The following is a 144,179-nucleotide window of genomic DNA, read 5'->3' on the forward strand; positions in this document are numbered from 1 at the left end:
CTGTCTGAGGAATTAGACTTGATAAATGAGCTTTCAGTCTAGAGGACTTGCTGCTTTAATGCCTCTGGAGGAGACGTATCCCTGGAGAGCACCTAAGGAGGGAAGCCATCTATGGAGTGTGATGCAATCTCTACAGGAATAAAATCCTGAGTGTAATTCGTAAGCTATTCTTCTCCCTCTGCGTAAACAAAGGCTCTCCGAGGGGGAAGCCAACTGGTCTCTAACACACACACACAAAATGTTTAGGGGTAATATTTTGCATAATTTGGAATTAAGTAAGTCTGTGATATTTGCCTTGGTTATTAGAAACAGCTGTATTAAGTACAGCCTTGAAATAATCCTTACCTGGGAACTAGATTTATTTTCCTACTATCCTCATTTGAGAATTCAAGGATAAAGGAGGCAGCAGGAGTGGCTTCCTTCCAGGTTAAGTCATCCCCACATGAGGTTGATACAGATAGTTCTGTGGGATTCAATGTAATCCATCTGAGGACTAAGTGTGTACATGTGTGTGTGTGTGTGTTTCTTGTAATCAGTGGATCAAATAAAAGAATGTAAATGGCTAAAAACTAAAGTAAAAAGGGGGAAATCTATTTTTCATTAACTAAAGATAAAATGGAAATAATAAAATTAGAAAAGATTTGTTTTTGGAGAGATCCTATGTTCTGTATTCATGTTAAATTCAAAGCATACCGCTTGGTCAGTATATAAATGACTTTTCCTCCAGAGTTTGGTGAAGACATATCTTGAAATGAGAAGACTTTGGTCGCAACTACAAAAAATCTCTCCTATATTTCAGAATAAAATACTATGCAGTCATCTTCTAATCTAGAGATTCCATGTATTGGCTAGGCAGTGGAACTTTAGAAAGTAATCTTAAAGTTCCTACATGTCATTTCCTAAATATTCATTTAAAGTTAATTAAATGCTTAAACACGTAAAATTATGTTGTATGCATGATGTCAGATGAGATTGTCATAAACCTCCCACTTCAGCTTTTAAGTGGAGTGTAGGCGAAGAGCAAGTAAAGGGGACTGAGAAGGCAATTCAGAAAAACGTGGAAAGGTCGATGGCTGTCTTATGTCTGGATTTAAAAACAATCAGGGTAAGTGAGATACTAACAAAAATTGTATGATTCTTTTATGTGTGTGTGTGTGTGGGGGGGGGATGCCTGACTGGTTCATTCAGTTAAGCAATTAAACATCCAACTCTTGATTTTGGCTCAGTTCATGATCTCGGATTGTTAGATCAAGCCCTGTGTTGGGCTCTGTGCTCAGCCTGGAGTCTACTTGAGTTTCTTTCTCTCCCTCCCCCTCTGACTATGCTAGATATCTCTTTAAAATAACTAAAATCTTTTTAAAAATACTGTTATTTTTTGTGAAGCTATAAATGAGTCTAGTTCTTGATATCAGAGAACACCCATTGTATGACACTGCATATCTTGTGGTTACATTTAAAAAACAATTGTGTGCAGAAGAATGAAACTAGACCACTCTCTTTCACCATACACAGAGATAAACTCAAAATGGATGAAAGATCCAAATGTGAGACAAGATTCCATCAAAATCCTAGAGAAGAACACAGGCAACACCCTTTTTGAACTCGGCCACAGTAACCTCTTGCGATACATCCACAAAGGCAAAAGAAACACAAGCAAAAATGAACTACTGGGACGTCATCAAGATAAGAAGCTTTTGCACAGCAAAGGATACAGTCAACAAAGCTACAAGACAACCTACAGAATGGGAGAAGATATTTGCAAATGACGTATCAGATAAAGGGCTAGTTTCCAAGATCTATAAAGAACTTATTAAACTCAACACCAAAGAAACAAACAATCCAATCATGAAATGGGCAAAAGACATGAACAGAAATCTCACAGAGGAAGACATAGACGCGGCCAACACGCACATGAGAAAATCCTCTGCATCACTTGCCATCAGGGAAATACAAATCAAAACCACAATGAGATCCCACCTCACACCAGTGAGAATGGGGAAAATTAACAAGGCAGGAAACCACAAATGTTGGAGAGGATGCGGAGAAAAGGGAACCCTCTTACACTGTTGGTGGGAATGTGAGCTGGTGCAGCCACTCTGGAAAACTGTGTGGAGGTTCCTCAAAGAGTTAAAAATAGACCTGCCCTATGACCCAGCAATTGCACTGTTGGGGATTTACCCCAAAGATACAGATGCAATGAAACGCCGGGACACCTGCACCCCGATGTTTCTAGCAGCAATGGCCACGATAGCCAAACTGTGGAAGGAGCCTCGGTGTCCATCGAAAGATGAATGGATAAAGAAGATGTGGTTTATGTATACAATGGAATATTCCTCAGCCATTAGAAACGACAAATACCCACCATTTGCTTCGACGTGGATGGAACTGGAGGGTATTATGCTGAGTGAAATAAGTCAATCGGAGAAGGACATTTTATGTTCTCATTCATTTGGGGAATATAAATAATAGTGAAAGGGAATAGAAGGGAAGGGAGAAGAAATGGGTAGGAAATACCAGAAAGGGAGACAGAACATGAAGATTCCTAACTCTGGGAAACGAACTAGGGGTGGTAGAAGGGGAGGAGGGTGGGGGGTGGGGGTGAATGGGTGACAGGCACTGAGGGGGGCACTTGACGGGATGAGCACTGGGTGTTCTATATGTTGGCAAATTGAACACCAATAAAAAATTTATTATAAAAAATTGCGTGCATTTTTTAAATAAAAAAATGACTTTTCTGCAACCAGTATTAGAAAAGTCTTGGCCAGGAGCTTTTGCAATAAATAGAACACATAAACAGGAAGTATAAAGTTGTTTGAACTATTATATAGGGTCTGTTCTGGAATTGCCTTGAGACTAAAATCTCAGGTAATGGGAAAAATTTGGAAGCCCTATAGCTTGGCAAATGTACTCTGAATCAGAAAAAAGCAGTCAAGCAAAAAACGGTACCTTACTGTACAAAAATATTAAACTCTGCCTTTTTACCCAAAAAATCAAGCAAATTTAGTTGAAAGGCCAAGATTAATCCAAATATTTTTATGAGAATTGGATAAATGTATCCTAAGGATACTGCTTATTATACTGCCTAACTAAGGATACTGCTAATTTATCTTTTTAAGCCATGTTAATGATAATGTGTATGAATCTATGCTAATTTTCAAAGTAATTGGCGATAAGTCACATTTTTGAGAAAGAACATTTATTTGTGAGAACAGTCCTGATTATTAGGGAAAAATTGCAAATTGGCAGGATAGAGGAGCTTAACCTCAAGGTCACTGAGCACCATCTATGCGACCACTGGCACCAGATATTTAGCAATATTTCAAAAAGTTTCATAATGGCTTTTTTGGAATTCTCATGAGTTGTAAAATGCTAAATTAATTTTTAAAATTATGTTTGAATATACAATTTTTATAAATATCTAATGAGATATGCATTAGTAAGCTTACTTTATTGAACAGATAAAGTCTGTTTTAGGGAAATTGCTATTCAGAATTTTATGAACCAAATAAATTGCTTGTTTTAAAATTTTTCATATAGGTACAAATGATATGACAAACTGAAAATTTTGACGCAGTGAATAAGGGCAGTCATCTTTTTAATGATAAAAAATGACCTATGAAGTGACTCAATTTTCATAGGTATTTTCAAGGCTAGACACACGTGAGTGTCAACTGCAATGCAAGACTAAGTATTTCAATGTCTCATGACAAGGTTGTTTTAGAGAAAATAAAATCTAAGGGCTATTTAAAAAGAGGACAGATATACCTCTTTTTAGAAACATAGGTCATTGATATTAGGAAAATGACAGTATCATGGTTAAAAAATATCAATATCAGGTACCTGATTCATGAAAGAATTTATCAAAATGCATGCAAAGAGGGACAGGTGAATCAGCAACATTTCAGTATTCCACAAGATACAAAATAACTTGATCTCTCAACACAAATAAGATTCAAAATTTCCACAAATCGTATGGAAGCGTTGAATTAAAACTCCATTTTTAATAGTGTCTTCTGGCCTGTTGCTCCTTGTCTGCTCCGAAATAGGCCATCCATGTGATAAGTATAGAACTATTGATGCATGTGGATACACTTGCCCTTTGTATACATGATCCTGTTTTGGAAAACACTATGACATGGAGGAAAAATAAGATCCTGAACTAAGCTAGTATCTTTGTTGCTCCTCAGTTCAGTACAGATTTCTAGAAATTGAGAAACTAAGTTTTTACTCTCCTAGAGAGTGATAATAGAAGAATTATCACTAAAAGGCATGCATTTGGAGTAGAATGTGAAACCTCTTTGAACTTGTAAAATGAACCCTAATCTCGAAAAGAAATTCGAGCTTCTGAAAAGATGCTTGGGGTAATGCTTTTAGGCTTTGGAAGGCAAGTTTGTGCTCTCTTCTGCCGGGAAGATGAATCTCCTCGGAAAGTAGGAGAGATGCATGAAGTCCAGACATCTTACAGTCTCTTAGCTTTTTGATTGTGTAATTAGTAATGAGATTTATTTGGTGGGACTTATTTAAGTAGAGACTAGATCGCTATTTTGATAAGGTACTATAGGGATAAATCAAGTAGATTTTTATCTGAATTCAGTAGGATTGGAATTCTCTCCAGCTTCCAGAATTAAATAAAACTAGGTCATCTTCCTGTCACTCCTTTAAAGAAATGAAATGTTACATGCGTTTTCAGTACTTGGATCTTGGTTTTCTTTTATTCCCTTACCTGACAACCAAAAATCCTTAAAACTTCCATTTTTCACATTAGTATTTCAGAATTTAGCATGGAAAAGTAACTTCTTTTTTTTTTTTTAAGTTTTGTAAGTGTTGATGAAATTCCTTTAATACTAATACGTATATGGATAATGATAGAGACACATTTATATACATATAACAGACATATGTACACTGATTTTCTTTTTCATTTCAGCAATATATTTTGAAAAGCAAATAACAGTAGGTTTCATGGTAGCGGTAGTTCTATAATTTCTGCAGTGTTTGAATTTATTAACCATAGCATAAAATTCATTAAATTAAAAACTGATTTTCTAACATATTTTACTGATAGAGAAAAACTAGCTGTTTTTCTTTTCTATCTTTTTCATAGATTCTTCCGTATTTGTGAGGAATAGAAAAGTGTATGTGTAGTATAACCTGCAATTAAAGATATGTGAATGCCTATCACCTCTTACACTCTCTCAGGTAATACATATTCAGAGTTGCATGTAGAGTGTTTAGGGGCTCCAGGATCCTTTTGAATGCTTTGAGCCTTCTGATCACTGGAAATTAGTCATTAATAGCTCAGTTGTCCTCTAACAAGTATTTTTAAAAAGCTGAGAATAAACAGAAATCTCAATGGAAACAATGATTGTTTCCAACATTTAGGGAACCTGACATCTTTGAATTGTGGCCATTACTGATTATTAAAACCCTTTTTGTCTAGTTCTCCTGCTGTGCGTGGCATCTTACTGTGAAAAGCAGGTCCAGTGTGGCACAGCTGGAAACCACACATAACAGGATTCCAGAACCCAAAGCCTCAGAATTTAGAAAACTTTTGTTCCACAGAATTTAAAGTGCAGTGGTGAGTCTGGTTGTGTAGGTAAATTCTCTCACTGATTGGAGTTGAAGGTATGTTAACTATTTCAGGACATGAGTCATTTTTCTTAACAGGAAAATGCAGGCTATGCTAAGATCTCAGGTCTCAGACTGTACCTTATGTCTTCAAGTTTCTGAATTTATAGGTCCTTTTGTGATTGTTAACAGAAAATATTTCTTACTTTGTCTTATTTGAAAACCATAAATATTGAGTTCCTGTCTCTTCACTATTTGGTTTCCTCTAGAATAAGATAGTAAAAGCAGGCTCATTATTTATTTGGGGTCTTTAATATATTCAGAACTTACTGTAAGTATCTGATGTGGTATAAGTATGAAGGGAGTTAAAAATACATTGGGCCATACTGAAAATATTTGTCAGTGCGTGGAAAGAATATGTAAAATGCCAAGGTTATTGCTGTGCCTCTTCTATTTTGGAAATGATTATGTTAAAATAATGAAATTTATAATTTATTTTAAAATTTTTGAAGTCATGAATTTTTTTTTTCAGGGGATATGGGGTGCAAACTAGTAAAACTTAAACCTTAGGAAAAAATTTGACCCACTTTTTACAAACTAAGACACTAGATACTAGATCTAATCCCCCTGAGGCTATAAAAAAGAACATACCTAAACCAATTAATGCTAAAACCTATGCTAATTAAATGAACAATCAATCTCATGCAACATGGACAGAGAATTGTGAAGATGTGGGATACAGAAATGGACAAAAACATAAATAACTCCTGATCATTAAATTATTATTAGGAAATAATAAAATGTTTGAGAACGCTCAATAGCTTTACATAGCATACTGCTACTAACAATAACGATTTTATCTAATGCTCTTAAGCACATATTTTGTGTTGGGCACAATGTTTTAAATATTTTAGGAAAAAATTTACATAAAACCCAGTGAGAAAGACACTATTTCTGTCTCCATTATACAAAGATAAAGTGAAGCACGAGAGAGTAGGTGATTTGCACTTTGTTTCACAGTTGGAAAATGGCAAGAGCTTCAGGGACGTACGAGTGGGAAACATTTATAAGCTGCAGAGGCTAGTTGGGAAGCCATTTTTGTTACTGAATCTATTGCTGCACTAAATTTAGAAGTCACTATTTGTCCCATCTTAGCTTAAAAGCCTAGTCCTGTTGGCCATCCCTTGCTTTTTAATATAAAATTAGCTTTTTAAAAAAAAATTTACCTTGGGCAAGATAGGTTTGTTTTGTTTTGTTTTACATTAAAGGGAAGATTGTTCAGCTTCCATGGAAGGTCAGAGAAAAGACAGCATCTATTGTTTGTTTCTAAACTATGGTTAAAACCATGGAACTTCAGCTTTTAAGGAAGTATATTGGGTTTGCTAAGTGAGGTTCCTTTGGAGACTTGATTGTTTTGAATTATATGGGATCCCATCATGGCTTTTTTCTGTCTGTCTCCCTTTCCCTCTCTCTGGCCATCTCTCAGTTTCTCTCCACATATATACATACACACACACATACACACACATGAGGTTAATTTCATCTGAATCTTTTACAATTCTGCTTATCTCTAAAGAATGGAGTGAAAACATGGTGCAAACCATGACCAAATCTGAATAGAATATTCTAACTAGTGATTGGGGTATTTCTCGGTTAAGGTACAGAATACACCAGGGATCAATCTATACACCAAGGAGCAGCTGTCAGCATCTTTTAAATAGAAAATAGAAGACTGATGGATCATATTTGGTTCTTGTTTGTAGTCTTAGTTTCTGTTATTGAAACTGGTCATGCACACTTGTTTTGCCTACCTAATTAGAAGGGTATAAAATACTTTTCTGAGGATGACACTTATTTTTTTATTGAGATCAATGTATCTCACTCAGATCTTGTTGGTTTGTGGACTGAAGATGTAGTGCTTCCCGTGGGATGGAGGCAAGACTCTGAAAACTATTGGGCGGTATGAGACTTCTCCAATGTTTTCTTGTGGTTTCTTCAATTGTATTTTTTAACTTTTAAATTTTGGCAAGGATGTGGAGAAAAGGGAACCCCTGTGTACTGTTGATGGTAATGTGCATGGTATAGCCACTATGGAAAACAGTAGAGGTTCTCCAAAACAGTAAAAAAAAAAAAAAAAAAAAAAAAAAAAAAAATAGAACTGTCATATCATTCATCAATCCCACTCCTGCGTATTACCTGAAGGAAATGAAATCACAATCTCTAAGAGATATCATCTGCACTCTGTGTTCATTGCAGCATTTTTTCTCAATAACCAAGGCATGGAAATGACTACGTATCCATTGACAGATATATGGATAAAGAAAATGAGGTATATACACACGGTGGAATATTATTCAGCCATAAAAAGGGAAATCTGCCATTTGTGACAATATGGATGGACGTTAAGGCCATCATGTTAAATAAGTCAGAGAAAGACAGATACTCTATGATCTTATATGTGAAATCTAAAAACAAAACTCAGAAACAGAGACTAGAATCATGGTTGTCTGGGGACTGAGGGAAATGGGGACTTGTTGGTCAAAGAATACGAACTTGAAGTTATAAGATGGTTAAGTTCTGGGCATATAATGTACAGCATGGTGATTACCTTTAATAATACTGTATTATATTCTTGAAAGATAATCTTAAATGTTATCACCACATAAAATATTATGTGAGGTGATAGATGTGTCAACTAACTTTATTGTGTTAAATTTTTCACGATACATACGTGAAATCATCATGTTGTACATCATGAACTTACACAATGTTATGTGTCAATTTTATCTCAACAAACCTTGGGGGAAAGTTTTAGGAGTTTTTTAAAAGACCAGAATTGGCATAATTAACACAACTATGATATATAAAGATATGCATATATATGCATATATACACATGCTCATATGTATACATAGTCACAAACATATCTGCTTCATTTTATTATATAATTAGTGAGATATTAAATTCAATATTGAAAAAACGGTGCAACACAAGCAAAATGTGATTCTGCCCTGAGATACTCAAACTTTTTTTTTTTTTTTTTTAGTATTTTAAAGTAAACTGATAATTATGATATCATGTGATTAGTTTTTTTGGTGACTCAAAAAAAAAAAGTCCACATATTTAGAATAGGGTTATAAAGAAAAATAAATATGATTTGGTCACATAATAATTGAATATAATAAAATGATCCTTCATAACTTACCATCAGATGGTTGAACCAAGGTTTGTTTTTATGCTGTGTTTTCACCCCAGCGGTTTGCAAGTTCTGAGTCCAACCACTTGCTGTGCCTAATCTCACTGTACATTAGGCTTCAACCATTTCCTTCTACAATAATGATCCTCAAAGCCATTTCTCTCATCTTAATCTCTTTTGAAGCTCCATAGTGAAAATTTTCAGATATTGACTGATTTAAGCCAATTGGTCACAACTATTTAAACTAGGGGAGGGTCCCAACAACCCTACTGTCAGGTTACAGTAAAAGTTATTTCCAGACCAACACATAGAGAAATATTATCAAGCAAGTACAAAGTAGTTCATATGATCCATTGTCTATCCTAGAAGTTTTGATTCTCTAGCATTTAAGATGATCTGACTCCTCCTTCCAGTGAAAAGGTCCTTGTAGGCAGGTGTTTTTCAACATATTTGTGGTAAGAGAGCATTCTGTTTGTATTTCTAATTTATCCCAGACAAATGCTCTTGCAAAATATATCAGTGTTTTTACAGGGTAAAAATATATACTATTGATTTGTAACAATGAGTGTCCTTTTATTCAGACAACTACTGGTCTAATTCAAGGATTTACTTTCATCAATGAAAACACATTTCTAAGATTTATTATTCAAATACCAAACCAGCCACTCACTGAAAGAGAGAGAAGATGCTGAAGCATCTGTAGTAGCCTCTAGGACAGCTCTTTCTGTTGAAAAATATTTGACTATCCCTGAAGAATGAATCATAAGTCATGATCAATGACTAGCCTAGCTTGTTAGCCAAAACATAATACTATCTAACATGAACTGTTTAGAAGTAAATTGTAGTTACCATCATCCATGGTCTAATACCTGAAACTTAGTCTTATACTCAATTCTTCATATCTTATAAATTTTGTCCTCTTTCTGTATTTTGTGTATATAGCTCTAAGCTCATGTATAGTATTATTGACTAGTCATGTATTGACTATACTCTCCTCTGTTGCCTGTCCTTGACCTGTTTATTCCATTTTGAAAACACAGAATGAGGTGAAAATAAAGCAAGCTGACCTTAGCTTCTAAGTATGTATTTGGTCCTCAGACCTAAATCTCTAAAAATATTCTTGGGTTGAGTCTCCAGTAAACAGATGTAGATTTCTAGCTCAGAAATGAATTAAACCATGTTCTGAGTTGATCAGAATTTTGGTTTCTTTGTTGATTCCTGCCCCCCCACCCAACTTGCACCAAGTCAATTGGTTCTTTTTTTTTTTTTATCTACTTCTTGACTTTTTTTTTAAATTTATTTTTTATTGGTGTTCAATTTACCAACATACAGAATGACCCCCAGTGCCCATCACCCATTCACTCCCACCCCCCGCCCTCCTCCCCTTCTACCACCCTTAGTTCATTTCCCAGAGTTAGCAGTCTTTACGTTCTGTCTCCCTTTCTGATATTTCCCACACATTTCTTCTCCCTTCCCTTATATTCGCTTTCACTATTATTTATATTCCCCAAATGAATGAGAACATATAATGTTTGTCCTTCTCCGACTGACTTACTTCACTCAGCATCATACCCTCCAGTTCCATCCACGTTGAAGCAAATGGTGGGTATTGGTCATTTCTAATGGCTGAGTAATATTCCATTGTATACATAAACCACATCTTCTTTATCCACTCATCTTTCGATGGACACCGAGGCTCCTTCCACAGCTTGGTTATCGTGGCCATTGCTGCTAGAAACATCGGGGTGCAGGTGTCCCTGCGTTTCATTGCATCTGTATCTTTGGGGTAAATCCCCAACAGTGCAATTGCTGGGTTGTAGGGCAGGTCTATTTTTAACTCTTTGAGGAACCTCCACACAATTTTCCAGAGTGGCTGCACCAGTTCACATTCCCACCAACAGTGTAAGAGGGTCCCCTTTTCTCCGCATCCTCTCCAACATTTGTGGTTTCCTGCCTTGTTAATTTTCCCCATTCTCACTGGTGTGAGGTGGGATCTCATTGTGGTTTTGATTTGTATTTCCCTGATGGCAAGTGATGCGGAGCATTTTCTCATGTGCATGTTGGCCATGTCTATGTCTTCCTCTGTGAGATTTCTCTTCATGTGTTTTGCCCATTTCATGATTGGATTGTTTGTTTCTTTGGTGTTGAGTTTAATAAGTTCTTTATAGATCTTGGAATCTGGCCCTTTATCTGATATGTCATTTGCAAATATCTTCTCCCATTCTGTAGGTTGTCAATTGGTTCTTAATGGGATTTTGATTACTCTCACTATGCCAAATGGCTATAGGTGTTAAAAAAGCTCAAGATTCAATTGCTATTTCTGTCCGGGCTGTCCAATGAAAATGCTAGTGAATATGGAGAGATATTTAGGGGAGAATTCATCTGTGTGTTAGAGATCGGACATCTCTACCTTCTGATGTCTGTTAATAACTCTAGGTTACTGATAACACTGCACTTCACTTCCCTAATGCAAAAATTATGCTACCTTCTACTCATCTCTGGACATTTGCTAATTTATCTACTGCATGGACTAAAAACCCATGTTAAGTCCTTTCCTGATCTGCTTTCAGACATAAATTGTGTTGTTAAGCTTACCAGTATTTGACATTCTTTCCATCTATATAAACACTACTAGTTTGATTACTATTAAAAATGGTACTTGTCTTGGCTTTTATCTTGTTTAGGGTTTAAACTGAATGTTCAGTGCATTAGTTCCTATTTATTGATTAAAATAGTTAAAAGCTATACGTTTCATTCAGAGTATACCTTTCTGAAGTAGTATATATAAAGATATAAAGTATATATAAAGTAGTATATATAAAGTTAGTATATGTATATAATGAAGTATAAAGACACCATAAGAAATCATGTATTAAATACATATTAAACACTGTATTAAGGTAAGCACATGTATATACTTACAAATAGTCATTAATGTCTAAGTCGTCTCCATTCAATTTATTATTTTTTAAAAGATTTTATTCATGAGTGACACAGAGGGGCAGAGACACAGGCAGAGGGAGAAGCTGTCTCCCTGTGGGGAGCTCTATGCAGAGCTCAATCCCAGGACCCCAGGATCATGACCTGAGCCAAAGGCAGATGCTCAGCTACTGAGGTACCCAGATGTCCCAGTCTCCGTTCAATTTAGATGGAGTTAATTTGTGTGTCATTTAGCACTTTTAAAACATTTTCAATGTTTTGGATTATTTGAGGTTGATTTTATTTGACTAGGATGCAATTAAGATTTTTTTCCCAATGTGTTTACTCTTGTATTATGTTTTTCTTTGGGTGTTTATGGAGATTTTATAGATTTTATTTTAAAGAGAGAAAATGCATGAGGCCACATAGGTGGAAGGATGGAGGCAGGGGCAGGGAGGCAGGGAGAAAGAGAATCTCAAGTAGACTGCACCTTGAGCACAGAGCCAGAGGGCAGAGTTCGATCTCAAGACCTTGAGCCTGACTGACTGAGCCACCCAGGCGCCGCTGAGACTTTCTTTACATACCAATGTAGAAACAATTTTAGTAAATAGTTCTTGAACATTAGAAAAAAAAAGATCTCTTTATTTGTAGGTCACAAAACTAAATAAACATAAATACACAAATATATACACAAACATTTAAAATCAGCCTCTGTAATACAGCAGTCCTCAATAGATGGCCCATGGCCACCTGTGGGACCTAACACTCTTCCAAGAAGTTCACAAGGTCAAGATTATTTTCATTACTACCAAATCTCATCAGAAAAGTCCTTAAGCATTAGGAAACTCAAGCTCTGGGTAACAGGTTCAAGTTTTCCCAATTCCAGCTTTCCCCTGAAAAATAAAAATTTGATTTTTGACTATAATACTGTCAGTTATTTTCTCTTTTAGTAACAGGCTCACTTTATTCTCCTTGGAAATCATATTTACAGCTTCAACAAAACATTCTTAATGGGCTTTTTTTTTTAAAACCATGTGTGATGGTAAAGATTATATAAACCTCAGCACTTATGACATTTGGTGGTGATATTAACAAATGTAATTTTTGATGGTACTAAAAGTGCTTAATTGTCATCACAAATGTTAATTATGTGATACTTTATATTAACTATTGAAAGAAAATAGCTTACTCTGATTTATGAAACAATAGTAGGCAAATATGAACAAACATTATAAGATATTTAAAATATTATAAAAACTAGTGAATATACAAGTATCATTGTCACAATATATTCTTTAACAAATTTACATGTATATAATGTGCAAATAAATCTGTGATGGAACTAATTTTCTAAACAAAATGCACAATTCAATGAACAGTTTTGTTTTCCTTTGGGAAAACTCTAGATAGGTTATAGATGAAAATGAAAAGAGTCAATCTATCAAGGATGACATTATAATTATGGCAAATGTCTTAGTAGAAAACATCAATTGATTCTTATACTTAGGATCTATTTTCCCTTTGGTCCAATTTATCAGCTTGGCAAGTGTGAATAACCTTCATGGCTTTTTAGTTTTGTTACCTCTTTAAACAAGAAGAAATTTTATATTTTATTTTTTTGAACAAGACATTTAGCAAATCCATTCCAGGAAGTGAAGAAGGCCACAAATATAAACAAAATAGTATACATTAAAGCTATCTTTCCAAGGGATGTCAAACTTTGAGCCAACTTTCCACAGTAAGACGATGATTAAATAATCAAATCTGTTCACACTTATACCTGGCTCTTCAGGTGAAATACATAAATAGTGATACTCATGTGTTACTTGAATTGCACACTTATTCTCTACTAGATGCCAACGTGGTTAACTTTAGGTGTGGTAATTATATTTACCAAGCATGTGTGTACGTGTAATTGAGCCTCATGTTCTCAAATTTCAAATTCAGATAACTGTGGGTGATCATGTGTGCCACGGACATGTAGATTTGTGTCTTCAGAAAAATTTCTAAAGAGCCTCCCACTGTCCCATAGGCTGGATAACATATAACAAAAATTGAATGGATACACGTGTCTCAGTACTAGATGAAGTAAAATAAACATATTTATTGCATAGCACATGGTAATCCTTACTTAGGGTTGCAAATGGGAGACTCCATGCAAGACTCAAGGAGGGATACAAAATATATATATGGCGCAGTTCATGCTCCCTAAATTTACAACTTAGTTGAGAAAGATCTTGTCTTTGAAACTTCTGTATAACAATGATTAGGTGTCAGTCCAAGTGTTACCAGGAAAAAAACCCAATGAGCATGTGGTGAACATGCTAAAGAAAACCTAGCTCCTAAGAAATGATTCTTAGCTAAGTAATAAACTCAGCTAAGTTCAACAGACTTTTCCAAATGCTACTGTGAGTATTCCTGAAGGTGACTACAGGAGACATTTTATACAGTTGCTTTTAGAAGATTTTATTAAGGCCACCTTTAACAATTTGTCCTACTCAGAAATCTCAAAAAATAGTACTGAGTAGTAACATATTTTTGTCCTTTTAATCAACACCATAGGTATCACTGTATGTGCCAAATTTGTTGATATTTCTTTTTTCCCCTCAAGTTTTTATTTAAATTCCAGCTAACACAGTGTAATATTAGCCTCAGGTGTTGAATTCAGTGATTTGACACCTACATACAACACCCAGTGCTCATGACAAGTACCCTCCTTAATCCCCACACCTATTCAGCTCGTTTCATAAGGTCCTGAAATCTACCATAGGACACACATATTATACTTGCTAACTCTGTGAAAATGACTGCTGCTTATTTTATACACCTTTATATAAATTATAAGACATCCTCTCAAAATGTTTATTAGTTGAGGGAGGTAGAGTAATGCCCTCCCCCCACAAGGTGTCTATGTTCTAAACCCAGGAACTTGTGAATATTACCTTACATGGCAAAAAGGACTTTGCAGATGTGATTAGGGTACTGACCTGGAGATGGAGGAGATAATCTTGGATTATATAGGTGGTCCCAGTTAAATCACTTAAATCCTTAAAGCAGAGAGCATCTTTCCTGATGGATACGTTACAGAGATGAGAGGGGAAAAGGAAGAGAATTTTCAAGCATGAGAGACTTGATCTGCCATTATGAGCTTTGAAAATGTAAAAGGGAATCATCAGCTAAAAAACACGGGCAGTTTCTTAAAGCTGGGAAGTCCCTCAACTAGTAACTAGCAAGGAAAGGAGGATCCCAGTCCTATAACTTCAAGGGACTAGATTCTATAAATGGCCCAAATGAACAGGAAGTGGATCCTCCTCTAGGATCTCTAGAAAGGGACACAGCCCTGCCAAGAACTTGATATTGCTCCATGAGACCCACATCGGATTTTTGACCTGCAGAACTGTAAGATAATAAATTCCCATTGCTTTAGCCTCTAAGTTTGTTGCAATTTGATACAACAGCAATAGAGCACTACTACCTTTTACTGCCCCGGTACTCCTGAGGGACATGAGCCTGTCTCATCAGTCGTAGTTTGCTATAGAACTGCTGCCATCACTTGTGCAGCTTAATGTTTTTCATCTTTGCCCAGATGTGTGAAAAGCTAACTAAACCATCTCAATTTTTAATGATTAAGTATGAGTTGTCATTTAACAAGTTGTCATTGTTCTTATATTTCAGCCATGCCTGGTGGCTTACCAAAGTCCCAACCTTGTTCACATTCATTCACACAGTTAAGTGATTGCAGTCAAGATTTACACTACGGTCATTGCCTTTTGATATCTTTGCTCGTACTAGAAAAAAAACATGTGTTCTGAAGATTTGGTGTTTTTTTTTGTTTTGTTTTGTTTTTCTCTCCCAAAGGTTCTCATGAAGGTTCTGGACTTTGCATTAAAAAGTTTGTCTTGTCAGGTAAAGTCCTTACTTGGTTGAGCACAGTAGAGTCTTAAATAGTACTTTTTATTAAAAGAAAATACAATGAATTTGAATTATAGGCATATCAAAATTCCAGACATAATACTTTACGTGCACAGTTATGCTGATAAGTCTTTGAAGAGACCTTCTCCACTCATAAATGTGGACAATTACAATAATCACTATTGTGAAAACAACCCATTGTTATTGCCATAAATAAGACAAGTGAAAAATAGTTTTCTAATTTGTCTAATATTCTAGCAGTATATTTTATTATTTTAATCAGTAATAAAAAGATACAAAAAAGAAACTTATGAAAAAAAAGAAAGGCTATATTTTAAATGAAATATCTGGTTTTAAGAAACAATTTTTAGAACTCTATGTGGCCTGTGTCTTCCTCTTGATTTCAGCTCAGGTCATGTTCTCAGAGTCTTGAGATTAGACCCCACTTTGGGCTCCACTGTCAATGCATTCTACTTGAGATTCTTTCCCCCTTTCTCTGCCTGCACTTGTGTGCACACACTCTCTCAAATAAATAAGACCTTTAAAATACAACAATAAAAGTACAATTTTTCTCCCCATCTGGAAGGTGGTAAAGATCTATCTTTAATTGTAGATAACACGTATAACTAATTTTGTACTATCAGAGGAATTCATTTGTAAGGAGTGTGTTCAATGGCCCCTGCTAATTCTCAATTTTTACACTTTTTAAGTTACATCATGAAAACATAGACCATTAGTATCATGGGTCTTTCTTTGCCATTTTCTATTTCTTAAAAAATGCATTATAAACACATGATGAGAACATGCATGCTTTTTCATTTGGTAGTTTACTGGATTCCAAGAATATACAGTAACATCTGTGATCTATGGTTTGGTTCTTCTGCTTATCTCTTAAGATTGTGCCAACTACTCTTTTCTCTTGTGAATAACATTCCCTGGTATGATTTGGTTGGGATTTAGTATAATTAATTTGAATTTAATAAGTTGACTACTTATTGACATTATGAAATGAGCAAAGTGATGTGGGATGCAGAGTACTGAACAGTATGAGTTTTGAGCATATATGACCTCAAAAAATGTCCAGTGATACTAGCTCTACAGGTGATGGTCATGGTGGTGGTAAATATTTTGGATAGCTAATTGTTTTTTTTCTTTTTAGTAAGAGTTATTGCAAAAGGTATATTCAGTATGTAGAATGCTACTCACGTTTTTGAGAGTGTTTTTATAACCTCTTGATGCTAAGAAAGGCACTATGATGATCATCATATACCACAAGAAATGATGGCCCTTTTCTTTGCTATATGTTTTTAAATATACCCTTATGTATCCTTACCTCCACCTTTTTATTTGTATTAGTAACCCAAATACGTTATAATTGCCACAAAAACCAACAAAATGGATTATTTTTCTGTCTTAATGAATCTTCACCATACACAGATCTTGTAGTGATCATAATCCCGCAGGAATGTTTTCCCAAGTCATTTTAAATGCTTTAGGAGTCGAGCATCTAGCTTTCAAATGTCTTTATACAAGTGTATACAGCTCCTGTTTCTGCTTAGGAAAATGCCTTTTTGAATGTATAGATGAGGTTTCCTGTATTTTTCAGTATACATGCAATAGTCTTGGGATGCCAGGGTGGCCCAGGGGTTGGGTGTCTTCCTTCAGCTCAGGGCGTGATCCCAGGGATCCTGGATCAAGTCCCACATCGGGCTCCCAGTGAAGAGCCTGCTTCTCTCTCTGCCTGTCTCTATCTCTCTCTCTGTGTCTGTCTCTCATGAATAAATAAATAAATCTTTTTTAAAAAGTGTAATAGTCTTGTATAATAGAGTCATGTCACTTTCACTTCCATCTTCCCATTAATTGAGAGTTGCTAGGTAAAAATACAGGACAACCAGTCAAATTTAAATTTCAGTTAAACAATGATTTTAGTATATTTCACACAATATTTGGGTATATTCTTTTATTAAAAATGCTTTATCTGAAACTCAAATTTGACTTGGATAAATCATACCCTAATTGCTATTTCTAAGTGAGTGATGGAATACTTTACCTTTCGTTCACTTCAGGATAAAGTGCTTAATTTTGTCACACTGTATATTAATTTTTTAATAAAATGTTAGAGAAATAATTGAACATTAGGAGATAACATGGCATAATTGTTAGCTTTTTTACTTGACATGCAAGCCATATAATAAACCTATTATGTTCTGCAGGAAGTTTCTAAAATACTTTTAGAACCACCACTACCACTAGTCATCCTGGACTTCATCCCATTTCACTGAGTTTGCGTGTGTGTATGTGTATGTTAGGAGGGTTGGGTCTAAGTTGGGAAGGAACTGAAGAAAGTGCTGGAGTATGGAAAGTATGTCATGCTTGTGGATGATTTTACCAAGTGAAGAACTAGACTCTGAGAAACTATAAATCTCACTAAAAGTTGATCAACATGTCAACAACGTTGAGCAATGGGTCTTGGGGATGAGGGGTGCCAACTCAACTGGATATTAAGTATTCTGTGGGCAAGGGCTCAGATCTGTGAGGCTCTGGATTGTGAGAAAATACTCCTTATTTTGGACATCTGTTTCAAAACTGGGATTTCTTTCCAGTTTGAGGTACAGTTGGCATACCGCACTGTTTTAGTTGAAGCTGTACAGCCTGTGACTTACAAATATGGTGAATGGTTACCACAATAAGTTGAGCTAACAACCATCATCTTATATAGATAAAAAAAAGAGAAATTAGAAAAAAAGTTCACCTCTAAGATTTTATTACCTGAGAGAATAAGCATAGCATTAAGGCGTAGGATTTAAGCAGATGCCCTCCATCATCTGACTCATATTTTTTGGTCGTTGGACTGTCAAAAATCATGCATCAATTCTATAAAGTTATAATTTACAGAATTTGGGGGAAATTCAGTGGTGAATTTTTACAATCATTTAATTTTCTAAAAGACTAGTACTTTGGCTTGAATTTTATTACACCTTTGATTTTTATGGCCTGATATTTTTTTTTATTCATGTCTTCATACCTAATGGTTTTCTCTGGCTTTTGCTCTAACTTATAAATGATTCCATGAGTTCTAAAGTTTTTATTTAATTTTAAAAAGTGACATACATGTATTTTTAATAGCACATTTTAATGTTGCTGCATGCCAAGTTTGTTGACTTCGGTGATTAAAATATGGAGATGGTATTAGAGGCCTGGATTTGGATACCTCAAGAGTCTGGGATGTGCACTGGTGGCAGGAAGGGCAATGCTAGGAGGTGCCAGCCCTCTTTAGAGACAGATAATGAGTTTTTAAAAGGTCATGAGTTTATATTGAGATCTGTTATTTTAACCTAAATTATAGTGTTCCCATCCTCTGCGGTTACAAACTTCAATCCATTTCTCCTTTTTTGAGGTACCAGCTCTCTCCTCTGTTTATAACTTTGCTTTACAAACAGTAACAGATCATGCTTTTCTTTGTGTATCAAGCTACATTTTTCCAATAATAGTTCATTTTCCTATGTTCTATCAAGACTCCGATGCCTAAACACATGTGAAATATTGAGTACCAATAATTGAATTTCTAACATATATTTTGAAGTATAGGAAATAACTTATTAATCAGCCACCTCCTTTTAAAAAACAGATGCTAAAATACAGCCTGAATGTAAGCCTTTGATTTACTGCTCCAACTTAAGTCTATTAGCACAAAGCTGCAGGGAGGCACTGTGACCTCAGGCAGCTCAACTTCTTGAAGGGGCAGGCTAGCAATAGAGCCGGGCAACTCTTGCTCTGTGAAATACATGGTTGAGTCACAACTACCAGAAGCAGATGGCTGGGGAAGTTCTATTTTAAGCAATGATGAATAGTCCATTTCTCTCCCTAATCATAAGGTGAAGGAAAGGAGCAGAGGCATGAAAAATAAATAGATAAAATGAAGGACCCTAGTGGAGTACAAGGACCTTTGAAACAAATGGAAGGGAGATGGATTAAAAGTAATTCACACGTTTGTGTGCGGATAGCTCTTGGTACAAGCATTCGGGAGCACTAGAAAGTATAATAACAGACTAGGTATTAACCAGAGAAGGATGCATGCTGAATGATGAGGAGGCTCCTCTCTCAACGTTGATTCAGTCAAGAATGAATGAATCAATGATTAAATGAACAAAGGAACGCTTTAATGAATCACCGAAATGATTTTAACTGACTTGAATACTGTCAAGATTTAAAATAGTGGAGGTGTAGCCGAGAAGTCACAGGTGATTCAGTCATGGATATGGATATGCTAGGCCTTACAATTATGCTGAACGTTTAATCTTAAGCTGTATCCTTTTTGTCCAGCAACAGGAGTGACGACAGGTGTGACAATGAAAATGCAACACCATGTACTTCTCAAGCACTTTTTTCCTTTTTTCTTTTCCTGTCCAGAATTCATGGTTATTTAAAAGCAGAGCAATATATGACCTAAGTAATGGATTAGACCTATGTGCTAAGGCCCTGAAGCTACCTCTGCATGGTATACAAGAATTAGTCTATAAAATTTTTTTTTTCAAAAAAAAATCTGATTTGATTTTAGCAAGTGCCAGGACACCATACTAGGTGGTAGAAAACCTTGGTGAATCTAGGATACATGATTTTTACATCTTAGAATTTACGTGTTAATGAGAATTACAGTCAGCACATAAGTTAATAGAAAAGAAAATGCAATAATTAGTAATAGCTGATATGAAGAAAAAAAAAGTTACCATATTAGAAAACAACAGGTACGTGTTGTATGTGAGCACTTGATGACTTGGTCAGAGAGGTTTATGGCAAGCTGAGTTTAGACAGAAATCTTTCGTTCTCATATCTATAGATCCCTGATCAAAATGAACTCAGATATCCCAGAAAAAGTTTACTGAAGAGGACATGGCAATTCTAGTTCAATAACAAATGATCATAACATACTTGGATATCTTGCATGTTTTTGCTGTGCTGAGACCAAACTGAGTCATGATAACAATTCATAGGAAACGCCAAGTAATAATATTAATAAATTATTTTATGTTGGGTTTATCTAATGGTTTGACATGCCATAAATTTCAAGTGCAAAATCATCAGATTTTTTCAGTGCATGGTAAGAATGTAAAGCAAGGTATCTAATTTCCTAGAGGAACATAAATCTTTGCTTTTAAATGACCTGATTTCTTTGTTATTATTTACTTATTTATTACAAGTTGCTTTGCGAAGTGGCTGCTTAGTTTTAAAATGGCAGTGTGTAATTTTCTTGGTAGGGTTTAGACTTTGTCCCCAGGAAATGGTTGGAAATATTTCCATTAATTTTAAGCTTTGCATTTGCTTCATCAGTTTTCAATTCCATGTCAGCAATAACCTTGTCTCTGTGCTACATGAAAGAGGGAAACAGCTATTAAAAGACTTGATTATGTCCCAGAATTGCTGCAAATATAGAAAAGTCTTTTACTGATTGATAGCAAGCTTTATATCAATGCAAGAAGCTGTCATTTGTAGGCTTAATATCATTATTGATAACAACATGCAGTTTGAGTTAAAGAAAAACATCAGAAGTGATTCTAGATACATACAAAAACGTTGGTAGCTTTGTAGGCTAAAGAAAATGTCATCTTTGAAGACAATCTGCAAAAAATAGGAGTAAACATGTTACCAAAAAGCAGAAGTTGGCAGCACAAGCATAGGCCTAAAACACTGTTTACTTTCGACTATGAAATTATGTATATTTTAATGGAAAAAAGTGCCAACCTCAAGAAGAGATAAAAATCACCCTTGAGAATAAAACACAAAAAAAGCATCTTTTCTTAAATTTTATTGGTAAGGAGCCTGCATTTATGGAAAATATATTTTTTAAAGATTCTATTTATTTGAGAGAGAGTGTGTAAGCGGGGGTACGGGAAAGAATATCAAGCCAACTTTGTGCTGAGCCTGGAGCCTGACATGGGACTGATCCCAAGGCTCTGATTTCATGACCTGAACTAAAACCAAGAATCAAATGCTTAACTGACTGAGCCACCCAAGTCCCCTATGAGAAGAATCTTTAAATGCATTACAAATATCAGTAGCAATAGCATGTGTTGTGCAGGGACAACATGGCAAATTCATGCTAATCACTTTACACACATCCTTTACCATGAGACAACCGACCCCTAGGCAGGATAGGTAAGTTGACTTAACGTCATTAAGCTATTATGTGCTGACCTCACTAAGTAGTGTTGCGTGCTTTCCCTGTGTACATGATTTCCGTAAAATGTGTTTGGTTTTGCTATTAGGATGGCCAAAATGCATCCTCTTTGCTCATAGACACACACTTATTTGACGTAAGCATATGCTCTAATTATCCTACAGAATCTGGTTCTCGCAATTGCCTTCCTATGTTAAGAGCCATTGGTGAATCTTCTCTGATATGCATTAATATTATTCATTAAGCTTTCTACCCTGGGAGGTATTATGCTAATGCTTAATTAGTTGTTTTTCCCCAGCTTTACAGAGATACAATTGAAATAAAATGTTGTGTAAGTTTTTAAGGGGAACGGAGTGACGATTCGATATATATATATATATATAGTGAAATGAATACAATAAGGTTATTTAACACATCCTTCACCTTGCATAAACCTCTAATAGCAGCACCTTAATCCCATCCCCCTCTTCGATGGTCTCCTGAGTCCTTCCAGGCAGCAGTGAGTCTATACCCACATTTATTTGTTCAGAGCCTGTCACTTTGCCCTTTCATTCCATCTTGTCTCTCTACAACTGAGAGTATTTGCAAAGCATTCGGGCATGCACACAACAAAATAACTTAAAGATCTTTTGTTTTTTTTTTCTGAGTATAATTTTTGGAAAATTAATTTTGAATTGCAAAATCAGTAATGGAAAAAGTCTTTTATTTCTTTTCCCCTCCCAGAAAATGAAACATGATGGAGAAGACTAGGTTTACTTTTGTTGCCCTTCCCCCAAGCCCAATCCACTGTCTCCTGAGTGGTCTAGAGAGAGATCAATTTGTCATACATCCTTTCAGACCTTTCGTGTGTGTGTGTGTGTGTGTGTGTGTGTAAAATTCATTACAGTTTAATATAACTATATATATATATATACATATATATATGTATATATATAGTCAATTGCTTTTTACTCAGTGCGCCTTAGGGTTCCTTCTTTCTGAGTGGCTAACATGGTATAGTTTACTGGGCTCACCCCTCTGGGGACATTTATATAAACATTTACGAATATGACCGGTAGTGCTGAAGTTGCCTTTCAGAGTCTACACCAAAGCCTTGAGGGGTGCGATAGGCCTAGTGATCCTTATTTCCTCTTTTTTGATGGCTACATCGTACTCCATCATTTGCATGTGCCATAATTTATCTAAACATTTCCCCCATTGATGGGTGTTTATATAGTTTTGGGCCTTTGGCTACAATAAACATTGTGTACTGAGCATTTGAGCTGTCAAGTGCCCTGACTTCTGCTGACATGCAGCTGTCTCTCCAGGACAAATCCCTGCAGTAGTGCTGCTAAATCAAAGACTATTCAAATTTGCGATTTAACAGCTTTTGGCAAATTGACTCCTACAAACAGATTTTAAGAGTGCCATTTTCCTCGTATCCTCACTGACAGTATGTAATATGGAACTTAAAAAGTTTGCCAGTCTAATCGGTGAAATATAATCTGTTATCTTGATGCATATCACCTTAAGTGTGGCTAAATTCATGCACTCTTTTCACCTGTTGCTCAGTCATGCGTATTTCTTTTACTGTAAAGTGTCAATTGGTATAATTTGTCCTTTTCACTTTTTTCTTAGTGATTTGTAAGAACTCTTTAAATGTAAAGAAAATTAGCTCTTTTTCTGTTAAGCAAAAAAAAAAAAATCTTCCCAGATTCTTTTTATTCCCCCAGTTTTAATGCTAAATATTTTACATATACTATTTTATCACATAAACTCTGCAGAGTTAATGTAATTTCCAGTTTGAGATGAAGAAACTGAAGCATGAGTGAGTTCCTTACTCAAAGTTAAAGAATAATTAGGTGGTAGAGAGGTTGAAAAGTGAAAATCAGCCATCACATGTTAAAAGTCTCATGTGTTGACATATAATGATGATGGTGTTCTGGTGGCCAAATCAGTCCACTAGTATTCTTCTCACCTGGGAAAGAAAAGCAATATAGAAATAAAAGGCAATAATAATATTTCCTGGAACAAAGCTACATCTTGTCAAATATATAACATTCATCAAGTGGCATCCGTCAATACAATAATTATGTCAAGCAAGAAAAATCTTGATGCTGTAATTGTGGTTGAATATTTAATGATGAAGAGATCGTATATACAATTATAAAATATCTCCTACCAATTACGTATCAATTACAAAGAGGGAAACAGTAAATTTATGGTGAATAGATTGGGGAACCACCAATCTTTGGACAAACTAACCTGTCTGTCCTACCTGTCTCCTGATAAAACCTGCTGACAAGGATGCACATTACCTCTCTGTTTTCCTGCCAAATACACAATCTCAGTCTCAGTAAGAGGAAATAGCACTCATGTCCAAATCGAGGGACACTTAATAAAATGGTTAGTTTTTACTTTAAAAAAATAGTAAGGTCATTAACTATAAAAAATAAATAAGAAACCATTCTAGATAAAGCAGACTAAAGAAATAGGATAACTACATTGAATGCATAATCCAGGGAGAAAATAGTTATAATACACATTTTTTTGCAACATCTATGAAAATTTTATGTGGACTGAGGATTAGATAATAGCATTGTATCAATGTTAAATTTTCTGATTTTGGTTATTACACTAGGGTTGTAATGTAATGTAAAGAATATCATCATTCTTAAAACACACAAGTATTTAAAGGTATGATGATATGATACCTGTAATGTGTTTTGAAATAGTTACAAAAGTATCTATGTAATTGACTTGTTATGTGTACATTCTGGGTACGTTTATTTATATAAATATATATATATATATATATATATATATATATAAAAATATATATACACACACACACACACACACACATACATACATACATACATGATGCCCTGTGGCTTATTGGTCATTTGATTAGATAAGAAATTATTTATACTTATTTAACAATACTATATTTATTAGTTAAAATATACTCACTACAATTATCTCAATAAATATTTGTTTTCATTTTCACATAATAGTGTTAATCAACTTTCAAGTTAATATGTTTCTGTATTCACCTAAAGGATATTTTATAGTACTATGTATGCATTTTGCCTCAAAAGCTTTCTAGAAGATCCAGTTGACTTTACATCTGTATATTTTTTGCCTAGACTGCTCAGTGTTTACTACACATTAGAATCCTTAGGAACTTATTAAAGTGAAGGTCTTGATTGAGAAAGTCAGAGTTGGAGCCTAGGATTCCTCATTTCTTCGGAGCTCGGTCATTATGCCTTTGTAAAGACCTTTCTCTCTAGACTTTACAGATTTCCTTCCTCTGAATGAACCCTCTTTAGTCCTCCTAACAAGTTGCATGAGAAAATGTGATAGAGCCCAACATAGGCACAACTAGATTTACTTCAGAAAATATTAACTAGGGAATAATTTCCTTTGGAGTAAGTTTGGATGAGGAAAATGACTGGATTAGAATGGAAGAGCAAAATGAAGTTGCTGAATAGAATTGTAGGAAAGTTTGGAGAAGAAACTTGTCTGTTTAGCAACTACAGTGATAAAATGTGTGCAGAAATTTCTCAGGGAATGTGACCCAGATTGTTGCACTCCAGTAGCCAGAAACTTAATTTCTTGCTTATGAGAGGTCTTTGCAGGGTTCCAAACCTCAAAGAAAAGCATCCAGTGTCCAGCAGTTCCTGAGGAATTATAGCACGTTCAAGAAAATCTTTTTGTCTAAAAGTTGCCTTTGGGGGGCACCTGGGTGGCTCAGTCAGTTAGGTGTTGGCGTTGCCTTTGGCTCAGGTCATGCAGGGATCGAGCCCTGCATCGGGCTCCCTGGAGTCTGCTTCTCCCTCTCCCACTCCCCCTTCTTGTGCACACATGCACACATGTTCTGTCAAATGAAATACATAAAATCTTAAAGTAAAAATTGCCCTTATTTAATTGGACTTTCCTTATATTGACCTGCTGCATTTGCAACTCTATAGTTATTTGCTACCTAAGTGCATAGGACTCTTTGGTTTACTTAATTTTCTCTTTATCTCATATTTAGAAAAGAAGTAAACCCTGGGTTATCTGTGGTTTGTTGGTTAACTTGGAAATATATCAGTGGGATCTGTGTTCCAGCATATAGTGCGCAGAAGATAAAAGCTGAAGACACAAATAGACACCTTAGGTACTTCATAAAACTGTCTAGAAGTTTGTTTTGCATTATGGATATTTTTGTCAGTCATTTGTGTTCGGTTGATTTGGAGTCTTGACTCCTTTGTGATATTGCTGATGACAGGCTACTCTTAACAACAGAAAAATAATTGAATTCCATTCTGCTCTTCAGGTTCTCCTTTCTTCCCTTGGATATTTATAGGTGTGTTATTTACAGCACCATTTCATCTATTAGTTATTTGTGTGGCTTCAGATCTCCACCAGACAAAAGCAGTACACCATGAAAATATCTAGATTACATGAGATACATATCACTTGATAAATTAGAATGTTTCTTCCTTTTTGTTTTGACAAGGCCACAGATATTTTATCATGAATTCCTCCTAATAGTGAAAACACCTATAAAATGACTCTGGTAAAACTGGAGGTAAATATATGTCTTTTGATACATCTAATAAAATAATGAATAAAATCGCCACTAGTGCCTTCAGGATACCATATCATCCTTATTAAAATGAGAGCTTTTAAAGTACTTTTGCTACTATCAAATTGATTGCTGATTTTAGGAGAATGTGTTTTGAAGTCACTTGAATGTTTAGACATTTGCATAATATGTTTCGTAATATTAAATTTCACCTCACTGATTTATCTCAGTATGTGCAGTTTAATTAAATTAATAGGTGTACTATTCCATTTCAGAGAATAAAAACTAATGTTCTGCTTAATAAAAAAAATTAAATATAACATCTCAGGTTTTTGGACATGTATATCATGAGAAGAACAACTGTTGTTGGGGGTGCTGCTAAGATATTTATCTGGTCAAAGAAAGAGAAAATATTGAATGTCAAAAAGAACCAAGACATAATAATAATAAATTAATGTTAAGGTAAGAAAGGGGAAAAAAAACAGGCATAGTTAACTATAAATTAGGCAAGAGATGTAAAATAACTTTGGTTCCTGACTACCAATTCTGTAGGGCTCCACTGATTGCAGTGAGTTTTCTAGAACTCTGGAGAGGACCCAACCCTGACCTCACCCTGTGCTTTCCCATACAGCTTGTGGTATGAAATAGGAGAAACACACATTCACTCATCTTCTCAGAGACTTTTTTTTTTCCTAATGAGTTAAGCTAGCCCATTAATGAGTCTTTTGTCAGAATATCATGTCGAGTAAAAATTTCGCATGCAAGTTGATCGTAGAACTGATGGAATTTCAGGGAGGGGGAAAGGGAGAGAGATGTAGCATGGGAGAAATTAAGTTGGAAAGAAGAGTTTTTATCTACTTCAAATAAATGCTTGTTTGGGGAAAGAATTTATTGACCTTAGATGATAAATGAATTGGAAGAGAAAAAATCATAATGTCAATAGCAATTGAAGGATCTCTTGATTTTTCCTGCAGCTACTTAATTAATTTCTCTTTTCCCTTATACAGAAATTAAAAAAAAAACACACAAAACACACACTCACACATTGCAGCATCTTGTATTCTAGGATTTGAAAGCTTGAAGAATGATTACAATGCAAAATTATTTTTTTTATTATTTGAGCAAATTGAGAAAAATTTTCTCCTGTTTGAGACTTAAGGTGATATTGAAAAACTACAAATTGTTATATTTAATAATCAAGATACTATTTTAGAAGTTTATTTTTTATCAATCTGTTTAAGTTTTATTGTGCTGTTTATTAATTTTCATATCACTGAAGTCAGTTGTTGCAAGTGTACAACCTCCTGATTACAGTAAATTAACACTGAAAGTACCACATCCCAGGAAACACTTTCATCTGAGGCAAATCCAAGTGGTTGTTTCCTCTTTACACTTCCATCATCCTGAATGGCGCCCCCTCTCTGTTTACAGTTAATCACTCCCATTCTCAGCCTTACAAAGCTACTCCTCGGTATTTATTTCTGTAAATTTGCCTTTTCTAAGCATTTCATTCAAAAAGAAACCTATAATACATGTTCTTTTGTATATTTTCGGCTCTTTCACTTAGAATAATATTTTTGAGACGCATCCATGTTGTAGCATTGATCAGTATTTCTTGGAATTATTGAATATTATTCCATTTTGTGAAGTATACTCCCTTTTATTTTTCTCTAAATCATTACTAGAGGTTTTTAGATGGTTTCCTGCTTGGTCTCTTATGAGTGATTAATATTGCTGTGAATCTGCATACATGTCTTTGTGGACTTAGAAAAATTTTTCTTGGATAGAGTCCTAGAAATAAAAATTTCTGGCTTTATGATCCTTTCTGAATTAAGTTTTGTATATGGTATGCATAGGGGTCTTTTTCCTTCCTTTTCCTCCTCTTTTTTTTCTCTTGCAAGTGTACATCCAACTGTCCCAGCACCATTTATTAAAAAAAAATACACTTCCCTTATTAAATTGTACTGACATCTTTGTCGAAAATAATTTACCTTAAAGTGAGGATCTTTTTAAGAACTCCCAACTCTCTGGGATGCATGGGTGGCTCAGTGGTTGAGCACCTCCCTTTGGTCCAGGGAATGATCCTGGAGTCCCGGGATTGAGTCCCATATCCGGCTCCCTGAATGGAGCCTGCTTCTCTCTGCCTGTGTCTCTGCCTCTCTCTATGTGTCTTCATGAATTAATAAATAAAATCAAAAAAAAAAAAAGAATTCCCAATTCTGGTCCATTTACCTATATGCTTATCAGTGCTCTGACTGTCCTCTGTCTTCATTACTTTAAAGTAAATTGAAAACAAATACTATAATCCACCAAATGTGTCCCCCCCCCCCTTTTTCTTTCAATGTGTCTTAGGTAGCTCGTTCCTTTGTTTTTCTATATAAATTTTGGAATAAACTTTTCAATTTCTATAAATTAGCCTGCTGAGATTTTGATAAAGATTGTATTGAATTTATAGATCAATTTGGTGGTAATTGCCATTGTGACAATATTGAGCCTTCCAATCAATGAACATAAAACATCTCTCCACTTATTTAGATCTTAAATTTTCTTAACGTTTTGTTGTTTTCAGTATATAAGACTTATGCTTCTTTTGTTAAATTCATTGCAAAGTAGTTTACTCTTTCTGATGCATTGTGTATAAAACTGTTTTCTAATTTTCTTTCAGATTGCTGCTAGTATGTAGAGATAAATAGCACTTGAATATCCAACTTGTATTCTGTGAGTTTGTGAACTCATTTATTAGTTCTAGTCATTTTTTCCCCTTAGGATTTTCTACATATAGGATCATGTCTCCTACAAATGAAAACACTTTTACTTTTCCTTTCTGATCTGTATGCCTCTGGTATATTAATTTCTTTCAAAAAAATCTTCTGCTATCTAAGACCTTTAATACAGTGTTTATAGAAGTTGACAAAATGGATATCCTTGCTTTGTTCCAGAAACTAGAGGGAAAGCATCCCAGTGTCTTTGTGCCTACACTCTCTCTTGTGGGATTTCGGCCATTTCTTATGCAAGGTCAACCATTTATCTTATTGATGCTCCATAAATTGGTCCATTAAACATACATTTTCAAATTTTTTGGCATCATGTTTTTGTATTTTCACAATAGAAAAATGAATCCTGAAACAACTTAGCTTAGGCTTGAAAATAAGCAAGTTTGAATAAGATATAACGAATTTACATTTTAAGAGAAAAGATGATATGAGGGAGAAAGAAGGATTAATACAAAGGGTAGCAAGTTTAGGACAATTAAGCATTACAAAAGCCAGAGAGATGGCAGGGATGCAGAATAAAATTTAATACTGTAAGTTGTAAATTCAGTTATAAGGATAGGGCAGGTACATTAGGTATTTGGTACATTAGGAAAAAGAAAGTGATCTTTTGAATGTCTGAAAATATATGCCTTATTTCATAGAAATTAATTAGGGGCTTGAATAAGAAAGACTGTGTGTGTATAAATTATAAATTAAGCCAAATATAGTATTTTAAGCCAAATAAAATATTTTTGGTTAAGGACATAAACTGTTGATACTGAAGGCATTAAAAGTTAAAATTCTTTGATTTTTGTTTCATTTTAAAACTTTATCTTATGCATATGAAGTCTAGAACATGTATATCATATATGTGATATATATAATTATACATGTTACGTGTATCCTTTATGTAAATTACACCTTTGAATGTCTAAATGTCTACCATTTGATATATTCTAGAACCCAGCATCTCCAAGTGTGGGTGAGGACCAGCAGTAGCATCATCACCTGAGCTCTTATGAAAAATGCAGAATCTGAAACTTAACCAAGAATCTGCATTTTCAAAGATCCCTATGTGATCTGTGTTGACATTAAAGTTTGAGAAGTCCTGATTTAAAATAATATGCTTTCTGGGGCACCTGGGTGGCTCAGTGGTTGAGCATCTGACTTTAGCTCAGGTCATGCCCCCGGGTGCTGGGATGGAGTCCCACATCAGGCTCCTGCATGGAGGAGCCTGCTTCTCCCTCTGCCTAGGTCTCTGCCTCTTTCTCTGTGTCTGTAATGAATGAATAAATAAAATCTTTTAAAAAAAATAAAACTGTATGCTTTCAACTAGCAATTACATCATCTTCCTGAGATGATATATATGCCATGCTAGACACAGTGAGTATTAAATTATTCCTTCGTGGAGGAGTCTCACAGTCTAGTAGGAAACCAGGCACGCACGCATAGTGATAGAGGGCTAAGGAAACACGACTCCTTTGTGATTGTCAGAGAAGATAGAAAGATCGACATTTTAACTGGGCTTTCAAAGATGGGAGTTTTCCCCAAGCCTTCAACTCTTCATCAGCAGAGGGTATGTGGGAATTCTGCTTGAGAAAGACCAGCTTTTTTTTTTTTTTTTTTTTTTGACAAGACCAGCTTCTGACAAAGCTTTCAGTTCCAACTATACAGTCCTAGCCATTGTCTGCACAGCCTCTGACAAGATCTTTATTCTTGCATGTTGGGATCCTCACTGCTTCACATCCTGCAGGGACCACATTTTTGCTAAAACTGTAGAACTTGATTCCACCAGGATTGAACTCAGGTTATTTCTGTAGTTGCCACAGGAAGCCTCAGGGTTTCTCATTCCTCCTGAGTGGTCTCCTGCTTATCATTTAACCCTGAAAAAGCCAATCCCCTTCTCACCATCTCTCTTTTGAATTTATCAGTAGCAAAATCTCCTATATTGTCAACTTCCTTTTTTTGAGCATTTACTTTACCATTTTACTTTGAAAGAAACCTGAATCTCCACTGATGATATCCTTTCTCCTGAAGCTCTTCCAAAGACCACTCATTTTTCTCACACCCCAATACCCTCTGGGCTTAAAAGTGGAGTACTTTTTCTTTGGTTCCTCATTGAATTCCATTTCCCTCTCCTTCTATTTTCCTTACAACCATCTTAATATTTTTTAAAATTATTACAATTCATCACTACTATTCCCCATAGTGTTAACATCTACAAGTATCTGAGCATTTGCTTCATCTCTCAATGCTTTTTCACCCTTTCACCATTATGGTGGTTTCCTCCAAACCTACTGATGTCTTATTTCTTAGTGATTTGAATATATGAAGAGAGGATCCTGCTAATTCTGGCCTCTCAGCTTCTTTAATCCCCTGCAAAGAGTGTAGCCATCACTTACCACAGCCAGTCATTCCTTTGGTTATACCCTAGGCCACATCAATCCCTACACCTGCGACCTTTCCATATCTCATTTTTATATAGCTAGTTATTGATTATTCCTTCTCCCTTCCAGTTCATTCCTCTAGAATTGTATGCCCAACAAGCTTTTGTTTTACTGCAACTTCTTGTCCACTGAGCCTACCAGTTTCATTGCTGAACCTTCCTCTTCTTTTCATCACCACTTGTGCCTTTTTTTCCTCTATCTACCCTTATTCCCTTGGTGATCTCATTTCATCTCATGCATTTAAATATGATCTCTATGTTGATGATACCCAAATTCATATCTCCAGCCTATATTTTTCTGTTGAGCTCCTAATGTGCTCCTTGGAGGCAATTATTTTTGCTTTCATTTTGTTAATTTGTATATCTCACCTGCTAGAACAGTGTCTGGAACATGGTAGGCCTTCAATAGATCCATGAACATATTTTTTTTTGCCCACTACAGCAAAGAACTTAGAATATATGGTTTACTGAAATAACTTTGGGCAGTAGTCTTTGGCTGAAATGAAAAGTGCCTGTGTGTGTATAGGGATGAGGAGTTTGCACTTGACCGTTCAGAGAGAGCAAGATGTCAGATGACTTTGTGTCTGAGTTTTCTATCTTCTGTCAGTGGATAGATGGTGACACTGTCAACACAGATGGGAACAGAGTAGGTGAGGTAATGTTTGTCAGGTGAGAAGAATGTACTTGTTATAACTTGAATTTGAGATTTCTATGAGATGACCAAAAGATGAGCCAGGATGTCAGCTGTAGATCAAACTGGGCAAGGAAGATTCAGATTTACATTTTGTGAATAATTTTCACTAGAGTATGAATTTTCTTCTCATAGAGTGCGTCTTTCTATCCATTTACTCATGTGATTCACTGAAACACTTTTCTTCTGAATAGATATCAAACAAAAGTAGAGTTTTATGGCAAGTGTAACAAATCTTTGAAAGTATGCAAAATTAATTTATTTTTAAGAAAATCAACTATGGCTATAAAATAAGATCCTTTGTTCTTGGCTAGTTTGAGTTCATTGAACAAAATTATTCAATTGTTTTTAATGGATATGTAAATGTAGATAGACATGGACACCCATTCACCGACTCCTACCCCCCATATTTTTGTATGTATGTGTGTATATATATATATATTCAGACTATACTTGTCTGAATATATATATTTGTTCACATTCATAAGGGTTTCATGAATCAAAAGAGTAAGCCTCTTACTTAGATCATAGTATTTTAGGGTTTTATAGACTCATAGAGTCATACATCATCTTCAGAAGAGAATTCATAGCCTGAATTCTGCATGATCTCTGGTTATCAGGCATGTCATGTGTATCTCTGTGAATTTAGTAAGCAAATAACCTGACAAACTATAACTGCAAAAAGCAATATAGTAGGCAACAAATACATGGAAAGATATAAAATGTGCATGGACAGATGTATATAAAATGAGTATCATCTTTTAATTATTATAAAAATTTTAAATTATTGGCAGGAGAAAATTCACATTTGTGTGTGCTTCAAGGGAAGCACTTCCTAAGATTTTAAAAAGTATATCATACTTTATGCAGTTTTATTCCAGTATGAAAATGTTCCCCTATGGCTCTAATGAATGGCCCATTTTGTTACCAAGTAGAGATGAATGTGCAACAATTGAGCAGGTTTTATTGTCAGAACCCCATGTTTTCTGGTTTAGAACATCATCATAATACCACCCTGAACTGCCATTTCCCTTCCTAACAGTGTATCCACAGAAATTATAATTGCCCATAGGTGGGGGGGGGGGGTAATTAATAAAATTTCTTGGATGTGGGCTACAGGTAGAGAGCTGTGCCTCACTGAAGCAGGCATATCTGTCTTTACACATCCCAGCACTTGGTGCACAGTCAATAGAGCAGCAGAATTATGTTGATCAGATTTCAATTTTTATCCGGTTCCTCTTAAAAATATGTGTCTAGATATTACTAACTGCAGAGTATCCTTGGAAAAGTAGTTAATGGTTAGTCTGTGAATATCGTGTTCTTTTATATACAAACTCACTGTGTTTATTACATGTGTGTTCGCCTTCTACTACCAGACTACTTTAAAAATGTTCCAGTACGTTTCTTGTTTAATGTAATTTCAGTTAATATACTAAGTGGAATTATAATTCTTTTGTTTATAGTTAAAATAACACCATTCTTTGAAAATGGAGACAGAATAAATCCTCATAGTCATATCACCAATATCATAAAGGGATATTCTCATCATCTTTATGCAAAAATTGACAATGATGAAAAGGACAGAAATAAATGATAAAACCTTATCTTCTATCTAGAGGGGGCTCTGACTGCACCAGTCTTTGAGTCTGGATTGGTCACGTGATTGATTAGGTCAATGGAACTTTAGTCAAAGTGGCAGATGCAGGTGCTTGAAATATGTTGGACATTGAAGCTCTTTTGCTGTTGTTCCCACAAGTAGAAATCTTAGCCACCAGGTGAATAATCTGGGTCCTGTGAGAGGATGGGAGGATGTGCAGAGGGAATCCAGAAGGATTCCAGCACATGTATGGAGACAGTTTGCCAACATCCATACATGTGAATGAGGACATCCTAGATCATCCAGCCACCTCAGGGCTGGGGAGCTGACAACAGAAACACGAGAGGGTATAATAGAACCCTCCCACAACCATCTAGATTGTAAAAATCACACAGTTAAATTCAGAATTATGAGATAACTTAAATATTTATTTTAAACCACTGAGTTTTGAGATGATTTGGTGTGAAGAAATAGCTAACTGACAAAGCAATGTATTTTTCTTATTTGATACTCTCTTTACTATAAAAATAAGAAAAAAAAAAGAATTGTTCTTTGCTTGTAAATTATTGTCACAGGCCGATTTAATTAATATACTGATATAACATCCTTTCCCCATTTCCAGCTGGAAGATGAGGGAGCTGAAATGGAGGTGGAATGAGGTTCTAGATGTAGGGTTAAGGATCAAAAGAATGAAAATGCAAACCACATTTTTTTACTAATTCAGCAAGAAATAGAAAGACATCACCGATCTTTATGTATAAAATTACCCAGTTGGAACTGTGTTTAAGAATGTGTTTAGGATGAAAAAAAAAAAAAAAAAGAATGTGTTTAGGATGAACATGCACGTGTAGAGAGAGATTAGTAGAGGGAGAAGGGATAGAGACTGTATATGGGGATGTAGTAAAGGGGATATAAAGGTTGGAGGACAAGTTATAAGGCCCTTGCACTAATGTGAGCAAGAAAATAATGCATTATTCTAAAGGAAAGTCTGCATTAAAATGGACGAGGAGAATTAGAGGTCCATGACTGCTTCAAAAAGGTTGTGTATGGACTATGAGCTTATCAAAAAATTGCTATAAGGGCACCTGGGTTGCTTAGTGGTCAAGTGTCTGCTTTCGGCTCAGGGCGTTATCCTGGAGTCCTGGGATCAAATCCCACATCGGGCTTCCCGCAGGGAGCCTGCTTCTCTCTCTCTCCCTATGTCTCTGCTTCTCTCTCTGTGTCTCATGAATAAATAAATACAATCTTTAAAAAAATTGCTGTAACTCAGAATCTGGTATTACCAGTGGTGAGCTGAATGAAGCAAATTTTTTTTCTGGGAGAAAATAGCAAAGATTAAAATTAAAATTAAAATTAAATTAAATCTAGAAAAATAATTTTCATACATATTAAAAGCTATAACTGTACATTTTATATTAGCTTATATTTATATTAAACTCCATTAAAATCGTACATCTAAGTAGTTGTAATAGCATTTGTTTTATCAATATATTTTTTCTTTACTTCTTGGGTCTCCTGTTACTTTCCCTTTACTACCTCTTTTTCCTCCTCCTCCTTATTTTTATTTTGCATAATTTTTGGTTGTAATGTGGACTTGCCCCCATCTGTTTGCACTAAGCTGTGGGATACAGTGACCATAGTGGTGAAGAGAATGGACCCAGTGTTCATGCCTACATCCAACACCTACTAATTTGGTAAACTTGGACATGTGACTGAAGTTCTCTGCAGCTATTTCCTTTCTCTTTTTCAAATTTTTATTTAAATTCCAGTTAACATAATGTGCAGGGTTGATTTCAGGAGTAGAATTCAGTGATTCATCACTTACCTACAACACTCGGTTTTGTATATGTTTTCTTATTCATATATATGGAGTATTATTGGAGCTCACTTTGCTATGTTATATTAAATATTATGTAAGTTAGTACATCTAAAGCACTATATTTAATGTTCTTGGGGCTGTAATCACTCAATGTTATTGATTAATTGGCTCTATCACTATACTTCATGGAAAGTGCTGGAATAAATGATAGAACTTTCATCAGTGTCTGCCAAACAAATATACTCAGAACCATAAAAACATTGTTAAGTATTTTATTTCAGTTTTCAAGTACCACACCAAAACAACAATGAAAAAAAACAAAATCCACTTAAATTCTACCATCCTGACTCATCACATATCTTCAGTTTTTCCAAATTTGTTTTCATTTTTTCTATAGCCATACAATTACATATTTTGCTTAATTCTGACTTATTTACTCTAAAGGAGCTCTGTATGTTCCATTAAGTTTTCATGATTATGATTTTAATAAATAGGCTTTATCCAATAGTCATAATTTACTTGACTCTATTTAATTTTTTCATAATTTTAAATGTGTAAATGAAGATATTTATGCTGAGCTTTTTTAAAATACTGAGCAGATTTTTTTTTTTTACTAAGTTTACACCTACAATAAGAATTGTCCCTTCCAAAAAAAAAAAAAAATTACAAAATGAACGGCAACACATTTAGCTGAACAACCTATGTTGGAAGCAGCAAATTCAAATAGAAATATATGCCAATAATAAAATTTTATCATAATTTGTTTCATAAAAGAAGAAATATTAGAATACTAAATAATGGATGCATCATTAAAATGAAACAATCTAACTTAAATTTTGAGTACTTGGATCTGGTTAAATATTTTTAAGACAGAATGGTAATTCATCACCTAAAATATAATAGAAATACCTCCAATCTCATGCAGGGAAGAACACCAGTACTTACTAACATTTAATTTTCCTCTCCTTCTGGATCTATCGGGAAGACTATAAACCAGAGATAGATAATTAATTCTGTCCAATTGGCTGTGAGAAGTGTGATGAGTTTTGCCTCTGGGATAAAGCTTTTGCTTTATAAGATTTGTTTCCTTTTGGTGAAATAAAGAAGGTGAATTCATGATCTAGATAAAAAATAATAACAAAAGACAGCATAACTTCCATTAGCCTTGGTCTCTTGTGTTTGTGAAAGGCAGAGCCATCTAAGACATGCATTACATGGGTAGGGTAAATGCAAAATAAACAAATGTTTACATAACCCTCTGTTGTTTGGAAGTTTTTGGAACTTTCACAGGTTCCAGGCTCTCATTGGTTGAGCAATACAATACAATATCTGATGTGTTTGCGTATTTAATCAAATAATTCTCTCTCAGAATTTTCTCCATTTTCCTTCAAGCCTAAATTACTTAGTTTAATCCTCTTTGAATTAATATTATGTAGTAATAGTTTATGCTCCCTTTCCTGGTACTCTTTGAATATGTGATCTTTTCTCAGTTTAGTTCCTTAACATTTTCCTATTTGAAAATGTTACACATAATAAAAATTACACAGCTTTACAAAAAAACACACAAGATTTTCAATAATAGAATAACTTTACAATATTATGATTCCAGATTGATGGAGTGAATGATCCCCCTTTTTAGACATTTCTGAATATTTATATTAATTGCATAATAAGGATTATTCCTATCCATGAGAAAGTGTGATAACATATTTAATTAGTTTATCCATAAAATATTTTCCTTTTAGTAAAAAAAAAAGAAAAATTTCCTTGCACCTTGCAGCAAAGTAACGGGTTAAACCTGTGACACACTCTAAAGTTTGAAATGGACGTGTTGTTGAACTACAGATTATGAAAATATTTCAGAGCAAGAATATATTCCCATAACTTGATAAAAATTGCAAGCCAATTACCTGCAAAAATAAGAAAGGGATTAAGTTTGATAATTTAGAAATATAAATGTCAGGAAATATGTAATTGTTTTCAATTTCATCTCTCATAACCATATAGACTCAATGATAGTTTTCCATTATAGAAGACTAATTAGTTTTGCAAAAACTGGCATGTTTGCAATGCAAGGTATCATAATTAGGATTTCATGTTTTAACTTATAAGTGTGTATCATTGATTTACTGCTGTGTGCTGTCTTCTTTTAGATACATCTTTTGAACAGCTATTTCTGAAATAGTCATTTTTGCTCTTTCCTTGAACCATATTTGTGTTTAATCAGAAAGCAAAGGTGCTATTTTTCAGAGGAATATTTAAAAATTCAAAAATAAAGAAAATCTTCGAAGATCAAGAACAAATTTTAAAAATTCCATCCTATATATTTTCAGTCATTTGTGCTGTTTTTTATTGTCCCAGAAAACTTCCTACTAAATTACAATTTCATCTCCATTTTGAAGAAAGATTATTAGAAAATAAAACATATAAAACAAGAGAAATGAATGAAATAAAACACATGGCATTGCAGAATGAGTGAAGAGGAAGATAATGTGTTGATGAATGTTTCATTAGGCAATATCTTACCTCCCAAATTGCTGCATTGCTAAATTGGATATTATTAATGTGAGTAAAGTGTGTCTAATGGGATATTAAAGCATACAAATACTTTCTTGAATTGACATAGGTTTAAATCTAGTTTAGAAGAGGATGAGGAGATAAGAAAACAGCTAGTAAATGTAAGCAGTAACTGATAATGCTACTATAAGAAAGAAGCCATCAGTAGAGGGAGAAATAATTGTGATATGAACTGGGTTAGTTCGTGTATGCCCTTTTCCTGCAGCTGATGAAAAAAATTAGCTCTTTCATAAATAATCAGGAATTTAAGTGTCAATATAAATATCCTTTTTTCTGAATCTGGATATTTGATGCTTGTGTGTAAGAGTCAATGTATGCTCATGGTAAATGGATATGATATTTGACCTAAGATAGGTTCAATTTTGGAGTGTCTGGGTGGCGTGGTTGGTTGTGCATCTGACTCCTCATTTGGCTCAGGTCATGACATGAGAGGCTCCATGCTCAGCAGGGAGTCCACTTGAGGATTCTCTCCCCCTCCTCCCTTTACCCCCTCCTACTCACACCCTCTTTTGCACTCCTCTCTTTCTCTAAAATAAATACATCTCTAAAAAATATATAGGTTCACCTTTTCTAACATAATATACACCTGAAAACACTTAGTTTTATACTGTAATTAAATCTCTTGGAGTATTCCTTTCTGAATAAATTAATCAGAACACATATGTAAGAATTAGTGTAATGTCATCAGAGCTTAACTTTGTGCTAATGAAACTGAACTTAGTGTTTCTAATCATTTGAACCTAACTCAGCAGTAAGTTTAGGGGCAAGTATCACATTCTCACAGAGTGAAAACAAAATATCAAAAACAATAATCTTAACAGTGAGAAAATAAAGCTCCAAGATTAAAAAGATAGCAAATACTTGAATATAATTTCTAAAACATTGGAAAATATATCTTGGATTTTAAATACTACTCTGCTGAATTTACACTGCAACAGTGGTGGTTTATTTGATTTTTAATTTTTAAAATTTATATTGAAAATGGCAAGAAAATAGGCCATTGTTAAGAAGATCTTCTAGTGCATGTTTTGTGGAAATTAACAGTAACCTAGAAAAAAAAAAAAAAAAAGAAAAAAAGGGACTCCTGAGTGGCTCAGTGGTTGAGCGTCTGCTTTTGGCTCAAATCATGATCCTGGGGTCCTGGGATAGAGTCCCACAGTGGGGTCCCTGCAGGGAGCCTGCTTCTCCCTCTGCCTATGTCTCTGCTTCTCCCTGTCTCTCATGAATTAATAAATAAAATATTTTAAAAATAGGTAAAAATAGTTTGAGTTTTTTAACACACAGCTGGCTACATAACACAACTGTTTACTTTGGATTGTTTACTGTTCAAAAGCTAATATTTTATATTTTCTATACAATTTGAAAGAAAATTAGAATCTAAAGTTTTTTTGCTTCTGGCTACTATTTTCAGAACTGCACAAGAAGCAGATCTTCAATAGAACGGGGGAAATTCTGGGCAGCAAGGATTGCATATATGTGATCAGTTCAGTTAGATCAGTTTAGTTTGATTAGTAGCCAAATGTGAAAGGAAATAAAACCATGGATCTTATTTGACTGATTTGACCATATGATTCTTTTGAAATGCTTAATCTGGAGTTCCCACAAGTAAAAAAGAAAAAAAGAAACCCAGTATGTTTCCATAATGATATTTTCTTAAACTTTATCTGGGTCAACTTAATTATTTTCAGAATTTAGGAGAATCCTTTCAGTTCCTAATCTCAGTTGTGAAGTTGTCTTCCATTTAACAATGGAAGTATCCTTCCCTTGATTATCTTTCAAAAAAGGCATGAATATATATTCTTAGATATTCTATATTATATAAGAATATATAATATATAAAAAGGCATTTTTTTTCAAAAAATTAATATATTTCTAATGATTGTCAATAAACTCATTCCTATCATAACAGAAATGTATTTCCTCAATATAAGTAGTTTTATTTTGGTCAGTAGATCATCATTTCTGTTCTTGATAGTCGTGGAATCACAGTGTTTTGAACTATGCATTTTATAAATCATATTTATTTATTTATATAAAATGTCCTTGGGAAATTAATCTTTCCTTGTTATTCTCATGTAGTACTTCACCTTAAAAGGGCTTTTATTTTCCCTTTCTTGAGAATTACTAGAAAATGGATTTTTCCCCTAGAATTCTTGCATACTTCTAAACATGGCACATCAGTGGAACTTATAGCATGCCCAGTCCTTCTGTTTAAAATTCTTTGTACATAAAGTTGCCATTGGGTTGCATTTTTGTATGTAAAACAAAATGATGGGGAGAGACTACTGATTTGACATTATAATATAGTATAGCATGATATGTTTTTGTGGAACATAAAAACCTCCCTTTTGTTTTTGTGATGTAGAGTCACATGTGCCAACTCTAGGGATAAAAGTCGCATGATTGGTAGACCAATGGAATCCATGAGTGCCAAAGTCCTTCACAGCTAAGAAATCTATGATAATTTGTAATTTAAGATAATGGACATTCTTTGTAACTTTTTAGCACGTTGTTCTATTTTCTTTTCCTGGAATGCCCTCTTTAATGCCATGGAAGTTTCTTCAGAACCTATCCTTCAAATCCAAGGTCAGTTCCCTTTTCCCAGAAAACTTCATTGTCCTCCAGTGAAAATTTGTCTCTATAGTCCTTATGCTTCTCTAATCAAAATTGTAATCAAAATTGGCTATATCATGAAATGTTTGCATAATTGAATTGTGGAGAGAGGAAACCAGGAATAGATCAAAATCAAAACTTTGATTAAAGTCCTTGTTACTGGAAGAATCAGGTGACACGAAGAGTACAGAAAGAAGGCTTTAACATCCACTAAATTTGCTCTGTGTTACACATTTTAATCACCAAATCCTTCACGAACAGTTGGCCTTCGAAACCCCTGTTGTCAGTAACAAACTCTACTTGATGTTATACCATTTATGTCATACTTTATTTTTTTGGTAGTAGAAAAAATACATCAGATGGCTTTTTAATGTAGTACTTCAAGTTTCATGGACTGCTCCAAGTCAGATGACATCTTAGGCCTCAAAGAAAGAAGCAGCAAAGACTTCACTGCAGAGAGGTGCCTTTCTGCATTAAGCCATCGGCTTTATCAAGAAAATACATGCCTCAGCAATGTGAATTGGAATGAAGGTCTAAATCTTTACAACATCTTATTTTATCTGTTTACTTCTTGCTACCAGATAGCCTTGGACATTTGAACATGCTTTAATTCCTTGGGCTTATTTGTCTAAAATCTGTATTATAAAGAAATTCTGCCTAAAGGAAACCCGGAATTTGCCTGAGGGCTCTGTGATATGGTAGGAAAAAGATATGCTAGCCGAGTCCAGAAATGCATTTTTTATTCAGCTGCATTACAGTAAGGAAAGTAAGAAAACTATTAACATGGGGCAACACAATTGATGTGCTTACCTCATGAAACAAGCATGATATCACAGTTACATCTATCTTGAATACTCATTGTGTTTTGGCATGGTAAATATCAATACGGTGTGGACATAAAAGACTTCCAAATGTTGAGTAGATAAATCCCAACCTGATTTATCTTTAAGGAATCTAACAATGCTAGCAAGTAAATAGTGGAGATTTCCATTAAAGATAATAGAGGACTTGCAATTTAGCACAAAAAGAGTATTTTTTCTTATTAGAGAAAAAGGGATATGTATCGCATTCATGGATTTATGTTGTTTTATATGTTTATCAAGATTGAAAGGGAAATGGTTTTGCTCTGGGGAAGAGGGTTCCACGTTTTAAAAATAATATCTCTCAATTATTCATCCACACATGCTGAAATAAAAAAATGGTTGTCTCTGAGTCAATCATATAAAAAACAAACTTACTGTAAGACTTAAACCTGTAAGAGCCAATAACAAAATATAGAAGCAAATCTTATGACTTTGGCATGTAAGATTCCTCAAATAGAACTCCAAAAACAGAATTCATAAGAAAGAGTTGATAAGCTGAACTATAGCAAAATTAAAAACTTCTGTTCTTCAAAAGACACTGTAAGAGAGAAAGTGGTTGCAAAACACGTATCTATTCAAGGACTTGTTTTCAGAATAGAAGAGTAAACAAACACAATCTCTCCAGAAAGTCTCATGATGCAATAGTAAACAACACCAAATCAATACTGGGCAAAAGATTTGAACACACATATTAACAAAGGAGTTTTAATTTGTATTTCCCTAATGCCTAGTGCTGTGGAACACCTTTTCATGTGCTTATTGTTCATCTGTGTGTCCTCTTTGGTGAAACATCTGTTCACATCTTTTGCTCCTTTTCTAATTGAATTGATTGTTTTTTAAATGTGAGTTTTGAGAGGTCTTTATATACTCCAGATGCTAGTTCTTTATTGGATATGTGGTTTGTAAACTTTTTCCACCAGTTTGTAGCTTGTCTTTTCATCTTCTTCAGCCAAAGTTTTAACTTCTTTAAGTCCATTGGATCATTTTTTTTTTCCATTAATGGACTGTGCTTTTTTTTTTTTTTTTTGTCAAGCCCTGGATCTTGATGATTTTCTTTTATTAGAGACACAGACTGCTAGAGTAGGGTAGGTATTGTCAAAAAGGTTGTTTTTGTTTTTTGTTTTTTGGCGTGAAGGAACAGGGTTTTCCTATGGGTTTTCTTTCTATGCCTTATGGCTGTTCCAGGTTTGATGTCACGCACATGCTCTGGCTGGTGCATATGGGAGGCAATAAGAAAAGCGAAGGGATTCAACACCATCAAGTCTTTCCTTAAGTCCTGTAGTCCCTCAGCAGCCCACTCCTACTTCCTACCTTTGGGAGACTTTGTATGGGATTCCTTGAGTCCTTGAGGGCCTTCTATGACATTTGCCTGGAGCAGCCATTAGCCATTCTATTGGAAAATCTGAATCTAAACTTTCCTCTCATTCTCAATAGACTTTTTAATAGTGCAATTTTTATTCTCATTAAAGCATCATATGTTGAAGATCTGTGGGTATGCAATGTGTGTCAGTATCTCGAGGGTGGATGGATGCCCGGTATACCATAACATAGCTTGGGCTGTCAAACTGTATTTTTTACGTAATAGCTCAAGAGAAACTTTAATTTCTAAGACCTCTACTTTGTTGAAAGAAATCATGATTACCTCTACTCATTTCTTAATTAATATATCTCAGCCAAATTTCCTTTCAAATTGCCCTTTCAGTCTCCTTATTAGTGGGATTGTTATTCCAAACTCCCTTCAATTTGTCTCTGACCTAATGTACAGACATACTCAAATAATAATCTAATGCATCTTAATTGCACTCTGCAGGATAGGGCACCTTTTACAAGGCTCTGTAGACAAGACATGCCCAGTATCTGCATCACAATTCACGGTTCTCGGAGAGCCATCAAACACGGATGGATACTAGGATCTGCACTAAACACATGAAAGCACCATTTAATGATTATATACAGTGATGCAATTAACGTAGCAATGACCTTAAATACACTTGAGTATTTCTTGAATGTTAAAAAAAAAAAAAGGTAACCGATAATATATCATTTAAAAATAAGTTTCAGAGGGTAGGACTTTCGGTGATGACCAAGTGATAAATATTCTCTCAGTAAATACTCTATGAAAGCAACTATCAACTTTTACCAAGTGAACAGTAACAATTAGGTCAATACACTAGAATTTGACTAGATATGTAGAAAAACCTGAGGAGGTTTGTCTTTGAAGATATGCTGAACATTAGAGTACAATAGGGAAGCCGATGACAAAGCAGAACTGTGCTTTACAGAGGAGTATGACAAAATCAGAGCAACTTTTTGGCTTGAGAACAATATCTACATAATTCTACATCTCAAGCTATGCAAGGTTAACAGCAACTGAAAAGCACAATCCACTTATGATAGTATTGATGGCAAAGTTTTCTTCTTCCCAAATCAAGGGGAACCCAGTTACCTGTGTGTGCATATGCAGTAAATACAGGGTTGGAAACATGATAGAAATATTTATAGAAACAAAAAAGGCGGGATCCCTGGGTGGCGCAGCGGTTTGGCGCCTGCCTTTGGCCCAGGGCGCGATCCTGGAGACCCGGGATCGAATCCCACGTCGGGCTCCCGGTGCATGGAGCCTGCTTCTCCCTCTGCCTGTGTCTCTGCCTCTCTCTCTCTCTGTGACTATCATGAATAAATAAATAAAATCTTAAAAAAAAAAAAAAAGAAACAAAAAAGGCCCAGAAGAAGAAAAGGTATATTTTCTAGGAAGCCTCAAGAATGGGAAGAAAGACTTCCTGGACATGATACTTGTAAAAATCCTGAAGTGGGGAAGGTGGATGGCTGTGGTGATATGTGTGGGCTCTTTCAGGTAAAGAGCCACAAGAGCAAGAGGGTGGGGTATACAAGTAGCTGGAGGGGAGTTGTCCTGAATTTTAGAGGCAGTCAGGCACTAGATCAGGATGGTTTTTAAACCTTGTCACCAACCTGGAGTTTTCCCCTACAGGGATAGAAAGCCATTATTGAAAGGTTGCTTACTGGGAAGTGTTGTATCAGATGCGTGCGTTAGAGATGCCAATCTGGTCGCTGGCTGCATGGGTTAGAATTAGGGAGACCACTTGAGGAGTTTGTTAGCATAGTCAGTTGGTGTAGGAGGAAAGGATGGACTTAGAGCAACCCTTCTGAAGCTGTTTGGTCTTGGACCCCACTACACTATTAAGAATTATTGTGGGCAAAGAACTTTTGCTTTTTTTCCTTCAAATTGCCATGGCAGAAAGTAATACCGATTTTTAAATTACTATTTTAATTATCGGTTACGAAACCACTACAGAGATGTTCTTTTTTATGGAAACATAAAACGTTACAAAAAAAATAATTCCAAATTAAAAATCTGTGAAAAGAGTGATATTATTTTATAGTTTTAAAAAACTCTTCAGCGTCAGACTTAGTAAAACAACTGGGTTCTCATATCTGCTTCTGCATTCAGAGCAATCTTATTTTAGTTGATGTATATTAAAAAATGTGATCTTAGACATGAGATGGAAGAGGAAGGAATGCTTTAATAACCTTTTCAGATAACTTTGGATATTCTTCTTTAATACTCCATTAAAATTTAACTAAAGGTAGTTTATTAAACTTGAGCTCCAGTGTAAAATCGGAAACTATATCAATAAATTTACACGTGTTGTTACATTAAAATCCCTCCGGTGTCTTGCACTTTGAATGGATCTTCTCCCCGTGAATGATCTTGTAAAAAAAAAAAAAATTGTTTGGAAAATACTGGCTCATACCACATTAGTCATAACTTTCAAATTTTGACACATTTTATCGTATGGTATTTTAGGAAATCATACTTGTTATTACCTCTGATCTCATCAGAATATCCTTTAAAGAATCTAGAAGCAGTCAAGCTAATAGCGATAAATACTCGTTTTCCCAAATTCTAATTTTCAGTTGAAGGAAAGCTCAAATGTTATCAAGAGCAGTATATATTGTCATTTGGCTTACTTGAAGTTATAGGCTCACATTGTATATTTTTGAGAAAATGATTGACAAATACTCAAGTCTGAATGACTGTTGTTTTGTCATTCTAACAAATAGGCATCTTGTTCTATGAAAAGTGACTCAAAACTCAATCACAGAGAGGTTTTCTTCTAGATAACCATTGTACTGAAGTATACGACAGACATGTCTTGTGTGTATTTTCCATCTTCTCACACAGAAGATTGGAAAGAAATGTACTCATTGTTAAGATTTAATTAAATTTTACTCTTTTATCAAGGACAGTCAAGGCATGAAAGTGACGAATGAAATGATTGCTAATGTGCTTGGGTGTTACCAACCGCATCGTTTATAAGCAGTCGGCATCTTAACCACTGCTGCTTTTGCACCATTAGTTAAAATACCAATATGGTGGGAAAAGCACATAACATCATAAAATTACTGAGAATGTTTTTTTGGTCTTCGTAATCCCTGGAAATGTATCAGAGATTCCTAGGAGACCATAGACAATACTTTGAAAACCGCTGACTTAAAAAAGATCAGAAAAAAATCAGGGTAGAATGGATGTAAGAGATTTGGATAAATAAAATGTGTAAGAATTGTCTTTTTAAAAAAATCTCTCTCAAAATGCCTATGCAGTGTATTAGAATAGCACAGTGCAGCCTTTTTTTTGTGTGTGGTTTTGTCTTGTCTTCTTTTCAGGTGACTTTTCTGTATCATTTGTCTAACTGATCAACTTAATGCTTTGTGAAACTGTACCTGCCTTTTCTATACTCACTCAGGATCTCCTGCGATATTATTACCATGTAATAATTAAGCACACAATCAATAAGACTCGATTAGTGGATTGGTTTCTAGCTTTTGAAACAGACTGAAAAAAAAAATGGGCAGTAGACCTGCACTCTTCTGCAACCTAACATTATTATATTAAGCACAACTCATATTATTTTTAAATTAGTCTAAAATTGAGATGTATTCAAATATTAAAGTTATTGGCATCCTAATTCCTTTTCCACTTAATTATAATAAAATACCACAGAACAAATGGGAGGGTTTGCACAGTAAACAAAGCCTGGAGGGATAATATCTGCCTCACCTTTTCAGTTATTACCTTAAACATCTGTCTCTATGTTTGTGACCTACTTAGGGTTATAGGTTTTGCATAGTACTATATTTTGAGCCAACTTGGAAGATGGTAAGAACATAACAAAAGACATAATTGCGGATAGGCATAAGGCTTTATTCTACCACGATTTATTAAAAAGAGGAAAAGGCCATTTATCTCTGTTCTAGGTATAGTTTTATTCTGATCTTGAGTCCATGACTGTGGACATATCAGTTAGTTGCTATGTGCTTTAACTGACTCATCTATAAAAAAGGTAAAGCTAGATAATTTGCCAACCCCTCTCTTCTTTATTATTTAAACGAGCTACAATCATCAATCTCTGACCATAGTGACCAAAATGATTATTATGTATTGAAGAACAGTCCATGAGCTGTTACAAAATGGAAAAAAAATGAATCAGTTTGGTCACCTCTGTAATGCTGTGGTAATCTTTAAATTTCTTCCAGATTTTTAATATGTGCGATTCAATCCTACATGAAATTATTAGATGTATCTATTTTATCTCTTTTTAGCAAATGTAAATTTTCAGACTACATTTCTTTCCTTATCCCTATTAGAAAATGGTGGCTTTATTTCTACGCTTGTCCGTCACTGTTGATTGAGCTGCATAAATACAAAATTGATTTTGTAAAGGAATAAATTAAGCTTATTGAGTCAACATATGATGTTTTGGAACCCCACACTGTCCTCCAAACTTAATTCTTTGAGCCCTTAATTATACAGTGTTGACTAAAATTTAGAGTTGGAATACAGCAACAACAAAAAATAACAGGTAAGTATAAATAACTAAGAAAATAAAAAGTCATAGTCTCTATTTCTGCATAAGGAAGGGCCTACCTTAGTGGCTCTGGATGATAATTAGATAAATTAACTAACTCTCCTTCTAGAGTGGTTAAAGGGTCTTCAGGAGCACGGAGAATAACTTTTAGAATAGGTTGGTAGACCTGCTCTGAGTTACTTGATGATTTAATTCTGTTTTATAATCTTCTTTTTAAGTGTGTGATTTGTGACCAAAAAACCATGAGAGTGGTGAGCACAGGGGAGGAGCCCCTCTCTCTTTCCTGTCTCCTTCCATTCTCCCTCTCCGTCCCCTGCTGCTTCCACCGATCCTTAACCATTTGGCTTCTATTACAATAGGCAGCTGTGTGTGGTAAAAATTAGGCTCTCTTTCCAAACATAAAGCAAACCAATGCTAGAGACATTCAAAATAGGCATTTCTCATCCTGATCAAAACGGAACATTGTGAACCACACAATAAAGCTTACCTGCACTTGCTTATAAAGTGACCCCCATCAAGTTACTTTATCACTAATAGCATAGGAATTGAATGTATAGCACTTTTTGAAATAGCAGTGAGTAGTTACTGTTTCCTCTTTGTCACACAAAGAAATCCTGATTTTATTTTGAAGGAGCCACCTTTCCTACTCTGAGCCCAGTGTCACTGGTAGAGTTGACTCTATCCAGCATCATTGTGTGTTGCCACCAGAACCCAACCAACTGGTGCATCTCCTGGGCAGAGTGATTGTTTCAGAGAGGGTTTCTCACCTACTTTGGGCCAGCTTCCCCCAAAGCCCTACTTTGTTTTTAAATTTAAGTTCAATTAATTAATATATCGTATATTAGTTTCAGAGTAGAGGTCAGTGATTCATCAGTCATATATAACTCCCAGTGCTCATTACATCACATGCCCTGCTTAATGCCCATCACCCAGTTACCCCTTCCCCCTACCCCCCTCTCCTCCAGCAATCCTGTTTGTTTCCTATGATTAAGAGTCTCTTACGGTTTGTGTCTCTCTCTCTAATAACATCTTGTTTTATTTTTCCTTCCCTTCCTCTCTGCTCCTCTGTTTTGTCTTAAATACCACATATGAGTGAGATCATATGATTGTCTTTCTCTGATTGACAAAGCCCTACTTCTTATACTTGCTTTGAAGACAGCATCTCTCCTGCTGTGATTATAACTGAGAGAGACAGAATCCTTGAGCTACGTAGTAGACATCTTTTCCTATAGGGGAGCCAGCCTGTAATGTTTGATGGATGGGAGGAACAGTATAAAATAGTTCAGTCATAACAGAACTCACAACGAAAAGTAAAATTTTCTTTAAGCCACTTCAAGTAGGGCATCTTATTTTACATTTGAAATTTCTGCTCTAATAAACATAACATCCTACAACTCTGTGTTTTATTTACCTTTGTATTTCTTTGTGCATTACCTTAATAGGATTTTTTTTTTACTTCTATTAAAAGTAAAATTTGTCCAGTGTCCCTATGAACTGAGGACACACAAAATATTTATTTTATTTATTTATTTATTTATTTTTTTTTTTTTCAAAATATTTATATACATAAAACAGATCACAAAAAGTCACTGTGGGTCTCTTGAATAATTCATTTAGTTACAAACACGGCCAAAAGAAATCGAATAGTTTATTTTTAGTCTATGATAGAAATTTGGTCTTTTAGAAGATTTTAGCTGTATGTTATCAAATTCTAATTGTAATATTGAGTTTCAAGGAGTATTCTGTATGCAATTATTTTTAATTTTTTTTCCGCATAGCTCATACTCTAAATGAATAGTTTTAAAAAGTGAATTTAAAAAATGGTAAAGACTTAGTATGCACACAGAAGTCCCATGAGGAGAATTTAATTTGGTCTTTTCTCCTGTCTTGAAAAATAATTTTTGATTATAATAAATGTAGCTTATGTAATAGCTAATAGAGTAAAAGCTAATTATATCAAAACTTCTAGCTATGTGGAACCTTTACTTAACATTGACCTTGAAATAGTTTTTCTAGACTTTGCCAAGAGAAGATCTACCCATACTTTAAGTGCTGTAGCTTTCTGAACCTTGAAGGTTTGAAACAAACCCTCTGAAACCTCCATTATGCTATTTTCCTTGGAATGGAGCAATATTTTCTGACAGAGTAATTCAAGTTGTAGTTATGTGTTGATACTGAATAGCCTGAGGCTTAAAAGTTAGTGCTAGGCAAATTCTTATTATCTGCACTCACCAAAAAATAGGTATGACAGCAAAAAATTAATCTTATGCCTTATATTAGGAAGATGAAGGAAGCAAAAATGAAGAAGTTGAACCTTCTTATTTCAGATTTGGGAACAAAAGTTAAAACCTTCCCATCATGTCAATATGCTTGACTTTACAGAAAGGTGGGAAAATAGTGCGTGGAGAAAATGTATGTATTTCTAAAACAAAAGATGAGCTGACAGTCCTGTGAGTGTACCGTGATGATTTTTTTCACTTAGACAAGCATTTCTCAACATGGTTCTCAGACCAATTACACCAGAATCACCTAAGGAGCTTGTTCAAAAGACTGCTTTTTGGACTATTCTTGAGCTGCTAGATTTTCTGGGTTGGGAGTGAAGGGTCTGAAGTTTTAATAGGAATCTCCAGGGGATTGTAAACTGCTGGCTGAGAGTTTGGGGATGCCTGGGCCACAGTTATCTTTATATCATGATAGGAGTTTTGTTCCCCAATTTTGCACCTTCTTTGAGATAGGATTTTATACAGTTCACACTCACATATTTACTATTCTATAAAACTTCCTTTGTGCACCAGACTTGGACTTACCTATATCAGCCGGTAAAATCCATTATATTAGAATTGCCTTTCAGCCAACAGTTCTGCTTCACCAGAGTCACTTGCTTTGTCTTGACAGCGTTGCTGGCGTCCTTACAGGAGTATTACTGCCTTCATCCCATATGTAGCAAAAAGAATGTAAAACAAAAAAAGATTAAAAGTGAGGATTCTCAGAGGAGTAATGCCTATGAGGAAAAAAAGATTATTACAAGTACTTTAAATAATGACTTTTAATATTATCCTGACATAAATGTACTCTATTAAATTTGCAGGAAAAAATAAAATGAAGTATGTATATGACCTGTTAGAAATACATTTTTCAAAATAGTGTCTAAGAGACACCTTGTAATTAGAGATTTTTAAAGAACATTTTTTTCTCTCTTTGGGATTGGACTCTACCTACCTACCTGTCGTGCATATATACATATGTGTCATTCTAACTGCATCTCTTGCGGGAAGTTATTATGCATGAAATTAAGAGATTGCCTCTGTAAGCATTGGGTTTTTATTTAACAAATATTCCTCAAGCACCTATTATATTGCAGGCAATATTCTAGAAGCAGTATATAATGTAGGGAAAAACCCGGAAGTAATAAGCCTGAGGCCTTCTAATGTAGAAGAGCAAGTGTAGAAATAGAAATATTGTTCCAAGGCTTTTAGAATAGTCTCAGTTAAAGGGAATATTGTCTTGGTCCAGGGCAGTTGCAGCGGAAGTAGGGGGAAATGGCTGGCTTCCAGTTATATTTTTTAAACATGTGATTTGCTGTTAAATAAACTGGGAATGCAAGAGAAGGGGAAAAGAGGACTCAAAAGTTCTTGTTCTGCAAGATTGGGGTTGTTCCTTGCTGAAGTGAGGAAGACAGAGGAACATATGAGGTTTGGAGAGGGGAATGTGGGATAAACTGTTTCATTTGGAACATGGCAAGCTTAAGGTGCCTGTTGGTCAAAAAGTGGAAATACCAGGTAGGCTGATGGTTATATAGGACTGGAGTTCAGGGGAAAGGTCAGCTAAGGATATAAATTTGGAGTGATCAAATATAAAGTCTAGTCAAAGCCAAACAACTGCTATGACCGTCTAAGGGGCACCTTTAGACAGAGAACATACCCAAGAACTGAGCCCCCCTCCCCGCCCCAGCATACTTCAATGTTTAGAGACGCAGGAGATGACCATAAAAGAAATCTGGAAGAAACCAAGAGTGTAGGGGAGCAAAACAGATAGTAAGACACCTGAGCAGACAAATGCATGATTGATAAGGAAGGACTGAAAGCCTGAGGTTGCCAAGGTGGTTTGTCAGTGTTCAAAAAGCCAGTCAGGGAAGTATGTAAAAGTGGATTAAGAGAGGGTGATTTTACCAACCATTCCTGAAAAATGAAATTAAAATGCTATCACTACCTTGAGGTGCACAAAATGTGTTAATTGCACATGCCAATGTAATCTAACAGAGAATAGCCATTGTTTATACAAAACAAATTGCTGAAAACCCAAATATCAGTAGCTGATGTGTGATGTAATTTATGATAGCTTTTCATTATAATTCTTGGGGCAGATAGATAATAAATAGTAGTATACTGGTTAATATTATAAAGATATTTGTTTTCCTGTTTTGAAGAATCCAGTACTCTGGTTTTCTGTCTCATCGTCTGACCTTCTCATTTTTGTATGTGTTGTACAAAGGTAAATAAGGTTAGTACTGTTTTTCCATTCCAGGTTAGAATGCTTTTTGTACAGGTTGTCATATGGATAAAAGGAGGTGAAATGAAGTAAATATTCGAATTTTTAAAATATGGGTTATTTAAAGGATAAAACAAATCTATAAATTCTTAATATATGTTTTGAAATTTGTATTTTGACAGAGGCTGATGAATTTGATTGATAACCAGCTCATATGCTTCACTGTCCTCTATTAGACTGTGACTGATCTGTTGGGGTAATTAGTAGGTTCAGCTCTACTCCAGTATGTAATATTGACATTCTGAGGAGGGTAAATTTAGGTCAGGAAATCTCTGGATAGAGATGTCATGTTCCCCTCAGGCTTCTCCTCATAGGCACAGAACACCAGGGATTTCCAAATTTTTCACTTAGCAAATTTAAAAATGTGCTTGTATGCCTTCTTATAATTTCCAAATTTATAAGAATTTCATTTAGGATGGTCAGGCTTTTGTGCTTTCCACAGAGGAATAAAAATTCTCGCAAAAAACACCAAGTTAGAATTCCTAATTCCCTCTTGGCTAGAGATGGCATTTTTGCAAACCCAGGCCTCTGAGAGTTGCCCAACACCATGCATTTCCAAAACACGTGGTAATGCTTTCTAGATTAACATCTTAATTGAGCCTTGGGAAAACAGTATAATTAATGAGCTCTTTAATTATTTAGGCTTTAAAAAAATCACCCATTCATTCTTGGTCCCCACTTACAGTAAACAATAAATTAATTGGATCTCGTGGAATTTCATACGGACAGAGTAGGAATGTGATAGTTCAGAATGCTTCCTGAAAATCAGAACTATGAGAAGGTACAGTGATAGTGTCGTCCTGTAAAACACACAATATTTGTTGTAATAATTACTCGTATACTTTTGTGTTACTGGGCATTTTCTCTTCTTTTTTAGAATAAATACATCTTTATACCATGCCAGAATAGATCGGTCTTTTTATAGGAAATAGGTTCTCTTTTTATTTGCTTAATTACACTTATTTATACATCACTCTTGAAGATTTACATTTAAAGCTAAGTCAGCAATTTTAGCATAAAGAATATAAAATTATAGTGTAATTTTTAGGCCATTTACCTGGCCATAACTGGGTCATAACGTTTAATATGGCTTTTGGTAGACTAATTTTCTCATTATATTTCTGTTTAAGAATCTCGTCTTACCAAGTGGACTTTTTCCATTCTGTAGGGTAGGTGATGAAAGCAGTGAAATCAGTGACCTTATCATTTAAGAAACTGGGACAGCCTTCCCTGACTACCTGGGTAATAGCAAACTATTTTTTGTAGCTGTTAGCTACAGTTCATGTTATTTCACCCAAAAAATAAATTCCAAACAGATATCCCACAATTGGCTTTGCTTTTAAAATCCTGTATGTCACTATATATTCATGTATCTTCCTTCCCCAGCTACCTCCTACAAACATTAGAAACGGTGACTTAAGGAAATACCTCCTCACTTATACTAGCATGTTGTTTATCAACTTTCCAGATATAAGTTAAGAGGGAGAATATAGTTGGTCTACAAGGGATTAAAAAAAGAAAGGTGGTGGTACAGACATGGCCCCAGGTTGGAGCAGAGTCACTTTGAGCCTCAGCCCATGGAGTGAGCAAGTGTTCAGAGAGGACCCAACCTCAGGGTCCTGTGGTGTGTCTTTCCCTGGTGGAAGGTTCCTCAGTCCCTAGCTGTGTCCAAGAAGAGAAGAGACACATTCCTAAGTCACTTCTGATTCGTCCCTCTCCCACACCCATATATATTTTCTTTTATTTTGTTTGGTTACCTTTGAAGGATGAACCATTACAGCCACTGAATTATGCGAGGGTACTGAAAGATGTGGTAGATTCTTTTTTTTTCTTTTTTTTTAATTTTTATTTATTTATGATAGTCACAGAGAGAGAGAGAGAGAGAGGCAGAGACACAGGCAGAGGGAGAAGCAGGCTCCATGCACCGGGAGCCTGATGTGGGATTCGATCCCGGGTCTCCAGGATCGCGCCCTGGGCCAAAGGCAGGCGCCAAACCGCTGCGCCACCCAGGGATCCCAGATGTGGTAGATTCTAACAAATAATTACAGCAACTGCCTGGCATTGCTGTAAATTTTTCCTTCCACTTAAATTATGGCAAAAGAAGGAGAATCAGGTGGCAAACCTGGAGAAACAAGTATTTAAGGAAAAATAAGACTCATCGTAGCTTTAAGCAATTGTTTCCAAACCTTCATTTTCAGCCTCAGAAATCTTTGTAGATGTGAACTTCTTGCAGAAATTCGTTATGTGTCGCATAGTGGCACATGTGGGTAGCCCACCCAACATTCCTCTTCCCTGACAAGTCTGCTTTGTGTGAATATAGCAGCCAAAGAACCTGCGACACATTTTAAAAAGCAGTGCCTTATGGTGTTAAATTTTTAATATCCATTTTGACGATGATGATTATGAAATCTTTCTAACACAAGTAAGTATTTTGTTCACTTCAATTTAACAGGTGTTATTGTCCGCTCACTATGTTTTAGGCCTGTTGCTGTGGCCCTAAGAGTACTCTTCTTCTAGTATTACCATTTTTTTACAAAAGTGTTGCATTGTATGGAAGTTTGCAGCTCTAAAAGCTTTTAATTGAACTTCTTGGTTTACTCCTCCAGATTAATGGGTTGTTTCTTCTGTTATTCTCCTTGTGATTTTTATGTGGGCTTGTGAAAGAGATCACAGTTGTCTTAGCTCAGGCTGTGGTAACAAATTCCCAGACACTGGGTGGCTTGAGCAACAAATATTTATTTCTCACAATTCTGGAAGCTGGAAGCCTGAGGTCAGGGTGCCAGCAGAGTGGGGCTCTTGGTGAGTGCCTGTTGCAGGTTTATAGATGGCTATCTTAATTGCTGTGTCCTCAGAGAGTAGAAAGAGAACTAGCTAGCTCTCTGGCCTCTTTAGGAGGGCTAACCTGGTTCGGGAAGGCTCCACTCTCAAGACCTAATTACCTCCCAGCCTCGAAATAAATACCATCACTTTGGGATTAGGGTTTTAATATATGAATTGTGGGACACGTATTCAGTCCACTGCAATAATGTTTTGAGTGCTTTGAATAATTTGAATGATGAACTGGTTGCAGACCGGAGGAGACGAAAGGTGTACACAACATTGATGTGTGCAAAAATTCCCCCAATTTAGCTAAACATGGAAACATAATCTCTTCAGTGGCCTGTTTATCAGTGGTGTGAATCCTGGCATTAGAAGATAAGAATTCAAGTCCCAGCTCTAAGCTGGACTTCCAGTCCTTCAGCCCACCCTTTCCCTAGTCTTCACAAGTCAGTGGGCAAACCCAGCCTCCCAGCTGCTCAGTTTCTAGCAGCAACCTTAATTACTCTTGCTTGCACCTCCCACCCTGTGCCACCTATCCACATTCCTATTGACTCTCAAGCCAAATCACATCTTCGTTGCTCATCATTGCTGCCATCGTCATCCAAGACTGGAGCACATTCCTCTGAGCCTACTGCAGTGAGGTCTCAATTGCTTTCTGCATTTGTTACTCTTGCTCTTGTACAATCTGTTCCCTGCAACACAGTGATTTTTAAAGATCATTGTATCACATCCGCACCATAGCATCCCTCTCAACCTTTACAATTCACATGAAATCTCAGCCTTTACCCCCAATTTTTTTTATAAAGATTTTCATTTATTTATTCATAAGAGACACAGAGAGAAAGAGAGGCAGAGACAAAGGCAGAGGGAGAAGCAAGCTCCATGCAGGGAGCCCGATGTGGGATTCGATCCTAGGTCTCCAGGATCATGCCCTGGGCCAAAGGCAGGCGCTAAACCGCTGAGCCAACTGGGCTACACCTACCCCAAATTTTTAAGCCCTAAATGACTAGTCCATCTACTGCTCTATCCTCTTCCCATTCCTTCCTTCCCTTTGCCACTCCAGCCACGCCGGCCTTTCTTCTCTTCATCCAAGGTGGCAGTCCTGCCTCCCAGCCTTTTCCTTTGCTCATTTCTCCCTCTGGAATGTAAGTTCTCCTGATCTCAGCAGATCTTACTTTATCTAGTCAATCACATACCAGTTAAAAAGCCACTTGTTCGAAGAAATCTCACTCTTTGGTCAATTAGGTTAATTGCATAGTTTGATTCTTTGTATAGTACTCGTGCTATGACTTTGTTAAATTAAACTTATTAAGTAGAGCCCCATGGTACCGGAGGGGGAGCGACCATTCAACAGAAGACCATCAGAGAAACAGAGATAGAGAGGTTTATTACTCACAGGTCCTGGAGGAAATATACCACCCCACCCCTCTGGATACCTGGGTGGCTCAGCACCTGCCTTTGGCCCAGGGTGTGATCCTGGAGTCCCGGGATCAAGTGCCACATCGGGGTCCCTGCATGGAGCCTGCTTCTCCCTCTGCCTGTGTCTCTATCTCTGTGTGTGTGTGTGTCTCATGAATAAATAAATAAAATCTTTAAAAAAATTTCCATTTACTTGTGACTGTGGGTTGTCATTTAGGGCATGTGCTTGGACGAGGGGGCTGGTCTTAGTTTAAAGGTTCTGCAGGCCAAACACAACGAATGCTGAGCAACAGCAACATGGACTAGCTTAGCTAAACTCTCTACAGCTTGACTTTGTTATTTGATTTCTTGGCTTGCATATTTGCTTATTTATATTATCTGTCCTCCCTACTAAAAAATAAGCTTCATGAAAGGAAGTTGTGCATCTTAATCACTGTAGGATCTCTAGCCTTCTAAAAGAGTCCATAGTAGTCTGTCAATTATTATTTACTATGAAAAGGAAGAAATTCCTCACATACAAAAAGGCCAACACAGTGTATTTATAGTTTTAGGGATCTCATTGGTATTCTATGATAGCCTTATAGACTTCAGCAAAACCTGGCAAATATGAGGAGGTTAGAAAAAGTTAGCATCGTTATTGTGTCATTATCAAATGGATCAAGAGTTCTAGGGCTAGTTGGTCACTTCCTGGAACCGGATTTCTCTAGGTTAGTTCTTTCTAAAATGACCTGATGGCTACACAGAACTACCATTGATCATTCTAATGCTCTGGAAAACCAGTTTCAATACATAATTTACAGCTTTAAAAAAAACTTCAAAAAAATAAAAAAATAAAAGAGCTTCATTTTCAATGGTCCCTCAAAATTTCAGTGGAAATGTCAGCCTTTTGTAAGTTTTTCAGAAGGCTTCTGTACTGCACTTTATTCACAGGTCTTTATTCACAACCTCCCCCCCCGCCCCCACTACCACCAATTCCATTTCTTGAGGAAATGAAATACAGGGTCATAATTTTGAAGGGATTTGCATTAGCATCCTGTCAGCCTTCTCAGTGTTTGCAAGTTAGGATTACTTTTCTAGAACTCTGTTTCTTGAGGCCAATGCCCTTTGAACTCCATCATTCTTAAAATCAGTGACACTAAGTATACTTTTTTTAATGATTGCCTTTTAAGTCAATGGCTTCAGGAGATAGTTGTTGAACAGTCCATAAGGTGCGCCTGCCAGTCATTTGACTGAACTTTGAGCACAGATCTTCATGCCAGTACTTCTAAGGCGATGGGGTTAGTAGGTGGTTGTGGCCATAGTTTACCAAAGAAATAAAAAAGAAAATGAGACCTTGTTCATAAGAAAGAAGCTGAAATTAATCAGGGTAAATAAGGCTGGAATCCATAAGTAAATACTGTGAGATCAAAAACAGCTCTACTTAATATCGATATACTTTGTGATGAAGAAGATTCAAAGATTCACTAAGAAAAAAACATAGTTTAGGAAACTCACTTAAAATACATGCAAAGAATTAATTTGATATCATTAAGCTTCAAAAGTACTATAACTTAGCTATGTATATGCAAATGTCAAGCGATCAGACATTTTATTTTATTTTATTTATTATTATTATTTTTTTTATTTTGTTTATAGTCACACAGAGAGAGAGAGAGAGGCAGAGACATAGGCAGAGGGAGAAGCAGGCTCCATGCACTGATAGCCCGTTGTGGGATTCGATCCCGGGTCTCCAAGATCAAGCCCTGGGCCAAAGGCACGCGCCATACCGCTGCGCCACCCAGGGATCCCATAACTGGAAATTTCTAATAGGACTTTCCCAGTGGCCCTTGTGATAAAAAAAAAAAAAAAAAAAAAAAAGTCTCTCCTGCCTTCCAGCCTTCTACCTATGGCTTCCCTTACATATGACCGCCACAGAGTTTACCAAAAACTTGCTCTCTTTGGCTTGAATTAGCCTATCCAGTGTTAGCCCAGGACTCCAAAAACATTGCATCTAGGACCCTAATAAAGGCATGTGCCCCAGCTCCTGCCTCTCTATGCCTACATTCTGCTTCTACCTCCCCATTTAGTAGAGTGACGTAGTGCCGAATTTCATGTCCATGTTCCTATTATAAAATGTTATTAAAAATGTCTCATTTGGGGGGCGCCTGGGTGGCTCCTTTGGTTAAGCATCTGACTCATGATTTTGGCTCTGGTCATGTTCTCAGGGTCATGAGATCGAACCCCGGGTCAGGCTCTGCACTGGGCGTGGAGCCTTCTATTGAGATTCTCTTTCTCCTTCTCCCTCTGCTTGCATTCTCTCTCTCTTAAAAAAAATCTCATCTGAACACTCTGTTCTCCTCATGTTTGGTACCCCAAATGATGGTGAGGGATTGGTTGGCTCTTAGATCGACAATCTGGATCCATTTAATTTCTTCTCTGATTCTTAGGGCTTTGTGATGAAAGAACCCAGAAGAATTAAATGTGCAGAGGTAGGTGCCAGGCATCCCTTAGCACATTAGTGTTTGGTGGGGCAAAGAGGCAGATAAACAACCAACCTCAACCCCTTCTATGCTATCTTTGCACTTGATATTTAAAAAAAAGTAGCAAATGAACCTCGAAATTCCTGCTTTGTCTTTAGTACTCACCAATATTCTTGGCCTTTGTCTTAGCTCACCAGTATCACCTCCAGGATGCCTGAGCTTATGGCTCCCTCCACACTCCCTAATGGCACCCTGAAGAACTGCCTGGACCCCAGGACTCATGGATTCCCAAATCTGTGTCTGCTACATAAACTGAAGGCTCTGTCAGGAATGTTAGTTCAGTTCAATACTATTCTTATTTGTTGGGTGCCTAGTACATACCAAACTGTCCCCTAAAGGAGACTTCAGGTAAAAACACCACATAAGAAAACACTTCTTCTTTGAAAGAGTTTACAACCAAGTGGAGGCCAATACGCACACAAACACATGGTTTCAAATTGAAGTAAAAGGGATAATCCAGAGCAGTTGTTTTTAATTTTGTCTACATTTTGGAATCCCTAGAGAGCTTTTAAAAATACCAATATCCAGGCTTCATACTTACCAATTAAATAAAAATCTTTAGTGCTTTCAAACACCCCCAATCTTCCCGTGATTCCAGGTGTATCTAAGACTGAGAAGTATATCCAGTTGCTAGTAGGAACATGAGAAAAATATGGAAGGCTTTTATTTTTTCACTTTTTATTTTTTTAAGGTCATGTTGGAACTAACTCTCATGGTATGGGTGAGAGTTATGCGAGACTGGGAAGGTGAAATGCTGGAGTGTACACTCCCAGGAGAGAAAATGGCATGAAAAACTGCCACAAGCCCACTGGCTTACTTGAAATCTTGATATTTGTGTGAATGAACTTTGTAGACCTCTTTCATTCTAGCTCTTATTAGTGTTTCTCCAGCCTGGGTACCTGGATATATTACATAAGTTTGGGGAAGAAAAAACACAAATATTTCTGAAAATATGAATATTTCATATTTTTCATATTTTTCAAAATATTCTGAAAAAAAAACTATGAAATCTGAAGATCTTTAACCTATTGCTTTAAGAAAGTTTCACTCTGTTGACATACCTAACTTACCTAGACTTCACAAAATAGGTATTGTTAACTTTAAATCCAATTTATAAAATGAATAATCTTATCCAAGTTTTTATTGTGGGCCTATCTGTAAAATATGATAATTTTTTACTATGAATATAGTTTTTCCATTTATACGTATGGTTGGGTAGCTGATACCTAAGCCAGGCTGTTTTGCTAGCGTGAACTAAAAACCAAGTAATTACAGAGTTGAATTTGTTTTCTTTGTAAATGTAGCCAGATTTCCTATAAAATGAAATTTTTTTCTGATTTTCCTTTCTTTTTTTCTTCTTATCCCTCTTTGTAATATAAATTGACCAAAATGGGTACTTTTCCTGAATGGAGTTCTCTGTATGAGATATAATTCTATTTATTTTGCATATAAACTTGTTTTATATATAGTGGTCATATTCTTACAAAGTTTAAAACAAGTGCCATAATTAGTCCTTTATAACAAATAATCATATTTTTAAACTATTAAAAGTACTTTGTTTTTTTTTTTCATTTAAGTTTGATCTGCTGTCATATAACACCCAGTGTACATTTTAATACAAATCTCTCAAATATACACTTTATGCACACACACAAAACAGATTTTCACTTCAGGTTTATAACTGGAATGTTGTATCCTACCAAAATCTCTCATTTTTTAATTGGAAATTGAGCAAGAGTATGGATTGTTTGAATTTGAAATATGACCACTAGATGGTGCTCCGTATCATGAATATCTGAGAAATGACTGGCTTTAAAAGAACAAAAGTCTTGAACCTAGTGTTACCAAGGCAACCTGTGCAGCTTGGTCTGGTAGCTTTCCCTTGTGTTCCCCCCCCCCCCCCCCACCTTCTCTCCCTCCTCTATCCATGGATTTTCCTTATGCCTGTTAGGAAAAAAAAATGCATGATATACCATTTTGGAGTAACCACTATGTGCTATTTGATTTGAGGATAATCCAATGGAAGTTTTGGGCACAATCTCAAGTAGCTTGTAAGCTTATTTAGGATATAAATCGTAAAGGAAAAAAATACAGAAGCATAAAATATCCTGTTACGGTTTGCTTAAGGAGGCATCATATCATGAATTAGCAGAAAACCCATATGGACCTCTAATATCAGTAACACGGGACAATTTACTTAATCTCCCTAGCGTTCATTTTCTCAGATGTCTGGCTTAAACTAGGTGACCCCTATGACTCCATCCAACATGATACGACATTTCTAATCTCTAGAATTATATGAAAGGTTATGTTGGGCCACAGTCATCAAAAAAAACTGTGAATGGATAGAAAGCTACAGCGCATATTTCAAAAGGCAAAGTCTGAAGAAGAGGATTGAGAGGAATCTGATATTGACTAATACCCGGACATGTGTAGACCTGAAGTGTGTTTGTTCAGCTGAGAGGTTTCAGGTGCTCACATAGGAAAGTGTACTGTGTACACTGGGGAGATTTATGCTCCCTCCCAAGTACTTGGAGATGAAGCATGACCTTAAGATTTACAGCAATAAAATAAAAATATAAATGTTTAGATGAACTTTCCACTAAAGTCCTTTAAAATTGTGGTGTCTGCTAAACTAAAATGGCAAAAGTGTAATAATGGTGTATATTCAGATGAAAAAGGGTAGAACTCATCTTTATCAATGTGGTTTCTGACGATGCCCTGCATCGGAATCACCTGTGTGGTTTGTGGAAACTGTATATACTCAAAACCTACTAAATTAGAACCTCTGGGCGAGTTCTGAAAATTTTCTTTTTTGACAAGGTCTTTAGAAAATTCTCAGGGGCATCATAAAGTGAGAAGCACCTGCTGTTATATACATGAAGGCATTAATAATTTGAATAAAAAATGTATAATGGGTAGAAGAAGGGTCTGAAAACAGGATATTCTGTTTCTAAAGAGAAGATAGAGCCTTGAAAAGACCATCCACTGAGACAATAAGACAAAGGACTCATGGCTCTTTTGTCTCTATATGTCATTAAATTTCAGAAAAGTAGAATTTGATTAAATTTTTGTCCTCCAGTATGTGGCCCAAATCAGTATTGTATCCTGTTTAGGCTATTGTTTAGTAAGTATTTAAATGACTTAATGAAGAAGGAGAAATGTACTACACAGAATTTATAACAAAAAAAGAAGGGAACCTCATGGGAAGCCATTATAATAGCTCACTTTAAGTTCAAATGTCACATTCTCAGATAGTAACCTCCTCTATAACAATCTACACTCCAGCCTTCCCTCGTATATCTGTTACTTAAAAAAAACAAAAACAAAAATTTATTTACTCATCAGAGACACAAAAAGAGAGAGGCAGAGACACAGGCAGAGGGAGAAGCAGAATCCATGCAGGGAGCCAGACATGGGACTCGATCCGGGATCCTGAGATCACACCTTGAGCCGAAGGCAGACACTCAATTGCTGAACCACCCAGGTGTCCCAATAGATGCAAATTTCTGATAAAATTTTAGCAAGTCAGGTCTAACAAAAGAAGGGCACCTGGGTGGCTCAGTGGGTTAAGGCTCTGCTTTGGGCTCAGGTCATGATCTCAGGGCCCTGGGTTGGAGCCCTGCATCAGCCTCCTGGCTCAGGGGGAGGCTGCTTCTCCCTCTCCCTTCCCCTGCTTTTTCGCTCTCTCTCCTCTTGCTCATTTTCTCAAATAAATTTAAAAAATCACAAAAAAGAAAAGAAAAGAAAAGAAAAAATATCTAACAAAAGAATAGGATATGATGATGGCAAATAGGATTTATCTTTGGGAAACCAGATTGATTTAACATTTAAAAAAATCAATGTAAACTTCAGGGTGCCTGGCTTGCTCAGTCCAAAGACCATGTGACTTGATCTTGGGGTGGTGTTTCAACCCTACTTTGGAAGTAGAGCTCACACAAAAAAATACACACACGCAGTATCGATGTAAATTATTATGTCAAAATGCCAAAAAAGAAAAATCGTATGTTTGACTTAATAGAACCAAAAAAAAGAAAAAAAAGCACTTGATCAAATAGAACATCCTTACCTGACAAAAATTGTTAGCAAATGAGGAATAAAAGGAAACCTTTCCATCTTAATAAAGAACATCTGCAAAATCCTAGAACTACCATCTCACTGATGAGTAAAAGATGAATGTTTTCTTCCAAAGATCAGAAAAGAGAAAAAGGTGTCTGTTTGCACTATTTATTTTAAACATTGTATTGAAGCTTTTGTCCAGTGCAACAAGGCAAGGAAACAAAAAGTCATCTAGGTTGGAAAGTAAGAAAAAATGATTTTTTTTCTATTTTTCCATTTTTTGTATATTCATCTATATACAAAAGCAATTTTTCCAAAAAGAAAAGACAAAACAACCTAAGTGTTCAGTAAGTTTATTAGCAAGTTTTCAGCTTCAGTATACAAACACCAAATGTGTTTCTGTATGCTAGGAAGGAATAACGAGAAATTGAAACAAAAAGTCTTAAAATAGCATCAGGAAATAAGAGATAAATCTACAAAAAATAAACTTGTATCCTGAATACTATAAAACATTGCTGAAAGAATTAAAGATTTAATTGATTGATTTATATACCATTTTCTTAGGTCAGAAGACTTCCAGCAAAGCCCTAGAGATCTAGTGTATGGCAATTACACTACAGTTACCCAGACTATATTATATACATCATTTTTTTAAATTTTTTTTTATTTATTTATGATAGTCACAGAGAGAGAGAGAGAGAGAGAGAGAGAGAGGGGCAGAGACACAGGCAGAGGGAGAAGCAGGCTCCATGCACCGGGAGCCCAACGTGGCACTTGATCCTGGGTCTCCAGGATCGCACCCTGGGCCAAAGGCAGGCGCTAAACCACTGCGCCACCCAGGGATCCCATATACATCATTTTTTTTAAAAAAAGATTTTATTTATTTATTCATGAGAGACATACAGGGGGGCGGGGGAAGAGTCACAGGCAGAGGGAGAAGCAGGCTCCATGCAGGAAGCCCAACGTGGGACTTGATCCTGGGATTCCAGGATCACACTCTGGGCCGAAGGCAGGCGCTAAACCATTGAGCCACCCAGGAATCTCCATATATATTCATTTTTAAATCACTTTTATTTTTAGAAGAGTTTTAGCAAGATATAAAAATTGAGATGATACCGAGTTCTGATACACCCACACTCAGACTTTCTTCTTGTTAACGTGTTATAGTATATATATATATATATATATATATATATATAACCTAAAATGAGCCAATACTGATAAATTATTAACTAAAATCCATACATTATTCAGGTTTCCTTAGTTTTTACCTAACAACATTCAAAATGACAATTCCATCCAGGATGTCACGTTACTGTTAGTAGTTGTGTCTCGTCTCCTTGGTCTTCTCTAGATTGAAAGCTTTTAGACTTGCCTTGTTTTTGATGACATTGGCAGTTTTGAGGAGTACCGGCCAGATAATGTAGGAAGCCTTCCCTAGGGATTTGTCAATGTTTTTTTAGGATTAGACTGAGTTTATGGGTTTTTATGAGAAAGATTACAGAAGCATAGTGCCGTTTTCAATCCTATCATAAGAAGAGCACATCCTAATAACATGCTTTATCACTGTTGATGTTAGCATTCATTATCTAGCCGGGATAATGTGTGTCATGTTTCTCCAATGTAAGTTTACTCAGCTCCTTCTCCTTTATCACTGTAATCTTTGGGGGAAAAAAAAAAAAAAAACAAAGTCACTGTGTTCAGGCTCCACTTAAGGAATAAGGAGTTGTGTTTCCACTTCCTTCAGGGATAAGTAACTGCATAAATTATTTGGAATTCCATGCAAAGTTCTCTTCTCTCCACTTACTTGTTTATGCAATCATTTATTTTGGTTTTGACTCATGGCTATATGTTCTATACATGGGGTCATAATTTAACACTACTTCATTAATTTTGTTGCACAAATTGTTTTGGCTTTGGCTACTGGGAGCTCTTTCATTTGGACCCGGCCTCCTTTGATACTCCCTCATTATTGCAGCATTTACTTTCTTTTTTTTTTTTTTTTTGGCACTTCCATATTTTATGCTGCTGGAAGATGTTCAGGCTTTATCTTATATATTCTCTGTCTCAGTCCTAGACTGAGCCATTTCTCCAATAACCATGGTTTCTTTTCGTGGAGAATAGTATTAGAAACCAAGATATAAACATTAGGTACACTTAGTGCTACTTGTATATCATTACTTCTATACCTTGCAGCTCACAGAGCAAAGAAATAAATGCATATTTTAACCTGTACATGTATTTCTACATGCATTCATTTGTTTCTACATTAAGTTAAACATGAGTTCATATTGATGTTTCTAACTCTATCAGCGCCATTTGGACTATTCTTTCCTTTTTCTCTTGTCTGTAACTTCCCATTGTAGTGGGAACCTGGCTCCCACCATCCTCTAAGTTAGATTTCAATTCATATACATGTATAGTACTTTCATAATTGTTAAACCATAGTGCAGGGGAAACAACTTTATAAACTGCAGGACATTGCTTTTATACAGTTCCTTTGTCTTTGGTCTTGCAGTCACCAATAATTCCCAAAGTTTCTTTAGAAACCCATCCCTTCAGTGAGGCTGTTGCCTAGACTTGTAATATCGTTAGATTTTATTGTCACAGTCTGAATTTCATCCTGAGGTTCTCCAACCTTCTAAATGATTTTTAAAATTTGCATAATTTGGGTTCATTTTTTAAAAATTAATTTATGTTTTTAATTTGTTTTTTGAAGTAAAGTTCCATGGGTTTTCACAAATACAGTGTCATGCATCCATCATTAGAGTAGCATACAGAAAGTTTTGCTACTTCAGAAAGTCCCCTTTCATCTACTCAACCTCCCCTCTCTCAAAACCCCTGGTAAAAACTATTTACTATTACTATAGTTTTAGCTTTTCCAGGATATCATACAAATGGAATTATATAACATAGAACCTTTAACTTCTTTCACTTAGCAATATGCATTTAAGATTTATATATGTTTCGGCATTTGATAGTTCATTAACTTTAATAATAATATTTCATTGTTTATTTTCTCACTTATTGAAGGATATCTTGGTTGTTTCCAATTTGAGAGGATTATGAATAAAGTTAAATGTAATTTTGCAATGCATGTTATTCTGTAGACATAAATTTTCAAAAAGTTGGGTAAATATCTGAAAGCACAATTGCTGGATTACATGTTAAGATTATGTCTATCTTTGTCAGAAACTGCTAAACTGTCTTCGAGTGCCTACACCATTTTGTATTCCAACTAGCAAATAATGAGAATTTCTATTGCCCCATTGTTTTTTTTTTTTTTTTTTGGATTTTAGTTACACCTACAGGTGTGTATTCATAATGTCTAATTTGATATTTTCCTGATGAAAAAGAACCATAAGTATCTTTTCATATACCTACTTGCCATCTATATATCTTTTATGGTGAAGGGTCTTTTCAGTTCTCTTGTCCATTTTTTAATTAGGTTTTTGTTATTGTTGAGTTTCAAGCACTCTGCATATTTTGGATACAAATCATTACTCTAATAGATGATTTGCATATATCTTTCCCCCAGAGTGTGGCTTATCTTTGCCTTCTCTTAACAGTGTCTTTTTGTATAACAATTTCTTCTTAAAGTTTTCATAAAGTTCAACTTGTCAGTGTTTCCTTTCATGGATGAAGGTCTGGCTAGGAGTTAGGCAGTGTTTAATGTTCATTTTAGTTATAGATACCAGAGTCTTCAAATTGCTTGAATGTCCTTGTTTTGGCTTCCTCTATTGTCTTTGAGACTTTGCTATGTACTGTTAGTGAAAAAGACCACATCTTACAACTCTTTCATTTGTAATACACTGTTGTTTTACTGGAGGCTTGTTGGCACAGTGGTAGGACATAGGCGAGGTTGAACATTCTAAAGTATTCTGGTTTGGTGGGTCTGTGTGTTGGGGCTGTAGCCTTCACAAATGTTTCTGTTACTTCTCCAGGGATAAATAACTTTTCTCTCCTATCATGTTCCAAATGCAGTTTTTGGAAGGCCTGTTCTCTTTTTGGTTTTTATTTTATTTATTTTATTTTATTTTATTTTATTTTATTATTTTATTTTATTTTAATTAATTAATTAATTAATTTATTGCCCTTTTAAGTAAGACATGAAGTCTGGAAGGGGCTGGAGTGAGGAAGAATTATCATCCTATACCTGGGATGGTTTTCAGAAATCTGTTCCCATGAAGTCCTTTTGTTATGGACAAGTCTGCTTGTGCTTCACAGTAGTCACTCTTGAATCCTTGAATCCTAACTATGAAACCATGGTGAGGTCCTAAATGGAAAGCCCAGGTTAAGTGTGGACACATCTTCTCACCCCCAGTAAGAATGGAGACCCTAGAAATGTTTCACTCTCGTTGAGTTCTGGTAACTTTCCAAAATCATCATTTAAATATCCCTACCAGTTCAAGGCCTAAGTGGCTTCTGCTGAGTGGATCTTGGTTAGATGTACATCTTTCTGGCTGTCCATGTCCCTCTGGATAGAGGTGGCCTTAGGCTCTATGATCTGTTTTCTGATGGATCCACAAAGCCATTGATTTTCAGCTTCTGCAGCTTTTTTTGATTTAAGGATGAGACTAATAATTCCAAACTCTTTACAGTTGGAGCTGAAACTGGAACTTCTCCTTTTATTCCTTTTTCAATAAATATTTTTTTAAAACCTTTTTTGTGCATAAAACTCTTAAGCACTGAGGATACAAAGGCAAACAATTGTACTTTCATAGACCCTGGTTAAAAAAAAAGTCACACGTATCTAATCTTTATATTTATAATAATAAATAATAACAAAAGATAAATATAATGAAGGAAAGACAAGGGATGCTTTGAAAATGCATATTAAGGTAACCTGCATAACAGCTATGCTATAGTATCAAGAAATTCAATCAAATTGTTACTGAATTGTCATAATTATAAGATACATACATGTATCTAAGAATTTTTTTTTAGCAGCAATTAGGTGAGAGAAGAAAGGATTTGATATCTGTATTTATTCAAGATAATTTCTTTAATGAGTATTAGGCTCATTAAATTCTTGCAATTTTTGGAATATAAAATAATATAGGAGAACAATGTCAAATGCTCAGTTAAAAACATCTAATTTACTGTAAAGAGTATATCAGCTTAATTCTTTTTAAGGAATCAAAATGAACATTTTTGAGTTGAGAACTGCTAATGGAGATGAGGTAAAACGTGTTTTCTTTAAGGACAAAGCAGTTTTATGTAAACAGGTTTTAGCAGTAGCTTTTAAAAAGCCTGTTATGCATTAGAAAAGTAAATTGCATTATTCAAAAATGTTAGGCATTTCCCAGAACAACTGAGCACAAAACCATAATCAACAATTTCATCTACAATTATTCATAAAAATAGATTTTAATAGATGGCAGGATTCTTGGGTGGGTCTGGATATAGAATGCTCTATTTAAAGGTTAAACTGGAATTTTTAAAGCAGCATTTGGTCCTTGACTATTAAGCTACTGACAATGGAGCCAGCATTTCTTCACTAGGTTTACAAGTATTTACTGAGTCCTCACTATTTGCTTAGCCCCAAGGTGGTCATTTTGGCATATACCAGAAAACAAGTTTATGGTTCCTATGTTCTAATAAAAGACTGTATTTGGAGAAAATATGTACAATTCAGGAAATTCAGTAATAAATACTTAAATGCTAAATTGTTGGAGATAATAAGTTCAAAATGAGTTTAGAGAATAATTAATGAAGGATGGCTTCAAGACTAGAATTGTCAAAAAGGTTTGATTGAGGAGGGAGGACGTGTGCCCATTTCACTTGAAATTGCTTGGATCACCAGAAGAGAAGAAAAGACGTTATTTAAGGCAAGGATCCATTCTGTCTGGATGTTGAGCTAAGATAAATGATCTCTGAAACCATTAGGCTAGGACCTGGGAGGGCCTGAATGGTCTGCATCACGGAACAGGGAATCACTCCAAGGCTTTATTTTGTTTCCCAGGCTAGAAACTACTCCGAGGAGACATGTGTAGACTCATTGATCATTTTGACTCTAGCAGATAAGTCTAATCCAAAACATTGCCAAGAACAGTGACCCGGCTGGTTGATGACATTTACTTGGGTGATTTAGTTTCTTATGTTTAAGTAAATAGACATTTCAATAAATAAAATGTTTGTAATCCCAGAGGCAAGGAATCTTTATCTCATCTTTAATTAGATCACATAGCCCTACTTTTGTTTGTTTTTTACTCTTTTGGTGGCCCCCCAAAATGGAGTATCAAAACAAGTTATTGACTGAATTTTAGCATGGGAATTATTATTTTTTTTTTGTAGATTTATGTTTTATTGTTGTTCAATTTGCCAACATATAGAATAACACCCAGTGCTCATCCCATCAAGTGCCCCCTTCAGTGCCTGTTACCCAGTCACCCCACCCCCCGCCCACCTCCCCTTCTCCCACCCCTAGTTCCTTTCCCAGAGTTAGGAGTAGCATGGGAATTATAAGGAAGGGCACTGGTTCTCATAAACCCCTTAGGCAAATTATTGGTAAATAATTCGTAAAATGTTTAGTCGGTGCCAGCCTTTGTGAGAGAATGGCAGTGTTCTGGTAGATTATGTGAAGTAAGAGCCTCTTTTTTATTCCCTCCAGAGTGCTACAGACCTGTGTGAACCACAGGCATTTAAGCACACTATATGTTAACCACAAAAGAACACACATCCCTACAGAAATGCAATTTAGGTTTGAAAACTAACACAAATATCCAGCTCAAACTCTCCATGGAGTCCTTTTCTGGTTTTTGGTACAAAGTCTCTGAGTACAGAATGAAACAGAAATCCATGCTGAGAGGGGGACCGGAAGATCAAGCTGCCAGCAGAAAAGGATATTTGAGCACCTCATGGAAGGGAGAAGATTAAAACTCCAGCTTTCTCATGGGTGACAAGGGTGCACATTGCTGCCTCACCCACCGCTCAGTGTTGTTGGGGGCTGATAACAAGGCAGGATAAAGCCAATGTAATAAAGCCTTTTCTCCAAGTTGCTCACAAAACCAGCTGGGCCCAAAGAGCTGGCCACAGAGCTGTGCTACTTAGGGCTTGTTTCCTTTTGTTGCTTTTCTTTAAATTTCAGTTGTCAGCGAAGCAGACCTTTGACCTTTGGCCCTGCAAGCCATCCCGGAGAATGAAGGAATGGGCATGGACCAGTGGGCTCCTCTTCCTTAATCTTAAGCATAATACATATGTCCTCACTAGAGGTGACATAAAAATACCACGTAACTCTTCCAGAGGCCTCATATCAAGGAGCAGAATTGACATTACACATGAATCAGATTTTCCTGGTGTCACCTGGTTCCCTGCAAAATGGAGTCTACGATTCTTTTTTAAAAACTAGGATTCATGTGTAAAGTTCCTGTAATTGATATGATACTTTGCAGGCATTCAAATGAAGCAGCTCTCCTTATCCTGGAATATAGTAGTACTTTCTGAGATTTACTAAGTAAGCAAAGATACAGAACAGAACTCCTAGTGATCCGGGCCAGGTCCAGGGACCTGGAGAGGAATCCCAAGGCGGTTCTTGGTTTCATGCAGAAAGGAAATCAAATGTGAGCTAGTAGGGAGGTGAAAACAGAATTTATTGAAAATAGAGATACAGACTTGGAAAGGAACAGGAGTCTTGTCTTTGGGGGTGGTGGTGGTGGTGGTGGGGTTTATTGAGGACAGTAGTCTGATGTACCTGTCCCCTCTGGCATCCAGGAACCAGTTAGAACACACACAAGGGCCCACGTGTTATTCTTTGGAGCCAGAGGGCCTTGGTCTGGAATACTCCAAGGTGATAGCTTCCTCAGGTCATTCTCACCTGGTCCATCCTTATATGAGATTCTAGAGAAATCATTAACTCCTTATCCTTTACTAGGAAGACCTATGCTATTTGCATTACAAAGCACGTGTAAAGTGGGGTGGGGTACAGCTCCTAGCAAGAATCCAAGCAGAAAAAGGAGCAAAAGCAAAACCTTCAGGTTCCCTGTCTCAATAGTAAGGAATATTTGTGTGGCAAAATGATAGATAATGCACGTATCTTATCTATATCTGGAATGATAATAAAAGTGATTCTCTACTATGTTCTGGTACAGGCAGACAGGGGAACCAAAAAGTGTGTGGGCAAGATGCTCAGCTCGCAGTTCTGTGAGTCCCGACTTTGAACAGTGGCATCAAGAATTTTCATATATAAATTTCTTAAATGCTAATTTTTTTTTTACAATGTGACACATGCATATGGAAAAACTTCAGGGAATACCAGGGAAATATAATACAAATATTAACATTTAATTAATTATCTAAATTGCAAATGCCGAGGCTGATTTTTCTCCTGTCTATATTTATAAAATGGTACCGTACTCTACATAAGCTCCTAGGGAAGTTCATGAATCATCATGAAGTTTCAAGAAAAGCAAACATCATGTCCTTAAAATTTCACATATGTTATAGGAGTCAACATTATTTGTTCAGGAGGAGTTCATGGACTCCAATATATGCAAAACAGAAAAATAATAAATACTGAGAGAAGGAAGATATAATGCTAGGTAGATATCGATGGCTGTAGGTTTATTGTGTTTTTTTTTTTTTTTACTTCTGTCCTCTGTAATACCTCCTTAAACTCTCTTCCCATTTTAAATTCCCCCCTTTCCTTCCCCAAAAGCATAGAAGTTAGGAGTATGGTACTGTTTAATCATATGTAGTCTTCTGTGTGCTGCTGATAGTGAATATGAAAGTCCTATTTAAGATAGGTTGAATATTTCATGATCACCTACTACTAGTTGATACTAGCAAATATCTCTACCTTCAGATCGTAACTGTTTTCTTTCCTCTTGCTGCCTTTAAAATTCTCTTGATCACTGCTTTTTGCCATTTTAATTACTGTGTGACTTGGTGTGGACCTCCTTGGGTTGATTTTGTTGGGGGTTATCTGCCTCCTGGACCTGGTTTGTTTCCTTCCCTGGATTAAGGGAGTGTCCGGCTATTATTTCAAGTAAATTTTCTGCCCCCTTTTCCCCTTCTGGAATGTCTACAGTGTGAATGTTATTAGGCTTGATGGTGTTGCTGAGTTGCCTTCATCTGTTCTGTTTTTCTCATTCTTTTATTTTTCTCCTGGTCAGTGTGAACGCTCTCCATCACTCTGTCCTCCAAGTTGCTGGTCTCTTCTGCTTCCTCTAAACTGGAGATTCCCTCTAGTGTATATTTTATTTCAGTTACTGAGTTCTTCATCTCTGTTTGGTTCTTTTTTACCTCCTCTATCTCTTTGTTGAAGGTCTCACTGAGGTCCTCCACTTTTTTTCTCAAGTGCAATGAGTATCTTTATGACCATCACTTTAAATTCTCTATCAGGCATATTGAACTTAAAAATATTTTGTTTTTTTGCTTAAACCAGGTCATACAGCCATAACCTTAGTAGCTGACAAAATAGTATTGTTATCCAAGAGGTGACTTCTCTGACTTTGCAAATAATGGAATAAGAGACAGTATAATTTAACTTGAATTTTTTTTACCTATTTGTATTTCTTTACTGTTTGCCTTATATAAGAATAATAGCTTTTCAAAAAGAGAAAATAGTTCTGAATTTATACTTGCTATATCTACAGTTGTCTTTGATCTTGCAGGTAAATCTATATAAAACCCTGTAAAGAGAAAAATAACTTTTGGTTTTAATGAGCCTAAAATATAACTCATATATTAAAATAACACATGAATGATTATAAATGTTATTTATTTAAGAATGTTTATGGTTTTGTCTATTTCATCCTGGATTAATAATAAAATCTGGTTGGACTGATACTACTTTTCTCCGTATAATTGTGAGGTTTCTGTATTAGTGCTTTCAGTATACAAAAGAAAATACTTAACAACCAGAGTCTAAGTTGTAGGCCACAGGAGCTACTCTAGAGCTTTTAAATAGAAACAGATTTAGCAGAGGGAGAATTAATGTCTTACAAAATTATTGGAGGGGCTGTGTGAATGGCTCTGGATACCAGGAATGTCTTTTTAAACAAGATCACTGAAGTGCTTACGGTAAAAATGCTGCCTCTGGTAAGGTGGAGAATCAGGGGATTGCCTTGGAAATTGTTAGATCCAAGAAGTCACTGTCTTAGTTTCGATCTAGGATGGGAACTCATCTCCCAACCCTGCCCTCTCCACTGCATCTGCTTCTTGAAACTCACGATGCCCACGTAGAAACAACTATCTGTCATTACAAACCACTGGACTGCCTCCGCAATATCACCTGGGAGCAGCAATCACCAGAGAGAAAAAGATGGTCTCTGCTCAATTCCGCCTTCTAAATGGAGCTGCAAGGAAGTGCGGACGTTTAGTTTTTAGCCTTACAGATTCTTTAGTACAGGAAAATGCACCAGAGGAAATTGAAATGGTTGTTGAATGCCCTGCCATATCCACGGCTTACATATTTGCCAGTCTCTGCTAACATTTTAATATGTTAGGGCCTCCAAGAGAGCACATAGTAATCAGGTCAAACTGTTATTCTGATGCAGTGTGAATTCCTTAAGTGAAGTGATTTTATGTTGTTTGTGGAGCCTTAGAATGTCCAGTGGGACTTGGTAGCGTAATGGCAAATACAAATTAAAAATAGAAGGGTTAGTTTTCCTTTTGGAAAATAAAGAGAGGGTGCCTGAGTCATTGAAGCATCCAACTCTGGATTTTGGCTCAGGTCATCATCTCAGGGTTGTGAGGTCAGGCCCTGCATTGCCCTCCATGCTGGGCGTGGAGCCTGGTTACGATGCTCTCTCTTCCTCTCCCTTTGCTCCTCCCCCACTCTAAAAAAAAAAGAAAAAAAGAAAAGAATGGGAAGGACTTCTCTTTCCTCCCTTTTCCCAGAGCATTTACTTTAAAAAACCTGTAATTTTAAGTTCTTTTTCTGTCTCTTCAAAATGTATATATATTTTTTCAAAAGCAAAATAAGCTCCTTGTCAGTTTAATACAAAAATGTATTTTTCAAGGACCTGAGAACTAGCTCTTTAGAAAGTAAACACTTAAGAAAGATAGCACCTCTATCTCTTAGTTTCTGTGGGAATATATTTTTTTAATTTAGTTGTACATTCTTCATATAGTACTCCCAATACGTTTTCTTATAAATTGTGTTTGTTCCGTGAGCATTTAAATAGTAATCCCCAAGCTCTGTTCAAATTAATTTAATTCAAATCACTCCATTTTATTTCACTTTTACCTTACTTTTACTAATTGGTTGCACATTTTGTTATTTCCATGCCATGCCCCTTACCCTAAGTATTAAAGTTAAATTTCCTGAACCTGAATCCCTACCTGGTTAACAATTCTCCACTCATCTCAAGGCAATCTCACTAACTAAAACTATTTGCTTTCCTGTATTTATGTATGTATGATTGTTCCCAGGGGTCATCACATAATACTTTCTAACCCCATAGATTCACCTTTTGTGTGTTGTATGCTTTTGAAAAAGATGTCAGATCTAAGACTAGTATGTTCACGAATTGGTTTTGGTCAAGCTGATGATATTGCTAAAGAACCAACCAATGAAGGGCTCCTGGGTGGCTCAGTCCAGTAAGCCTCTGCCTTCAGCTCAGGTCATGATCCTGGGGGTCCTGGGATCCAGCTCCATGTTGGGAATCCTTGCTCACCAGGAAGTCTGCTTCTCCCTCACCCTTTGCCCCTCCACCCACTTGTGTGTGCTCTCTCTTTCAAATAAATAAAATCTTAAAAAAAAAAAAAAAGAAATATAGTCAGTTCACTAGAAATTATGGTTTGGATCCTGGAAAGATCATTGACTTTAAAAAGAAAATATCAGTTTCTCAAGGAAATAGGAGATCAAACTGTGTTCTGACAAAGGGTCTAGGGAGGATTAGCAAATAGGTCAGGGATGGAACCAGTAACACGAAGAGGTGAGACTGTTCTAGAGACATTTCTAGCTTTTGGTAAGAAAGGTTCTTAAAAGTATTTGCTTTCTTTTTGATCCACAGATAGTGTAGGTCTTCCATAATTAGTTCCACTCCCAAAGTTATATTCTTAGGAAAACTTTATGAATTACATTCTTCCTGAGTCTCCTTGATAGAGATGAATGCAATTTCTGTGAGATTGAGAAGGTCAAACCCCTGTGGTAAGACTGTTTAGAAGGTTAAGAAGGTCCAACACTACCCTAGTCCCCTCCAGGTGCTGGGTAGAACTGGGAGCATTTTCACATTAGAAACGAAGCTACTCTGGAAAACTGTGTGGAGGTTCCTCAAAGAGTTAAAAATAGAGCTCCCCTATGACCCAGCAATTGCACTGCTGGGGATTTACCCCAAAGATACAGATGCAGTGAAATCCCGGGACACCTGCACCCCAATGTTGACAGCAGCAATGTCCACAATAGCCAAACTGTGGAAGGAGCCTCGGTGTCCATCGACAGATGAAGGGATAAAGAAGATGTGGTCTATGTATACAATGGAATATTCCTCAGCCATTAGAAACAACACATACCCACCATTTGCTTCGACATGAATGGAACTGGAGAGTATTATGCTGAGTGAAGTAAGTCAATCGGAGAAGGACAATCATCCTATGGTTTCACTCACACGGGAAATATAAGAAAGGGTGAAAGGGATTATAGGGGAAAGGAGAGAAAATGAGTGGGAAAAATCAGAGTAACAAAACATGAGAGATTCCTAACTCTGGGAAACGAAAAGAGGGAGGTGGGCAGGAGGATGTGGTGACTGGGTGATGGGCTCTGAGGGGGGGCACTTGATGGGATAAGCACTGGGTGTTATAATACTATGTGTTGGCAACTAGAACTCCAAAAAAAAAAAATATATATATATATATATATATATACACACACACACACAAAAACCCAAAACACTGGAAATCAAGGAAGTCCTTTGTGGAATATAGCCTGGAAATTGGTTTCTCTTGGTCTTCTTAAGGCTGCAGAGTACTTTTATTTTTAATACAGCAAGAATATCTTGACGGTGAAATATGAACTAGTGTCTCATGGGAAGAGAAAGACAAAGAGAAGGAAGGGAAATAAGAAATACAGACAAGTTGCTCCTGAGGCCCTGCCAATCTTTGCGTTCAGTGTTTGACTAACTCAAGACTCCATCACAGAACAGGATCTATACACTCTGGGGCAGGTAGTGGTTCTTTTTTGTGGGTTTGTGTGTGTGTGTGTGTTTTAACAATTCTCTTGTCTGCATTTAATTTGTAAGCATTCTAGTATGTCTGATCATTACCAAGGAAATCAGGAGAAAGTATTTTGCATCCAATTTGGGTTAGAGTATGAAAGAATGACACTGTTTGGGTTCTTACAATTTGCATGAAAGGGTGTGATGCTAAGTTTAATCAGGCTAAGTAGATATGTAAAGACTTTAATCCATTTTGAGTTTATTTTTTTGTGTGTGTATGGTGTGAGATAAGTGTCCAGTTTCCCAATAGCATTTATTGAAGAAAGTGTCCTTTCACCATTTTATTTTTTGTCTCCTTTGTCCTCAGTTAATTGATCATATATATGTGGGTTTATTCATGGGACTCTGTTCTGTTAATATATGCATTTTTTAAATAAATTACACATGTATAGTATTTGTATAGTCATATATATGACTGGCATTGTGGTAATATTTATGACATTACATAATAATGGTATAATAATCTATATTCATTATAGTGTGTGTTATATCTCTATGGCTTATTTGCTACTCATTATGTTTATACTTTAAACACTATCAATCTTATCTCTCCAGTCTCCGTCTTCTGGTAACCATAATTTTACTCTATTTTTTGAAGGTTTTATTTTTTTTCAGATTCCATATATGAGTGATATCACACAGTACTTCCTTTTCTCTGACTTACCTTAACAATGTGATCAAGGCAAATGGCAAGATACCCACCTTTCTTATGGCTGAGTAATATTCCATTGTGTGCGTGTTGTGTGTGTGTATATATAAATGTATACACACACATATTTTTGATGCACTGATGGGTTATTTTCATATCTCAGCTGGGAATAATGCTGTAATAAACATGAAGGTGCAAATATCTTTTTGAAATCCTGTTTTCATTTTTTTTAGCTATATACCCAAAAGTGGAATTGCCAGATCATATGGTAGACTTACTTTTATTTTTTTTGAAGAATGTGCATATTGTTTTCCATGGTGTTTAGGTCAATTTACATTCCCACTAATATGTGTAAGCCTTGCTTTTCACCATTTCCTCACCAGCACCGGTTGTTCTTGACTTCTTGATGATAGACGCTCTAACTGGTGTGAGGTGAAAATCTCATTATGGTATTGATTGACATTTTCCTGATGATTAGAGATAGTGAGCATCTGTTCATATGTCTTTTGGCCTTTTAGAGGTCCTCTTTGGGAAAATGTTTTGTTTTTTTTGCCTATTTTTCTTTTATCTTTTTTTTTTTTTTTTTCAAGATTTTACTTATTTATTTCAGAGACACAGAGTGAGAGAGAGAGAGAGAGAGTGCATAAGCCAGGGGGACAGGAAGAGGGAAAAGCAGACTCCCCTCTGATCACAGAGCCCAATGTCCCAATGTAATATGGGGACTTGATCCCAGGATGCTGGAATCAGGATCACAACTTGAGCTGAAGGCACTTAACTGAGCCACTCAGGTGCCCTGTCTGCTGCCATTTTTTATTTTTCTGCCATTTTAAAAATCAGATGCCTTTTAAGTTCCATGAGTTTTCCACATATTTTGGACATTAACCCCTTATGTGATATATCATTTGGGAAAATTTTCTTTTATTTGGTAGGTTATCTTCCCCGCCAAATTGTTTTTCTGTGCAGAAGTTTTTGAGTTTGATGTATTCCCAATTTGTTGATTTTTTTTTGCTTTCATTATTTGTACTTTTGGTGTCATGTCCAAAAAGAATCATTGCTGAGACCAGTACTGATGAGCTTTTTTCTTTTCTTTTCTCCTAGGAGTTTTATCATTTTTTATGTTACCTTTTTGATCCATTTTAAGTTAATATTTATGAGTGGTCTGAGATGGGGTCCAATTTCATTGTTCTGTATGTGTTTCTTCTGTTTTCTCAGAACCATTTGTAGGAGAGATTATCCTTTCATCCTTGGGTCCCTAATCACTTAATAGTTGACCTCATGTGCTACAATTTAATTCTGAGCTTCTGTTCTGTTAATCTATAGGTCTATTCTTGTGCCAGGACCTTATAACTATGTTTTTGTAACTATGACTTTGTAATGTAGCTTGAGATCAGTAACTGTGATACCTCCAGCTTTGTTCTTTTTTCTTAGGATTGTATTTACTCTTCAGGGTCATCTCTAGTTCCATACAAATTTTAGAATTGTTTCTTCCATTTCTATAAAGAATGACTTTGACATTTTGATGGGGATTGTATTGAATCTGCAGATGGCTTTGGGTAGTATGGCCATTTTTACAAATGGATTCTTATTGTCATTAACAAAGGATGTAAAAATATGGAATTTTCCACAAATTTGCATGTCCTTCTTGCACATGCTAATTTCTCTGTATCATTCCAATTTTATGTATGTGCTGCCAAAGCAAGCACTGGGGATCTTATATAAAGCATACTTCTTATAGTATGTCCAGTAATGGAGGCTCTAAAAATTACGGCTGTCGTTAGTCCATAAGGAATCTTTATCCGAATTTAACAAAGCTCATGGACAAGGCCCTAAGCCAAGATGCCTGGTTCTGCATGTGGAAAGTGAGCTGTATTTTACATTTACATATTCATTTTTCCAGGTAGTTGAGTACAATGCATAACCTAAAAAATGCCAGGTATAATCCTTACTAATTCTTCTATTTTTATTCAACTCCAGGCCAAATATAAAAGGTTGGCAATATAATTTTAACAGAATGGGCTATAGATACACTCCTTTTGGTATTGTCCCAAAATCTTGCCTTGTTTAAAAATCATGGCTCATTTGCATAAGGAAAAATAATTCATAGGAAAATTATAACCTTTGTTGTAATCTGCACACCTTCAAAAGCAATAAAAATAAGTTGCTATGAAACAGGATAAGTGGAAGCTCTAAGAGAGAAGTATTAAGGCTTTTGTAGATTTCTTACATACCTACTTAATAATTACTCTCTTGAACTGGAATGATGTATGTAATTTCCTGCTTACTCCCAAACACTATCTTAAAAGGCAAGGAAAATATGTTTCATCCTTGAATTCCAAGCAAAAAAACACAGCGCCACATAGCTGGCATTTAATGAATGCATAATGCTTATTCTTCACTGTTTTACTTCCTTTAGGAATACAAGTACAAAGGATCTGAGATAAAAATTTTGAAATAGCAACATGTTGATTCTTTCTAATGAGACAAACATAGAAGGATGGTTTTCTGTATTTATCCATTTCTTTCTAAGACTGCTATAGCTTGGTAGCATACCTTTATAAAAAATTACACCTTACAATACTGGTATTAACTATTTTAACTAATAATTCAATTTTAAAACCCAAGCTCTTTTGCTTTACGTTTTTTCCTATTATACTCCTAGACTTTGGAGAAATATTGTCAAGTTTTGTCAGTCATTACTAATTACAGTTGATCCTTGAACAACACGACGGTTAGGGGCTTTGACCCCCCTGAGAGGTCATGTATACCTTTGACTTCTCAAAAACTTATAATAGCTTATGTTGACCAGAAGCCTTACCTATAACATAAATAGTTGATTGACATGTATTTTGTATATGTATAACATCCTGTTTTCCTTCAATAAGGTTAGTGAGAGAATAGAAAATGTTATTAAGAAAATCATAAGAAGGAGAAAATACATTTACAGTACTGTACCATATTAAAAACAAGCTGAGTGTAACTGGGCCCATGCAGTTCAAACCCATGTTGTTCAAGGGTCAACCGTATATGATATTAATTTGGTACTTAAGGACTCTGAGCTTAGATTTGTATTTCTTTATGTTGGAAATATAGGAGAATATACTTTGACTTGCAATTGCATTGCACTTGTTGATCTTCTACATAAATGCAATGCATAATTATTCGTTGTACTAGTATTCACTAAATATCTCTGGTAACCTAGCTCTAAGATAAAATACAACCTGACAAGTTGTAGCTTGGTTTGGAAATAGGAAAATGGACTTGAAATTGTCTAGCATAGAATTAAACATTGGAAGAAACAGACCGTATTCAAAGTATGATTGTATTCAGCACATGTTTCACATAATTGCACTTTGTCCAGTGTTGCCCTTAACATTTACATAATGTAGGTGGTGGTCATTTGTTTTCCTTTTGAATTCATTAAAATATTCTTCTGTGAACTACCTCATAGGAACTTTAAAAAAAAAAATACAATATAGTAAAAATAGACTGTAAAATGCTTAATCTTATTTTATTCCAGAAGTACCATGATCTCAAGGCAACAATTTGAAGTGATCCAATAAAATAAGACTCATTCCTCCTCTTCTATTTAGGTTTAGTGCCTATAATAGGAAGACACTTTTTGTAGCATTGCCATTGAAATCTACCGGGTTTAGATTCTTTCTACTTGCAAGAGAGCTTCGTTGTGGGTGATAAAGAATCAAGTAGAAAATACGGAGGCTTGGATAAGAAGCTCTCTGGTGATTTAGCACAAGTGAGCATTTTTGTTTTGGGACTGAAGTAAACTCCTTTTATCAATTTTGAAGAAATGCTTATAGTGTAAATAGGTCATTCGCAATTCTTCAAACATGAGCTTTCCAAAATGAGCTTGGAAATGGTCTATATTTAAATCTAAAAAGAACCCATGACGAAATGATACTAACTATAGAGCTTCCAATGTTTTATGTCATTTATAGAGAAAAATATAAAGCTGTCCCTGACTTCCTCTGGTAATTAGTGCCTCTTTTATGGTAGCATAAAATGCTCTAATGGTAATGTTGTGTGAAGTCATTTGGTTTTTATCAACTACTGAAATTAAATGTTGTCACTAAAAATAGTGAGATATATAGGTGTGTCAGACTTTCAGGGTGCAGCAGTTTGGCATATGACTGCCTGAACCAGGCTTTCTTTTGAGGTTCAGACTGAAGGCCTGCCCTGGTAGTTTCATCCCTCATACTAAGGGAAAGTTATTGACTGCTATTCATTCACTTGCTTTTGCGGAGGTAACAGAGAATGTCTGAAAGAAAGGAGATCAAAGTCGAGGAATGAGGAAGGGAGTAGGGAGACACTTGAATATTTTTTATTTATTCTACATTACTTTTACCTTGCAACAAAGATTAATCTAGTACATTTTTCCTAAATGTAATAGCTGAATCCATCCTTTTAATAAGCTTTTCCTAAGCAAGAGAATTTTCAATTCTATTTTTACATGATGGTGAAAAAGACCAATGCCAGAAAAGAACAACAAAGCAAACTAAAGGACAAGAGGGAAAGAAAAGAGAAATAGAGTGAAGAGTTTTCTTCAAGCTTCTGTGTTGTTGGAGACGGTGAGGTTCTCTCTGCTGTTTTTCAGCACAGGTTGTCTGTTAACTTCTTTTACTGCCACTGTTCTTGTCTTTGTTCATTCCTATCTTTTCACTTGCCTTTTTAAACTTTCATGATTGCAAAGGCCCTCATGTTACACTTTACAATTATAATGATGACTGATAGAACTTTTCCCTTTATTCCTGTTTCCATTGGACAATTAAGGCTAATGAATCTGTGGACACCATTCCCTTTCTACATCTGGACATGGCAGCCCTGCCCAAAGAAAAGGAGTTTCCTAGAGTTCTTGCCTGAGAGCAAATATTGAAGTCGAGCTAAATGTCACATGATGATGGCCAGTTAGCTAATCTATTTCTGGGAACAGTTAAAACTTTGCCATTGTCCCATGATTATTCAGTGGGTGACATGTAGAGAAAGTACTCCAGATTTTGGAATAAAAGTCTGAGATTGTTTGCAAATAGGAGCCCTAAGAGTAAGTTCATAGAAATGAAAATGATTTCAAAGGAAACATTTTATTCATTTAGTAGAGGCAGTTCTAACTGTTCAATGGACTATTCTCATTTTCTGGGAAGAAAGGATGACAACATGCGTAAGCCTAATTCAGAGTGGAGGACTGGGGGGACTGTGCTCTGGCAAATGAGAATGTGAGAGGAAGTGATGTGTCACATCCAGTCTGAGCATTTAAGGGTTAGTGTGTTTCTTCTTTCTTCTCTCTCTTGCCCCGCCTCATCAATCCTGGAAACCATAAATAGCAGACATCAGGAAATGGAGGGAAATCCCTGACTTACTACAAAGAATTTTTCATAAATGAGAAATTTTTATAGTAGTAAGGCTTTGATATTTTAGGATTTAAGATAGCAGAACCTATCTGCTCCTGACAATTACTTTTAATACAGTTCTGTGGCACCTAGTGTCCATTAAATGATAATTATCATTATTATTATAGTAGTACAGGAACCTAGTTGGAGATTAAATTAGTAACTCTTTCACTGATCATGATCTGTTGAAATGAATTAAGACATATTGGCCAAATATCATGGAATACACAGTAAGTTCTTTTGGCTCATTCTGTGGTATATTTAAGGATGAGAGCAATGGAATCATTTTCATTTAAGTATACTATGCCTTTTTATTTATGCAATCTTACGTAAGCAGCAATATCTATAGTATAATTTTCTGAACTATGACCTAAATAGTTAAGAAAAATAGTTTTAGAAGAAAGGGGAGAGAAATAGAAAAAAAAAATAATAGAAGAAAAAAGAAAAAAAAAAACTTTCTGTGTAATTATATCCCCTACCTCAAAAGACTAGTATGGTACAAATGTATGTTTTCAAAACTACTAACTAGGAGAGCCCAAATCACTGAAATCACTGAGTATATTAAATGACTCAAGTAATAAAGAAGCTAAATAGTGAATCACACACTTTTAAGAGTTGGGGTCATTAATCATGGTTTGGCCACCTATATTGCTGGAGCTATAGGAGAAGATCTAGGAAAAATGACTGCACACAGGCCCTAGAATTAAACAGATATGTCCGTAAACAGATAATTTAAAGTTTAAGTATGACTTCAGTTTTCTTAAGTGAACTTCATGCAGTATACATTTACTATGATCTCAATACCCCAGCCATACACTTTGTTGACACCCTCAAGGTACACTCCACTTAGAAAAATATAGCAGTGTGCTTTAGCAGTGAATGTAAACCCTAGTTTCCCTTAAAATGTTCATGATTAGCTTGACATCTGGAAAATTGCTCTTTAACACAGAGAGAATAGTTTAAAACTTTTTAATACAAGATACCTAGTTAGATCTTTTTGAAACTTTTTATTATGCTTTTCATGTCACCCTGACAGAAAAATGGCACTTTGAAAAGTCAGAAAGAGTTCATGTATCTGTTAGTCAAGTTTGGCTGTGGCAACACCTATTTTTTGCCCTTGGATTGGATAATCAATCTTTGCCTTGGCTGAGATTGGCTAGGCTTGCATTCAGGGTTGCTTTATATGGTCTCATTCTAAAACTTCAGTAAAAGGAATAGCAGTCACTGGGGGGTCTGCTCTTGTCATGGAGGGTGGTAGGAAGGCAGGAGTGGCGGCAAATGGAAACACGTGATGCCTTTCAAAGTCTCTCTGCTTGACCTTGCACCATTTTGTATCTTCTCAGGTTACTTTGGCCAAAGCAAGCCTTATGGGCAACACCCAAAGTCAGTGGAGTAGAGGTGTATAGTCTTACTCTACTGAGAGGTCTCAAAAAGTTTTTGACCTTTAATTCCATTATTGGGAGAGAAGGTAATAGCAATGAACAGAAGCCATTCAATCACACTCGCCAACCCTGCATATGATTGTGGATTCTAGACACACTAACATCTAAATATAAAAGGCAAAAATAGAAAGTTAGTTTAGGAGACCATCTAGCATAGTAGAAAGAACTTCTTAAAAATGTAAAAATACAAATGAAAAGAAAGAAAATTAATACATTTGGTTACAGCAAGATAGGTTTCTTTTTAATAAAGGGCACTGTGTACAAAATTAGTAAATAGATAATTATTGATTTAGATTTATAAGTATCTTCTCCCAATCTAAGAATCAATGCCTGGAATAGTATAAACTCTTATGAAAAGAACAATTCTTATACAAATATATGTAAAAGATGTGAAAAGGGATTTTGAAAAGATTAAAATGAAAAAGTACCAAACACAAATAAGGGGAAGTCACAGAATTATTAGTAATCAAAAAATATGTTAGAACCATTAGACTGGCTAATACTAGAGTGCTAAATAATACTAATAATACGACAATGTAATAGGAAACTTCATGCACATCTCCTGCAGGGTAGATTGTTGTGGACATTTGGACCGTAGTGTAGTACCAGCGAGTCAGTTGACGTATACGTAACTCCATGATATGGCAATTCTTACATGGAGTATCTAATCCCAAACCATCCTCACATAAAGTCAGAAGGAGAAATACTGTGTGTGTTCTCTTAGGAAAATTTGGTTGAGGACTAAAATGAAGTAAGGGAGGCAGCTTGGGTGCAAAACTTAGGGTAGACACTCACTCTCAAGGTCACATAAGACATGAGAACAGGGTGGTGTACTTGCTCTGAGAGTGAGAGTCTCCTGAAAATTCGTACCATAGTTGCCTTGCTTGCCTCACCCTAATCTCTTTGTACCCGGATCTCTCTAGGGAGGCACATTGGAGTCGAAGTAAGGGTCTATCCTTTGGACAGTAGGTAGACGACATGAGGTAACTGCATAGGATGGATGGAGAATCACACATCATTTCAAAACAATGGTTTTGTGGTAAACACAACTATAAGAGTGAATTTGAAGTTGTTTAATCATAGGAAACATTCACCGGTTGCTGTGATTTTGAAAATGAATGATCATGGCATTTTATTTTAAAAGCAAATATTAATTAAAACAAAGCAAAATAAATATACCAAAAGGAAAATTAAAATAGTATAACCTATTTAAAAATGTTTATAAAGCAATATCTTTAAAATTGTAACACTAAAATGTGTATCTTTAGGATCATAAAATGAAAACATTTTACGGATCAGGATCTTTTAAATATCCAGGGAAAAGGTTTATGTTGTTACATAAAACAGCAGCATATATCTTTAGATGCTCCCCCAGAGAAATGTCACATCTATTTCTCAGTCCAATTTAAAGCTAAAACACTGTAAACCTGATGAGAGGGCTCACTATCATCTATTTTGCCCAAAGACTTTGCTGAAGTTTTGGTGAAGATTTTGAATGGTTTAAAATAACACTACAAATTTGATTTAAATATGGATGATTTGGAGACCTATTAGCAGAATTAGGAGTTGGAGTTCAATGTTGTGGTCTATTTTAAATCCGACTTTTAATAGCTTTGTTAAGTTTCCCTACCCTACCCTGGATGAGAATAGTAACTAAAGATGGGAACCTGACAATTGCCAGATATCCACAAAGAAATACTGAATGTTTGGAAGTCTCTGAGTGATCCCAAAACAGACAATCTGGTCCATCATTTGCTACAATCCAGCTTTCTGTTTCCTTGTCCTCATTGCCATTCTTCATTATGTACATTTACACAATATACTCAAATGTGCCATATATCTCCGAGGAAGTTGTTGGCATAACTGGAATTAATAAATTGATATGAAACTGTTTTTAAAAATGTTTATATTCCATATTTAATGATACCAAGGGTTGAAATAGATTAGGTTGCAATATGTTCTCAAATAGAACAGAAAAATAAAATCATAATCTAAATTCTCTTGCAAAAGAGATAGTAACTCTCAACATGAGTTTTAGTCCTAATTTGGAAACTAGCTTATTTGCATACCTATAGCAGCAACCTTCCCTACCCAGAATAAAGAATGACATAATGTCAGATTTAAAAAAATATATATTTATTTATTCATGAGAGACACAGAGAGAGGCAAAGACCTAGGCAGAGGGAGAAGCAGGCTCCATGCAGGAGCCCGATGTGGGACTCGATCCCGAGACTCCAGGATCATACCCTGGGCCGAAGGCAGATGCTCAACTGCTGAGCCACCCAGGCATCCCCATAATGTCATATTTTAAACTACTTTGTTTTCCAAGTACTACAGCATTGTTATCTCCTTCTTTAGGTGTTTGTATTTTTATTTTATTTTTATTTTTTAAAGATTTTATTTATTCATGAGAGACACACCAAAAGAGGCAGAGACATAAATAGAGAAGCGGGCTCCCTGTGGGGAACCCCATGCGGGAGACTCGACCCCAGGATCCCTGGGTCAACCCTGAGCCTAAGGCAGATGCTCAACCACTGAGCCCCTCAGGCACCCCTATAGGTGTTTTTAATTGTATGGATTGGTGAGACTAGGCCACTGACCAACCTACATTAAATTTACAAGATTTAAACATTCCAAGATTTATAGTTCATAAATTACACTATTTACAAGATTTACAGACATCAGGTAACGTCCTGTGCAGAGTAAAACATGGTAGGTGCCACACTCATTTCCTTTTCCTTCTGCACAGATCTCATGTTCATTAGATTATTGTGATGGCTATATTCTAGTTTGGGACAAATGGAACAGACTTCATGCCGGTCTTGTGGACGATAAGTCACTTGGCTGGAGCAGTGCTGCTTCCTGAGAATGCCACAGAGAAGATTCTAGATCTAGCCTGCATACCGTTTCTCTTCTTCAACAGGCACAAGACTCGTAAATGTGAGGGAAAAAAAATCAGGGGTTACAAAGTAAGCCTCATCTTTCCTTGTTGCAAATAATGACAACTGACTATAACCACTACTAATACCGAATACTTATTTTTAAAAAGATTTACATGGATATTATATTTATAAAGATTATGTGAATTATACTAGGGCTATTTTATAGGTGAAAAAATTAAGTTTGGAGAGGTGAGGTGATTTACTCAGTGTCATACTTTCAGGGTTAAACAAGGAGCATTCTGATTTATGAATTCACATTCTTGGAAAATTATAATGAGGCTATTTGCACCTTTAACATTTATTTAAAGATTTTTTTTTATTTCACTACAATTATGTACTTGTTTCATAATACTATCCCGGAGATTAACCAGATACTAGAAAATACTGTGCACTGTTTCCATGTATATACTATATCCATTTCCTATTAAAGTTGTACTATAACTCATGATTCTATATTTCATTTGATGATGCTTTTTAAAAATGAAATATTTTCTAACTGTAAGCTATAATATTTAGTCAGTCATATAGCTAATTAACATAGATGTCACTATTATTTATGTCACATTAGATAATCGCATGTATCTTATTTCACATTTCCAACGCTAAGAAAAAGTGAGTTAATATGATAAGCTATATTTCATTTAATATTGTTAGAGAATAAGGTGCTATTCTATTAGGTGAAAATTCTAAATTATTATTTAAATGCACTCATTTGCAAATTAAAGTTAATTATCTGCCTTCATTAAAGTTACACTTACCTACAATGATTGACTTGATGAAGAATATTATGATTGAGTTATAGTTAGGCAAATCCCATTTAAATTTATTTTCATGAATTATAACCTCATAATCACAGTAAAGTTACTTAAAATATAGTGTCTTGTAAAAATACAACATAAGAGTCTATGTAGATTTTTGTATCTATTTCAGTATCGTTTATGACTAGAACTTACTAATTTCTCTAATAACAAGTAATATCTTTTATGAGAGTGATGAGTACTGGAGCTTCACTATGGTTGGAAGTATATACGGTGTTTTACAAAATATTACAAGACTAAGTGCACCATCTATGTAGTCTATGGTCTGTACAAGCTTTCCCAACATAAAGAGAAATGCAAAGCCCCTGAGGTAGGACCCTGCCAGGATCGACAGACCTGATGAGTAGAGGAGTGGTGGGAGAGAAGCTTAGGGAGGCAACTTGCTCCCAATCACATGACCTAGATGGTAAATGGCCAAAGCAAGGATTTGTAATTTTTTAAAATATTTATTTATTCATGAAAGACACACACAGGCAGAGACACAGGTAGAGGGAGAAGCAGGCTCCATGCAGGGAGCCCAATGTAAGACTTGATCCCAGGACTCCAGGATCACACCCTGAGCTGAAGGCAGACCTCTACCACTGAGCCACCCAGGGATCCCCTAGGGATTTGTAATTTTAAGAGATAAATGACAGGCAGGCAATCAGATTAATGAATAAAGCAATGGATGGCTGAATGACTTAAGTAGATGGAAAATTTGATTAATAGATAGCCAATTATTTAGTTAGTCCTTCCAAGAACCTTGTTCAGTCTACTTTGATGTCTAAGACAGTGGGTACTTCTAATAGGAGAAAGAAACCGAGTAACCACGTATAAAGCTGCCCAATATTACAGCAAGTGTTCACATCTGAGTTAGATACAGAACCGCGATTGGAAGGAATTATACCCCGGAATTTGATAGTCCCAAGATACGAATATAAACTGTAGGATACTTTTACATTATACTCTAATAACGACAGTGGCCTTTAAAGCACATATGGGTTTTTATATTTATAGTCTGGCAGCGTCTTACTGTAGATCTGATGCCTTTTTATAGTTCAGGAATCTTTGATTTTATAAAGAACCATGACAGCTTCTATAGAACAGCCTGTTCTGTACCAGTACTGCTCATAGATGATAAACAGAGAAGTCAAACACAGGGCGCTAAACAGCAAGAAGCAAGCTAGAGGGGACAGTAGGACATAGTAATTGGGCAGATCCTGGCCAAGGGGATGAGAGAAATGGAAATCCTCCCTTATATTACCTGAAACTATGGTATTTGTTAATATGGAGCAGTAAAAAGGTGAGCACTAAGAAGCTAGGTCACGTCCTGCAAGAACTAGTATGCTGGTCAAAGGACATTTTTCCCAAGTGTAGGTCGTTTGCAGAATTTACCCATAAGATCTCAAATGGAAAGGTTCTCTATTTTTGTAATGCTAGTTTCTTCGTTGCTGTCAAGGACTTTTAGCCAAAAGTGGCCAGAGAGACGTTGGAAGTGAACAAGGTGTGTTCTCACCTCAGGGAGGGAGGGCATGCACACCATCGAGGAACGGGGAGTGTCTCCGAAGAGGGTGTTCGAATCCATTTCACCATTTAGCTTTGGTCGAAGGAAGAGTGAGCTCTCTGAGATGGACACTCGGAAAGCAGGGACAATTCTAGGATTGGGAGTGGGGAGAAAAGATACTCTCTTTTTTTTTTTTTTTTTTTTTTTTTTTTTTACACTAAAAGCGTTCATTCTCTTGTAAATGGTACGATGACCTTGTTTTTTTATTTGCACTTAGAATCATGAACTGGCCTTTCCGTTTCTCATTTGTGTCTCAAAGTGACCTTGGCCTAAGTTGGTAAATTGTGAGATTGTTTATCAAATGGGAGAATAAATGGCCCTCGGCACCAGACCAGCTTCCGAACATGAGGAGCTCTTGTCTCTCATTTTCTCACATTTCTCAGAACTTTCTAAGGAAAATTAGCCTACATATTGCAGACACGAGTAATTTTGGTAAACTATGTAAATTCTATGCAGAACTCTAAAATTATCCCACTTCCTCAATATACAGAAGAAATAAAAGTGATTTATGTCGTAGAGTTTTCAGTGGACTTACCTTGAAAGTGTTTTTTTTCCTCCATGTACTGAGATATGATTTTTATCCTTAATTTTGTTAATTTGGCTTATTACATTGAGAATTTGTGGATGTTGAGCCATCCTTTTAGTTCTGCAGTAAATCCTATTGCATCATGGGGTCTGAATCCATTCTTTGGTTTGCTGGTATTTCATTGAGAATTTATGTTCATCAGGATATTGCTCTGTAAGTTTCTTAGGGCATCTTTTCAGGTTATGGTCTCAGGGTAATACTGGTCTCACAAAATGAGTAGGGAGTGGTCACTGTTCTTTTACTTCCAAGAATTTGAGAAAGAGTAGAATTCATTAGTGCAGTGGTTTGGTCCTGCAGTTTGGTTTTTTTGAGAGGTTTTTGATGATAGACTCAGTCTCCTGACCATTAATTGGTCTCCTCAGATTTTCTATTTTAGGTTTTTTTCAGTCTTAGAAGGTTTTGTTTCTAAGGGTTTATCCATTTCTTCCAGGTTGTCCACTTTGTTAGTATACTCTTACAGTCCTTTGTATTTCTGTGGTATTATGATTTTATTGTATTTTATTTCTGACAGTACTGGGGTTTTCCTTTGTGAGTCTAGCTAAGGGTCAATTTTATTTGTTTTCAAAGAACTCAGTTTCATTGACTTTGTACTTTTTTTTTTTTTTTTTTTTTTTAGTATCGATTTCATTGGTTTCTGCTCTGACCTTCATTTTCTCCTTTCTACTAACTTTGGGCTTCCTTTGTTATTTTTCTAGCTCCTTGAGGTATAAACTTAGGTTGAGATTTTTATTTCTAGAAGTAGGCCTTCATAACTATGACATTTTCTCTTAGAACTAGGTTTGCTGCATTCTAGAAACCTAGCTATTTTTTACTTTCAAATATTTTTTTGATTTCTTCTTTGCTTCATTTGCAATTTAATCTCCTCACCTATGAATTCTCCAGTTTTCTTCTCATAATTGACTTCTAGCCTCATACCACGGTGGTCATAAAGGATGCTTTTAATCTTAAATATGTTAATGTTTGTCTTGAGACCTAATGTATGATCTATCCTGGAGAATGTTGCATGTGCTCTTGAGAAGAAAGTTGCTTTGGGATAGAATGTTCTGCATACATCTATTACGTCCATCTGGTCTAACATGTCATTTAAGGACAAGGTTTCTTTATTGATTTCCTATCTGGATGATCTATTCATTGGAGCAGAGTACTAAGGTCTCCTACTACTAAGGTATAGCTATTTCTCCCTTTAGGTCTTCTAATATTGCTTTGTATATTTGGTTGCTTTTCTATTGGGTTCATAAATATTTATGTTCTGTCCTTTTCTTAGATTGACATTTAAAAAAAAAAAAGATTTATTCATGAGAGACACACAGAGAGGCAGAGACACAGGCAGAGGGAGAAGCAGGCTCCCTGCTGGGAGCCCGACACAGGAATCCATCCTAGGATCCCTCCAGGATCATGACCTGAGCCAAAGGCAGACGCTCAACCACTGAGCCACTCAGGTACCCCGTAGATTGACATTTTCATCAATATGGAAAGCCTTTTATTATTGTTATAATTTTGTTGTAAAGTCCCTTTTGTCTCATACTACCTTTTGTCTCATAGCTACCTCAGCTTTCTTCTGATTTCTATTTTCATGAAATAGCTCTTTTCCGTCCCTGCAGTTTCACTTGGTATATCCATATATCTCCTTATATAGTATGGACAACATATACCTGTATTGTTTTAAATCCATTCAGCCTATGTCTTTTGATTGGAGAATTTAGGTATGTACTTACTGCCTTTTGTGTAGTTCCTCTTTCTTTTTCTCTTATTCTCTGATTTTGTGGTTTGATGATTTTCTTTGGTGGCATGCTTAGAATCCTTTCTCTTTTGCGCATCTGTTGTAGGTGTTCCTTTGTGATTACCATAAGGCTTATGTAAAAATGTTATTTATAGCACTATATTTTAATTTGATAAAAACAAGTTCACATACATTTTGGAACTATTTTTTCCTTTCACAACATTTTGTTTTGGTATCACCTTTTACCACTTTTTAATTTTTTTTTTTATCTATTCATGAGAGAGAGAGAGAAGCAGGCTCCATGCAGGAAGCCTGACATGGGACTCGATCCTGGGTCTCCAGGATCACACCCTGGGCTGAAGGCGGCGCTAAACCGCTGAGTCACCTAAGGATCCCTTTTACTACTTTTTATCTCCTTTCTACCTTAATATAGTTATTTTTACCACTTTTATTTTAATTAGCACCCTTTCTTTACAGCTTAAACAATTTTCTGTAACATTTTTTAAAGGCTGATTTAATGATGAACTTCTTTAGCTTTTGCTTGTCTGGAAAAGTTTGTCTTAATTCTGAATGGTAGCTTTGCTAGGCTTAGTATTCTTGATTGGAAGTTCTCTTCTTTCAATATTCTGAATATATCATGACTTTCCCTTCTGGCCTACAGTTTCTCCTGAAAAATCGGGTAGTTTATTGAGTTCCCTTATATGTAACAAGTTTTTTTCCTTTTTAGATTCCTGCCTTTTCTCTAATTATAAATGTGTCTGGGTTTGCGTCTTTTGAGGTTCATATTGTTTGGAATCTGAGCTCCCAGGAACTGTAGGTCTGTTTCTTTCTCCAGGTTAGGGAAGTTTTCAGCCATTCTTTTTTTTCCCTTTAACTGGCCTTACCCCTTTGTCCTGTTAGCCATCTGAAACCTCAGTCACTCTGCTGTGGTAGCAGAAACTCCAGGCTCAGCCATGCCATCTGGAGCAGCACCTACCCTGCTCTGAATGTCCCTCATCCCCCACTTGTCTCCCAACCCAAATGCTGTCATTTTTTTTATATTCTGACTTTGGTATATTTGCTGCTCCAACTCCCTGCACATACAGCCAAAGGACAGATCCTGGCATTCACTGCTGTGAGGTGTGCACAGCAGCCCCCTGGGTCCTGTCCTTATGGTGTCCACTTCAGCCATTGTTACTTCAAATACGTTTTCCTCTCATCTCTCTCATCTCACTGCCATTACAGTGTTAATCTGCTTGACGTCCTTTATCTTCACTTTTTTCCATTCTTTTTTTGCTGCTCTTGTGGGAGTTTCTCTGCCTGTCTTAAAGTTGACTGGGACACTTCCTTCTGCTTCATCAAATCTGTTGTCGAACCCCTTCTAGGGTTATTGTATTCTTCAGCTCAGTGATTTCTTTACAATAATATAAAACACAGTCCCTTGCAGACCTAGTTCAGATGCTTTTTTTTAAAGATTTTTTATTTATTGAGAGAGGGTACATGCAAGTGGGGAGAGGGGCAGAGATAGAGTGGGGAAAGAGAATTTCAAGCAGACTCTCCATGCTGACCATGGAGCCTGACTTTGCGCTCAATCTCATGACCCTGAGATCATGACCTGAGCCCAAATCAAGAGCAGGCTGCTTAACCAACTGAGCCACACTGGCACCTCACCTGGTACAGATTTTAAAATACTAAATACATTTTTATTTTTCTACATTAGTGTCCAGAAGTTACTTTTATTTAAAATGAAGCTACTTTACTTTTGTACAGTAGTAACTGAATACCAGGAAAACCAAGATAAACAGAAATAAATATAGTTTTCCAAAAGTTGCAGCCTAAAAAGTTGATCCTATATACATGAATGGGTTTCTTTGCTGGAAAGTCCAAAGGATATGAGGAATATAAAAAGGTTTCTTAAGGCAAAAGAGGAAGATAACCCTTTATGCATTCAGTTTTCTGTCCCTTTGCCACATTCATATTCTTTCCCTGCCGTCTGTTGTCCACTTGTTGTCTCTAAGCAACTAATGAGAATGCTGTCTCTGTAGGAGCTTTCACTCAGAATATCAGCTATCAGGTTCTGCAATGGCCTCATCAGAAGTCATTTTAGCTAGTGTGCAGGCAAGGTCTAGGTTATTAAGGATCTTAAAGACAAGTTAAGAGCCAGCCCCAGGCAGATTGTATGTCAATTGCATCTCTATTTTGTTTTTTAACAAAAGCCACTGAGTATGCTCTTTGGAAACTATCATTTGTTTTTGATCATCACCATTTGGAACTTCAACAAAGTGAACCAGAAGTAATCCCCTTTCATTTTCAGAGAGGGCACATTACTCTCTGGATTAGTTATATTGGCTTCAACTACTTATCCAACAATTCCAACACCATGATGCACATGGACTCCAGTTTAGACTCCACTTTGTCCTGACAGTCTTTAATCAGCTGCAACTCTTTGTAGGAGGACCTGTTTTCTGATCAGTGTTGGAGAGATAGCACTGAACAGACCCTTCTACCCCTGACCATTTTCTTGTAGGCCACTGAGAGCATGTTGCACCCCCTGTTGGACAGCTTGGTGCCTTATTTCATCACTGCCTTCAAGGACGTGTCTGTACCATTGTAGTGTTCTGCCTCCTTGGCAGCCTCACCTTCTGTAACTGCTCTATCTTTTCCTTGGGAATACGGAGAGAAGAGCAAGGGCAGATAATGTAGAGGCATGCAGAGGGCATTCATGTGCCCTGTCGGCAGCTCAAGTCCCACCAATTAGATCTGCTTTTGGCTTTACCTGAGGATCCCTCCAGTCTCATCCTTCCCTGGAGCCAAGGGGTGGGCCACCACCAGAGGGAAGCTTTTAAAGTATCCAAATATAGAAGGCAGTCCAAGATGGCAGTGGAGATGAACCCTGAATTCACCTCCTCCCACAGACACACACCATCTACATCTACATTTGAAGCAGTTCCCCTTGAAGAAGAACTGAGATTTGTCTATGCAACAAACCAGAGGCGGACCACATAGAAAAGAGGAGAGACAGAGACACGGTAACAACAGAGACCCCATCTCCAGTGCAGAAATGTGCAGTAGGAGGGTTATCTGTGAAGGGCCCACACCCAGACTCACCTGCCCTGGCACACCACAAAGAACCAATAGCTTAAAGAGCAACTAAACTGTAACTGAAGGAAATCTATGTACTAATCCAAGAGTGTCTGCCAAATTGGCTGGAACTGTTGGAACTCAATACTGTCAACTGAGGCAGGATCTAGGCACTCTAGCCAGCATACTAGGGCTAGACCAGTGTACCCGGAGACCCTAGCTCACATCAGGTGGCCCCAGCTCGTGTCTGCTTGAGCTCCAGCCAGATGCTGAGGCAACCCCAATGCAGCACGCCCTGGCAAGCCTGCCAAAGCTGCACAAGCCGTGGCCCCGACCCAAGACTACTACTTCAAGACAGGGAGAGGTAGAGAGCTGTTCTGCCTAATTCAAACACAAAAAGTCAAACCAAAGAAGTAGACAGAAGATTGACTTTTTCATTGATTTAGAAGTTAAACTCCAGGTTGGGGGGGGGGGGGGATCTAACAAAACGGAAGTATTTTATCCGACAAAGAGTTGAAGGTAATGGTCACAAAGGTGCTCACTGTAAGAAAGAGCCAATCAGAGCTGAAGAATACAGTAAATGAAATGAATAGACTAGTGGGAATCAAGAGCAGGTTAGATGAAAGACAACAGTGGTAATCACCTAAGAGAATAGCAAAACAAAAACAAAACAAAACATTAAAGGCTATCTATGTATAGATAGAGATCATTTTTAAAAACTTTAAATTCTTTTTAAGAGGCTTGTGGCACAACACCAGGCATAGTAACATTAGACTTCCTTTCCCAAAACAGGCCCCTTCCTGCCACATGTTTCTATCCAGACTTTTTGTCAGTGCTGAGGTAGGAGAATTCTTTACAAGGTCCAGTCCAGGATAGTCTCAGCAGGGGAATAGGATTTTTTTTTTTTTCCTGGAACCTAGTAATTGTACCATATATATGGATATTACAAAAGGAGATGTGTCCCAGAAATAAAAATATTCTAGAGCTGCAATGCATTTGTTTTATTTACATTTGTTCACAGTTTTAGTTACAAACAAAGACAGTAAATGTGTTGTGCAGTGGGCTTATCTGCTATTCTTGTATATGACAATGTCCATCCTGATGCCTGAAGACACAGGGGCTCAACGATCTCATCTATTAATTGAAAGCTAAGTACTCTCCAGCTACTTGACTCTCTAGTGTTGCTAGGGTTCAAAAATGAATGGTTTCTGGAGTACCTGAGTGGCTTAGGGGTTCAATGTCTGCTTTCAGCTCAGGGTGTGATCCGGGGCCCGGGGACCGAGTCCCACATCGGGATCCCCGCCAGGAACCTGATTCTCCCTCTGCCTCTCTGTGTCTCTCATGAATAAATAAGCAAAAATCTTTAAAAAACAAACATAAAAGAGTGGTTTCTGTTATCTACAACATTAATCTGAATCAAAATATATAGCAAAAACTGTACAGAAAGAATATAATTTGGGTTATAATGGAACACATTGTCAGTGTCCAAAAATTAGACATTATCTTTTGAAACAGGGTTTTTTTTTTTCTTTTTTGAAATACTAGGAAGATTAAGTTTGTTGGCACTGTTTTCTCACTTTTTCTTGCGACATGAATGTAGATGGAGGCTTTTAAAACTGAAGACTTTATTGGTGGTGCTGCGAGTTCAGAAAGGATGAACTTGGATTGTTATGAGAAAGTTGATGATTCATTACTTTATCAATGCAGGCGTTGAGAAAATGCACTTATAGAAATATTCTGATTTTTGTGTCAGAGTGATAGAAAATACAGTAATATTCCTAGCATTAAAATGAGTCTATTTGAAGGAGTTTGCTGAGCTTTCTTAAACTGAATCCTTTATAAAAACCCTTTTGGCAAGAAACTTAACTTAGAATAAGTGTATCACTTATTTATGAACATGTATATAGCAAAAAAATTTACTTCAGCTACCTGTTTGGTTCTTCAAAGGTACTTAGCTTTTTGTTTCTTTCTTTCTTTATATTTTGTGGCCACTCTAGATAATTCTTAAACTGCTCTGGCAGGCAGTATTTGCACTTGTGTATATTTAATGGTAGTTTTCAAGTAAATGGAATCGTCGGATTCCTTTCATAGTACTTCTGCTCCCCTTTACATATATTAGTTTTTGAACTTATAATTATTACTAATAAACTAAAAGCTTTGAAGGTAGAGATTTGCCTTGCTTTTTCATTAACTGCGACACTGGGGATATTTCATTGCTTATTGTAATAATGCAAAAAAATTGGCTAAAGTTTAGTCAAAATTGGTAGGGCACAGAAATAAGATTTAATAGTAGCTAAATCCTGTTTCCTACATGGATCCTGGCAGAGGGAAGCTAGGTAACTCTCAACAGTTACCAGCTAATTTTCACTCCTAGGAAGGAAGCCACTCAAGCCGGTGGTTCCTTGGCACAAGCATTACCGTGGTCTTGTCCTGCCTAGTTTGGGTAGCTTTATTTTTTTAGCTGCACATTGTCCTTTTCCTAAATTCAGAGATTAAATTCTGTCCCTGAGAACTGCCTAAGTTTGAAAAATTACATGAAGTCCTCCTTCTTTCTATTCAATATGGCCAATTCTTGGTGAAATTTCAGTGTTCTATTATGTTCCTTTCCAGAGGGCTTTTCTGTTTATTCTTTGGTTGTGTGTTAGAGTGTTTATTTTTTAGTAGAGCTCTCCGATGGCTTTCTCAAATTCCAGTTTTTACAGTGTATAGGAAGTTGGCTGGCAGTTGAGTAGTGGGTCTTGTCCATAGCGGATCTAGTTGCCTTTTTTCTGTGATTTCAGCTGTGCCAACGCATTGCTGTATCTCAAGAATTTCCCATTCAGCTGTGTGATGGCTGATTAAAGCAAGAGTCACAGGGAGCCACAATTAAATGTGGGATCCAAGTAAGTAATAACTAAGACTACTTCTGACAATGTATAAAAAATATGTTTCAATTATAATGTGGCTTTTCAGATGACATTCTCGGACATAAATATTGGGAACCACGGAACCTAAAATTGTGTGATAAACCAAAAAGGCCTAATGAACCCAAGGGGAAAAAAAGTTTCATAACCAGAGATTCCAGTCTAATGGATACTGTTCATGTACATAGAGATTATTGAGGTCATTTGTGAAACAGGTAGTCTATTTTTGTTTTGTGTTTTTCCCCCTCTCACTAGCTGTGTGTGTAGGGGATGGAGGGAGTGTGTCCCTGGATTTGGTGTAAGCTGTCATACAAAGCTGTATGCCTGTGTATATACCAGGAGGGGTATTAATCACAGATAAGTTCTAAAAATCTTATGCCTTTTTTCCTCCCATCAGCCCTTAGCAAAGGCTAAACAAAATTAAAAAAAAAAATAGAGCTAGAGAGTTACACTCTACTTTAAGCGTGACTTAAATGTTTGCCAGCCTCCATTCTGCTGCTGATGCTTACCTGTCCTTCCTGACTGAGTAGTGAGCCACCTGCACACACACACACACACACACACACACACACACACACACAAAAAAAAAAAAAACCCTGGAATAGTCCACATTGAAAAAAGGCAGCTAAGGCTCTCTGTATAATTTAACACATGGGGGTGAAATTCTTTCCATTTTTTTTTCTTTCATTTCCTCCCTTATATTGAGGTGATTGTGCAAATTAATCTGTAAATCCCTTCAGGAGAAAGCATTCTAATTTTCTTTTAAGAAACTCTATTGTTCCACAAGAATATCTCATTAAGCTTTACTTTTCCAAGGGAACACGAAGGCAGCAGGTGATGATAAAAGAAAGAAAAAGATTTTTTTAAAGTTAGGCTTTTTACCAATGAAAATTAAAAGGTGTTAAATACACTTTTAAATTAAGCATTTTCTTAAATTCAGGAATTGAGCATCTGTTTGACTTTCTTTCTAGGAGCTTTTATGGCAATTTCTTCTCTATCAGGTGGCAACGTGAAAAGCTTTGACATTATTAAACCTCCTAAAGCTTATTCCCAAGTTTAGGACTTATCTGGTAAGCTGACTAAAGAATAGTTTCCCTTTTGATTAGACTCCGTTATATAGAAACTTCTCATCTGACTTTTAATATCTTACATTTATCATTTTTATTCAAGTCTAAAGTAGAATGTTTTTGTAGCCTCGAGGCAGAGATTATAAGCGAGATGAGCAGTAAAGTCAAATTCTTATTGTATATTAAGAGCCTAACACGTTTGAAAATCCTTTATCATACAAACTGGTATTCCTGAATGAAACAACAGTGGAGGTGAAGTTTGCATTCCTTTAAATTCTAATTTGTTATTTTCAAACGAAACTTGTCTTTCGCACTTAAACAAACATGCTTGCTCTATCACGTATCACATATTTTTACAATATATTGCTAAAACGTTGACTGATTCTTAGGATTTTGCAGGTGGTATACAGTCATGCAGTATGTATGATTTTCTTTATCTCCTGAGATTAGATACCTCTTATCATTCTAACTTCTAAAAAAAAAAAAAAAATCAAGAAAGAGTTATAATGGATTGACAGTGATTATATGAAATACATTTTCCCACTTAGTGTGTTACAGGATGGTAAACGGGTATTTAAAATATATTGACCAAGTTTTGAATACAATCACACACATAGCTATAGAGAAGTTCAGTAAAACTATAAGTGATCATTGATGAAAAAACCTTGTTTTGTGATAAGTGTGATTTTCTTTATAAATGGAATCAGACCATATGAATTTTCTATGATTTTTAATAGGACCACAACTGCCCTGATGCACAAAAAACCCCTGACTATTTAAAAGAACAGCGAGCATATAAAAGAGCCAGTTCTAGAACCCTATCAAACCAAGAGCTGCTGAAACTCTCTCCTAGGGGAGGGGCTGACAGTCTCCACTGCTCTCCCTTGAAAGCAGAGACCAATGCACAGTCCAGGCACCATAACCAGCCTGCCACCTCAGTGATTCCAGGGCCCTTCGCCCACAGCAACCCCGGCTACCCCAAAGCTGCCATAGGACCATGGACACTGAGACAGTCCTGGTTAGAATTCACCATAGCTCTAGACGACTTTTTTGCCAAGGTGACATAGGTAAAAAGCACACTAGAACACTCCAGGCCCTCACCGTTTTGGATTTAGGCGGATTGCTAAGGCATCCCTGGTGCTGAGTGCTCTGGTACCTTCTGGCTGATGTCTTCTTTCATTCCAGCCATCAGAGTGCCCCCTGCATAGAGTACCCTAGAAACCCCTGGCCCATGCCTGCAACAGTTCTAGCCACCCCATCAGGAACCCTCAACGTGACTCCACTTTAATTGCAGCTAGCCAGCCAGAGTGCTTTCAGCATAGAGAATCCTGGGACCCCCTAGCTTGTACCTGCTTCAGCCTAAGCTGTTGTTCCAGGGTGCCCAGTGTGTATGAAGCTCCAGGAACCCCAGCCCGGGACAGCCGCAGCTCCAAACAGCCAGTGAATTCACCAAGTATCTACAGTCTAAGTAGAGAACAACCATCCATGAGACCATTCCTTCAGGATTAGGAGAAGTAGCTCTTCCACAAATCCATAGAAACACACAGAGAATGTTCCAAAAAAGAATAAGACAAAGCCTCAGAAAAAGAACAAAATTAAATGGAGATAGGCACTATACCAGATAAAAAATTTAAAGTAATAATTGTAAAGATGCTCACTAAGCTGGAGAGAAGAGAAAAAGAACTCCGTGAGACAGGGCGACAGAGAGAGAGAGGCAGAGACACAGGCAGAGGGAGAAGCAGGCTCCATGCACCAGGAGCCCGACGTGGGACTCGATCCCGGGTCTCCAGGATCAGGCCCTGGGCTGAAGGTGGTGCTAAACTGCTAAGCCACCTGGGCTGCCCTTATTTTATTTCATTTTTTTTGAGAAAATAATTTTTAAACAATAAAATAGGTTAAGGGATTTCTTTAACATCAATGTGGTTCACCTAATGTTTTAGGGATCCCATTAAAGGAATAGAGAAAGAGGCATATAGCTTACTTTAAGAAATAATAGCTGAAAACTTCCCTAATCCAGGGGAAGAACTAAATTTCCAGGTTGAAGAAGCACTGAGCATTCCAAACAAGATAAACACGAGGAGGTCCACACTGCCACACATGATTCAAGTGTCAAAGGGTCAATAGAATTTTAAAAATAGCAAGAGAAAAGTAAAATAAAATATTATGTTTACCCTTGTACCCTTGAAGACTACTGCTTTTTCAGCAGAAAATTTGTAGGCCAGGAAGGTGTAGCATGCGTATCATTTAAAATTGAAGGAGACAAAAGTTTAAAGACTTTTTCACCACTAAACCAGATTTACAACAAATGTTAAAGGTACATCTTAAGTGGAAAAGAATGCCATCATCAGATGTAAAAACAAGAGAGAAAAGATGACAGTATACATATAAAAGGGAAGTAAAAAGAAAACTTAAAATGTATTTGAACTTCAACTTAATAGAGACTATCATATACCTAGGGTGTTGTATATAAACCTCATGGCAACCACAAATCTAAAATCTTAAGAGATACACAAAAAAGGGAAGAAAGCCAAACACTACAGAAACTCATCAATCACAAAGAGGAGAAGAGAAAAATAAAGGAAAAGGGAGCTACCCGCACAACAACCAGAAGGTAGGTTAACAGTGTGGCACTAAGTACGTACCTATCAGTAATTTCTTTAAATGGAAATGGACCAAACACTTCATTCAAAAGGCACAGGGTAGCAGAATGGATGAAAAACCAGAACCATCTATATGCTGCTTATGAGAAATTCACCTCAGATAGAGAGACGTAGCTTACAGAACTTAAGTGAAAGGGTGGAAAACCATTCACCATATACATGGAAACAAAAAAAAAAGAAAAAAGAAAAAAAAAAGGTAGCAATACTTCTATCAGACAAAATAGACTTTAAAATAGATTGTAGCAAGAGGCATGGGAGGGCAGTGCATAATGATCAAGGGATTGAATCAAGGAAAAAAGATTTGGCAAAGAAATTGAAAACAATGTTTTAGTAGTGGGGGATTTTAACATCCACTTTTATCAGCGGAGAGACCATCCGGGCAGGAAAATCAGCCGTGAAACCGTGTCCTTGAGGGACACACACGGGTTCCGAGAGGAAGCGCTTGCGGGAAGTGCTCAGGGGCACAATCGGGGTGGGTGTGGGCTGCGGCCTTTCCTAGGACTTGCCCCCATACCTGTGAAAGCAGAGACAGAGGCGACCTTTCAGTGTCTTTCTCGGGGACCGCGTTTTCCCTGGACACAGACCTTGCGGGGGCGTTTTCGAGCTGAGAGTGCAGCAGCCCCAGAAAGTACGGCCAAGGGGAGAGCCAGGTTTGCGGGCAGCAAAAAGGAAAGCAGCTTAGGGGCTCGGGGAGGGGCTCGGGGAGGGGCTCAGGGAGGGGCTCGGGGAGGGGCCCGTCCAGGTGAGGCCACCGTTAACCTGCTCGACCTCGGCCGGAGGGGCCTCGCCCCCGGGGCCCCCCGCTGCCCCCCGGACTGCAGCCTGGCGCCACTCGGACAAGGGGTTCACCTCTCACGAGGTAGGAGGGCGGGGAGGGGTGGGCGGAGGGGGCTGAGCCCGGATCCCTGGAGACGGGGTCTGCGGGAGGAGGAGACTAAGCCCCGATCCCTGGGGTGGGGGAGGGCTCCGGGCAGAGGGGCTGAGCCCCGATCCTTTGGGGGGGGGGGAGAGCTCCTGGCAGAGGAGGCTGAGCCCCATCCCTGGAGACGGGGTCTGCAGGAGGAGGGGGCTGAGCCCTGATCCCTGGGAGGAGGCAGCCCCAAGTGGGTCCAGCAGCATAGGGCCCGGATCCCAGAGCACCTGTGGGGACACAGCCAGGATTCTCCTCCCTGCCAGGGAGGGCAGTGGGGGTGGGGGGAGGGTGAGGACCCCCCTGCCGGGGGGCAGGGACTCAGGCCAGAGAGGACCCTCCACGTGCCGGGCACCCAGCCATGAACAGCACTCCGGCCCCAGCACCCAGGCCAGTGTGTTACTGGCGGGGAGCTGACCCTGGAGCTGGAGACCTGGCCCCGGTGTGGTCGCTCCTCCATGTTCCACGGGGAGGGGGTTGGGGGTGGGGGAGGGCAGGGTCCCAGGGGACAGGGCCTCCCGCATCCACAGCTCACCTGAGCTGCACCCGGCAGGGACGAGGCATCTCCCCAGGTGCACACACCTGAGACCAGCGGCAGCCCCTCCCCCAGAGACCCGCTGGGAGGTCGGGGAGGAGCAAGTTCCCAACGCAGCAGCACTGAGAAGCTCCAGGGAAAGTAGAGGGATTTACACTATACAGAACCGGTGAGTACCCCTCCTTTACCCCCCGGTTTTCCAGGATAACTCGTTTTATTATCAGACTATAAATTTCCGTATTTTTCCTCTTTTCCCCCTTTAACTACAATATTTTACCAGCTCTTGGTTTTTAAGATTCTTCCTTCTTGGCTTTTGTATTTCTACAATTTCAGGTCCTAGATATATTTTCCATTTCTAAAATTCCCTTCAACATACTCAACCTAATTTTGGGAGATATACAAGATACTTTTGTGGTTTTTGTTTTCTCTGCTCACTTTGTTTTATGATGGGGGGGAACTTAATTCCTTCTAAAACATGACCAGCAGCACCCACAACCAAGGGGTATACCGTGCAGGTTCATTCTGTGAGGTTATATTCTCTCTTCCTTCCCATCCTGCCCCTCTTTTATCTCCTGTATGTTCTGATGGTCAATGGTGGGGCTCTCTACAAGTATTGCTGGTTTATATAAATCTGGGACTGATCATCGCCTAACATACAGAACTGAATACACTCAGAACCAAGAGGATCGCCCTCTAGGACCCCTCAGGTAGACTACTCTCTCCCTCCACTATAACTTCCTCACCACCACCATCTCCCAGTACCCCCTGCCATTCTTCTTGTGTTTTTCCCTCTTTTCTTTTCTTCTCCCTTTTTTTCCTCTTCTTCTTTGCGATTCTTTTTTTTTTTTTCTACTTTATTTTAAAATTAATTTTTCACTTTAGTGGTCCTTTTGTATTATTTTGTTCTGGTCTCTGACCTCGTCAAAATCATCTAGGGTGAAATTTACTTAGATTGTGGTTGGTAGTCTTGATTCAGCCCACTCATATAGCCACTCTGCACAGAGCAAAATGACTAGAAGGAAGAACTCACCACAAAAGAATCAGAAACAATACTCTCTGCCACAGAGTTACAGAATTTGGATTACAATTCGATGTCAGAAAGCTTCAGAAGCACATTTATAAAGCTACTGATAGCTCTGGAAAAAAGCATCAAGGCTTCTAGAGACTTCATGACTGCAGAATTTAGATCTAATCAGGCCGAAATTAAAAATCAGTTAAATGAGATGCAATCCAAACTGGAGGTCCTAATGACAGGAGTTAATGAAGTAGAAGAAACAGTGACATAGAAGACAAGTTGATGGCAAGGAAGTTGAGGGGAAAAAAAAAAAAACAAAACAAAACAAAACAAAAAACCAGTTAAGAGACCATGAGGAAAGGTTGAAGGAAATATATGATAGCCAGAGAAGGAAAAATCTATGTATAATTGGGGTTCCAGAGAACACCAAGAGGGACACAGGCTCAGAAAACATATTTGAACAAATCATAGCTGAGAACTACCCTAATTTGGGAGGGAAACTCTAATCCAGGAGATAAAGAGGTTCCCCCCCCAAAAAAAAAAAATCAATAAAAAGCATTCAACACCTCGACATTTAGTAGTGAAACTTGCAAATTACAAAGATAAAGAGAAAATCCTTAAAGCAGCAAGAGACAAGAAATCCCTAACCTTTATGGGGAGAAGTAATAGGCTAACAGCAGACCTTTCCACAGAGACCTGGCAGGCCAGAAAGGGCTGTCAGGATATATTCAGGGTCCTAAATAAGATGAACCTGCAGCCAAGAATACTCTATCCAGCAAGGCTCTCATTTAGAATAGAAGGAGAGATAGTTTTCAAGACAGGCAGAAACTGAAAGAATATGTGACCACCAAACCAGCTCTGCAAGAAACATTAAGGGGGACCCTGTAAAAGAAAGACAAAGTCCAAAAGAAATAAGCCACAAAAAATAGGTATTAGGAGGACACTAAATTTGCGTCTTTCTATAGTAACTCTGAGCATGAATAGGCTAAATGATCCCATCAAAAGACGCAGGGTATTGGATTGGATACGAAAGCAAGACCCATCTATTTGCTGTCTACAAGAGACACATTTTAGACCTAGGAACACCTCCAGCCTGAAAATGAAAGGGTGGAGAACTATTTACCATTCAAATGGTCCTCAGAAGAAAGCAGGGGTAGCAATCCTCCTATCAGATAAACTAAAGTTTATCCCAAAGACTGTAGTAAGAGATGAAGAGGGATACTGTATCATACTTAAAGTATCTATCTAACAAGAGGACCTAACAATCATGAATATTTATGCCCCTAATGCGGAAGTTGCCAAGTATATCAATTAATGACCAAAGTAAAGACATACTTAGATAATAATACTTAAGTGTAGGAGACTTCAACATGGCATATTCTGCAAATGACAGATCTTCTCGGTAAAATGTCATCAAAGAAACAAGAGCTTTAAATGATACACTGGACCAGGTGGATTTCACAAATACATACAGAATTTTGCATCCGAACACAACTGAATATACATTCTTCTTAAGTGCACATGGAACTTTCTCCACAATACACCACATACTGGGTCAGAAATCAGGTCTCAACTGATACCAAAGAGTTGGGATTGTCCCCTGCATATTTTCAGACCACAATGCTTTAAATTAGAACTCAATCACAAGAAATTTGCAAGAAACTCAAACATATGAAGGTGAAAGAGCATCCTGCTAAAAGATGAATGAGTCAACCAGGAAATTAGAGAAGAATTAAAAAGATTCATGGAAACTAATAAAAGTGAAGATACAACCGTTCAAAATCTTTGGGAGGGAAATACATGGCAATACAAGCCTCCCTCAAAAAAATTGGAAAAAACTCAAATACACAAGCTAACCTCCCACCTAAAGGAACTGGAGAAAGAACAGCAAGTATAACCTACACCAAGCAGAAGAAGAGAGTTAATAAAGATAGAGACCAGAAGAACTGTAGAACAGGTCAATAAAACCAGGAGTTGGTTCTTTGAAAGAATTAATAACATAAAGAAGGCGGGTTAATGGCATATCTTTTTTTTTTTTTATTTATGGTAGTCACACAGAGAGAGAGAGAGAGAGAGAGGCAGAGACATAGGCAGAGGGAGAAGCAGGCTCCATGCCAGGAGCCTGACGTGGGATTAGATCCCGGGTCTCCAGGATCGCGCCCTGGTCCAAAGGCAGGCGCTAAACCGCTGCGCCACCCAGGGATCCCATTAACCCGCCTTCTTAAAGAGAAAGACAAATTAATAAAATCATTAATGAAAGAGGAGAGATCACAACCAATACCAAGGAAATACAAATGATTCTAAAAACGTATTATGAGCAGCTATATGCCAATAAACTAGGCAATCTAGGAGACATGGATACATTTCTGGAGATTCACAAATTACCAAAACTGGAACAGGAAGAAATAGAAAACCTGAACAGGCTGATAACCAGGGAGGAAATCGAAGCAGTCACCAAAAACCTCCTGACACACAAAAGTCCAGAGCCAGATGGCTTCTCAGGGGAATTCTATCAAACATTTAAAGAAGAAACAATACCTATTCTACTAAAGCTACTCCAAAAGACAGAAAGAGATGAAATATTCCAAACTGGTGTTATGAGGCCAACATCACCTTAATTCCAAAACCAGACAAAGACCCCTCCAAAAAGGAGAATTATAGACCAATATCCCTGATGAACACAGGTGCAATAATTCTCAACAAGATACTAGCCAATAGGATCCAACAGTACATTAAGAAGATCATTCACCATGACCAAGTGGGATTTATTCCTGGGATTCCAGGCTGGTTCAACACTTGTAAAACAACGTGATAGATCACATCAACAAGAGAAAAAAAACAAGAACCATGTGATCCTCTCAATAGATGCAGAGAAAGCATTTGGCAAAATACATCATCCATTTCTGATCAAAACTCTTCAGAATGTAGGATAGAGGAACATTCCTCAGCATCTTCAAAGCCATCTATGAAAAGCCCATAGCAAATATAATTCTCAATAGGGAAACACTGGGAGCCTTTCCCCTAAGATCAGGAACACGAAGGATTGTCCACTCTGACCACTGCTATTCAACATAGTACTAGAAGTCCTAGCCTCAGCAATCAGGCAACAAAAATAAATAAAAGGCATTCACATTGGCAAAGAAGAAAAACTCTCCCTCTTCTCAGATGACATGATACTGTACATAGAAAACCCAAAAGACTCCACCCCAAAATTGCTAAAACTCATACAACAATTCGGCAGTGTGGCAGGTTAATCAATGCCCAGAAAACAGTGGCATTTCTATACACTAATGATGAGACTGAAAAAGAGAAGTTAAGGAATCAGTCCCATTTACAATTGTACCAAAAGCCTAAGAAACCTAGGAATAAACCTAACCAATGGAGTAAAGGATCCATACCCTAAAAACTACAGAAAGCTTCTGAAAGAAATTGAGGAAGACACAAAGAGCTGGAAGAATATTCCAGGCTCATGGATTGGCAGAATTAATATTGTGAAAATGTCTCTGCTACCCAGGGCAATTTACACACTCAATGCAATCCCTATCAAAATACCACAGACTTTCTTCACAAAATTGGAACGAATAATCTCAAGATTTGTGTGGAATTAGAGAAGACCCTGAATAGCTAGGGGAATATTGAAAAAGAAAACCAGAGCCGGGGGCATCACAATGCCGGATTTCAGGTTGTACTACAAAGCTGTGATCATCAAGACAGTGTGGTACTGGCACAAAGAAACAGACACATAGATCAATGGAACAGAAAAGAGAACCCAGTAATAGGCCCTCAACGCTATGGTCAACTAATATTTGACAAAGCAGGAAAGATTATCCACTGGAAAAAGGACAGTCTCTTCAATAAATGGTGATGGGAAAATTGGACATCCACATGCAGAAGAATGAAGCTAGACCATTCTCTTACACCACACACAAAGATAAACTTGGATGAAAGATCTAAATGCGAGACAAGAATCCATCAAAATCCTAGAGGAGAACACAGGCAACAGCCTTTTTGAACTTGGCCACAGCAACTTCTTTCAATTCACATCTATGAAGACAAGGGAAACAAGTAAAAATGAACTATTGGAACTTCATCAGGATAAAAAGCTTCTGCACAGTGAGGGAAACAGTCAACAAAACTAAAAGACGACCTACAGAATGGGAGAAGATATTTGCAAATGACCTGACAAAGGGCTAGCATCCAAGATCTATAAAGAACTTATTAAACTCAACAGCAAAGAAACAAACAATCCAATCATGAAATGGGCAAAAGACATGAACAGACATTTCACCAGAGAAGACCTACACATGGCCAGCAAGCATGTAAGAAAATGCTCCGCATCACTGGCCATCAGGGAAATACAAACCAAAACCACAATGAGATCCCACCTCACACCAGTGAGAATGGTGAAAACTAATAAGGCAGGAAACAACAAATGTCAGAGAGGATGTGGAGAAAGGGGAACCCTCTTGCACTGTTGGTGGGAATGTGAACTGGTGCAGCCACTCTGGAAAACTTTGTGGAGGTTCCTCAAAGAGTTAAAAATAGACCTGCCCTACGACCCAGCAATTGCACTGTTGGGGATTTACCCCAAAGATATAGATGCAGTGAAACGGTAGGACACTTGCACCCCGATGTTTCTAGCAGCAATGTCCACAATAGCCAAACTGTGGAAGGAGCCTCCGTGTCCATCGACAGATGAACGGATAAGGAAGAAGTGATCTATGTATACAGTGGAATGTTAGCCACGAAAAATGACGAATACCCACCATTTGCTTTGATGTGGTTGGAACTGGAGGGTATTATGCTGAGTAAAGTCAGTCAATCAGAGGAGGACAATCATCACATGGTTTCACTCATATGGGGAATATAATAAACAGTGAAAGGGATTAAAGGGAAAGGAGAGAAAATGAGTGGGATATATCAGAGAGGGTGACAAACCATGAGAGGCTCCTAATTCTGGGAAATGAACAAGGGGTAGTGGAAGGGGAGGAGAGCGGGGGATGGGGTGACTGGGTGATGGGCAGGGGACAGGATGACCACTGGGTATTATACTAATGTTGCCAAATCCAATTCCAATTAAAAAACATACAAAGAAATGATGGATACAGAATATTCTATCCAAAGCCTACAGAATACACATGGTTTTCAATGCACACAGAACAACCTCCAGAATAGAGCACATGTCAGGCCACACACCTAAGTTTAAGAAAGCTGAAATAATAAACTCATGCTTATCAATTAATCTATGACATAGGAGTTAAGAATATATAATGGCAAAAAGACAGTATCTTCCACAAATGGTGCTGAGAATACTGGACAAATGAAACAGGACTATTTTCTTATGCCATACACATAAAAATAAACTCAAAATGGATTAAAGGCCTAAATGTAAAGCCTGAAACCACGAAAACCATATAAGGGAACATAGGCAGTAATTTCTGACACATGGACTCTAGAAACATTTTTCTACGTGTGTCTCCCACAGCAAGGGAAACAAAAGCAAAAATAAAGTATTGAGACTATGTCAAAACAAAAACATTCTGTACAGCATAAAAAAACAACAATGAAACAAAGAAGCAGCCTATTAAATGGGAGAACATATATGCAAAGGATGTATATCATAAGGGGTTGATTTCCAAAGTACATGCAGAACTTCCACACTCAACACACACACACACACACACACACACACACACACACACACACACACACACATCCCATCTGATTAAAAAATGGACAGAGGACCTGAATGGATATTTTCCCAAAGACGACACCCAGATGGCCAATAGACACGCGAAAAGATGCTCAACATCACTCATCCTCAGGGAAATGCAAATCAAAACCAAAAGGAAACCTCACATTACACCTGTGAGAATGGCTAACATCAAAGACAAACCGGTTTTGGCGAGGATATGGAGAAAATGGAGCCCTCATGTACTTACTGTTGATGGGATTGCAAAGTGATACAACCATTATGATAAATAGTTTGGGGTTTTCTCAAAAAATGATAAATGGAAATACCATAGGATCCAGTAATTCTGCTACTGGACATTTACCCAAAGAAAATGTAAGCACTAATTCAAAAAGATGCACGCACTCCTGGTTATTTCAGCAGTATACACTGTACCCCAGAAAAGGAAGCAACTTAAGTGTCCATCAATTGATTAACAGATAAGGAAGATGTGATATGTAGGTTGTGGATAATCACACAGCCATAGAAAAGACGAGACTGTGCCATTTGTGACAATATGGGTGGACCTAGATTTTATTACACTAAGTGAATTAAGTCAGGCTGAGAAAGACATACCATAGGATTTCAATCACATGTGAGATCTAAGGAACAGATAAACAGAATTATCCACATAAATTGAAAAAACTGATGATTGTCAGGGGAAGGAGGTGACGGGCAAAATGGGTAAAGGGGAGGGTAGATACAGGCTTCCACTTTAGCCAGTTCTTAGAATTACCAAATATTTTAAACCTATCTTTTTCTTAATTTTTCCTTTATTGTGTGATTGAGGAAGAAATTTTCTTTTTATTTCCCTGATAGCATGTGAGGTTAAATATTTGCTTATATTTAAAAGTAATTTTAATACATTTTTAATGGTTTGTTTAAAACTTTTCCAAATATTGGGTCATTTTTTCATTCCATTTTTTAAATAATTTTTTCTCACATGGGTCTTAAATATTTTCCTCAGTTTATTACTACTTTGGAAAAAAAAACTTGTTCTTGATATACTTTTATAAAAGTTTAATATTATGTAATTAAATTTTTGTCCAATAGTTCTTATAGGATGCCTTCATATTTTAGCTTGTTAAATGGGTTTTTATCCTTTAAGTTTTGAACATTTAATTTTCTAATATTTTTAGGGTTTTATATTTTATGTTTAGTATCTGTAATTTATATTATGAGGCAAAAAGTAAATTTCCAACCCATTTTTCTTCTAGCAGTTTGATAGCTTAACTCCAATCTTTTGGTCTATGATCCATTCGGAATAAAGTTCATTTGTATTTTGTATGTGATAAAGTTTTTGTTTTGTTTTGCTTTTTGGTGTATGTTTATCTAGTTTTTCTAACATAATTTATTGAAAATATTTCCTTTCTTCACTGGCAACTGTGTCAGAAAAAGATGGAAGAAGGAGAGGAGCAAGAACAGGACAAGATGATGCCTGTGGGGAGCCCGAGGGGTAGCACAATAGAGGTAAACCTCTTCTGCTGGTCACACAAATGTACACATGTGAAAACTGCACAGAATATACATACACACAGAATGCATGTAAAGATTGTGAAACCTGAATAGAATTGATGTAATTGGTGGATTTTAGCTGTAATATACTGTACTTATACAATATGTGACCATTAGAAGGAATTGGCAAATGGTGTATGGGATTTACTTTTTATTTTGTAATAATACTGACCAACATTATCTGTGAAAACACTAAAATAAAAGGTAATACTTTTAACAACAGTAACTTTGACAATTATCGAATCCTTGAAGTTAAAACCAGGAAATATTGAACAAAAAATGTGTTTATTAACGACCAGAGGAGCGACAAATTTTCAAGTCAAGAAGTATTACATAAACAAGCAACTATTTGAGGAAAAATTGTTACTAACCTACTCAGTGATCTCATTTGCTAGAATAAGCTTTTTTATCTCAGTAAAATGGTCCAAAAGGTACAATACAGGGTGAAGAGTTCAATGGAAGTAGTTGACTTTCATAAAACATTTGTGTATCTAAATGGAATGGATCAAAATGCAGTTGCAATAACAAATTAAATGGGTTTCTATTTCCACTGCAATTTTAAAAATTTATCTTTTTTGAGCAATATCTGTCTTCAGAACATATATAAAAATGCCTTCGATAATGATTGTACAACTTCCTAGGATAATTTTTTTTTTTTTTTAATTTTAGAGAGAGCACTTGTGTGAGTAGGCCGAGGGGCAGAAGGAGGAGATGATCTCAACATTGAGTGCAGAACCCAACGTGGGCTCCACCTCAGGATCATGAGATCATGACCTGAACCAAAACCAAGAGTTAAATGCTTGACTGTACCACCCAGGGGCCCCTCCCATGACATTGTTAAAAATATGTTATCACCACATCCAAGGGGATGCAACAGGAAGACAGATGCCCATTCAACATAAAATAAATGTTTTATCATTCAGACAGGATTACACATGAAGCTAACAGCTTTGAAGGTAGTAGGCTCTCTTTTCTGAATGTGTTCATTCACAGATGCAAATGTTCAATCATAGCAGCAACAAATTTGGACTGGAAGTACTGCAAATAGCTTTAAAAATGTAGATTATATAAAAAAAATGGTCCTCATTCATGTATTTTAAAAAGAACTTCACAGCTGGATGGATTGCCTAATTATCTATTAATTCCAGTCCCAAACTACATTTGAAAACGAGAAGAGGCCCAGATATACTAGTGGTGTAGCTCAGAATAAAGCCCTACCTCTTTTTATAAATGAGGTTATACTTTGCAGAACGCTTTCACTAGGTTACCTCATTTGATTATACTGCTTAGAAAAAGGAGACATACGTAGAATTAGTGATGTATAGAAGTTGTCACAAGGTGTCCGTGAGATACTAGCGGAGCCAGAGCTTAGATCCAGCGCTTTTTCCCTGTACAACACTCTAGGGTATTGTTTTGTTTTCCATAATAAGCAGTGCGATGAGCTTGTGGTAGGCAGAGTAATGGTATCCCAAAGGTGACCACTTCTGATCTTTAGATCTGTGAATGTTATCTTGCGTGGCAAAAGAGTTATTTATTTTTTTAATTTGATTGCATTTAGGATCTTGAGATGGGATACTATCCTGGATTATCTAACCTTAGTGCCATCACCAGGGTTCTTCTAAGAAAGAGTCAGAAGAGTCACAATCAGATTCATCTAATGGAAACATATTTGTCTGATGTGGGGCTACAACCCAGCAATACAGGGCAGGCCTCTAGAAGTTGAAAAAGATAAGCAAATGGATTCTTCCTTGGAGCCTTCAGAAAAAATAGATACCAAATGACATTGATATTTTGGCCTTGTGTAAACCATTTCAGAATTCTGACTTCCAGAACTACCAGAGAATTAATTTATGGTAATCTGTTACAGCACTAATAGGAAACCAACACAGAGCTCTTGAGGTAATACTTCTTACTGATAAATACCTTGGTAATTTTGTTGTAGGTTTAATATTCTGACTAGGAATTTGCTTTGTAATAGAAAAATCATTTTAAAAAAGATTTTGATTTACTGCTTCTTGTGTTTTTCTTTCTTTTGATTTTTTTCACTACTCAATGAAAAAAAAAGTTTTGATTTCTCATACCTAAGGATGTGTTTTCCACATTGTGAATACTCTTTCAGCCTGTTGATTACTTCTGGGTTATTTTACAGAAAAAAAAAAAAAAAAAAAAAAAAAAAAGTTACCCTTTCATGGTTGTATGACTTGTTGGTGAATTGTGTGTGGTCCCAGTAACTTAGTATCAGCAGAGACCTATATGGCATGGGATTCTTAGAACCTTATTTGAGTTCTCTGTAAGATGAGGAGTATTAATTTCATATTTATACACATGTACAATAAAAATGTTTCATTTTAAATTATTAAGATTAGTTTTCCATATGGGGCCTCCATTATATTTTGCCTGATTTTTTTTAATGATTTTATTTATTTATTCATGAGAGACACAGAGAAATAGACAGAGGGAGAAGCAGGCAGGGAGCCTGATGCCAGACTCCATCCCAGGACCCTGGGATCACAACCTGAGCCAAAGGTAGATGTTCAACCACTGAGCCACCCAGCTGCCCCATGCCTATGCTTTAATTAAACTAGTCAACTGAAGAGAATTCTGGCCATATCTATTTATATACTGTTAATACAAGGTTCATTATCATGAATTTGTGCCATACCACCTTTGCTTCTGATATGCATGAAGGTACCAGTAGTGCTTATGCAGGGTCCTAGATTCAAATATAGGCATTTTTTTTTTCCTCAGGTCAACAACTGCTGAATTATAAACCAGCCACTCAATCTATGATTAAGGGTCTATAGAGTCATTTCTAAGAGAGAAGAGCCTTTACTGGAGTTATCCTATCCCAATAGGAGGCACTGTTTGCTGGGGAAATAAATGGTGGTCTGAATAAGCCCTGGAGCCCTTCTGGATATTTCTGGATCCATTTACTGTAGATTACAAGTGAACTTTTAAAATTTTCCTTAAGGATTTGAGGAAGAATAACCATAGGACATTCAAATCCTCACTAACTGACCTTATTCATGCATTCAAAAGTAGTAATGCTCAACTTTTTCCTCATTCAGTCACTATGAAACCATGGTTAATTTCTTAAAGCCTTAAGAAGGCTTTCTTTTTTTTAACAAGAAATAGTATGTATAGGTTATTTAGTTTCTCATCTATTAAATATTCAGCTATAAAATTATAAATTATGATCCTTAACTCACAAATATTGTGTCACACAAAACAACAGTTATGACAAAAACATGTCATGTCTTTATCTGGAGTAGAAATTACAGAAGGAATGAAAAAGACCAAAAGTAGGATCTCTATTTTCAATTAGCAATAATCACGCCTCAGGTAAACCTCATTGGCTATGATACTGCCACAGTGCAAAGCTAGTAGGATCTCTATTTGAAAAAAAAAAAAATTTACTCTTGTTCTCATGTATATATGAAATATATTTGAGAAAATTTATTAACTTATTATTTATTAACTTTAATTCATCAGACCATTTAATAGACCAGCTGGCTTGGACTTGAGAAGTATTAGCCAACTCAGCATTCATTCATACCTTTGAAAAAAGCTGTCCATATTTAATGTATACAACTCAATGAGTTTGAAGATAAATACCCACCTGTGAAACCATCACCACAGTCTATGCATTAACATATCCATCACCTCTAAAAGTTTCCTCCTGCCATTTTTATTCTTGGTCATTGTGGTAACAACACTTAATATTGTATATTGAAAAGTTTGCTAGAAGAGTAGCTCTTATGTTGACTAGAGGTGCTATTCTGTACAGATCTCTAGGACCTATTCATCTTGTCTAACTGTAGTCTTTGACTAATTCTTCCTCCTTTTCCTGAGGCAGTGTTGATTCTTTACCCATACGCTGTATATATCCTTCAAGCATCAAAAGAATAACCCAGTGTTAAATTACCATATCTCTTTCCTGCTATTTACCTTCAGTTGTCTTCTGTGCTTTTATGAGCTCACTGACTACTCTAAATCAATGCACTTAAATAGTCTTATAAATATCCTCTTGCCTACTCATCCAGAACTCATTATTTATGTTGAAAGAATAATGAAGCTCTGGTTCATCGACATTATGATTTATATCACTTTGAGGAAGGAAGGAGATTACAATAACTTAAACTTACTGCTGTATAGTTTTTTTTTTTTTTCAATATAGACTTCAACATTTTTTGTAGGTAATGCTTTATTTTTTTTTCTAGCAAAGCTTTGGAAATTTGCAGGAAATGAATATATGACAATTTTTGGTTTACTGAGCCCATGTTTTTATTTTTACACTCCTAGATTACAAAGATTAGATTTTATGATTTTCAATTAACTCCACATGCATGGGACTCCGGTCAATAATGCTGATGATATGGGCAAAATATTTGTACTTTAGGATCAAGGCTACATAATGTACTAATTCTTATTGGGGTAAAAAAACTTTCAATAGTTTCAAACATACAGCAAATCAAGTAATACTTTAAAAAATGTTGCAAATGCCATCAAAGGAAAGACAGTGATTAAATCATACAGTATTAGGCAAATATAAGTCCAATAGCTTTTTTACTGTATTCATAATGAAACGATTATGATAAGAAGGGTTGTCTCTAAATTGAATATGGCACAGGAATCCATGTATTCCATAAAGGTATCTACTGAGTATATAATACTGTACCCATTTTTACCTTATTAACTCACAAGTTGTTTCAATACACATTTTCCTTTGTCAGAGTAATCTGTGTGCAAAAAAGTAATCTCAGTTAACTAGAATATGCCCAATAGCATGTTCTCTGGCAGTGTCCATCCAAACTAAGGTTGGAGTTTTCATTTTATTTTTCAAAGGAGAACACAGCTCAAAAAAAGTTTATTAATACAAGCTGCTCACTCCAAATGCCATGTTTGGGAAATTTTATAACCTGGTTATTCACATATAAGCAAACAACTTTTACCCCTGCAAAAGATTTGACTACTCTTTAGCTGAAATTTTAGTCATACACACAAGGCAACACACACATTTATATTCTAAGTGTTTTCAATTGTTGTATGTAGTGCACTTAATTTTGCAACCTCTCTTCTAGTTGTAAAATATGGGACACAAGCAAGTAATTAAGTCACTATTTTAGATGGCATTCAGAGAAGTAGAAATATAAAATTCAATAGGATGTACAATTCTCTTGGAAGAGGTAACCCAGCAGTCAGGAGATAACATCTGTAAATATTTATGCACTCAACATAAGAGCACCTAAATATATAAAGCAGATATTAACAGACCTGAAGCAAGACCTAGCAATACTATAAGAGTAGAGGACTTTAATACCATGGTTTCATTAATGCAGATATCATCCAGACAGAAAATCAACATGGAAACATCAACTTTAAATGACATATCAGGCCAGAGGACTTAACATATGGAGAATTTACTATCCAGAAGCCACAAAATACACATTCTTCTCAAGTGCTCTTGGAACACTCTCCAGGATAGATCATATGTTAGGCCACAAAACCATATTAGAAAATTTAAGATTAAAATAATATGAAGCATCTTTTCTCAACACATTGGTATGAAGCTAGAAATAAATTACAAGACAAAAATAGAAAATTCACCAATACATTTCTATTAAGGAACAGGTTTGAACAGCCAATGAGTTAAAGAAAAAAAAAATCAAAAGTTAAATTTTAAAATACTTGAGACAAAGGTAAATAGAGATAAGATATAGCAAAATTTATGGAATACAGTAAAAGCAGTTCTAAAAGGATGTTCATTGTGTTAAAGCTTACCTTAAAAATAATAGAAAAATCTCAAGTAAAGAACACAAGAAGAATAAAGCCCAAAGTTAGTAGAAGGAAAGAGACAACGGAAAAGTTAAAAAAAAAAAAAAGTTCTTAGTTTTATTTAAAATTTTATTATTTGATTAAGAGAGAGAGCAAGCACAAGCAGGAGAAGTGGCAGAGGGAAAGTAGATTCCTGGCTGAGCAGGAGCCCAATCTAAGGCTCAATCCCAGAACCCTGGGATTATGAACTGAGTTAAAGGCAGACACTTAACTGGCTGAGCTGCCCAGGTACCCCCAAAAGCTTGTTCTTTGAAAAGATAAATAAAACTGAAAACCATTAGTCAGACTCATAAAAAATAATTCAGAAATGAAAACAACTAATACTACAGAATTACAAAGATCATAACAAAGTGCCACAATTATATAGTCAACAAATTGGAACAACCTAGAAGAAAAGTATAAATTCCCGAAAACATAGGACCTCCACGACTGAATCATGAGAAAGTAGAAAATCTGAACAGTTCAAAAACTGGTAATCCGTAATCAACAAACTCCCAACAAATAAAATTTCAGGATCTGACGGTTTAATAGTCCATTCTTTCCAATAGTCAAAGAATAATTAACACCAGTTCTTCTCACATTAGAGGTATTCCCTCCTCTTATATTTTTTTGAAACAAATTCATTTTTTATGAGGCCAGAATTACCCTGATAACAAAAGCAGGTATGAACACAAGAAAGTAATAGATCAGTATCCCTGGTGAACATAAATGCAAATTTTTTTCATAGAACTAGAACATACATTTCTAAAATTTAATGGAACCACAGAAGACCCCTTAGAGCCAATGCAATCTTGAGAAATAATAAAGCTGAAGCATCATATTGCCTGATTTTAAATTATATTACAAAACTGTAGGAATCCGCACACTATGGGATTGGCATTAAAACAGACAAAATGGGGATCCCTGGGTGGCGCAGCGGTTTAGCGCCTGCCTTTGGCCCAGGGCGCGATCCTGGAGACCCGGGATTGAATCCCATGTCGGGCTCCCGGTGCATGGAGCCTGCTTCTCTCTCTGCCTGTGTCTCTGCCTCTCTCTCTCTCTCTCTCTCTCTCTCTCTCTGTGTGACTATCATAAGTAAATAAAAATTAAAAAAAATACCCATCTATTAAAAAAAAAAAAAAAAAAAACAGACAAAATGATCAAAATTACAGCCCAGGAATAAACCCATGAAAACATGGTCAATTAGTTTACAATGAAAGCAGCAAGAAAATACAATGGGAATGGCATAGTCTTTTCAATAAATGGTACTGGGAACACTGGACAACCACATGCCAAAGAATGATACTCCTTACTACCACCTTACCCTACACATACAAATAAATTCATGGTGGCTTAAAGAATTTAAGACCCGAAACGCTAAAATGTCTATAAGATAGTAATAGCAGTAAGCTCCTTGGCAATCAGTGTTGCGGGTAACTCTTTGAGTAAAACACTAAAAGCAAAGGCAAGACAAGCATAAATAATTGGGATTCCATGGAATTAAAAATCTTCTGTACAGCCAAGGAAACCATCAACAAAACATAAAGGCCAGCTATAGGATGGAAGGAAATTTTTGCACATCTTATGTAATAAGGGCCTAATATCCAAAATAAAGAGCTCCTACAACTTAATAGCATAAAATTATCTAATTAAAAATGGATAGAAGATCTGAATAGACATCTTCAAATTGAGCCATATACATGTCCAACAGGTGCACAAGATGTTCAACATCAATAACCATCAGGGAAATACAAGTTACAGTTGAGATGAGTTATTACTTTAAACCTGCTAGAATAACAATTACAAAACAAACAAAACACCCAAAAAAACAAAACCAAAATCAGAAACCCAATCTAATAAAACCAACTAATAAACACAAAAAACACCCAATGAAACAACTGATAGGGACAAAAATGGAACCTCACGTACGGTCAGTAGGAATGTAAAACGGTGTAGTTACTAGAGAAAACAGTATGGAGTGTCCTCAAAAAATTAAAAATTCAACTACCATGTGATCTAGTCATGTCACTTATGGAAATTTAAAGAAAATGAAAACACTAGCAAATAGATCTTTTCAGAATTCTGTACAATAGCAAAGACATAAAAATACCCGAATATCTATCAACAGATGAAGGGATAAAGAAAATGTAGTACATAGACACAAGGGAGTTTTATACAGCTATTAACAATATGTATGGACCTTGGAAGTATTATGCTAAGTGAAATAAGTCATTCAGAAAAAGACATGCCATATCATCTCCCATAAATGTAGGATCTGGGAAAATGAATCAAAACCTCAGCTCATGGATATAAAGGACAGATTGGTGGTTGCCCGAAGCAAGGGGTACAGAGTGAGTAAAATGGTAAAGAGGGTCAAAAGATTCAAGTTTCCAGTTATAAAATGGTAACTCATGGGGATTTAAGAGACAGTAAGGGGACTACAGTTAATACCGGATTATCTATATTGAGTGTACCATGTGCATAACTAGGTGTGGTGATGGATATTAACTAGACTTATTATGGTGATATTTTGCTAATATACCAATGTCAAATCATTACATTGCATATCTGAGAGTAATAGGTCAGTTAAATTTAAAAAGTTCACAACTGAGTACCAAAAAAAAAAAAAAGGGGGGGGGGAGGGCAAAGAGTGAAAGAAAACTTTCCTGTCTCTTTTTATAAAGACACTAATCCTATCTTATCAGGGCCCCACTCTTATAACCTCATTTAATGTTAAATTAGCTCTTACAGGACCTATTTTCAAATATAGTTATATTGACAGTTAAGGTTTCAACATAGGAATTGGGGAAGGGGGGATCGCAAATCAAGATGAAGCACCAAGTACACAATTTTATGTGGTTATTTTCTTTCATGCCATTATTTTGTGGGATTAATTTAAGCAGAAAAAATATGAGAGTTTTGTTGACCTCTTAAAATTTTTATTTTTTCTTTTTTCAAGTCAGAAGCAGCAGAAAAGTTGGCTTGTTGTCATTGTGTTTTCTGTATTTGGTTTTTCTTTATCTTTCAGTGATTTAGCTAATGAGTTGGTTAATTTATCTTCCAAAAGGCACATCTCTGGTCTAAGTTCCATCAGTAAGAATGGGGGGTAGGCACTCCTTTCTCCGTATGATGGAGTTTGTTACTTTGTTCCAGCAAAGAGTATAAAATGCATGTTGACACCTATAGGGCTTCTGTTGGACTAAATCAGCAATTTTGGTTCACATCACTTTTAGAGCCACTAATAGGTTTTTTAAATTCATAATTATTTATTCTGTTACATCTTTTGCTAAGAAAAGTTAGTGTATCTTATGTTGCAGGCCCCTCACATAAGACAGTGGAATTCTCACTTGTTCTCCTATAAACTGAGACTTGACTTCCAAGACCCACTTGCAGACTCAGAAGAAAATAAGAAATCCAATAACGCACATCAAGGAGCCCATCTACTCCATCTTGTTTGCATTTATTATATCTTAGTTTTACACAGAGTTATAAGCCTAACAATTCTATCCATAGTTTTATAGTTGAATTTACATGACAAACATTTTGACAAAATAATTTAGGCCTATTCTGTGGAGGAGGAAAAGTGGGAGATCCATGGATATTCTGTGGTTATAAACTGGGTCTATTTCTATTCCAACCTCCCGAGTTCTGTATATTAGCTACTAAATTTGAGGAGACAGCACATCTTAGGGATCTCCTGTAATCTGCAGAAACACATAGAAGACTTTATTTCATCCAGTCAGTCGGGGGCTGGGTGGCTCTCAAAAGTTTTTCAACTTGTACAGTAAGCTTTTGTTGAGTGCTATATGCATAGTAAACATGCTACTGTGCTAAGTACTGGTTATCTGTAATCATAAATAGGCTACCTGACTTTGAGAGATTTACAGCTTATAAAGTGTAGCAGGCATGTAAAGAAAGCATGCAGAAGGGGTGCCTGGGTGGCTCAGTTGGTTAGGCATCTGCCTTTGGCTCAGGTCATGATCTCAGGGTCCTGGGATTGAGCTGGGAGCTTGCTTCTCCTTCTCTCTGCCTGCCCCTTGCTTGTGCGCTCTCTCTCTTCCTCTCTCAAATAAGTGAATAAAATCTTAAAAGCAAGCATGCAACAAGATTAGAAATTTCACAATAAAAGCAGGTAGATTGAACAGTAAGAGTACAAAGAAGAATGAGATTGCAAGTGAAATTTGAAAATTACATATGAAATTGGTGGTAATATGATGAGAAAGGCCTATGAAATACACACCTGTAAAACTTCCTTGGATAGCAAAAGAGTATCTTTAGGATTCATGGGCAGCAGGACTTGTGGAGATATGAAGAACATTCCCGGAGTAGGAAGTCCAGGATTAGTTCTCTAGAGTAGTTAAGGTCTGGATGTAGGCATATTTAAAGAATTATAGTTCATTTTATCAAATACATGGTGAGAAGTCACTATTCACGTCACTGGACAGAACTGGCAAAGTGAAGTAGCAGCTTGGTTTTCAAAACCATACTCCTATAAAAATTTAGTCTTATTTTTGGCACGTTTCTGGCCTTAATTTTTTAACAAAATTTCTATAATCTCTGACGCCTGGTCAAAAATGATCCAGTGTCAACTACAATGTCAGTCTCAGACTGGAGTATTTTTTCCCCCCCAAAGATATTTGAATAGTATATACATTCACAAATATTGGGCTGTTCTAAAACTTTACAGTTTTTGACAAAGGGGGAGAGTAAACTCCCCATGCAGGAATTTATCATTCATTGTGATAGGGAAGCTGGCTTATTTGATACCAAAGAGAAATTGCAGAATTCTGGTAAACACTCTTAAGTATAGTGAGGTGTGATTTCGGTTCATTTTACAACTAATTTTTCGTCAAGTGTCCCTGATTCTGTGTTATCATGAAGAGAATATTCCAGAGTCTTTTAAAGTATTGCAAACAAATGAGAAATGCCCACATGACCATTGATACTCATGATTAAATATCTCAAATAATTGAACTCCCATCATACTATTTCCCCAAATATTGCCTGGAAGAAGAAATTCCAGATAGAATCAGATATTGGTAATTAACTAGATCTAAGAAATGTACCAAATACCTTAGTGTAGATATTCTATATATATTTACCCTTTATTTATTTTAAAAATAATTTTACTTATGATTTTTGAGAGAGAACGTGAGTACACATGGGGGTGGGGAGAGGAAATGGAAGGGGAGAGGGACAGTTTCAAGCAGACTCCCCACTAAGCACGGATCTCAACGGTCTTGATCCCATGACCCTGAGATCAGATTATGAGCTGAAATCGAGAGCTGGCCACTCAACTGACTTACCCATCCATTCAACCCTTACACCAATTTAAAATAAATAAATAAATAAATAAACAAACAAACAAACAAACATCCATTATATCTCAATAAGGTTGAAATTAACACTTTAAGTTTAAAGTGTACAACAGGATTTGATACACATGTATAGTGAGAGATTACCCTAAATAATGTATTTGCAGTTAAGTTTTTAAATTGTCTTTGTGTCAAAAAATAAAATGGTAGAATAAAAATTTATCAGTTCAGCCAAGATGGTTAGATATTCACTTTCATTATCATTAACTTCAGCTCCCAAATAAAATACTTTTAAAAACTGGTGACTTTAGGAGCACCTGGGTGGCTCAGTTGGTTGAACATCTGGCTCTGGATTTCAGCTCAGGTCATGGTCTTGAGGTCCTGGGCAGGCTCCACACTCTGCTGGGAGTCCAATCAAGGATTCTCTCCTTCTCCCTTGGCTCCTCCCCACATCTCTCACATGATATTCTCTCTCTCTCTCTCTCAGATAAAACTTAAAAAAAAAAAAACTGGTGAATTTGTTCCCACTTAATAATCACCTGGCAAGTCTGATAGTTTCAGATTTGAACACGTGAAGTAACTCTCCATCTTACAGAGTAATTGCACTTTGAATATGTTTCTAATACAGAACTCGAGTAATTAAAAACTTTGTTTTTGAAACACTGCTTTCTAGTGTTTTTTTACCTTTAAAGCATAATGAAAATAAAATGAAGTAACTTTCAGGTTTTTTTCTGGAATAGTTTGTAACGATTAATTTACCGAGTACAGGACACACAGTGTAACCAGAATACTCATGCTGTTTTAATGCACTAAAGACACAATTCTACTTACTGCATTTTGTATCTCTGTAGAAAAATTATTACTGTTTACGTAAAAATGTCATCTAACACTCAAAGCTTTATTAGGTATTCTTCAAGCACATCTTAGATTTAGGCTGATATTGCTGTATCCATTTTATCAAGTTGTTCACAATCTCTTTCTTTAGGTCTCCCCTGACATCAAGAAATTTTGTTTTGGGAATGACTATGGCAGTCAATGAGTGAGCCAAACTAGCTGAGACAAAATAAGTCTATGTCTGGTCTAAGCAACACATCTCATGGGATTTCTCAGACAGGGGTAGTGCCCTCTGAGTTGTCATACTTACAGGTATAGCTCTGAAAAAAGATTCCAGAAGTAATGACTTGCCTTCATATGCAATGCCCTAATATACTTTATTATCTGCTCTATACATGCCTGTTGGAAAAAAATTACAATAATCCAATAAATGAGTATAATTTAATGTACTATTTCTTGGATTCATGAAAGTTCTAGTTTTTTGTTTGTTCGTTTTTTTTCTCCTGTAAGAGGGGATAGTTTGCTGGGTTAGGTTGTTCAGTATTCTCTCACCTATCCTTATTCTACATTCATTCAACCTTGCTACTCCTCATTAACTTAGATAAAAGAAATGAGGAAAGGAGTATCTATTTGTAAACTTTATAAACCTAACCCATCGGGTCTAACTGTGGAGTGGTGTTTACTTCAAGTAGACATTATCTACAACTCTACACTGGTTTTGCCATAGATCCGTGTATTTTAATATATTTTTGAAACCAAAGAGTGTCGTTTTAGGGATAGCTTTTTAAAAGGTAGTAAGAGACAGTCTTTTAGTTAGGATGTAGATTATCTAGTAAGTTCTTTACATAAGAAAGTGAATGAACTAGAACAGCTCTTCTGGACAGAAGGGTATTTGACAAAGTACCTCATATTGTATTCAGAAAGAGAAAGCCGTTATCAGATACTGCTTCTGCTGAGGAGATCACTGTTTTTGAATAGCTTTAAAAGTCTGGACACCCTTACCCCTAATTAGGATACATATCCAAGTCTGATCCTTATTCTAGTCCTTATTCCACTATGTGGCATACATTTTTTTTTTTTTTTTTTTTTATACCCAAGGCCATCCACAGTAATTCAAGTGCAGTGTGGCCTCACTGTGCTAGGCATCCTCAGGTAGTTTTCCAGTCTGTATTCACAGAGGGACTGAGTGTTGCCATACAGCAAGTAGCCAAGCCTGGGCCTTTCAGAGTATTGTGCTAGTGTTCCATCGTCCAGGAAACCAAGTATGCAATCCATAAAACTTACTAAAAACTCCTTTTAGCAACCCATACATTCTTTATCTACTTCCCAAATCTTAAGGATTTTCACTACCCAAACTCGGGAAGCCCATCATCACCAATGTCCTCACGGCCATCTTCGTGCTTCAGCCTTAGCACAGCGCACCTTGTCCTCCCTCACCTGCCTATATACCTGGAATTTATAGTGCTGCTTTTGCTTTTACAATCAGGATTATTTTTGTTGTTTCTATGCCTCTACTTTTCCTCAACGGTACATCAAAGATTTCTAGCACTGGGACACTTCTCAGAAGCTTACAGTGAGAATGAACTACCTGAAAGAAGACAGAACTCCCCTTCAGATGGAAAATGAAGGGAAATGAGTGGCAAAAAAAATACATGTTAAATTATGTGTTATTAATTTATTTTTTTCTTCTTGTTCAATACAGCTCAACTTGAATAAAATGGGGATGGTTATTTGGTGACTTGTGGTTAAGTAAAGAGCCCTGAAATCAACTGCTCTTTGGAGTCCAGTAGGTATATATTCACCAAGGACAATTACTGAGTTATTGACTTCATGAAAATTATCGTAACTTAATACCCATTAACACATGAAACCAATGCAGACTAATCATATAAGACCAATTGGGATGCCTGGGTGGCTCAGCAGTTCAGTGCCTGCCTTCGGCCCAGGGCGTGATCCTAGGGTCCCAGGATCAAGTCCCACATTAGGCTCCCTGCATGGAGCCTGCTTCTCCCTCTGCTTGTGTCTCTGCCTCTTTCTGTATCTCTCATGAATAAATAAATAAAATCTTATAAAAATAAGATCGATTAATTCATTGTTCCTGACATTAAGTCTTCTAGTGGCAACATGGCACAAAAGGAAAAACCATGGCTTTGGGACCATAACGACTCAGTTCTGAATCTGGTTTCTTCCAAATCTTTAGTCATTTAGCGCAGCCAAGTTTCTCTGAATGTCTGCGTTGCATCTATGAAGGGATAACACTGTATAACAGCTTTTAGTTTTGAAGATAGCACATATTCAGCATCTAGCCATATGGCTAGCAAAAAAATGATGGCACCATTTTTTTATTTTTTGTTAGTTGTCTATGCATTCATGTACCTGTTTATTCATTTTTATTCAAAAAGATATTTTTTTTTCTGCTATAAAACATAGGTACAACAATAAAGAACCCATTTATTTTAGATTTTGAGTTATAAAGCATCATCTTAAAGGAAATCCCAGGGGACTGAAACATTAAAACTGAATCAAAGAAGGAGGGCAGCTGTTGCTGTTAAAGATAACTAATCACCAATATCACAACTCTCACTTCTGGAGTAGAACTGTAAATACTTAGAAGCTAACGATGGGGCATCTTAAACTTAAAAGATAAATGTAACTAAGGCAATGAATATTTTAAAACCATTAATTAAGTCTGCTATTTGGGACCATATGATCAAATTTTTATTTAATGAATTCCAAAGGTTAAAAGCTTTCAAATCAGTCAACCAGAAATTTCTAAGCAGGTGAACATATGAGCAGTTCAAAGTCAATTGAGCAATGAATATAAAATTACACTTCATATTTATACACAGGTTTTTTTTTTATTAAACATGCATTTACTCCAATTATGGGAAATTATTGAATGATTTAAGTTAAATCAAAAGAGCAGTTGCTGCTTGAAGTAAAGGAAACCTGCTGACATTTTAGTGGCCTAACTGCTGTTTTCCTGAACTTCAAATAGCCTAGGATATAAATTGTCCATATGTACACCCTTGCTTCAGATTAACAACATACTGCAATTCAGTTCCTTAGGCTCTATGTTCAGTTAATGAACATCTCCAACTTCTAAACATGTGTATCTAATCAGCCAGAAAAAATACTGATCTTGTACTTTAAAGTAGTTCTGAATTTTACAATTATAGTTTTTTAAGTGATGCTTAAAGAAAAATTTTTCCATTACGTTCTCAAATTTTATTTTAGCTTTTATGTTTTTCCCCCAAGAATGTCCATTCTGTAGTGTTATATGCTCATTTTTAAAGCTACTATTTCTCAACAACTAGAGTATAAGAAATTTTAGTTGAAAAATCCAATACTGCTTAGTCAATTGGTTAAATTAATGAATTGTCTTTCACACAATTTCTTCCCCAATTTCAACCCCAACTTGATCCCCCAACTTCAGGCTCAATGGTCTCCTTTCTTTCATCTCCCTTATGAAGCTCATTCTGTTGTCTGGCACTTTGCATTTGCCAACTATTACCTGTGTTTCTAATGTTCTTCCTGGAAATATTCATACAAGTGATTCCCTTTCACCCTGAGGTCACAGCTCAAATATCATATCCTCAAAAGCTTTCCTTTTGGGAAGCTCACACCTACTTAATTTTAAGTAGCCACCCACCACCTGACACTACTCTCCTGTATCACTTTGTTTTCCTTTTAAAGCTTTTAGAGGGATCCCTGGGTGGCGCAGCGGTTTGGCGCCTGCCTTTGGCCCAGGGCGTGATCCTGGAGACCCGGGATCGAATCCCACATCGGGCTCCCGGTGCATGGAGCCTGCTTCTCCCTCTGCCTGTGTCTCTGCCTCTCTCTCTCTCTCTGTGTGACTATCATAAATAAATAAAAAAATAAAAAAAAATAAATAAAGCTTTTAGAAATATGCAAAACCAAACAAAAAGTCTTCACATAGTTAATTTGCCTGTTTTTTTTTTTTTTTTCTTTTCAAGCTTTTATTTATTTGATAGACAGCACGAATGCTGGGGAGGGGGGAGAAAGCAGAGGGAGAAGCAGACTCCTCACTTAGCAGGGACACTGACGCAAGCTCAATCCAAGGACACCAAGGTCATGACCTGAGCCAAATGCAGACCCTTAACCAACTGAACCACCTAGGAGCTCCTGTTGCCTGCTTCTATTGTACTTTAGTAAGAGCAAAGACCATATTGGACTTATTGAATGTGTATCTCAGCACCTGAAACAGAGAGTGAAGAACTCAGATGGTTGATAAACAAGTTAGGCACCCTTGAAAATCACATATTCAACAATTCTTTTCTGAATCACTATTTGGTTTGTACAATTATGTAAAATAAAACAAATGACTTGATTTCTGTGTTAGATCATCAAATCAACCATGATCTCTAAAATTTTGATCACTTATATTCGCCCAAAGTTCTGTAACCACATAGAGGTTTGTTTATTAATACCATAATGGTATCAATATTAGTTTTTGAAATATAACACAGTAGGGGGTACTTCTAAAAGATATTGAATGAATTTTATTTTAGTCAAAGCTATGTAAGATTGTTAAATTTGGGTTAACTTGATCATTTGTGCCTGAGACAGGCTAACATTTTGCATCCTAAAGGCTTAAAACTTTAAGTTTTAAAGACACTTGCCTCGTGGCCTTCTACTGCCCTCTTTGTCCCCACTGGAAGGTATTCACCTGTCTCAAATTTATGCAAGTAACCCTTGAGAAACATCCCACATGATTAAGGATAATGACATCCATATATATTACAGATGCTATCATTTGAATTGAGATAATATGTGTATACACATTTATAATATACAATAACCTTTATCAATTAGAATTCAGATACACACATGAACTACCACTACAATCAAGAGTCAGAGCATTTCCATCCTTTCTGCAAATCACCATGAGAAGATTTTTGTAAAGATAGAATGCAAACCATAGGCAACCACCGAGTGGCTTGTTGTCATTATAGTTCTACATTCTCTGGAGTTTTATAACTCTAGAATAATAGAATATTATATTATATATATTAAATATAAATAATATATATTTAAATAGAATAATAAAGTAAATATTTGAGTATGGTTTCTTTTGCTCAGAATACTGATTTTTCTGTCAATCCATGCTGCAGTTTTCAGTAGGTATATTTTAAATTACTCAACAGTTTTGTTATGAAGCTATACCACATTAAGTTTGAGAGGTATCTAGAGGCCCCCCTTTTTTCTCACTGTGAATAAAGGTGCTATGAGCTTTTGTTTACAAATCTGTGTTTTTATTTCTTTTTAATACCTATGACTCTTAAGATATAGGAGGAAAAATTGACAAAAATCCAGAGTACAAAATAATAAAGAGTTAAACTTTTTGATACTCCATTTTCAATAGTTGACAGAACCACAGACTATCAGAAGGGTGTAACAAACGTTATTAGTAACACTATCAAACCACTTGACTTAATTGACATTTAAGGCAAATGAATGTAGGATTTGTTTTTAAATCACAAAGGAACATTTTCTTAGATCCTCTGGCTCTAAAGCATATCTACAATTTAGAAATATGGCAATCACACACGGTATGTTCTCTGACCACAGGGAATTGTTAGAAATTACTAACATAAGGAAACTTGGGACATTCTCAATCATTTGGCAAACTGCACAGCTCTAAATAATCCATGGGTCCAAGGAGAATTAGTAAGAAAAAGTAGAATATTCTGAACTGAATTTGAAAATATATCAAAACTTGTGGAATGCAGGTAAAGCAGTGCCTAATGGAAAGCTTATAGTTTTAAACTTTCATATTCAAATGTCTCCAATTAGCAAACAAAGCTCCAGTTTTAAAGCTAAAATAAACATGTAAACAAAATTAAAAAAAAAATAAGTAGATAAAATTAACCAAAAGCAGAGAGGCAGAAGGAAGTCCTAAAAGGAGTGGAAATAAAACAGAAAATAAAGGAAAACAGAGGAAAAAAATTTAAAAAATAATAAAGGAAAACAGGGATGCCTGGGTGGCTCAGTGGTTGAGCGCCTCCCTTCAGCCCAGGGCGTGATCCTGGAGTCCCAGGATCGAGTCCCACATTGGGCTCCCTGCATGGAGCCTGCTCCTCTCTCTGCCTGTGTCTCTGCCTCTCTGTGCCTCTCATGAATAATTTTTTTAAAGGAAAACAATAGAGAAAAGAAACCAATAGTTGATTGGTAAGCAGCATCAAAATTGATATATCAAAAAAAAAAAAAATCCACCAAATCTGCTAAATCTTTAGCTAAATTGGCCCAGGAACAACATAGAGGGGGGCAGGAGCGGGGGGAGAGAAAGAAAAAAAAAAAAAAAACCACACAAGGAGTCAAAAGAGGATCTATCACAACTACAGAATTTTTAAGAATTTTATCAGAATTATGAATTTGGCTTTCTGCAAAAACTAGACAACTTATATAAAACAGACAAATAATTAGGTTCTTATTTACCAAAATAGAGTCAAGAAACTAATGGACAATCTAAATGAAACAATTACCAGTGAAAACATTTAATTAAAAATTTTCCCTCAAAATGAAGTCTAAGATTAGGAAAGATTTTTTTTAATAGCTTTATTGAGATATAATTGAGTTATAAAAAAATGCACATATTTAATGTCTAAAATATGATGAACTTGGGCAAGGGAAAACATGAAATATCACCACAACTAAGGTAAATACGCACTTTGCCTCCACAAGTTTCCACACGTTTTTTTTGTTGTTGCTGTTCGTTCTTTTTGTGTTAAGGGTGCTCAACATGAGATCTACTCTTTCAAGTTTTTTTTTTTTTTCTTTTCTTAAAAAAAGTACCAATCCTACAAAACTTTCTCCCAAAAATAAAGAAGATATGCCCTCCAATTCTTTCTAAACCTCTAATATTACCCCAACAATAAAGTCAGAAGAAAAAGAAACCTCAAAAAAGAGAACTTTATACCAAGATCCCTCATGAACCTAAAAACTCTTAAATGTTAGCACACCACATCAAGCAACATTAAAAAAAAAAAAAATGAGCATATATCAAGACCACATATTTAGCATAGGATTTCAAGATTGGTTTAGCATCTGAAAATAGAGTATTTAATATACATTAATATAACACAAAAATCATATTGCTATCTTCATACAGAAAACATACATTTAAACATACATTCATGATGAATACTCTTTCAACATGATGAAGAGCACCAACAAAGCAAATACAGCTATGATTATATGTAACTGCTAAAAAATCCGAACATTTATAAGATCAAGAACTAAACAAGGAGTCAAGTTCCATCACATTTAGTCAATAATGTACTGGAAATCCTAGCCACTGGAGTAAGGAAAAAAAATAAATGCTTGCTGGAAAGGAGGAATATTGTTTTTACTCAGACAATGTAATCTTTGTTATAGAAAATATTAAGGAGGGATGCCTGGTTGACTCTGTTGGTTAAATGAATGACCCCTGATTTTTGCTCCTCATGGTCTCATGAGTTGTAAGATTGGGTCCCACATGGGGGCCTATGTTCAGCAGGGACTCGCTTGAAGTTTCTCTTCCTCTGCCCATCCCCACCTCCCTCCCTCAAATAAATATATCTTTAAAAAAAATCTTAAGCATACTTAAAAAAAAATCACTATATATTAGAAATTGTTTTATCAACATCTTAAGATTCATCGTCAGTGTTCAATAGTCCATTTTTAATACATGAGCAACAATCTGAAAAGAATGTGCTTTCATTCTCTGTAGTATTGAAAATGATACTTATGAATAAATTTAACAAAAAAGTACAGTCTGTAAACTTATGTGTGCAAAAACCATGCTGGTAAAAATTAAAACCTAAATAAATGGAGACATACCTTATCCATGTATTAGAAAACCAAATATTATATATGGCAATTATCTCCTAACATGTAGATTTAATAAAAATCTCCATCTAAGCTTAACAGATTTATAAAAATTCTTAAGTGGGTCATAAAATGTATTCATATAGGGAACATTTCTCGTATAGCCAAGCAATATCAAAAACCACCCCCCCACCAACCAAAACAGGGCACTTTCACTTCATTTCAAACCTTATTGTGAAGCTGAAGTATTCAAGACAGCATATTAATTGCATAAGGATAAACATTTATTTATTTTTAAAGATTTTATTTATTCATGAAAGACACAGAGACACACACACAGAAAGAGAGACAGAGAGAGAAAGAGGCAGAGACACAGGCAGAGGGAGAAGCAGGCCCTATGCAGGAGCCTGATGCGGGACTCGATACCAACTCCAGGATCATGCCCTAGGCTGAAGGCAGGTGCTAAACCTCTGACCCACCCGGGGATCCCCAAGGATAAACATTTAGATCAGTGGAATAATATAAGGTATCCAGAAATAGAGCTTTACCTATACACTCAATTTATTTTGACAAGACAATGTGACTGAATGAAGGAAGAAACGGTATTTTCCAAAATGGTCTTGGAAAAAAATAAGCTATTGATATAAGATTATTAATCTCATCCCTTAGCTCATACTATACAAAAATAAAGTTGAAATGGATATAGACCCAAAACCATGAATTCAACTTAGAAAGCATAGGAGAAATTTTTAGTCCTTTTTAATCAAACCAAGTGTTCTTAAATAGGACTCAAAGTATGATCAATAAATAAAAAGTAAATTTTATTAAACTCAAAAAGTTTGCTCTTCAAACCCATCATTTAGAAAATGGTGAACATATTTTTAAAGCATGTATCTAATAAAAGGCTTTCGTCTAGAATATGTAAAGCACTCTAACAATAAAATTGCCAAACGTCATTAGAGCAAAATATTTGAATAGGCACTTCAGTAAAGATGATCTATAAAAGACTCATCATTAAACCCTAGGGAAACACATATTAATGCTACCATGAGACAACATTACAGGACTGTAAAGTAAAACCAAATGATATACTGTTAGAATGGATAAAATCTGAGAGGCTAATAGCAAATGTTGGCAAGAGTGTTGAGAAACTCAAACACTCATACATTGCTGGTAGAAATTTAATATCCTTTTTACAGTAGTTTGGTTCTTTCTTAAAAAGTTAAGCATTTAGTTAAATGATCAAACCCTGATGTGACTAGCCACATATGGGAGAGACTTGATAAGCAGGTAGAAATGGGAGGATCAGACTCCACACCAAGAACCCCTAGCATTGGGGGCCTTCATTGAGAAACAGTTCCTTATATTGTCTGGCTTTGAAAGCCAGGGGAAGAGCTCTGAAAAACAGTGGGGCTTCCCTCTGGGACAAGTGGTTGATAGGAAAATGAATCTCCACTTTTCAAGAGCCAGCCTACTTTGTCAGAGACATGGCACAGAAGGGACAGTTTGGAGAGCACCTGGGATATATGTGAACATTTCTTGACTCATCTTAGAAGATGTGCTGGAGGCGCAAAGATCTTCATATTTCCCCAGGAACACAAGTTCTGGGAAGACACCATTTCTCTTCCTGTATCCCAGCCTAGATAGTTGGACACTTCTGAGAACCAGTGCTAACACTATCCATTGACCTTGCTAGAACTGTGTGCTATAGCCCAGCATTTTCTTGCAGACCCACCCTATCCAAATCCCTACCTTGGAAGGCATTCCTTAAAGACCTTCCTATCCTACCACACCCAGCAGGCAGCCTTAGATAGGACCTGTAGGACTTCAAAGTGACTCCTGTGCTGGCAGGGGGTGGGCAGGTTGGGGGGTGAAAGGGGAGGCAGGCCCAAACACCAATATGCCAAATTATGAAGCCACTTATCTGGCTGAGCAGGGAGGAAACCTCGACCTTCTATTCTCCAGCAGCAGTGGCAAGGAGCCTAACTTCTAGGCTGACTGCCAACCCCACCCACCAACAAGCCCATAGATGCCACAGGCCTCTCAAGGGTGCAGGTATCAGACTCTATCCAGGGTTCCCACAACAAGCAAAGCCTCAATAGGAAGGCACACACAGCACACATAGGGCATCTTACAGCTCCTGGTTCTGGGGTCCAGGGATATTGAGCAATATGATGCTACAGGACATCTTCTACACAAGGCCACTACTTTCAAGACCAAGAGACATAGCTCACCTCTTTTATAGAAACAAACATATAGTTAGACAAAATAAAGAGATAGAGGACTTTGTCCCAAATAAAAGACAAAAATCACAGAAGATCTAAATGAAAGAGAGATAATCAGTATGACTGATAAAGAATTCAAATAATGGTCATAAAGATATCATCATTAACACTAAACTAGCCTCATAAGAAATGTTAAGGGGAATTCTTTAAGTGGAAAGTAAAGGCCATAAATAAAAGTTTTTTTAAAAATTGTGAAAGGAAAATAATTCAGAGGTTAAAGCAAATACTAGTTGACTAAAGCCATCGGAGGTTAACACACAAAAGTACTAAAATAAGTTCTATTTACAAAAATTTGCCAAGAGGTACAAAAAATAAAAAAGATAGAAAATTTGACATCACATGCATAAAGGTGGAGGAAGAAGTAAAAATTTAGTGCAATTAGAATGTGTTTGAACTTAAGTGACCATCAACTTAATGTAGACTACTCAATGAATAAGATGTTATATATGAACCCAGTGGTAACTACAAATCAGAAAATTTTGAGATACCCAAATAAAATAAAGGTATCCGAGCATTACACTAAAGAATGCTATCCAATCACCAAGAGAGTAAAATAAAAAAAAATAAAATAAAAAAAAACAGAAAAAGTACAAAACAACCAGAAAACAATTAATAAAATGGCAATAAGTACATAACGGTTAATAGTAATTGTAAATGTAAATGGACTAAATGCTCCAATCAAAAGACACAGGATGACTAGATAAAAAACAAACAAACAAACAAGGTGTGTCTATTCATTGCCTACAGAAGACTCATTTGAGCCCTAAAGACACATGCAAACTCAAAGTAAATGTATAGACAAATATACACCATGTAAACGTAAGCCAAACCAAACAAGTGCCAGGATAGCAATACCAGGATGAAATAAACTTTGAAACAATCCTGGTAGCAATAACAGGATCAATCCAAGAAGAGGATATAGTAATTTTAAATATTTATGCACCTTATGTAGGAGCACCTCAATACATAATGCAAACATTAGTAGGCATGAGGGGAGTCTGACAGTGATACATGAATAGGAGAATTTAAAGCCCCACTTATATCAATGGATACATCACCCAAATAGAAAAATCAATATGCAAACAGTGGCTTTGTATGGCACCTTAGACCAGATGGACCTAACAGATACATAAAGAACATTCCATCCAAAAAACAGCAGAATATACATTCTTTTTAAGTAAAAATGGAACTTCTCCAGGAGAAATCACATGTGAGGCCACAAAACAAGTTTCAATAAATTTAAGACTGAAATCACATCAAGCCTATTTTCTGATCAGGATGGTATGAAACCAGAAATAAAGAACAAGAAAATACATTGGAAAAAAACATTAATACATGGAGGCTAAACAACATGTTACCAAGCAACCAATGGTCCAATGAATTAATCAAGGAAGAAATTTAAAAAATACAGAGCAACAAATGAAAATGAATATACCATGGTGCAAAATATTTGGGACCCAGCAAGAACAGTTTTAAGATGCAAGCTTAAAGCAATACAGGCCTACCTCAACAAAGAAAAACTCAATCTACCATTACATATAAAGGAACTAGAAAAAAGAACAAAGCCAAAGCTAGTAAAGGAAATATTATAGAAGGGAAATAAATTAGAGAATAAAGAGAAAATAGAAAATATCCATGAAACTGCTGGTTTTACAAAAAAAAAAAAAAAACAAAACACAACAAAAAAACACAACAAAAAAAAAAAGCAAAACAAAAAACACACACACACACACACACACACACACACAAAATAGACTAAACTTTAACCATACTCAGCCAGAAAAAAAAGGGACACAAAATCAGAAACATTAGCAAAGTAGCAACCAATATCACAAGAATATAAATTACAGGAGACGATTATGAAAAATTATATGACAATAAATTGGACAACTTAAGAGAAATGGATAAATTCCTAGAAACCCACAACCTTACAAAAGTCAATCAAGAAAAAATAGAAAATTTGAACAGACTGATTACTAGTAATGAAATTGAATCACCAATCAAAACACTCCTAATAAATGGGGACCAGATGGGTTCACAGGTGAATTCTACCAAACCTTTAAAGAAGGGTTACCTATTTATTTGAAACTATTCTGAAAATAAAAAAGGAAAACTTTCAAATATATTATATAAGGCCAGAATTACACTAATAACAAAGCCAAAGATACTACAAAAAAAGAGATGAAGAGAGGGACAGAGAGAGAGAGAAAACTATATAGACCACTATCTCTGATCAACATAGATGCAAAAATCCTCCATAAAATATTTGTAAATCTTATTCAATAATAAAGAGCTCCTTCACCAGGATCAAGTGGGATTTTTTCCAGATATACAAGGGTGGTTCAATATTTCAAGTTAATCTATGTGATATATCACATTAGTAAAGGAAGGATAAAAATCATATGATCATCTCAACAGATGCATAAAAAGCATTCGACAAAATACAAGATCTACTTATGATAAAAACTCACCAAAAATGAGGTCATAGGGAACAAAGCTCAACACAATAAAGACAATATATGGAAAAATCCACATCTAACACCTATTAAATGTTGAAAAACTGAAAGTTTTACCTCTAAGATCAGGAAAAAGACAGATGTCTACTTTCATCAGTTTTATTAAACATTACTGGAAGCCCAAGCCATAGCAATCAGACCAGAAGTAAAAGCCACTGTATTGTTAAGGAAAAAATAAACTGCTACTATTTGCAGATGACATAATATTTTGCATAGGAAATCCTAAAGACTCCATCAAAAAACAATTAGAAGTAGTAAATCAATTTGATAAAGTTGCACAACATAGAATTTACAGGAATCTATTGCATTTCTATATATTAAAAATGAAGTAGCAGAAAGACAAATTAAGAAAACAATCCCATTTACAATTGCACCAAAAAGGGTGAAATACATAGGCATACATTCACCCAAGAAAGTCAGAAACCTATGCACTGAAAACTATAAGCCACTGATGAGAGAAATTTAAGGTGATACAAATAGGAAGACATATCCATGCTCATAAATTAGGAGAGTATCATTAAGATTTCCATATTATCCAAAGCCATCTACAGATTCAATGCAATTCCTATCAAAACACCAATAGAATTTTTCACAAAATTAGGATAAATGATCCGAAATTGTATATGGAATCCCAAAAGACTTCAATTAGCAAAGAGAGTCTTAAAAAGGAACAAAGCTAGAGGTATCACAATGCCAGATTAAGATAAACTACAAAGCTACAGTAATAAAAACATTATGGTAGTGGCATAAAAACAGACACATAGATTAATGGAACAGGACAGAAAGCCTAGAAATAAGCCCAAACTTATATGGTCAATTAATCTACACTAAAGAAAGCAAGAATATACAATGGGGGAAAAGACAATCCTTTTAATAAATGGTAGTATAAAAATTGGACAGCTATGTATAGAAGAATCTAACTAGAGCATTTTCCAACACATATACAAAAACAAAGTTAAAATACAACAAAAACTTAAATTTGAAACTTGAGATCATTAACTACTGAATGGGAGAGGATATTTGTAAATGCAAAAAAATCCCAAATATATACAAAACTTCTACAACTCAGCACCAAAAAACAAACAGTCTGATTAAAAAAGGGTGCAGAGGTCCTGAACAGAAATTTTTCCAAAGAAGACATACAAATGGCCAATTGACATATGAAAAAATTGCTAGTCATCAGGCAAATGCAAATCAAAAACTGAGTTATTGCCTCAGACCTGTCATAATGGCTAAAATCTATAAAAGAAGAAATAATAAGCGCGGTGAGGGAGGATGTGGAGAAAAGGGAACCCTTGTGCACTGTTGGGGGGAATGTAAATTGATACAACCACTATGGAAAACAGTATGGCATTTCCTCAAAAATTTTTGATTAGAGATACCATGTGATTCTGTAATTCCACTACTGGGTATTTTCCCAAAGAAAATGGAAACACTTGTTTGAAAAGATATATACAATCCCAATGTTTATTTCAGCATTGTTTACAATAGCCAACCTATGGAAGCAACCCAAGTGTCCATCCATAGATGAATTAAAAAAATGTGTATACATACAATAGATTATTCCTCAGCCATAAATAGAATGAACTTTAGCCACTTGGGACAATATTAACGGACATAGAGGATACTAGGCTAAGTGAAATACATCAGACATTGAGACAAATACTATATAATTTCATTTATATGTACAGTTTAAAAAACAAAACCAATAAATAAACCAATTAAAAAGAAAAAAATACCCTTAAATACAGAGAACCAGTAGTTGTCAGAGGAGAGGTGGAGGGGACAGTGGGTGAAATAGGTAAAGGGGATTAAGAGATACAAATATCTAATTATAAAATAAGTCATGGAGATGAAAAGTACAGCATAGGAAGTAGAGGCAATAATGATGTGGTAACTTTGTATGATGACATTAATTACACTCACCATGGTGAACACTGGGGAATGTACTCAATTATGAGATCAATACATTAAACACTTAAAACTAATATAATGTTATATGTAAGTTTCATATCAATAAAAACCCTTAGAGACATGCAGCAGCATGGATAAATATTAAAGATGCTAAAATAAAAGAAACCGGACAAAAAAGACCATAATTTGTTATATAAAATTTCTAGGAAAGACGAATGCGGCTTTCCTAGAAAATCCAAGACGGGTAGTACAACAGTATTTCTGAGTGTGTCTGTGAGAGCACGTCTGGAAAGTTAGCATTTGAATTGGTAAACTGAGTAAAGCAGATGACCTTTCCCAACGTGGATGGGCATCATCCAATCCACTGAGGTCCTATAAAGAACAGAAAGGCCTATGAGGGGCTGATTTACTTTCTCTGTGTGAGGGCAGACCTGTCTTCCACTCTTGAACCCTGGAGCTCCTAGTTTTCAGGCTTGCAGGGTCAGCCCAGGTTCGCACCATCGTCCCTCTATGCTCAGACTTACAGTGAATTGCACCACTGGCTTTCCATGGTCTCCAGCTTGTAGATGGCAGATGGCGGAAGTTCTCAGCATGAGCCAGTTCCTATAATAAGTCTCCTCTTATATATTGGTTTTCTTTCTCTGGAGAACCCTGACTAATAAAACTGCAAACCAGCCCAAAGAAACACTTGGTGTGATTACAGAGCCCTAAAATTGGATTGTGGTAATTGTTGAACAATTGTAAAAAGTACTAAAAATCCTCTCCTTCTGCACTTAAAATTAGTGGATTTTATCATATGGAGGTATTGAGAAGGACCATCTGTGTTGAGTTATAGTAGAAGTTGGAAAACCCATGCTTTGCCTCAGATACCAAACTAAAAAGGGTGAAGAATGTGTCCTGTAGACGAGCCATGAAAATTAGAATACTGGGTTAAAGTGTTTATGAAGAAATAAAATGTGAGGGTTAACCACTCCAGTGTAGTAGGAGCTGATGCTAATACAAAGATTAGGTTGATAATTTAGGAAACATCTCCAAAATAATTTTATTGAAATTGAATGTTCCATCGACTGAACTGTCCAGCTTTTCTACAGTCGTTTTTGGCAATTAAAAAACTAATCGTTACTAAATGTATTTTATAGATATCCTTACATACAAGTATTTGTTTTCATATATATATTCTTAAACCTTTATTGAGTGCTTCCAGTTAGAGGAGATTAAAATGTGTATTTACTAGGAATTTCTAGGAAGGTTGTAAGACTATAAAACAGTAAAAGATTTGGTTTTTAGCTACTTTTAATCTATCTTGATTTTTGTGAAGCATCAATTTATATAGTAAAATTCTATACAAGTTTATTAGTCCATATACTTTGTTTTTCAAAGTCCCCTAGGACATGACCTCTATATACTTACTGAGTAAAAAAAAAGAAAAAAAAAAAGGTGAATAATAAAATTTTAACTTCCTTCCTAGAAAACCGTCAAGGGAATTCATGGGATACAACCAAAAGTAGATAGAAGGCAGTGAACCATTGAAACTACATTGCGCAATTTGCACAGAGCTGTCAAGTGAACTCACTCAGGAGTACAGATGGTAGGGAGAAAAAGCCTTTATTTCATGGTTTAAAAAACAAAACCAAAAAAGAACTGTTTTTAAATAATTGAAATGGAGGGGTAAAAACGGACTTAACTATATGAAAATCATGGTTAGTAAGTAGTGGTCCCCAGTATTTTTAGGATATAGAAAACCAATACTTGGTCAGTATTCCAAGGGAAATATCACTAGTAGTGTATAAAAAGTTAAAGAACAAGCTCTATGTGAACTTGGAGATATGCACTGTCCTCGCTGTGGCAGGTCACCTCAGAAGTCCCAAGACACTGGAGTAAGCTTCAATAACACTATTATTGGTTGCAATTAGGATATAGTAACTTCTGAATCAAAATTCGTTTGGTTTTCATAGGAGTTTATCCAAACATCCCCCGACCAAGTGTTAGCTGCACAACTGCTGAAATCATGGCTTCTACATCTCCTCTCCTGGTTGAGTTCCAGGTCTATTTCAAACAAATTAAAGGTCTCAGGCAAGTATTAAGAGTAGTGTTCTACTGAGCATGTTCTCTCAAAGTGGGGACTTTCAACAACCATTTTTGGGCAGTTGGTTGGTTAGCCTGTTAATTTCTAAGAGCAGTTTGAAAAGATGTAGGGTAAGCAACGTGCAGGCAAAACGGAGATGTAACAGGTAGTCATTTTATGTGTCACTTTATGGGACACTCCCCCAATTGGCCCTGGGCCATCTCATTTCTCTAGCTTGTTTTCCTGATGCCTCTGTAATAACAAGTGCATTATGGAGTGTTCTGTCCAGTTTAGACTTTTTCTTTTAATTTTGCCAGACAGAAGAAAATAAATCACAAAACAATTCTGGAAAGAACCTTAAAAATATTTTATGCCAGCGTTTTGATGTTATAAAAGTGAACATTTGAGTCCAGGTAGGACACATGACTTATCTTAGCGTCAGAAAGAGGTACAAGCAAAATCTCCTAAATCATGCCCTGAGGTTTTAATTTTTTTTTTCTGTTGTTGTTCTTTGAATTTTCAACTATAATGCTACAAGAAGTTGTTTTTCTTAAAAAAAAAAAAGGCATATAGCTGAGGAGATCTAGAATAATGTATTGTTTATTTTAAATATGTGAGTTGTTAGTTTAGACAGTTCAATTGGGGTCTCCTTCCGTTTCTTCAAAATTATCTTGAGCTTAAATATCCACAAATGTGGCAAATATTTATATGCCTATAGTACTAAATTTTACTTTTTACCACAGATATCTGAATTATATACTTAAGTGAATTTAACACTGTGTAATATATAATGTAGATGGAATAATCATTTTTAGAGGAAATTTCAGGTTCAGATTGCATTTAAAGAGATTCACTTACAAAAATCACAAAACTTTAGTATTACATAACATTAAAAGCACGACAAAAGTATCAATTGGTTACAATTGTAGAGTTATAAAAAAAACTCTAGGGTATTTGTTTTAGTTCTGATTTGGTCCAGTTGATTTTCAGTCCCATTCAGAGAAAGTGTTTTTTTTTTTTTTTTAATTTTATTGATTTATTCATGAGAGACACAGAGACATAGGCAGAGGGAAGCAGGCTCCCTACAGGGAGCTCCATGTGGGACTCAACCCCAGGACCCTGAGGTCATGACCTGAGCCAAAGGCAGATGCCCAACCACTGAGCCACCCAGGTGCCCCAAAAGTGGTTATTTCTGTTAGATAAAAATTACCTTTGTAAACATAGAAGAATAAACCAGATCTTTGAATCTCCCTCTTCAAAAAGAGTAGATGATTATGTAGAAGTATGACTAAAGCCTTTAATTTTCAAGTGCTTCTGTTTATTGGCTGAGTGTTTAACAGGCCCGAGCAGAGATTATGTGAGATTTTTATCCTATTGGATAAATGTAATAATATAGATATATGTTGTTTAATGTTCTTATCTGAAAAGGTTTTAAAAATCTTGTCAAATTGTCAACCACTTATCAGCATTATGAAAGTAATTAAGGTGTACAGTTAAGAATGTTTGTCGATTATTTCTGCAAAAATGCAGAATATAAAATGAACACATAGATTATTTCCTGTACGACTATGCAAATGTGTGATAACTAGGTTATCCTTATTTTAACAGGGCCAGACTATCACAAGTTTTCAGAAAGTGACCCAAGTCCATTAATAATACTTAAGGATATGGTTAGTGCAAAATATTAGGATTCTTTAATACCCTCTTATCGAAGCCCTTTAGAGAATTGGTTCATGGAGTTACTGTTCTGGAAAGGACCTAGAACGGTTTCTCATCCCAGTTGCCAAGAGGACCACCTTCTAACCAATTACCTCCTCTAATAACTCCACAGAACCAAATTTAAATTCCCTTTACTTAAAAGAAAGGAACATTTTTAGAAGGGAAGGGATACAAGAGCAGGGCAATGAGAGAATGCTGCAGAGTCCCAAAGGAAGGATGTGACAAACCAAGACGCAAGGTAGTGACCGACGGCAGGAATCCTTAGGGACGCAGCCCAGGACCATACCCACTAGGGAAGATCACTGTGCTGGGTGACAGGGTTTCTAGTTACTTACTCTTAGAACTCTCTCGGGTTTTCAGAAAGGCTGAAAAGGAGAACCAGTCTCCTCAGGAAATAGTTAATCCTACAGGAAGGCATAAACAGAGAAAAGTCCGTTCCTGATGTGGAGATTTCAGAGTAGACTTTGGAGGTTATGGCAGGGAAAAGCACCCTTTGTTGTTGTTTTGGTCATGGTCCTCCCTTCCCGCTCCCTCCCTCCCACCTCTGTCAAGATTAGCTTTGTAGCATCTTGAGAAAAATTTCTCAAAGTCCCAGGCATAGAGCTTATGGAGAAATGAAACCATTTGGCATGATGCTGAAAACTGTACAAGTCACTTTTTTTGTGTGTTAGAGAATGAGTAAAATGGTTCCATCAGAAGAGAAAAACAAATCAAGGGAACATGATTTAGCTGGGTAACCCTGAGAAAACAGTCCCTGACCACTGCGCTCCCTCACAACCCACCCCTCTCAGATCCCGTCCTGGGAACAGGGCATCCAGAGATGAAGACACCCATAGTAGACATCCACAGGTTCAAACACTTTTCTTACATTCAGGTTTGCTTACCACCTACACACAAGCCTGGCAACACAAGTAACTAGACAACTCTACACAGAAAGTGTGATCACCTAACTAGTCAAAGTGTTTAGAAGTATGCTCTGAAGAATCTTCTAGTCTAGAGAGAACAAAACATGCAAACATGGCTCAGGCTGATGAGTTCCCAAGCTTCTGAATTGGCCCCTCTAATCACAAAGTTCTCCTCTTTCCCACCGTGATGATGCATCGGTGCCAAACTTCTCTTTCTGGAAAGGGAACAAAGTCATTCTTCACTTGGAACATCTTTAGGAAGTCCTAGGACATCAGGTTATGATTCAAACTGTTTAGCTTACAGAACTTTACCAGCAGACCCCATCTGTATTAGTTGAATCTGGCTTCATTTTCTCCTCTGTCCAAGTGTACGACATGTCCTGGTCATAACAAACATCTTATTTGGGGAGTGTGTGAGATTATTTAAGGTCTCCCTTGCACAGTTTTCTTCTTTTGCTATTTATCCTGACTTTCTATTCCCCTTTCAAACAATTACGCAGTTCAAATATCCATTTTTCTGTTATGTCCTCCCCTAACTTCCTGGAAAGTAATTGGCATTTTCTACCCTGTTTAATCATAAAATTGTGTGTACTTCTTTATTAAACCCTTATTCAATTTTATTTTTACTTATCCCTCTATAAGCCTCCGATATGGTACAGTATTCAAGAACAGGGAGTATGTATTATCTAGATCTTAGGATCAACCATGCACTCAATTCACACCAGTAATTCAGACTAGGGCGTGTATATGTGTATAGGTCTGTGTGCTTCATTATATAAATAACTGAGTTTTATATCTGAAATCACTTATACATCAGAAGTTAGAGCCATAAGTTTCTATCCACACAAAGGTAATAACCTTACAGAAATAGAAACCCTACAGCTATGACTTTCATGATGAGGAAAGGGCTGTCAGGACTCTTCAGAGAAAGAAAAAGAAGGAAGGGAGGAAAGGAAGGAGGGCTCTATCTATCAAAGGAACTGGTTCACATGATTGCATGTGACTGAGAAGTTTCATGATCTGTGTCTGGAGAACCAGCAAAGCTAGGGTGTAATTCAGGCTCAGTGTGAAATCTGAGAATGGGGGTGGGTGGGTAAGGGATGCTGGTGGTATAAATCCTGATCTGGACATGAAAGCCTGAGAACTAGAAGAACCAATGATGTCTGAGGGCTGAAGACGGGTCTCTGCTCAGGCAGAGTGCAAATTAGCTTTTTCTCTGTTTTTTGTTCCCTTTGGGCCCTCAGTGGCTGAACGCGGCACAGTCCCCTTTTGGGAGGGCTATGTGCTTTACTCAGTTCACTAATTCAAATGCCAAGCTGTCCTAGAAACACTTTGACAGATACGCGCAGAAATGGTTTACCAGAGATCTGTGAACTTCTTAGCCTAGTCAGACTTACACGTAAAATTAACCACCATGCTCAGAATATTTCATATTATTTTGGAAATTTATGTGTATGCTTTTTAGGGAATGCTTGGGAATATAGGAAAATTGAATGAAAAGTAGATAGAACCACCACAATCCCAACAAAAGTCACATCCATCACTAACATGCTTTCTCTCTATCACTTCTTCCTATGTAATCCAATCAATTCTAGTTTTTTTGTCCTCCCCCCCCCCCGCCAATTCTACTTCTGTAAGAATTCTTCTTTTGGGTATTTAAGCATATACTCTTGTTTTTGTGGAGTGTTTAACAAAAAATTAATGATATTACAAGTTCCATTTTTCTGGAAAAAAAAAATCAAATCCTCCAGTGTGTAATAGATTTTTAAACCTTTATCCTTAATAATTTTTAAACCCTTCATGTTTGTGTCCCAGGAAACATTTACTAATTTCCACGATAGATAACAAGGTTAGGTGGGAAAATTGCCTACCCTCGATTATAGCGTAGTGTTATAGCACGTAGCACCATAGTATCAAGCAATGAACAGGACTCAAATAAGGTTAAAAAAAATGAGTAAACATTACTATGCTGGGATACTTTTTTTCACCTAACAAAATGATCATCACATATGAAAGAAGACTTTTAAAAATATTAGCCTAGATTAACAATGACTATTGAGTACACATGTGCTTCTAAATTATAAATTTCAGAATTTTTATAATTCAATTCTCATAGTATTTCAGGATAATTAGAAAACAGCCAAAAGGAAAAACATATTATTGATATTACCTCCCAGAGAGCCTCCTTATTGTTCATATTTGGCATGCATATTTCAGTGTTTCTACTATAGGTTAGGTATATAGGAAAAATATGTATACTTTGTTTTTCCTAACTATATAATTGCACATATACTTGAAATAATACATATTAAACCTCTGACTCTATACCATAATATATATAATTATATATATATATATATATATATATATATATATTCCATGTAAACGATACTGAA

General features: G+C 36.3%; 2 long non-coding RNA genes and 2 pseudogenes across 6 annotated transcripts; 1 reads left to right on the forward strand and 3 right to left on the reverse strand.

The window, feature by feature from the left end:
- The first annotated feature begins 5,544 nt into the window (after positions 1–5,544).
- LOC144292679 (uncharacterized) lies at positions 5,545–112,881 on the forward strand. 4 transcript variants are annotated; one of them, XR_013360036.1, is made up of 9 exons: positions 5,560–5,625; positions 47,346–47,560; positions 97,031–97,132; positions 98,125–98,223; positions 100,677–100,831; positions 102,344–102,494; positions 110,464–110,541; positions 111,256–111,542; positions 112,145–112,881. It is a non-coding gene; the product is annotated as an uncharacterized LOC144292679 (long non-coding RNA). The 4 variants fall into 4 exon arrangements; XR_013360033.1 differs by lacking the exons at positions 47,346–47,560; positions 112,145–112,881 and having other exon boundaries at positions 5,545–5,625; positions 111,256–111,508; XR_013360035.1 differs by lacking the exons at positions 5,560–5,625; positions 47,346–47,560; positions 112,145–112,881 and adding an exon at positions 86,335–86,550 and having other exon boundaries at positions 111,256–111,508.
- On the reverse strand, positions 78,346–78,443 carry LOC144303813 (U6 spliceosomal RNA; annotated as a pseudogene).
- A 932-nt stretch (positions 112,882–113,813) lies between the features above and the next one.
- Positions 113,814–113,968, reverse strand: LOC144304139 (U4 spliceosomal RNA; annotated as a pseudogene).
- A 5,741-nt stretch (positions 113,969–119,709) lies between these two features.
- On the reverse strand, positions 119,710–123,761 carry LOC144290106 (uncharacterized). Of its 2 annotated transcripts, XR_013357940.1 has the most exons (4): positions 123,454–123,761; positions 122,860–122,948; positions 120,641–120,764; positions 119,710–120,484 (listed from the first exon to the last, which is right to left on the reverse strand). It is a non-coding gene; the product is annotated as an uncharacterized LOC144290106 (long non-coding RNA). The 2 variants fall into 2 exon arrangements; XR_013357941.1 differs by lacking the exon at positions 122,860–122,948.
- Positions 123,762–144,179: the final 20,418 nt, after the last annotated feature.

Source organism: Canis aureus, chromosome 2 (genome assembly GCF_053574225.1).
Source record: "Canis aureus isolate CA01 chromosome 2, VMU_Caureus_v.1.0, whole genome shotgun sequence".
Lineage (NCBI taxonomy): Eukaryota > Metazoa > Chordata > Mammalia > Carnivora > Canidae > Canis > Canis aureus.